Below are 144,179 nucleotides of genomic sequence, written 5' to 3'. Positions count from 1 at the left end.
CTAGAGAACAATCTTCTTCCTCATATTCAATGGATGTGACACCATCTCTAATGTTTCTTCTGATCTCCCCCTGCACCAAATCGGACCAAAGTCTCTCCCAATCTGGTAGCTTGTCTTTCCATTAACTGAATCCTAATAACTATTCCAGGATTTTGGAAGGCCAAGGAGTGCTAAGTTCACAAGTTCAAATAATGGCACATTTTCTCCTACTCCTCCAAGTTCATCTCGAACTTGAGTGAATCTGGACAGTTATTGAGGAATGTTTCCACTTTTCTGCATTTGAATGCTCCTGAGTTTAACTCTCAATGCCAATTTCCAGGCATAATTGCTACTCTGGAAGAGATATTTGAGAGTTTTCCACATTGCAAAAGGGGTCTCCTTTCCATGCAAGTTCAAGACCACATGATCTCTGAGACCCTCTTGAATAATCCTCCCGACTCTTGTTGTGTCTTTCTTCAACTAAGCAAGTGCTTGTGCATCTGATGCTTCTAGTTTTGGAATATTAGTTTGAGTACATTCCCATACTCCATTGTCATCCACGACAACTTCCATCTTGTCTTTCCAAACACAAAAATTTGAGGTGCCCTCCAATGCATACTCCAACCTCAATCCATTGAAAGACATTTTTCCTGCACTAAAGAGAATCTGCACCAAAAACTCTGCAAATCGAAATTTCTCTAAGAGAAGATCTAGAACAAGGTTTTTATGTAGTCTTACAAGGCTTTGATACCATGTAGAAATTGCAAGAATTTTGCTATTGCTAATGAAATCGAACTAAAATCAAGAGACACAAATTTCTTCTATTATTCTGCGTAAAGGAAAACACAAGATAAAAACACATGCAACAATCAAAACACAAGGAACACAATGGTTTTATAGGGGAACCCAACTAGGAAAAAACCCTCCATTGCTTTGCATTAATTCTATGAGAAAGAGAAACAATTATGATGTCTTGCTTCAACTCTAAAGCACACCTTGCACTGTAAAAATGTTCTCCTACTTCCGAACCTGCTCTAGCCAACACTTACCTAATTCAAGCCTCAACCAACCTCTTATTTCCTTGCGCAATCCCGGAGGAATTAAGCTCCTAAATAATAGGTAGATTCCCCATTTCCTTGCGCAAATCCAAGGGGAATTGATCACCTTCTCAGTGCAAAAGCATTGTACACTCAACAATACACAATAAATACAAATGTGCCTTTTCCATCTGCTCAACTAGGCAATTCGAATTCCATGCATGACTAGGTTTATTTTTAGTTGATTGACTAGTTAACTGAGATATCAGTGAGTTAACAACAATCATAACTACTCAACTAAACTCCTACTTATTCTACTAATGATTAGAGCTCATATAGCCGAGTTTAACTAACAATAAATCCACTAGATTGCTATATTTTAGAAATCAACCCATGCACAACTCTACTTCTAGCATACATACTTGAATTTACTGATTTAACTAGGAGACAAAGCCATGTCACTCCAGCTAACTGCAATCCAAGTCATCCCGCTAATGTGGAAAATTGAATTTCTCCATTTGACTAAGGCACACATCCAATGAAACCTTTTCTTGTACAATTTCAACATGTTTTTCTAATTTTCCATTCTCATTGCGTGGTAAACTTGGTTCAATGAGGAAGAAAATAGATTCGATTTTGTGTTACTTTATAAATATAAATAAAGCCTCTAAAAGGGATAACTATCCTCTTCCACCAATTAAGAATATATTGTAATTAGTTTCTAGATCAAAACATTTCTCTCTCTTGATGGTTTTTTTGTAATAACCAAGTCTTAGTAGTTGAACCAAATAGGATGAAACCACCTTTTCAACAAAATGGGGAATGTTTGCATATAGGAAGGTGCCATTTGGAATCAATGATGGCATAAATAAGTTTTTATGTATGCCACATTGATGTATTGTACATACAAACATAGTTTCTATGTATACCACAACGATGTACTATAATACATACATAGTTTATGATACGTTGATTTGAAGCATTATATACAACATTGAGCTAGCCCCAACGACTTGGACTTATGAAAAAGGAGAGCAGATGGGCTCAATTTTTACATCATATCAATTCACTAATGGTATTATTTAAAAAAAAAAAATATGATGGTTTGTTACTTATATGTTTGGAAAAGAATGTTGCAAAAAATGTTTTAAAGGATCTACCTGATCAACTTGTTGGTTGAATTTCACTAGTTAAACAATGAATCACAAGATCTTAAGAGTTGGATATTATTGGTCCACTGTCTCAAAGGATGCACATTCTTATGTTAAAAAATGCAGTATTCATGACATGAATGTCATGAGAAAAAAGAATGCAACCATACCATTGCAGCGAATAACAATTAATAGACCCTTTGATCCACTTGTGCATAAGGTTGTCCCGAGCATCCCTTAAATCAACCTTGTTATGCTCTTGACATGCGAGAAGATTCCAGAATACCAAATATGCGCAGAAATACAACCCAGAACAGAAAACAAAATGAGAAAAACAACAAGTATTTTATTATTTAGAGATGAAAGCAATGTTCACTTGCCTCTTTGAGGGGCCAACCTCCAGCAGAGCAGAGCTCGATTACAAAATAAGACACGACACTCCTCAATGGGGAGTCTCTATCCTTTATATAGGATTCATACATACAATACCATGGGTCAGTACCATGGTTCTCTCAATACCATCTATCTAATACCATGGCCCATTTGCAACTAATTGTGGTCCCTTTCTTAAATGCGAGTCAACCACTTACAATTATTAATACGGGCTTTATTGATTCTTTAACTAACTATAACTATGACTCGACCCTATTACATAAACAAAGGGGTTAGGGTTGGACCCTAACATGCCCTCGCCCATAAAAAGCAGCCTTGTCCTCAAGGTTGAAGTTGCGGAAACTGGTGAAGAATATGGCTAGTTCCCAAGTGCTTCTTCTGGAGAGGTGTCTTTCCACTTGACGAGGACTTCCTTGATCGTGCGGCTGCGCAGATGTCGTTCTCACGTATCAAGGGCCTGTTCAGGTTGGAGCCAAAGTGAACCTTCTTCATCCAATTTAGGTAGACTGGCTTGAATTCTGCAATTGTTCCCCACCACTTTCTTGAGGAATGATACATGGAAGACTCGATGGATTTTTGAAGTTTGTGGCAAGGCTAGCTTGTAGGCTATTGCTCCAATGCACTAAAGTATTTGATAAGGTTCAGAGAATTTTAGATCTAATTTTTTACAGCCCTTGTCTTTGAGTGATGTTTTCTTATATGGTTGCAGCCTTAGGAATACCTAATCCCCTTCTTGAAATGTGCGCTCTGAATGACGTTGGTTTGCCTGTTGCTTCATGCGATTCTGAGCTTGATGGAGATTATCTTTGAGACAAGCTAGCATGGTTGCACGGTTCTGTAGGAGTTAATCCACTGCTTGCACCTTAGAGCATCCAGGGAAATAAGAAGTAGGTGAAGGTGGGAGTTGACCAAACACTGCTTCATATGGAGTCATCTTGGTGGCTGCATGATAGTTAGTATTATACCACCATTCAACTAGAGGTAGCCACTTTACCCATTGATGTTGTTTTTTCTTAAGTGAAGCAACTTAGGTATGTCTCCAAACATTTGTTGATTGCTTCAGTTTGACCATCAGTTTGGGGATGATAGGAAGTACTTAGTTGGAGTTGAGTGCCTTGTAACTTGAAAAGTTCTTGCCAAAAGTTACTGGTGAAAGTCAGGTCATGATCAGACGCAATGGAAGTGGACATGCCATGTAGTTTGAAGATCTAGTCCATGAAAGCTTGAGCCACCAAAGTGGGGGTAAATGGGTGGGGTAGAGCGCAAAAATGAGCATATTTAGAAACTCTGTCCACAACCACCATGATGACTGACTTGTTGTCTAACTTTAGAAGACCAATAATGAAATCCATAGAAATATTCGTCTAGATTGAGGCAGGTATGGCAACGGTTGTAAGGCGCTTAGTGACTTGATTGTTTCTCCTTTGTGGCGTTGACACACATCACATTCAGTTACAAAGGAAAGAATGTCAGTTTTCATGCCTGTCCAAAAGAAAGAACGACGAGTGCGAGCATAAGTCTTCTGAAAGCCTGCATGGCCTGCAGTGGGAGATGAGTGCAACTCTGCCAAAATACGTGTTTTGAGGACGGATGTCAATGATATAACTACTCTATCCTTGTAGCGAAGAATCTCATCCTTCCAAGAGTAGCCAATTGAGGAATTAGGATATGCTCTCAAGTTATTAATGAGTTGGGAGAGAGAGGGACGTGAAAACCATTCCTTTCGGGCTTATTTAATCCAATCTAAAGAGATTGCTAGCAAGGTGCTTTCATCCTCAAATTGGCGTGATAAAGCATCCGCTACTACATTGTCACGCCCTTTCTTGTAAATTATCTCATAACCATATCCCAACATTTTGGCCAACCATTTATTTTGTTCGGGCGAGGATAGGCGTTGCTCCAAAAAATATTTGAGGCTTTGATGGTCTGTGCAGATTTGGAAACGTCGCCCCAATAAGTATGGTCGCCAGGTGTCTACTGCATGTAAGCTGGCCATCATCTCCTTCTCATAGGTATATTTTCCCGGATCTTTCCCACTCAGTTGTTGGCTGGTGAAAGCCAAGGGTCGACCTTCCTGCATTAAGACAACACCAATACTAGTACTTGAAGCATCACATTCAATCACAAAAGATTTGTTGAAGTATGGTAGTGCCAATACGGGTGTTAGCCTCCTGTTGCAACAGGGTATCATTTTTCATGATTGACATTTTTACATGCCAAATATGTCCTACTTTGCAAGCTGCAGTGTTCCATATTTCCAGAAGAGACCAAAGAAGAAAGCCACGAAGTGTGCTAGTCCAAATGCCACTGTTGATTCCATTTCTGATGAGTTGTTCCAGTTTTGAAGAGTTTTCATTTAGGGGAGGTCCAAACAATTTAATCTTGGCCTCCCTAGGTTTCAATTTCCTGTTTTAGAATATAGAGAATGATATCTGTCCAAACAGTTTAATCTTGGCAGATCTGTAGATAGGTAGAGAATCAAAGGGACCCAACTGTTTAATCTGGGCCCTAGCAGAAATAAGTGTAGATTTAGATAGGAAAAATTCAAAAAAAAAAAAAAAAAAAAAAATGTAAATCTGGGTCTGCAAGTCTAAGTGCACCCTAATCAGAAAAGAAGAAAAAATGTTAGGAAAGTAGGATGGGTAGGTAGCTGTGGTTGCAGAAAGGTGATTTATGATCAATTTTGTGTTTCAAACTGTTTTATCTTTACAGATCACATTGCAGGCAGTTTTCATTCAGAAAGAGATCAAAGCTGGACATCACTAACTTCCCCTTCTTCTAATTCCCCAAGTCACTTACTAATTTCCCCAAAGAGGTCAAGATCTGCTTGATTCCTCTTAGCTTCATCATCATCCATATCAGTCACCTTGGTGAAGATCTCCTTCACTCAAGGATCTCAGTTCCTTTCAAGTTATTTTCCCCAAATTTAGCCTAAGGTCCCTGACCTTAGCGCTTGCTGGTCACCTTCATATTAACCACTAACGGTATTATATAACTCCCTATCAGTTTTTCCATTCCTCTACTAAAGCTATGTACATATAACTCCCCTATGTAAATATCCCCTCCCTGGCAATATAGCCATATTTTTCTAAGTCTGGGGAAAAATAGTCCATCTGGGGCTGTTTTTAGCCCATCCGAGTCATAACAGGGATTAATATGACACCTGGTCAGACTAATAACCTCTCCCCTAGCCCTAAAACCCTCAAAAACCCCCCTAATTCACCCCCAAACCAAAGTTTTGTGCATAAAATATTAATCCCGCTCATTTAAAACCCATAAAGCCCCATTTCCTAAGTCTAAAACACTAACCCGCGCTCATTAAACCCGTTTAACTCTCAAACTCCGCCATTCCCATAGTTTAAACCCACCCGCTCATATATTAAAAATAGAATATTCCTGCGAATATTCCCCGCCCTAACTACCCGCCGCCTCGCGTCTGCCGCCAACCGTTGGATCGCCCGCCCCGCAGATCAACGGTGGGCGGGCCATCCCATCCCCGAGCTGCCCGAGCTTTACCGTCCGGGAGATGGGCGGTATTGCCGCTGTATCTCCCGCCACGCGTCAAGCGTTGGGCTGTGGCGGATGCCCCCCTCACGAAGCCACCATCCCCAAAAGCGGTGCGCCATAATACCGCCCTCCCCTGTGACGTAAGCCCCACGTCACATGCCATGTCTCCGCTTACGTCACCCTTGCCCAGTCACCGCGACACGTCAACCGCCTGCGTGGCCTCCTCCCACCATGTCGCCGAGTCATCTGCCTGTGTGGCCCCTTGCCATGTGTCATGCCACGTCATCGTCTGTACAAGATGATGTCATGCTGATGTCATCCTGCCATGTCATCATGCTGACGTCACCCGCCGTACAACGTCACGTCATGCTGACGTCATCAGCACTTTTGGCGCGAAGGAGCAAAAATCGCACTTCAGAGCCCCGGAATCCGATTCTGAGGCAGTTTTTGATGAGCGATTTGTGCATCATCGCAGGATTTTTTAGGCCAAAATGGAGAATATTTAGGGAATCTTCAGGGAATCTTTTCATCATACGGCCCCAGGAAACCCGAAAGGCACAAAAATGACCCTTTTTCTTCGCAGAGCATACCGAAAGGAGTAGAAGATAGTTCCAGAGGATACAGAGGCCGAACAACGTCCATCAATGCGTGATTAGACCCGCAGCACATTAGAACAATAGTCCAGATTTTGTCAAAGAGTATCAGAAGAAAGAAAAGACGCCAAAGAGTATCAGCAAAGATTTTTCAGGGGCTCGAAGCACCTGTACATTAATGAAGCCCCCAGAAAGTCAAATCAGGCATCATCAGCCCATACTTACCTTCAAATCACAATTAAGGCATTCAAAGCCACAGGACAACAAAGAAGCAAAAACCCATGCACATTTATTTCAGAAGCACCTGCACCAAGCCACCAAGGACTACATAAGTTATTCAGTTTTGATGCGGCCACCCCAGCGCAGCCTGAGATATTTTCATGCATTTATTTCAGATAGGAGTAGGTCAATTAATTATTCTTTATGACCCGATTAGGTCAAGATGTAATAAAGGAACTTTGTAGATAGCTTTGCCCTATATATACCACCCTCTGTATAATTTTAAGGGTTGGTCAATTGAGATTTTCACTAGAGACTCGTTGTGTATACCTGAATTTTTCTGTAATCAAAGATTGCTGAAAGCTTGGAGAGCGAACTGTCTGTTGCTAATGAATGTTTTGGAGACTGAAGATGGAATTCTTGTGCTGCAGCCTGAAGCAATAAGTGCCTCTTATCTCTGTTTATGTGTTTGCCATTATCTAAATAGCATAAAGAAAGAATAGCCTAGAATTCGTTTAAACACGCTCTATGCTCAATTTCTGTTATTTCTTTATTTTTTCTTCTGAATGAATTGGTTATGAATATGAATTCCTATTGGCTCATGTTTACCCCAATTCACTGTGTTGCCCAATTATCTAGGGATTCTTAACTGCCCCTAGGTAGCGCCCTGTTACCTTCTCTGCTAATCTGTTGGAGAGATTCTTAATTACCTCTCTTTCTTTAGCGTTCATTCCATCACTCAAAACCTGAAACATTGTTTCAAGCGTAGCTACCTTGCTCCATTTTCCCTCACTATTATTAAAGAAAAGCACTAGCAGTTTTTCTCCTGGACTCCATGCCCAATGGTTTGAAACATTCAGACTATGTTCTGCCTCTCTACCTGAAATATCAATTCTCCCACCACAAACAAAACAAAAACCCTCTGAACTCGAGACCTAGCCTAAAATCCTTTTCAAACAAAGCTAAATCATAAAGAGAGAGCCCTCTCTGATTCCAGGTTGGCTAGAACCTGCAGTCCAAAGTTGGTCTATGGTTACCTCGGCCGTATCCTTTTCCAGAGCTTAAGGACAACCTGAGTGATAACATAATGGCGACTCCACTGGGGAAACTTCCTCAGATAGTTTCACAAAGAAGGTAAGAAAGCTCTACCGAGACCATAAATCAAACTTTCCAATTGCTGTTTATCTCTTAAAACTATAGATGAAGCCTGAATGTCAGCCAGGAAGCCTTTGAGACTGTTTTTGCTTTGCATTAACAGGAGTAAATAAATGCTGCTTCAGTCAATCTTCATGCTAGTTTTAAGTTACAAACAAGCTGTCCCAAATCTTAATTAGTCCCTTGTTGATTACAAAAACATTCCCAGGAAAAATACCCAAAAACAATTCGGAAGCTGGCTCCCAAGAAAAATCCACGATATACAAGGTCAAATCCAGATCCCAACCCTCCAACTGTTTTTGAAAACCCTAATATAATCCTGAAAATCCTTAGGAAGCAAGAAGGACAGGAAAATTTTGATGATTTGAGCCCTGAAACAACTTACCCTAGGTGTTTTCCGACTCCTATCAAGGTTTTGTTCCGTTCAACCCCTATTTCCATCAGTTCATCATCTACATCCCGATGTACTCCTTCCACACCTTCATTCACTGTACATACTAACACTACTGTTGTTTCCAGCGTTCCAGTTACTCCTGTGATCCCCGTCACTCCAGTTGTTCCACTTATCCCCGTTGTTCCACTTATACCTGCCAATATGGCTAATAGATATGCACCCCTGCAATTACCTGCTAATGCTGGGGCTTTACCTCAAGAGTACCAATCTAAAATCACATATTTTGATTCCACCGGTCCTTTCACAGCCCTTCAGCACACCAAAAAAATGCAAGATTATTTTGAAAACTATGAGATAGACGATGATAGCGTAAGAATGAGAATTTTTGTTCAGAGTTTGACAGGTGATGTAAGAACTTGGTTCAGATCACTTGCTGCAAACTCCATAACTACCCCAGATGAGCTTTACCAATCCTTTACCAACAGATGGGAGAAAAAGAAAGACCCCTTGCACATACTAGCTGAATATGATACGATCAAAAGAGGTCCTCAAGAGACTGTTTTGGAGTACTGTGCAAGATTCAATAATGTATATAACGCAATACCACAGAACTTAAGGCCTCCACCCGATCTGGCCTTGTACAAATTTCCCGATGGTTTCGACCCGGATATGGCATACCAGTTAAAAGAAAGAGCTCCTCAAACCCTTGCGGACATGCAAAATGTTGCTGTCAGCGTAGAAGCCAATTTAATTGCCAAAAGAAACCGAGCTAGAATGGAAAGAAGAACCACCTTTAAAGAAGAACCCTCAGCCTTTGACCAGAAGCTTGATGCTATTATCAATGGCCTGCAAAGGTTGGGAGAAAGAGTAGAAAATGTTGAGAGAAAAGCATCATGGGAAGGACAACAATCCAACACCATAAGAAACCCAAACTTCAGGAAGACACAGAACACAAATGCTGGTAGGCCTAACCAAGACCATGATATAAGACCCCCTTTCCAAGATAATTATGTTGAGGGATCTACATCTAGTGAACCCATAGAGGACACTCACATGAACTTAATGGATCTAAAGGGTGAGCACCAAACTGTCCTGTCCCAAGAAGACCAAAATGAACCCGATTACAATCAGTTTCAGACTAAGTCTGGCGAGTCCTTTGATTTTAAACAAGGTTATGATACCGCTGTGTATGAGGTACACAAACAATATAAGCTGAGAACTAGGACCATTGACATTTCCGAACCTAGCAAAACAAAGGATGGCAAACAGCCCAACAAGACTAAAGGCAAGGTTGTCATAACAGAACCAGCTGATATACCTATTCCAAACCCGCATCAAGTGACTGTAGAAGACATAACAGAAATACAGCCTTCCAAAGATCAGCCTTTGCCACCTTCTTCCTCGAAAGAAAGCTCGAACAGGGTTCCAAAAATTTTTCCTGAAGTAGAAAAACCGCAAGCAAAAACTTCCCATAACACTGATAAACAAGAGAAAAACGCAGACAATTCAAATGAAACAGAAAAAACTGCTATTATCAACACCAAAACTCCACTGGAAAAGCCATTCAACTTAGAGACAGAAATAGCTAAGTTAAAAATATCCATTCCCCTCTCAGAATTGGCCAAACACGATGTATATAGGCAGCAAATTCAGAGGTCACTTCAAATTCCAGAAAACAAGGATGATGTAAATGTTTTAGACGACACCCCAGAACTGCTATCTGGCCCAGAAGTTAACGGAAAATCAACACATGGACCTATCCCACCCTTTTATGTCAGTTTGCATATACATGACAAAGTTTTGCACAATGTTATGTTTGACTCAGGGGCATCGCACAATCTTATGCCCAAAGCAGTTATGGAAAAACTGAATCTTGATGTTACAAGACCTTACAAAGATCTGTACTCATTTGACTCAAGTCAAGTGAAATGTTTAGGCCTCATCGAAGACTTGTGTGTCTCCTTAGTCCAATATCCCAACAAGACCATCCTCATGGATGTAGTGGTTGCTGACATTCCACCAAAGTACAGTATGCTCCTGTCAAGATCATGGGGAGCAAAGTTACAAGGGTCCCTTCAATTAGACCTTTCCTATGCCACCATTTCAGTCTTTGGGCAACCAAAGAGACTGTATAGAGAAACGCTCATGAAATATGTGGTAAGTAGTGAGAGCAAGCCTGAAAACTTTCCCATTTACTCAATCCACTCTGATATGGATTCATTTATTTTGTTTAATGATGATACAAATGTTTCAATTGATAATGAGCCCTTCACTCTAGAGCAACAAGCACACATCAACGAAGAGTCGGTTGCAAATACCCACGAAATTATCACAGCAAATGATGCAACCAGCCTACCAAAAGAAGTTCCCCAAATAGAAATTTTAAATCTGCCCAATCCTAAAACAGCTCAATCTCTTGATACTGACCATAAACAAGAAATCACATGGTATTTAGAGTTTGATGGATCTGTCAACAAGTTAGGAGCAGGGGCAGGTGTCTGGATTCACAACACATATAACAACCATGCAGAAGGACATGCCTACAGACTGAACTTTAAATGCACAAATAACATGGCAGAGTATGAGGCCCTGCTTTTAGGCCTTAAACTGCTTAAAACTCTAGGAGCTGTAAAAGTGTCTGTCTTGGGTGACTCTGACCTAGTTATACAACAGATGAAAGGTAATTTTGTTACCAATGACAGTAGAATGAGAGCCTATAGGACCGCTGCTACTAATATACTCCAGGCATTCACTCAATTCAAGCTTGACAAGATTTCAAGAAATCACAACATTCATGCACACAGCCTAGCTACTTTTGCTAGTACATGCAAGCTTCCTTTTGACCCAAACCATCACTTCACGGCTGAAATAAAACATAGGCCCGCAGTCCCAAATAATGTTAAAGATTGGCAAGTATTCGAAAATGATGCCCAGATTAACAATTTCCTCACCCTTGAGCATGAATTTTCGAATATTAACATCGACACAGATGCTATGACAAATACGGAACACCAAACAAATGAAACTCAGCAAGATACAACATCTGCAACAGTCAAGCAAATCCTGAAACCAACTATATTTGACAAAGAAAACATAGAACAGCTGAAACAAATACACTTGGAAGATATAGCCAAAATAGAGGCAAACATCATTGACTTAAAGGATAACTTTCTACCTGCTGGCCTAACCCCATTAGAAGATATGTTTGATGCTAATGACGTGCCAAGAAAGCCAAAATTGCAGCCCATAAACACTGAGATAGAGGAACATAACATTGGGACGGTAGAAAAGCCAAAAATGATCAAACTGTCCAAAAACTTACCACCCGATCAAAAGCCCAAATATATTGACTTATTCAAAGAGTTCCAAGATGTATTTGCTTGGAGCTATGAGGATCTGAAATCCTATGACACCTCGGTGATCCAACACACCATTCCTTTAAAACCAAACCAGAAACCCTTCAAGCAGAAACTTAGAAGAATTAACCCCATGCTTCTTCCCCCGATTGAGAAGGAAGTAAAGAGGATGTTTGAAGCAGGCATAATAGCACCCATCAGATTTTCTGAATGGGTGTCCAATCTTGTCCCTACGAGAAAAAAGACAGGCGAAATTAGACTTTGTGTAGATCTCAGAAATTTAAATCAAGTCTCCCTAAAAGACCATTACCCTTTGCCTAAAATGGACCACATCTTACAAAGAGTAGTAGGATCATCTAGAATCTCTTTGCTAGATGGTTTTTCAGGTTTCAACCAAATACTTGTTCACCCAGACGATCAAGACAAAACTGCCTTTACTACACCCTGGGGAACATTCAAGTATGTAAAGATGCCATTTGGTCTTAAAAACGCTGGTGCTACCTTTCAACGTGCAATGGATATTGCTTTCGCCAAAGAAATACATGACTTCCTAGTTGTCTACCTTGATGACTTAACCCCATTTTCCAAATCTGATGAAGAACACCTCAAGCATCTCAGGCAAATTTTCATAACATGTAGGAAATATGGCATTTCCTTGAACCCCAAGAAGTCTCTGTTTGGCCTGGAAGAAGGCAAATTACTTGGCCACATCATATCAAAGGATGGGATCAGAATTGATCCCGAAAGAATACAAGCCATCCTCCAAATCCCATTTCCAAGAAACATTAAAGAGCTACAAGCATTCCTTGGGAAAATCAACTTCTTGAGGAGATTTATTCCAAATCTAGCTGAGCTGATAAGATTGTTAAGCAACATGTTAAAGAAGGATGCCAAGGTAAAATGGTCTCTTGAAACCAAGCAAGCATTTGAGAGTATCAAATCAGCCTTAACACAAACCCCTGTCCTAACTAGCCCACAGTTTGACAAAGATTTTATCATATTTTCATTTGCATCTGATCACACTATAGCCGCTGTCCTTTTGCAAAAGGATGAACAGGGAGCTGAAAAACCAATTGCTTTTTTCAGCCGAGCCTTAAGAGACGCCCCTTTAAAGTACCCAATAATGGAAAAGCAGGCCTACGCACTTGTTAAGGCCATCAAGGATTTTAGAGTGTACATATTGTATTCACACGTGACTGCCTACGTCCCACACGCTGCTGTAAAAGACATATTGACTCAAGAGGGATTAGAAGGCAAAAGAGGCAAGTGGATTGCAAACATCCTTGAATATGACATAGAAATAAAACCAACCAAGCTGATAAAGGAACAAGGTTTAGCTAAACTGATGTCCGAGACAAATTTTCAAGCCTTAGAAATTAATCAGCTGGACAATGAACCGGAGCTGGCGATTCCACAGATCAGTGAAATCTTTTTACAATCCCCATGGTACGCTGATATCTGCTTTGTATTGTTAAACCTGTGTGCTCCCCCAGGATTGTCCAGAACCAAGAAAAGATTTTTGAAAACGAAGGCTTTAAAGTTTTGTGTTATAGATGGTGCATTATTTTGGAGAAATCATGAAGGTATATTGCCTAATTGTTTAACCACGAATGAAACTAACAATGTCATGAAATAATTCCATGCAGGTGACGGTGGAGGACATCTATACTGGAAGTCCACTGCTGATAAAATTCTAAGGGCTGGTTTTTATTGGCCCTCTCTTTTTGCAGACATAAAGAAGTTTGCCATGTCATGTCACAAATGCCAAATTTTTGAGGGCAAGAGAAAGTTGTTGCCCCTGCCCCTTAAACCCATCTCCACAGAAAAACCTTTTCAACAATGGGGTCTTAACTTCATTGGAGAGATCCATCCCTCTTCCTCAGGCCAGCACAAATGGATCCTAACAGCCACCGACTATTTCACTAAGTGGGTTGAAACCGTTCCCTGTAGACAAGCCAATGACACCATCATTATCCAATTCCTCGAGTGCAATATCCTTTCCAAATTTGGCTGCCCTGAGAAAATCATCACTGACAATGCCGCTGCCTTTAAATCCAAAAAGATGATCAATTTTTGCCACAGATTTCATATTACCTTAGGCCACTCCACAGCCTATTACCCTCAAGGCAATGGCTTGGCCGAGTCATCTAACAAAAGCCTCATCAACATCATAAAGAAAGTGCTGGAAGAAAACAAGAAGAACTGGCACAAAAAGCTGGTAAATGCCCTATGGGCAGACAGACTTTCAAGCAAAAGATCAATTGGGATGAGCCCTTATGAACTAGTATATGGCATGGAGGCCAGATTTCCTTCATCCCTGGGCATTCCTACTATCAAGCTGTTACAAGAGATTCAGGCTGAACCGAATGACATTCAAAGAAGAATCAATCAGACCATCCATCTGCAGCAAACCAGAGAACAAGTTTATGATAGAGCTCAGATTGTGCAAGAAAAGCTCAAAAGGATGTTTGATAAGAGAGCTAAAGCTGAAGATTTCAATGTTGGTGACAAAGTTCTAAGATGGGACTCAAGAAGGGAAGACAAGGGCAAGCATGCCAAGTTTGATTTTCTATGGAAAGGTCCATTTGTAATTTCTGCTGTTCAGGGAAACAACACTTATTTTCTCAGATCTATGGAGGACAGCACTGTTGAAGAAGGCCCTGTGAATGGCAGGATGTTGAAACATTATCATGATCCTTGTTCTTGAAACAATGCAATTTCTGTAAATATCTTTGTACAATATTATTTGTAAATATCGGCACTCAGTTTTTATTTTGTATAAACAGGCCGATTGTCTGAGGAATAGCAGTAAATTTGATGATGACGCAGCCGATGCAAATTTCCCAGTCTCAAGAGCATCAAAACAGAGCAAAATTTTCAGTTCATATCAGCACCTTGCTCTAAAGCAAAAGCAAAAGCAAACACAGCAGTTTGATCCCTGTTCCTAAACTATTTAAAGGGGCATGTTCCAGCAGCATTGTACATAAAGATCAAGCACGCAGAAGAAAGCAGGCGATGCTATACAGTTCACAGAAAGCTCAGTTGAGGAAGAGTTGTTCATAGTTCAAAGTTTCATATTTTTAAACAGCCAGAACAAAGAAGTTTTTCAGTCTACAGCAACAACAGAAGATCAAGGCAATCTGACCTGCTGTTCTTGGCTTTTCACAAGGAAAATCCATCCCCAAGTGGAGCCATTGTTAGCCTCCTGTTGCAACAGGGTATCATTTTTCATGATTGACATTTTTACATGCCAAATATGCCATACTTTGCAAGATGCAGTGTTCCATATTTCCAGAAGAGACCAAAGAAGAAAGCCATGAAGTGTGCTAGTCCAAATGCCACTGCTGATTCCATTTCTGATGAGTTGTTCCAGTTTTGAAGAGTTTTCATTTAAGGGAGGTCCAAACAGTTTAATCTTGGTCTCCCTAGGTTTCAATTTCATGTTTTAGAATATAGAGAATGATATCTGTCCAAACAGTTTAATCTTGGTAGATCTGTAGATAGGTAGAGAATCAAAGGGACCCAACTGTTTAATTTGGGCCCTGGCAGAAATAAGTGTAGATTTAGATAGGAAAAATTCAAAAAAAAAAAAAAAAAAATGTAAATCTGGGTCTGCAAGTCTAAGTGCACCCTAATCAGAAAAGAAGAAAAAATGTTAGGAAAGTAGAATGGGTAGGTAGCTGTGGTTGCAAAAAGGTGATTTATGATCAATTTTTTGTTTCAAACTGTTTTATCTTTAGAGATCACATTGCAGGCAGTTTTCATTCAGAAAGAGATCAAAGCTGGACATTACTAACTTCCCCTTCTTCTAATTCCCCAAGTCACTTACTAATTTCCCAAAGAGGTCAAGATCTGCTTGATTCCTCTTAGCTTCATCATCATCCATATCAGTCACTTTGGTGAAGATCTCCTTCACTCAAGGATCTCAGTTCCTTTCAAGTTATTTTCCCTAAATTTAGCCTACGGTCCCTGACCTTAGCGCTTGTTGGTCACCTTCATATTAACCACTAACGGTATTATATAACTCCCTATCAGTTTTTCCATTCCTCTACTAAAGCTATGTACATATAACTCCCCTATGTAAATATCCCCTCCCTGGCAATATAGCCATATTTTTCTAAGTCTGGGGAAAAATAGTCCATCTGGGGCTGTTTTTAGCCCATCCGAGTCATAACAGGGATTAATCTGACACCTGGTCAGACTAATAACCTCTCCCCTAGCCCTAAAACCCTCAAAAACCCCCCTAATTCACCCCCAAACCAAAGTTTTGTGCATAAAATATTAATCCCGCTCATTTAAAACCCATAAAGCCCCATTTCCTAAGTCTAAAACACTAACCCGCGCTCATTAAACCCGTTTAACTCTCAAACTCCGCCATTCCCATAGTTTAAACCCACCCACTCATATATTAAAAACAAAATATTCCTGCGAATATTCCCCGCCCTAACTACCCGCCGCCTCGCGTCTGCCGCCAACCGTTGGATCGCCCGCCCCGCAGATCAACGGTGGGCGGGCCGTCCCATCCCCGAGCTGCCCGAGCTTTAGCGTCCGGGAGATGGGCGGTATTGCCGCCGTACCTCCCGCCACGCGTCAAGCGTTGGGCTGTGGCGGAGGCCCCCCTCACGAAACCACCATCCCCAAAAGCGGTGCGCCATAATACCGCTTACCGCCCTCCCCTGTGACGTAAGCCCCACGTCACATGCCATGTCTCCGCTTATGTCACCTGTTTAGTCAATTTAGTGTTGTCTAAATTGCTAGTATTAATTGTCAACCCGGGGTTCGTAAGCTGATGAAGTGAAGGTGTACTATATGTACTTAAGTAACCTCTTAGAGTTTTTCTTATCGTTAGGGGTGTTGTTGTGGTTAATTATGTTCCTAAGATGGAGTGATAATTTATAAACAAGTGAGTGATGGTGTGTGTGTAGAGTGAATCCTAAATGAGTGAAAGTGTGTGTTTAGTGATCTCTAACTACTTGCTTGAAAGGAATAAATGAATTGAAATGACTTGAAATAACTTTGAAAGCAAATGACCACTTCCAATGTCACTAGACACCATTCAAGCTGTTGCTAATAAAAGAAAAGAAAGTCACTTTTAAAACCAAAAATAAAGATTATCTCTCTCTAACTCGATGCTTCAAAGCACATATACTGTGTAAAGCACGGATAGAAAGTAGCTTAAGTTGAATTAGAAAAGTGAGAAAAATCTGCTTGAAAGACTAATGATAATGGTTTGCTCTTTCTAATTCTCTACTTCAGCCATATGTACTATGCAAAGTATGATTAGAAAGTAGTGAAAGAATAGTCTAAGAAGCACTTAAAATCAAAAATCTACTTTAAAGACTAGTGGTAATATTTTGCTCTTTCTAACTCTCTACTTCAGCCATATGTACTATGCAAAGTATGGTTAGAAAGTAGTGAAAGAATAGTCTAAAAAGCACTCAAAACCAACTGCAAGTTAGTGATATTCTGATCTTAAAAGATAACAATTTATGATGAAGATCATTCATGTGTTAGCAGCTCTTTGAGAAATAAGATTAAAAATCAGCTATAAAAACAAAGGCAGCACTTGAATTTGTCAACTTCAAATACCATTAGTTTGTAAAGCAAACACACACACATAAAAATAAATCCCGGGCTAAAAGAAACCTGCAAAGAAGTAACACTGATCAGCTTGAAAGAAAGGAAAACAAGTAAATGAAACTATACATGCTTAAAGAAATGAATAGGAAAATAAAGAAATGCTGCACATAAAATACTTTACAGAGGCTGAGATGAGCAGGGGCCCTCTATCCATTCAGCCACAAGAAAACTCAGAGATCTGGAAGCTTCAAAACAGTACTATATCTATTCCTCCATTTGCAAAAAGTGTACAAAACAGAGTGCTAGAATAGCACTAAAAAAACAGAGTTTACAACGCTCCTAAATTTAACACAAGTTCAGAAATTACAACTGATAAAAGTCTAATGAGCGTACGCAGACGCAGCTATTTATAGACATTTCTAAGATAGCCTACTCGTACAGCTAATTAACTGAAAAACAACAAATTGTCATGCGTAATTATGGTCCCTTGACACATCATACGGCTGCGTGGATGGGTTAATGGTTCTGTCGTCATGGGCAATGAATCCCATGTTGGATCATGTCCCCTGCCACCTGCAGAACGTGGACAAGTCACCGTTTAAGCTGACGTGACCTAGCAGCTCACAATCACCGTTAAACAGCCTTGAGTTGACCGTAACTTGACCAGCTTTGACCATGGGTAAAGATGACGTGGATGGCTGGAAAAATGGGACAGGAACCTCGAGCACGTTGATACCTAAGTGCCCATGTGGCTCATCTGGCAAACCGACACGTGGAACATTGCGTTTAACAAAAAGGCTGCAGGATCTTCAGATAGCTGCAGGATCATCAGATAGCTGCGGGATTCCTGCAAGTAAGTCAAAATCTGAACAAATAGTCATCCATTAGCAAAACTTGCTTGATCATGCTTAATGACACCTAATGTAATGATCTGGGTGGTTTTATAGTGAAAATGAGGCAAAAGTGAAGAAAAAATGAGGAAAAACTGAGGAAAATGGTAGACAAGTAGGTGTAGAGTAGAGGCTCTACATATCCCCACTCCAAGGGTATTGCATGTCCTCATGCAATGAAAACACAACTCAATCTACCTGCTGGGATGCCTCTGCTAAGACATCCAATCTCCTCTTCTTCCTTTGTGTGGAAACATTAACTTTTGGTCTCTTGAACATGCATCTGAATTTCAAATTGATTAAGGCTCTGTTCAGCCTTCTACATTTCTTCTTGAGTCTGCTGTTTTTCTTCTGCCACATGCCCATGTGAAGCAAGGTGTTATCTTGGATTGCTTTGGCAATATCAGCTTGCTGCTTCATTTCTTCATTTCTCTGTTTAATGTGGCGGTTTAGCACCTCAAGTTCATAGATCTCTTGTTTGAGTAAGTCTATTTGCTGCTCATGAGGTATGACATTACTTGGGCCAGCAGTGTTCTGCTCCAATGTTTCAAAATAGTTGTACACCTCTTGTTGAACTGGGTCAACAATTGGTGACTTCCTTGGACTGTATTCATGCTCTATTTCAGTTTCAAACTCCGGCTGAAATGGACTGTCCTCCCTTGGAGGAGTAGCTGCCTCACGTTGTGGACTATCCTCAAGGTCTGTTTTTATAGCACCCTTCTCAGGTGTGCTTAGATCAATGAAAAGTGTCCTTGTGGCTTTCCCTTTATTCTGCAATCTACTACTCCTTCTTACAGTGGCAACACTCTGTGTTTCTTTTTGTGCCTTTTTCCTTGGTTTTTGTACTTTTACTTTCTTGGAGAGGGCAATTTTCTCATGGAGTTTAGCTAACCTTTGTGCTAAGGGCTGGCTATCTCTTTCTTCATCACTAGAATGCTCTGGAGTCTGATCAGTTTCTTGAATTATGGATTTTCCCTTGTCTTGTTTTTGTTTCTTTTTATCTTCTCTTCTCTTTTTGGCAGCTTCCTTGGCAAGTTCAGCGAGGGTTTCTGAGATAATCTCTTGAGCACTGTCCTCAGTAGGTTCAATCTCAGGTTCAGGATGATGTACTTCTATTTCCTCTACAGTTTGTCCTTGAACAGTTCCCTCTAAGATATCAGTCTCAGGGGTACTTTCTTTTCTTTTTCTTCTGCTTTTCCTAGGTATAGAAGTTTCTCCAGGTTCTTCAAAATGATTCCTTACAAGGAATTTCTCCCATGTGTCTTGTTTTTCTTTTAATTGTTCCTCCACTAATAACTTAACAAGACTATGATGACAGAGGTATGCTTCAATGTTTCGTGGATTCCGTTGGGCCATGGAACACATTTTCCTAAGGCTTTGGAATAGAAAGTAGGGAATATTTATATCACATTCTCCTTGAAATTGCAGCATAATTTTACCATGATAGACGTATAATACCCAAATCTCCCTTCACACGTGAAAATTTTTTGCACTAACAACAGTAGAATTTTCCATTCTTCCTTAACATGAGAGATAGGAATTCCTTTGGTGAAAACACTTGTATCCATACCTGGGTTTTTAAAAATCTGCTTCCATTGTTGATCTTGGACTGCCCGGTTTTTGAACCAACGTTCACCGGTTTGTGGAAGAGATGTAGCCTTTGCTATGCTTCCCTCACTGACTGCAAATGTTAAATCACCCACCTCTACTTGACTGTCTTTATCTTTGAATGACCTTGCAAAGGCTTTTGTTACTTCTTTGTGGTAGCCTTTAAACTTCTTGATGCACTGTAGCCAATTGGCTTTTTGCAATGCCTCCTCAACCTGAGGGTATGCCTCCAAGAATTTCGAACCTTCTGGTTCAGCCCTTAAAAGTTTTCCCATTGACTCCTCAGCTCTGTTTAAAATACGACTTTGATGGTGGCTTTACACAGTAAATCCTCGGTTCTTGTTCAGACTTTGTGGAACAGAGGATATATGGGTGCAGCAACAGCCTCAGACACCGGGAATTCACGGCTTGAATCAGAGTTAAGTGGTGGATAACAGCGTGAACACAGTAAAACGGTGGTTAGCAGTCGTATTTCAACTGTAACACACGTTTACTGTCTATACAGCAGAGAGGAAAACAGAGTATGGTTTATGGAGGTAATCGTAGTGAGTGAAACGGAATAAGGGAGATGATAGCGTGAAATGGAGTGTTATGAGCGCAGAGGGTTTCGAAATAATGAATGAAACGGCTATATTCTCCGATTTCGGCTGTGAATTAACACATGGCTGCGGGATGAGGACTGAGAGAGACGTAATACGGTAGGTTACGTCATTAGGGTACGAAACCTTATGACAAAAACAGCCATATGTGATTTCAAAAATCGTGGGTATTATGAACTAGTAGACGTGGAGGATTCGTAGATTTGTGGTCGTATGGAAAAGAAAATGGGTAATCATTACAATTAGTGGCCAACAAGACATAACCCAGAAAATTCTGCGTAATGAAATAACTATAGGTTTAAGATTTTAAAACATACCTCAGATCCGCATTTGATTTGGCTTCTGATAATTTGCTACTAACCTTTTTTCAACTTTATTGCTAGCACATGATTCTTTCCTCCTTATCTTTGATGATTTTGAACTGTAAATATTTTCTTCAAACAGACTGTGTTTCTTGTGCAGGTGCAGAAGGCTGCAGAAAGGCTAAACGGCTGCAGAATTGCCAAATAGCTGCAGGAACTGCAATGGTGTCTTCCAGCTGCATAAAATACTTTAGTTGCCTGAAAAAAACTTTATTAATGAAATGAAATGGAATGAATGAATGGGTGGAAAGTAGTGAGGTGAAGTGAGGATGGTGAGATGGAATGAAATGGTGAGATGGAATGAATGAAATGAGATGAAAGAGAGAGAGAGAGAGAGAGAGAGAGAGAGAGAGAGAGAGAGAGAGAGAGAGAAAGATTTTTTTTTTTTTTGGAAAACATGAGGTGTCAGGTGACCCTGATTTTCACCTCATGTTTTCTGCATGAGACTGCCAATCAGAGATTGGTTTTCAGGCTCATACATTTATTTATTTTTTTTTTTTTTTCATTGAAACTGAAAGAAACAGAGATTAGGCTGATGGAGGAGAAGAATTCTTCTCAACCAGCCTCATTTCAGAATCGTCTTGGAATAACTTAACAAACTCCTCTTTTGAGAGTGGCTTGTGGTAAATTTTCAACCGGTGGCCATTCACAATAAAGGGAGTTTGAAGTTCATCAATAGTCTTCACTCTAACTGCTCCATTATTAAAGACTTCATCAATCTCATATGGCCCAAGCCAATGAGTTTGAAATTTTCCTTTGAAGTCCTTAAATTTTGAATCAAACAAGAGTGCCCAATCACCCTTTTGAAACTTCTTTTCTTTGATATGTCGATCATGCCATTTGCTTCTTTGGTGCTGAACTAGATCGGTCCTTAGAATTGCATCTTGTCTCATTTCATCTAGTTCATTTAACTGGTCCATTCTGTGCTTCTGGGCTTCTGATAAGCTCATCCCCAATTGAACTGCTGTCTTGAAGGTCTTGATTTGGAACTCAATGGGGAACAGGACTTCCTTCCCATAAACAAGTTCATAGGGAGAATGTCCTGTGGTGTTCCTCCATGTAGTTCTATAGGCCCATAAGGCTTCAGGAAGCCTTTCTGCCCAATCTCTTCTATGAAGATGAACAGTCTTTGTGATGATGCTTTCAAGAACTTTATTTGTAGATTCTACTTGACCATTCGCTTGCGGATGGTATGGAGTAGATGTTCTATGCTTGATCTTATATTCCTCCATCAGCTTCTCCATCATCCTTGATGTAAATTGGCTCCCCTGATCTGTTACAATTTCTCTTGGGACACCAAAACGAGTGAAAATATCCTTAAAAAGAAATTGAACAACTGAATTTTCAGTAGCAGAAGTTAATGCTATAGCTTCTACCCACTTGGTAACATAATCAGTACAAACCAATATATATCTGTTTTGCTTGGATGGCGGATTAATTGGTCCAACAAAATCTAGAGCCCATTTCTCGAAAGGTTCGATGCATACCTGTGGCTGTAGTGGCATTTCATTTGAAAGAGTTGGTCTCCCAATTCTCTGACAACTGTCACACCTTTTAACATATTGCTTTGCATCCTTAAAGAGAGAAGGCCAATAATATCCTAATGAAAGGATTTTATAGGCAGTCCTCTTATCAGAAAAATGTCCGCCACAAGGTTCGTCATGACATGCCTTAAGGATGTTAGGCATTTCATCCTCCCGTACACATCTTCTGATCGTCAAATCTGGCCCTGTTCTGAACAATTCATTAGAAATCCAAGAATAATTTGAACTATCCTGAATGATTTTCCTTTTCTCATTAGGAAATAAATGTAAAGGTAACTTTCCAGTAACTAAATAATTAGCAATATCAACATACCAAGGGGTTTTGGTAGTTACTGCAAACAAATACTCATCTGGAAATTTATCCTCTACAGGAGAGTCCTCATTAATGTTTTGGATTCTAGACAAGAAATCAGCTACTGTGTTCTGTTTACCTGGTCGATCTAACACAGTTATGTTGAATTCTTGTAAAAGCAAAAGCCATCTTGTAACTCTACCATTAGTGACTGGTTTGTTCATGAGGTATCTAATGGCAGAGTGATCAGTGTGGACAAAGGTTTCATAGCCGGTTATATAGTGTCTAAACTTGTTTATTGCATGAACAACGGCTAGAAATTCCTTTTCAGTAACAGTATAATTTAACTCAGTAGGAGTCAAATTCTTACTCGTGTAATAAATGGCATAAGGGATCAAATCCTTTTGTCCCAAAACAGCTCCTAAAGCTGTATCTGAAGCATCAGTAGAAATGTGGAAAGGGAGTTTCCAATTTGGACCCCTTAGAATGGGTGCTTCAGATATTCTAGTCTTTAAAGCTTCAAAGGCAGATTGACATTCAGGATCCCACTTAAATTCACAATCTTTAGTAAGTAGTCTGAAAAGAGGGGATGCTATCTTAGTGAAGTTTTCAATAAATCTTCTGTAATAACCAGTAAACCCAAGAAAACTTCTAACATCTCTTTGGCAATTTGGAACAGGTAACTTAGAGATGACTTCTACTTTAGATCTATCAACTTTGATTCCATCTCCTGAAATATGATGTCCTAAAACAATCCCTTCAGTAAACATCATAAAACACTTTTCATGACTTAAAGAAAGATTTGTTTCCTTACATCTTACCAGTACTTTTTCCAAATTTGCCAAAGCTTCTTCAAATGTATTACCATAGACTGTGAAATCGTCCATGTATACCTCTACACAATCATGAATCAGATCTGAGAAGATTCCTAGTACATCCCTTTGAAATGTAGCGGGTGCATTGCACAATCCAAAAGGGAGTACTCGATAGGCAAAAGTTCCCCAAGGACAAGTAAAGGTGGTTTTGTCTTGATCTTCAGGTGCTACCTGAATCTGATTGTAACCACTAAAACCATCCAAGAATGAGAAATACTTTTTACCTGCTAAAGTGTCTAGTACTTGATCAATAAAAGGTAGAGGAAAATGATCCTTTAAGGTTGCCTTGTTCAATTCTCGATAGTCAATGCAAACTCTCCATTTACCATTCTTTTTGGGCACTATAACCAAGGGAGAAACCCATTGGCTATCTGAAATGGGGTAAATGAAGTTTACCTTGAGCAATTTCTGAAGTTCTTCTTTCACAATTTCCCTAAGATTTGGATTCATCCGTCTTTGTGGCTGCCTAATGGGTCTGCTGTTTTCTTCAATATAAATGTGATGAATACAAGTCTTAGGGTCGATTCCTTTCATGTCAGTATATTCCCATGCAAAGGCAGTGGAATGTTTTTGCAACAGTTTAGTTAATTCTTCTTGTTGTAGTCTTTCCAAGTTCTTGTTAATGTTTAATGTTTTTCCTGGAAAGATTTCAACTGTAGAACTACCAAACTCTTCCATTGAGAAGAGAGACATCTGTCTAGAGGAGAGATATTCAATGTCTGCATCTAACTGAAACTGTGAAGAGTCATATTCTAAAGGTATCTCAAAATTTTCTAATGTATTTAGAATTTGACTGTCCTCACTGATCTCAGAGATGGTTAGAACAGGTTGAAGAGTATCCTCATCATCAATCCACTCATCTTCTCCTATTTCTGTTATTGCCTTTGCGGGAGGATACAAGTTGAATTTCTTGGTAGAATTACCATCTGATATATACATGTCTCCAGACCTACAACTTATGAAAGCATCAGCTGTGGCCAGCCAAGGTCTTCCTAAAATAAGAGGATGTCCTCCTAGATTGTTCTTGGGAGTTAAAATCATAAAATCAACTGGATATTCCCAAGAGTCTAGTGAGACTGGAATATCTTCCAATACACCATCAGGTTTAATGATTGATCTATCTGCAAGTTGCAACAAAGTAGGTGTAAAGAGAAGGTTAGGAAGTTTTAACTGATCCATGGTCTGTCTACTCATAATGTTGATAGCGGCTCCTAAGTCAATCAAGGTATTTGGGATTTCAACCCCATTAATATGAGTTTTAACAATAGGGCTACCGGGATCTACATATTTTTGCATGGTAATTTTACCCATCATAATGTCTGCAATTTTTCCAACTAGATGTATCCTTTTGGTATCTCTGGTTCTTTTTATTGTTTTTTTCAAACTCAACTCCTTTATTGTCTTTGCTAGAATGGGAATCTCCTTAATGGCTGTTAACAAGGGAATCTTGATACAGACATTTTTCAATTCATCTAGAAAGCTATAGTCAGGCAACCAAATCTGCTTCTCCACTCCTTTGTCAATTTGCAATCTTTCAGGAAAAGGAGGAGTAGCTGAAGATGTGGGTTGCTCTACTAAGGGAATTGATTCTTTTTCTTTTTCTTGAATGCTTGGGTTTTGAAGGGATGCTTCAGAACCTTATTGACTTTGAGAGATTCTTCCTCGGAAATGCTTGGTTGTTGAGCACTTGTAGAAGGTTGGTCTAGGATTCTACCTTATCTGAGTTGTACCTCATTGAGAGGAACAACCATATAGGTAGGGAATGGTTGACCTTCCATCACATAAGCACTTTGAGGATTCCTATTATTGGGGTTTGGTTGAGGTTGAGAGGGAAGTTGATTTGGCCTCTGTTGAGATTGTAACAAGAGTTGAGAATTTTGATTTTGTGGAGGAGGTTGTTGTTGTTGAGGGAATGGTAATGACAATTGTTGACCTTGATTTGGAAGTTGGGGAGCTTGCTGATTTTGAAAGGATTGAGGATATTGATAGAATTGGGCAAATCTCCCATAAGGATTTTGCATTTGCATGCTTTGCAACCATGCTTGGAAAGGATTTTGTGGTTGTGACCAAGGTTGTTGCCAAGGATTCCAATTTGGTGGGGGTTGGAAATTCATAGAGTTGTTAAACCCTTGATTTTGCTGCCCCTGCCAAGGTCTTCTTGCAACAAAACAAAGGGATTCAAGCGTACTTGGATCTTCTTGAAAGACTACTTTGAGGCTAGGGATTGAAGGACATTCCTTGGTCTCATGGGTTTCTGAGCAAATTACACAGGTTTCCACAACTTGTGCTTCCAAGGGACATTCCCTTAAAGCATGCTTCTTTCTACACTTCGGGCAAAAGATAGTCATAGCCTCGGCTTCTGCTTTTTGTTTATTTTGAATCTTAAGGGTATCAATTTGTTCACTAAGACTCCCTAAGATGTCAGTTTTAAATTCATCTAGCATATTACCGATTTCAGCCCTACTCACTGATCCTGTTGCAGATTTATTTGCCCTAAGGAAAGAAGGATCTCTAGGCCCTTTTTGAGTTTTTGATTTGCCCCTTGAGAGATGGATACAAAGTTCTGCTATATCATTGAGAGAAAGTTGAGAAATATCCCCCTTCCCCATCATGTTTAAGATATCTATCCATTCATCCCTAATGGATTTTAATAAGAGGGCTTTTAAGGTCTCTTCATCCAAGGTACTCATTTTTGCTCTTTTTAAATTATATTGAAATCTCTCAAGTAAATCTTCTAAGCTCTCATCTTCTTTTTACATCATTTTAAAAACCTCGTCCTTATGATTAGTAGGCATACAATAGTCCAAATACCTATCCAAAAAGGTTTGTTTCATTTCATCCCAGGTCCTAATGGATTGAGTAAGTAACCCCATGAACCATTTCAAAGCTTGATCTTTTAATGTTGATGGGAACAGTTTGAGTTTCTGAGTATCATCCAGATAGTCATAGGTTCGACACACAACTTCAAATTCAAACAAGAATGTTTCAGGGTCCTCAGTTCTTAATCCATGAAAATTTGGGAGGACGGATGGTGATATGTTTTTCATGGTGGCGCGGGAGTCCTCATTAACAATGGGAAACCCAAATGAGTTATCCCCATCTCTATTTCCTCCAATGGGACCTCTACCTCCTCCATTGTTATTGTTATTTCCTCCTCCTCCTCTACCTCTACCTCTACCACCTCCTTCTTCCTCTGCCATGATGATTCTCCTAGGGATTTCAAAATCTTCTGGTTCTTCTACAAAGGGTGAATGAGAAGAGATTTCTCCTTCCTCTTCAGGTGAGTCTATTTCCTCAATTACAATTGGTTTTCTTGTAGGAGAAAGAGAAAAGTCTCTTCCTAGTTCAAACTCAATAGAAGGTGTAGGAGAGTCAACTCTTGGCTCTTGAATTTCAGGACTAGGAGTTTCGGTCGGAGATAAGGGAGGTGTCTCTTGTCTATCTCTTGAAGCAGATGGACTTGTAAAAATTGAACTTCGAGCTCTAGCTAAAAACCTTCCCCTAGAATCTCTAGCTCTATGCATGTCATTTTTTATTTTATCTTCAAGTCAAGTTAAATAGTTCTTTTTCTGATCTTCCAGTTCACCCTAGGTGCAGGAAGAGAGCATACTCAAGAAACTATTAAATCAATAACTTTCTCCTTTCTGATCCTCCAGATCACTTCAAAGTGAAAGAGGAGAGCATACTTAGATAGGCTATTAACTTCTTTCCTTGAAATTTTATATTTTTTTTTCTTCTAAGAATATGGCTACTTAATTTCACTTCCCCGGCAACGGCGCCAAAATGTTTAGTCAATTTAGTGTTGTCTAAATTGCTAGTATTAATTGTCAACCCGGGGTTCGTAAGCTGATGAAGTGAAGGTGTACTATATGTACTTAAGTAACCTCTTAGAGTTTTTCTTATCGTTGGGGGTGTTGTTGTGGTTAATTATGTTCCTAAGATGGAGTGATAATTTATAAACAAGTGAGTGATGGTGTGTGTGTAGAGTGAATCCTAAATGAGTGAAAGTGTGTGTTTAGTGATCTCTAACTACTTGCTTGAAAGGAATAAATGAATTGAAATGACTTGAAATAACTTTGAAAGCAAATGACCACTTCCAATGGCACTAGACACCATTCAAGTTGCTGCTAATAAAAGAAAAGAAAGTCACTTTTAAAACCAAAAATAAAGATTATCTCTCTCTAACTCGATGCTTCAAAGCACATGTACTGTGTAAAGCACAGATAGAAAGTAGCTTAAGTTGAATTAGAAAAGTGAGAAAAATCTGCTTGAAAGACTAATGATAATGGTTTGCTCTTTCTAATTCTCTACTTCAGCCATATGTACTATGCAAAGTATGATTAGAAAGTAGTGAAAGAATAGTCTAAGAAGCACTTAAAATCAAAAATCTACTTTAAAGACTAGTGGTAATATTTTGCTCTTTCTAACTCTCTACTTCAGCCATATGTACTATGCAAAGTATGGTTAGAAAGTAGTGAAAGAATAGTCTAAAAAGCACTCAAAACCAACTGCAAGTTAGTGATATTCTGATCTTAAAAGATAACAATTTATGATGAAGATCATTCATGTGTTAGCAGCTCTTTGAGAAATAAGATTAAAAATCAGCTATAAAAACAAAGGCAACACTTGAATTTGTCAACTTCAAATACCATTAGTTTGTAAAGCAAACACACACACATAAAAATAAATCCCGGGCTAAAGAAACCTGCAAAGAAGTAACACTGATCAGCTTGAAAGAAAGGAAAACAAGTAAATGAAACTATACATGCTTAAAGAAATGAATAGGAAAATAAAGAAATGCTGCACATAAAATACTTTACAGAGGCTGAGATGAGCAGGGGCCCTCTATTCATTCAACCACAAGAAAACTCAGAGATCTGGAAGCTTCAAAACAGTACTATATCTATTCCTCCATTTGCAAAAAGTGTACAAAACAGAGTGCTAGAATAGCACTAAAAAAACAGAGTTTACAACGCTCCTAAATTTAACAAAAGTTCAGAAATTCCAACTGATAAAAGTCTAATGAGCGTACGCAAACGCAACTATTTATAGACATTTCTAAGATAGCCTACTCGTACAGCTAATTAACTGAAAAACAACAAACTTTCATGCGTAATTATGGTCCCTTGACACATCATACGGCTGCGTGGATGAGTTAATGGTTCTGTCGTCATGGGCAATGAATCCCATGTTGGATCATGTCCCCTGCCACCTGCAGAACGTGGACAAGTCACCGTTTAAGCTGACGTGACCTAGCAGCTCACAATCACCGTTAAACAGCCTTGAGTTGACCGTAACTTGACCAGCTTTGACCATGGGTAAAGATGACGTGGATGGCTGGAAAAATGGGACAGGAACCTCAAGCACGTTGATACCTAAGTGCCCATGTGGCTCATCTGGCAAACCGACACGTGGAACATTGCGTTTAACAAAAAGGCTGCAGGATCTTCAGATAGCTGCAGGATCATCAGATAGCTGCGGGATTCCTGCAAGTAAGTTAAAATCTGAACAAATAGTCATCCATTAGCAAAACTTGCTTGATCATGCTTAATGACACCTAATGTAATGATCTGGGTGGTTTTATAGTGAAAATGAGGCAAAAGTGAAGAAAAGATGAGGAAAAACTGAGGAAAATGGTAGACAAGTAGGTGTAGAGTAGAGGCTCTACATCACCCTTGCCCAGTCACCGCGACACGTCAACCGCCTGCATGGCCTCCTGCCACCATGTCGCCGAGTCATCTGCCTGCGTGGCCCCTTGCCACGTTTCATGCCACGTCACCGTCCGTACATGATGATGTCATCCTGCCACATCATCATGCTGACGTCATCGCTATCGTCACCCGCCGTACAACGTCACGTCATGCTGACGTCATCAACACTTTTTGGCACAAAGGAGCAAAAATTGCACTTCGGAGCCCCGGAATCCGATTCTGAGGCAGTTTTTGATGAGCGATTTGTGCATCATCGCAGGATTTTTTAGGCCAAAATGGAGAATCTTCAGGGAATCTTCAGGGAATCTTTTCATCATACGGCCCCAAGAAGCCCGAAAGGCACAAAAATGACCCTTTTTCTTCGCAGAGCATACCGAAAGGAGTAGAAGACAGTTCCAGAGGATACAGAGGCCGAACAGCGGCCATCAATGCGTGATTAGACCCGCAGCACATCAGAACAGCAGGCCAGATTTTGTCAAAGAGTATCAGAAGAAAGAAAAGACGCCAAAGAATATCAGCAAAGATTTTTTAGGGGCTCGAAGCACCTGTACATTAATGAAGCCCCCAGAAAGTCAAATCAGGCATCATCAGCCCATCCTTACCTTCAAATCACAATTAAGGCATTCAAAGCCACAGGACAGCAAAGAAGCAGAAACCCATGCACATTTATTTTAGAAGCACCTGCACTAAGCCACCAAGGACTACATGAGTTATTCAGTTTTGATGCGGCCGCCCCAGCGTAGCTTGAGATATTTTCATGCATTTATTTTAGATAGGAGTAGGTCAATTAATTATTCTTTATGACCCGATTAGGTCAAGATGTAATAAAGGAACTCTGTAGATAGCTTTGCCCTATATATACCACCCTCTATATAGTTTTAAGGGTTGGTCAATTGAGATTTTCACTAGAGACTCGCTGTGTATACCTGAATTTTTCTGTAATCAAAGATTGTTGAAAGCTTGGAGAGCGAACTGTCTGTTGCTAATGAATGTTTTGGAGACTGAAGATGGAATCCTTGTGCTGCAGCCTGAAGCAATAAGTGTCTCTTATCTTTGTTTATGTGTTTGCCATTATCTAAATAGCAGAAAGAAAGAATAGCCTAGAATTCATTTAAACACGCTCTATGCTCAATTTCTGTTATTTCTTTATGTTTTCTTCTGAATGAATTGGTTATGAATATGAATTCCTGCTGGCTCATGTTTACCCCAATTCACCTGTGTTGGCCAATTATCTAGGGATTCTTAACTGCCCCTAGGTAGTGCCCTGTTACCTTCTCTGCTAATCTGTTGGAGAGATTCTTAATTGCCTCTCTTTCTTTAGCGTTCATTCCATCACTCAAAACCTGAAACATTGTTTCAAGCGCAGCTACCTTGCTCCATTTTCCCTCACTGTTATTAAAGAAAAGCACTAGCAGTTTTTCTCCTGGACTCCACGCCCAATGGTTTGAAACATTCAGACTATGCTCTGCCTCTCTACCTGAAATATCAATTCTCCCACCAAAAACAAACAAAAACCCTCTGAACTCGAGACCTAGCCTAAAATCCTTTTCAAACAAAGCTAAATCATAAAGAGAGAGCCCTCTCTGATTGCAGGTTGGCTAGAACCTGCAGTCCAAAGTTGGTCTGTGGTTACCTCGGCCGTATCCTTTTCCAGAGCTTAAGGACAACCTGAGTGATAACAACAGGAGTGGAACACATGGCTTGTTTGAGAGCCATAAACGCATATTGTGTTGCATTAGTCCAGAGGAATGAATTTTTCTTGAGAAGGTTAGTGAGGGGTCTAGTAATGCGACCATAATTGCGGACAAATTTGCAATAGTAGTCGGTGAGACCCAAGAATCCCCTCAAACTCTTCAAGGTCTTTGGTTGGGGCCAATCTTGCATTGCCTGTATCTTTTTGGGATCCACCCGGAAACCTTCACGACCCACAATGTGGCCCAAATACTCGACTTCTTCCATTCCAAAAGAGAACTTGGACAATTTGACAAATAATTTATGATTTTGGAGCAGTTGCAAGAGCAAGTGTACATGCTGAAGATGTTTTTCCCAGGTGAGGCTGTAGATGAGAATGTCATCAAAGAAAACGAGGAAATTTTTTCAAAGATATGGTTTCAACAAGTGATTCATGAGGCTTTGAAAAGTGGATGGGGCATTATAGTGATCCAGGTGGATATTGGTGGCCACCCGCCAATTCCACTTGGACCCCCACCATTGCTTCTTTCAGTTTTTTAGTTTCCATAATTGTAGCACAATTTACTATTTTTAGTAGTTTTTCGGGCCCTAAACTTCTGGAGCCGTTTTGAGGCCCTAAACGACGTTTTTTTTGGAAATCTACCGCCAGCGATTTGCTATCTAAAATTGTCTTTTTTGTCGTAGTCCTCAGAGAGATCTTTCCAACGGGATATCATGCATGTCAAATGGAGATAATATGACCAAGTCGCGACCCTGGGAAGTTGGCTATCCAACTCATCCTAATGGGGCCCATAAACTCTTGGTGTTACATCTCTTTGGGTTAGGGTTTTGGTTGTTTAGGGTTCTCTCTTATTGTTCAATAATAAAAAGGCCCTTGAGCCTCATTGTAAGGAGTTCAGAGGCATGTAGTTGTAACATCTCTTCTTAGAGACAAGCTACCATCGCCCTAGCTGGTTTATTTCCATTCTTGTTTGTAAGCATATTTCAATATTTTACATTAATGAAATGAAGTATTATTTCTGTTGCATCTCTGTGTTTATGGTTATCTTTGCAATTTGTTGCATTCTTGTTTAAATCTGGATCAGTGGTATCAGAGCGGTCTACTTTTTTTCTTTGTTTTTCTTTGCATGTCCCCAATGAGGTCGAGATATAAGGAGTTAGGGCTTGAACTGGTCGAACCTTTGCAAGACTAGCCTCACAAATCCTGACGACCTCCCATGGCGGATGAAAAGAAAGACAAGGGGGCAGGAGATCCTATCAAAATCTTGCTCGAAGATCTCCTATCAAAATCTTGCTCGAAGAAGCCCTTGAGCGACAAAGGAACGTGATGATGGACAACTTTGCCTAGATCCTTCAGTGGCTACCCAGGGGTGACGCATCAGCTTCCAACAGCTACTCTGGAAATGCCACACCGTTTAAGGTACAAGTTAATTTTGAAATCCCCATCTTCGAGTGTCAGATAGATGCAGATGTCGTCGATAAATGGTTAAATCTGCTAGAGGGTTATTTTTCTATTCATGATTTTTCCAGTCGGGAAAAGATTATTTTTCGCTCTTCTCAAAGCAGCCCCCCATGTCAAGGATTGGTGGGAAACCTACAGCGAGCAGAAGGATGAAAGTACAAGCTCACTATTTTCAGTCGCATCCACTTGGAATTCATTCCAGGATGCCATCAAGGAGCAGTACTACCCTGTCGGAAGCTATGAGGATCAATACATAAAGTGGACCACGCTGCGGTAGGGAAGGGACCAAGACGTGCCAGAGTTTACCAATATTTTCCATACCCTTTGTACAAAGTTGGGTATCAAGGATACGGAGTAGCATTTGGTACTCAAATACCGCGGCTGCCTGCATAAGTACATTCAGGAAGAAATAGAATTCCTGAACATCTCCTCGCTTGGCACGACATACCAATATGCCATCAAGGTCGAGCAAAAGTTTAAACAGAAGAAGCGAGACTTTGGATCTGTGAATCTGAAGCAAGGGAAAGGTGACCCCAAACCGCAGAACAAAGGACAAAGCCAAGGCGGGGCAGCCCAAGACAACCCGCCAAAGCTGCAAGCAAAGAACAACACCGCGAAGCCGAAAAAGGACACGGGAAAGTGGTGTGAGTTCCATAAGAGCTCCACTCACGACACAAGTGAGTGTCAGGCCAAGAAGTCACTGGTGGCCGAGCTAAAGGTTTCAGAATTAGATGCATGTTCCGACTCTGAGTCAGAACCCGACAAGGGGAATGACAAAGGGAAACAGATTATCAATGCGGAGCCCAACGCCACCATTGCCACCACGAAGATCCAGAGGAGGAGGAGCATCTCTTCCACTCCCAGATGTGCGTAAAGGGCTCCCTGCTACAGTTCATTGTCGACAATGGGAGCCAAAAGAACCTCATTTCAGCAGAGGTCATGAAGCGGCTGGGCTTACTAACCATAGCACATCCACAACCATACACCATTGGGTGGCTTCACCAAGGACGAGATCTTCGCGTGAGCCAGCAGTGTCGCCTTCCATACAACATCAAGCCCTTCACGGATGAGGTATTGTGTGACATTGCTCCCCTTGAAGTTTGTGATGTATTATTAGGACAACCATACTTGTGGAAGCGACATGATGTGTATGAATCAAGGCCCCGTGCTGTTATTGTTACTTTGAGAAATAAGTTGTACATGATACCAGAGGTAGGACTGCCTACCGCCATCTCTTTGGTTACTACAAAACAATGTAGTAAGCTCATTTCCAAAACCGGGAAATTTGTTTTCCTGATGATACGTCCTCAAGGAAAGAAGAAGACGGTGGCCATGACCTCCAGACAGGGCCCCTCCGCACGACAACTACAGATGGACAAGGTCGTGGAGGAGTACAAGGACATCTTCACCTCCCCCGCAGGGGTTCCTCTGCACTGTTAGGTCAAGCACTCCATCGATCTGACCCCAGGTGCACCACTGCCCAATGGACCAATCTATCGGCGCTCCGTTTTGGAGAACGATGAAATCAAGAGGCAAATTCAGGAGTTGCTGCAAAAAGGTCACATCTGTCCGAGTTCATCGCCCTGTGGGAGCCCGATCGTGTTGGTACAGAAGAAGGATGGGACTTGGAGACTTTGTATTGACTATCGGGCACCGAACAAGATCACTGTTTGTAATAGGTACCCGATCCCATGGATTAATGACCTCCTGGACCAACTGAAGGGGACAAAATATTTCAGCAAGATCGATTTGAAGTCAGGATATCACCAGGTACCAATCGAACCCTCTGATGTGTGGAAGACTGCCTTCAAAGCCAAGGAGGGCCTTTTCGAATGGTTGGTTATGCCTTTCGGATTGACAAATGCTCCTGCAACCTTCATGAGGCTAATGGATGACATATTGCGGCCATTCACCAACTCATTTGTAGTGGTATACTTGGATGACATCCTGATCTTCAACCAGAGTTGGGAAGAGCACCTCCACCACATCCGTCAGGTTCTCCAAACACTGCGGCAACACAAGTTATGTGCCAATTTGGAGAAATGCACTTTTGGCAGGACCTAGGTTCAGTATCTGGGATACATTATTGATGAACAAGGGGTGCATGTGGATCCAGCCAAGATCCAAGTTATTCGGGATTGGCCATCTCCAACCACTCTGACAGAGCTTCGCAGATTTCTAGGTCTTGCCAACTTCTACGGCAGGTTCGTGTTGGTATTTTCTCATATCACTTGGCCCTTGAGTCAAGTCACCAAGGGAGGAGCGAAAGCAAAATTCTTTTGGTCTGAATCTCAACAGAAGGCATTCACAGAGTTGAAAGATCGCCTCTGCTCGGCACCAGTGCTCGCATTACCAGACTTACAAAAACCATTTGAGGTCGAGACAAATGCCTCTGACTATGTGTTAGGCCCCTATACTACTAGTGTAACCCCTTATTGTTATTAGTATAACCCACTTATTATATTGATGTACCCATGTAGTGCCCATATTGTTACTATTGTGCCCCATAGAAGCCCACTATTGTTATTATTGTGCCCTTACATTATTATTGTTATGTCGTCTCTGATTATGTTATGACCCCTTAGACCCCTATATATAGAAAGGAGGTCTTTTCATTTGTATCATCCAAGAATTGTTCATTTATGTAATATAAAGGAGGTTTCCCCCTCGAAGAGGCTGAATTCTAAGGCGTTGATCTATCTTTTCTATCTTTTCTTGAGCTGGTTTCATAACATTTGGTATCAGAACCTTGGATTCTAGGGTTTCGTTGCTCCAAATAGGTCATCGTGGCATTCTCGCTATAACTTTTTTTTCTGTGACGTTTCAGAAGTCGCAAAAAAAAACCATTTGAGAAGAAATCGCCCTAAACCTTGGGTCCGAATTTCAGAGATTTTCGCGTGATATTTGCGGAGATATGATCTGAGGAAGTTGGTCTTTTTGCAGACTCTTGAATTACATTCAAAACAGTTGACCTGGGGAAAATCGTCATAACTTTCTCTCTGGGGATCGGATTGAAATTTCGTAAGAAGGTACAGAAAGAGGACGGACTGTAGTTTCTTGTGTGTGTGTTTAAGATTTAAAGGTTGAAACAGTGACTCGTGGCACGTCGTACAAGTTCGCTCTACTGAACTAGTCTATAATCAGGTCATCTTGGGAGATTGTGCATAACTCTTTCTTGGAGAATCCAATTTGGATCAGACTGGTGGCATTGGAAAGAGGAAACAGAGGGCTACTATAGGTCACAATTTCAAAACTTAAAGATCTGAAAGTACAGAGTTACAGTCGTTTCAAGGTAGAGCTCCTAAAATCAAGAAAAAGCAAGATGAGGAAGTTTGATGGCAAGGATCCGGTAAATTGGATACTTCAGATGGAGAAATATTTTGATATATATGGTGTACAACTGTTACCAAAGGTATGTATTGCATCTTCATATTTAGAACCAGATCAATTTTTATGGTGCAAAGGGCTTTGTTCTCGTAAAAAAACTTGTTACGTGGTCAATTTTCATGGAGGAAATGATAGCACATTATGAGGATACAAAGAGCAACACCTTCTTTAGAGCAACACCACAACAAATGGAAAGAGTAAAAGGGCTTTGTGACATAGTGGAAAGCAAAATTATGGAAACCAGGAAGTGTACCCCTCACAACTATAAATATGGAAGTGTTGTTTCTCCTAGCCTTCCACAACCTACAAGGGTTACACCACAACAATTGGAAGAAAAAAGAGAAAAAGGGCTTTGTTACAATTGTGATAGCAAATGCACTAAAGGTCATAAGTGTGTTGAGAAGAAATTATTTTACATAGAATATGAAGAGGAGGAAGAAAAGGATCACGAAACAACAAAAGAAGAAGATATACGCCAGGACCCCACCCCAGAGAAAGAAGAAATGAATCAAGCCATATCTTGTAAAACATTGGCAAGAATTACCACTCCTCAAACTCTCAAGATAAAAGGACATATCAAGAAGAAAAAGGTGTAAGAAGTGAAAGATCACATCGAGAAAGAAGAAATGAATCCAACCATATCTTGTAATTCATTGTTCGAAATTACCACTCCTCAAACTATCAAGATAGAAGGATATATAAAGAAGAAAAATGTTCAAGAAGTGAAAGATCACATCGAGCATCAAGAAATAAATCCGACCATATCTTGTAAAGGATTGAAAGAAATTACCACTCCTCAAACTCTAGAGATAGAAGGACATATCAAGAAGAAAAAGGTTCAAGCAGTGAAAGATCACATCGAGCATCAACAACAAGTTCTCCAACTTTTAAAGGATAACGCCACTTCGGTGCAAAATCAAACGAAACAACAGGCACTTAAAAAATGGCGACCTTACCGAATGGGAAGACTCTTCAAGGATGAGGATGTGGAAGCATTGTTTTGTGCTATTTATATTAATCAACCAGATTGGATAAACGAAGCAAGGGATGAATGGAAGAAGGACGAAGAAGTATGGCCACTTATTCAAAAGTTGCAAAAGATCCCAATTCAAACAATATTGCCAGAAATTAAAGAGGAAGGAAAAATCATATTGGAACCTGGAGCAGTCACAGAAACAAGAACCTGACAGCTACAACATCGATCAATTTCAGAGTATCTCATCAAGTGGAAGAACTTACCCGTTGAATATTCCACATGGGAGGACAAGAATTTTATACAGAAGCATCAAGAACTACTCAAGCGTTGAGGACAATGCTTTTTGAAGGAGATGGGCATGTTAGGCCCCTATACTACTAGTGTAACCCCTTATTGTTATTAGTATAACCCACTTGTTATATTGATGTACCCATGTAGTGCCCATATTGTTACTATTGTGCCCCATAGAAGCCCACTATTGTTATTATTGTGCCCTTACATTATCATTGTTATGTCGGCTCTGATTATGTTATGACCCCTTAGACTCCTATATATAGAAAGGAGGTCTTTTCATTTGTATCATCCAAGAATTGTTCATCTATGTAATATAAAGGAGGTTTCCCCCTCGAAGAGGCTGAATTCTAAGGCGTTGATCTATCTTTTCTATCTTTTCTTGAGCTGGTTTCATAACACTATGCTATTGGGGCAACCCTTACTCAACACGGGCATCCAGTGGCATATCAATGTGAGACACTTTCAGACACAGTCCGGAAGTATCCCACTTATGACAAAAAGATGTATTCTATTGTGAAGGCTTGCTGACAATGGAAACATTACATTTTGGGGAAGGAAACGGTCATCCACATAGACCACCGACCCCTGTAGTGCATACAGACCCAAGGGAAATTGCAGAATGATCGCCATCAAAAGTGTCCACATACCTGCAATAGTTCCATTTGAATATCAAGTATAAGAAGGGCAACACTAATAATGTTTCATATTGCCTCAATCGACCACCGATCATGGCAGTAACCACTGTGCTCAACTCTTATGGGCATGAGACTTCTGATTGGCCACTTCTCTACAAAAGTGACCCAGAATTCGGCCACACATACCAGACACTCTTGGAGGGTCAACATGTTCCAGATTTTCACATCCAAGATGCCCTGTTATGCCACCTGGGTCACCTTTGTGTTCCTTCAAGCGAGCGTGCCAAGATGATTTGGGAAGCAGACTACAGTCGAGCTGTTGGGCATTTCGGGGTCGAGAAAATGGTGGCAGTACTGCAAAAGTATTTCTATTGGCCGAATCTTCGACAAGATGTTGGGAAGTACATTGTATCATGCACTGCCTGCGCCATTACCAAACCGACCATCAAGAAGCAAGGCCTCTATACCTCGCTACCTACCCCTAGTCGACCTTGGGAATCCATCTCCATGGATTACATGTCAGGCCTTCCTTCCACTAAGCATGGAAATGATTGTGTTTTTGTGGTCATCGACAGGTTCTCGAAGATGGCCATTATGACGACTTGCAAGAAGAATATCACAGCAGAAGCCACTGCTAAACTCTTCTTTGAACTAGTGTGGGTACACTTTTGGATCCCATAGTCTATCATCTTAGATCAGGGCAGCAGGTTCCTCAATACATTTTGGTCCAGTCTCTGGTCGATGCTGGACAACAAACTCACTAAGTCCACAGCCTTCCATCCTCAAACTGATGGCTAGAGAAAGGTTGTCAACAGGATGATCATACACATTTTGCACATGTACAACTCAAAGCATCCACGCACATGGGATGAGAACCTCCCCTATGTTCAACACAGCTACAACCAGGCTCTCCACAACTCGACTGGCCACAACCCTTTTCAGGTGGGCTTGGGATTCCAACCATTATGTCCCATTGATGTGGCCATGCCATTTGCAGCTACTCACGCAGATTCAGCTCATGTCCAGTCTGAAAAAGATAAGGCAAACAACTTCATTGAGCACATCCAACATATTCGCCAACAGGGCGTCAAAACGGGTCCAAAACTTCCAAAGCCATTTTGAGGCCCTAAACGACATTTTTTTAGAAATCATCAACAACCGGGATAGGGAATTTGTCTTTGATCGTGAGCTTGTTGAGGGCCCTGAAGTCTGGACACATGTGTCATTCCCTAGTTTCTTGAGCACCATGACCACTGGTGATGAATAAGTACTGATGCTAGGACGAATGACATCGGCTTAAAGGAGTTCCTTGATGATTTTTTCAATTTCATTCTTTTGGGCGAAAGGATATCAATATGGCCGCACATTCGGTGGTTGTGTCCATGGGACCAAAGTGATGCTATGATCATTTTCCCTCTCGAGGGTGGAAGCTCTTTAGGTTTGTCAAATACCTGCTAGTGTTGATTCAAGACCTGTTGCATGTCAGGATGAATATGAAGAGTAGTGGGCTCGATGGCCTGGATGGCATTAAACTGGGCGATAACTCCATGATGGCCCTTTTTCAACAACTTTTCCATGCGATGCGAGCTGATGATAGAAGGAGCACCTGCCTGGAGTCCACGGAGGGTATGCATGTGGTCATTCTGCTTAAATCTCATATATAACTCCTAGAAATCCATGGTGATTGGGCCTAGTGTGCGAAGCCATTCAGCCCCCAAGACAATGTCACAACCACCCATGTTAATCGCAAACATGTGGGTCTTGAGGTGGTAGTCTCCCATCTGAAGTTTGATATTTTCACAGTGGCCTTCACATTTCATTGTCCCCCCATCAACAATCTGGACCTGGAAATTAGAGATTGCCCTAACAAAACAATGAGCAGCTTCAGTGACTCGCTGATGGACAAAGTTATGAGTGCTGCCACTATCAATCAACACTACTAGAGGGCAATGTTTAATAAAGCCTATGATTTTGAGAGTTTGAGGCGCAGAAATGCCCACCAAAGCATATAGCGAGATAACTGGTTCCTCTGGCGTAGCTGGGAGTTCATTGTCCTGCTAGGTTTCCTCAACTTTGTCCTCTGGTCCCTCAAGGGTGGGGCTTCCTCAAATGAGCTGTGATCAGTAACATCAATTTGAAAGAATTTGGGTTCCTTGCATTTATGCCCTGGGGAGTATTTGTCATCGGAGTAGTAGCCCAATCCTTGTTTTCTTCTTTCAGCCATTTCTACTATAGACACCTTTTGAACCTTAAGTGTTTGGGTAGGGCCTTGACCCTGGGTGGGGCGTCCCTTGGCTATGAAATTTGGACGAGGAGACTGGGCAGCTAAAGCACGTTCCACTTCGATAGCCTTGTTGCAAGCGTCTATCCATGTAGGTGGGTGGTGCATCCGAACATGTGCTTGGATGGCTTTTGAGACCACTTACAAAGCATTACAAGTAGAATTCATCTCCCAGACCTTCTGTGTGGATGGCCAATGTCTCAAAGGCTGCAATGTATTCTTTTATTATGCCTATCTGTCGGAGCTTAGTAAGATGACCCAAAAAATTAGAGTCTTTATCAAAGCAGTCACAAAGAGATTTTGAGAACACTTGCCAAGTTAGTTTCCCGAGATAGCATTTCTGATGCCACTGCCACCATTGCCATCTCTCTTGGTCCAAGTAAAGGGCTCCCACAAGTAGTTTAGTTGGATTGTCTTGGATATCATTCAAAAGGAAATATTGTTCCATTTGTGCTACCCATACTATCGGATTAGAGCCATCAAATTTATACATGTCCAGCTTGGGTCGCCGAGGGTGGGAATGTTGGTGATTTCCATGGAAGTGAATATGATGGCTATATTCTCCTTCAAGGTCTTCATTAAAACCATGTGCCTCCGAATGCAACCCTTACGTGCTCACTTTGAAAGTGTCCATGAATTTATGCATCTGGTCCGCTATGTTCTTGAAAGAAGCCAACTGTTTTTCAAGGCTATCAATCTTTTCGTTGTCCATGGCTTGAGCTTTGGTTTCTACCATACACAGATCTTGGTCACTTGCCGTCACTTTGAAAATTTTTGGGACTGCCCAAAAATTGAAGCTGGCAAGTGAATGGTACCACATCGATCAGGTCATCGTCCTGATTCTTATGGGCTAAGTCGCTTATAAGCGTCTCGGGAAGGCCTCAGATTTATTTATTTATTATTATTATTTATTTTATTTTTTATTTTTAACTTTGAATGGAGTTTTACTCCCCGCTTATCAATACTACAGTGGCCAATTTCTAGAAAACTTAATCCTACCCAATGTCTTGCAAGAATCACCCCAAGGTATAGGAGCCATAAGCCTCACTGCACAAATGGTCAGATCTGCCTGCGAAACCCCCAACTGCTGAATGTGAGTTGGACTGCGGTGGCGACAAAACCCCAACTGCTAGATCTGAATGGTACTGGGTACTGTGGTGGTAGACCTCAACTGGTGGATCTGATTGTTGCGGCAGCGAAAAACCCCAACTACTAGATCTGATCTGGCAAATAAGATAATGGGCGATCTTCAGAGAATCAAGGGAACTATGGTCTTAAGGAGTGTCAGGTGCTACAGATCGCAATATACATAAGGGTCCAACAATAGTATTTGGCCCAATCTTTTAGGGCACTAACTAAGGAGGATCAACCATACCCTTAGCCGTACTACCCGACTACCCTATCGTATGCACGAGTAATCTCCCCGAGTGCTGTTCTCGGTGTATTATAGCAGCAAGACGGCTGACGGTTTATCTAAGGCGAGGTTTCAAGTGAGCCTAGGGGGCTTCCGATATACCCAGAGGGTACGTGGAAGACAGTCCGTGTGCGGTTCTGTCTAATGCGCTACTACTCGAAGGGGTACCCACAGGGGTTACAAGGGAGTCCAATAAGCGTGACCACATCTTGTATTTCCTGCGTGCATGCCTCCCCAAATCCGCAGTTTTATGCGCCCAATGACAAATCATGTGGTTTAAAGACGCCAGAATATGTCTCTAGCTTTAAAACATTTCTGCCAAAAATGGAGATACCACTAGCCCTGGAAAGCACTCTGATACCACTTGTTATGCTCTTGACCTGCGAGAAGATTCCAAAATACCAAATATGCGCAAAAAAACAACCCAGAACACAAAACAAAATGAGAAAAACAACAAGTATTTAATTATTCATAGATGAAAGCAATGTTCACTTGCCTCTTCGAGGGGGCAACCTCCAGCAAAGCAGAGCTCGATTACAAAATAAGACACGATGCTCCTCAATGGGGAGTCTTTATCCTTTATATAGGATTCATACATACAATACCATGAGTCAGTACCATGGTTCTCTCAATACCATCTATCTATTACCATGGCCCTTTTGCAACTCACTGTGTTCCCTTTTTTAAATGCGGGTCAACCACTTACAATTACTAATACGAGCTTTATTGACTCTTTAACTAACTATAACTATGACTCGACACTATTACATAAATAAAGGGGTTAGGGTTGGATCCTAACAAACCCTAACCTTTCCCAACAATAATTAACATGCCAATAAAGATAAAGAATGTACATATGGTGGTTTTGATGGCCTCTAGTGGTCCCAATGTTCGGGATGTAGGCCACAATGTTGTCCACCCTCTCGAAGTCTAGTATACCTTGGTGTTTATGGCACACTTTTTCTTCATTTACATTGATTTCTGCTTGGATTTCTAGAGGAGTATGAATTTGATAGCTATGAGGAGAGGACTACTTTGAATTGAGCCTGAGTGACCCCAATGCTCCAATCACCTCCATCACCCCTTCTATTGTGGGCTTACTGACATGTCATGGAAACGACGAGAAGAAAAAACATGTTAGGATAGAGAAGACTCAGAGCTGAAGGGTGAAAGAAGTGTACTTCAAAGAAGAGGACACAGGTTGAGTTTGAGATCACATGTGTATGTCCTCCATCATCCATTAATGACAACAATGGTAAGAGAAAAACTAGGGAGAAATTTCTTGACAGAGAACTAGGGAAGAAGGAGTTATAATCAATAGTTATGGAGGGAGGAGGAAACAACTGGGAGGAGATAACTAGAGGGAGAATGGGAAACATAACCACTAGCTTAAAAATAACACCCCCAATGAAGGTTTTGGAGGTGTTAACACTAGTGGAGTTAATGGATTCATCGGGCAAGGAGGATGCCAACTTCACCAAGGCCACGTTAAATGCTTTTGTCGACTGGTTGACATGTTGGGAGGTGGAGAGGGCAGGAGCCTTGGCCCAACTTCTGGCAGACGCGTTGCCTTCGACAATATACACCCCCATTGGGAATAACTCTAGCCTTTAAATGCCAAATATTATTTACTTTTTTATTATTATGGCAAAATAAGGGGAATTGGTAGATTCATTGTTTGTCATTGAGTAGGTTCGAAGTTGAGTTGAGTAGATCCACATCTATTAATGCTAACAGTGGCAGGAGACAAGCTGGGGATAAATTGCCTATTAGAGAACTAATGAAGGAGTTATAATCAAGAGTCATGGGGGGAGAAAGAAACAACTAGGAGGAGATAATCAAAGGGAGAATGGGAAGCATAGCCACTACCTTGAAGACAACACCCCCTATGAAGGCTTTGGAGGCATTGTTACGAGTGGATTTAATGAAGTTCATTGCGCGAGGATGGTGGCAGCTCAACCAAGGCCACGTTAAATACTTATGGCGATCGGTTGACACATTGGGAGGTGGAGGGGGCAGGAGGCTTGGCCTGGCTTATGGCGGACATGTTACCTCTAGCAATCGACACCACCATCAAGGAATAATTCTAGCCTTTAAATACCAAATATTCTTTGCTTTTTTTATTTTTATTTTTATTCATTATTATTTTTAATTTTTTAAATAAGGGGAATAAGTAAATTCATTGTTTGTCACTAAGGAGGTTCAAAGTCAAGTGAGAGGAATTGCCCCTATACCCCTAAGCCTAAAGTAATTGCCCACAAACATGCTTGGCGGGTTAACCAAGTTTCAAACCTAGGTAAGCCTAATATTGGTTAGTAAACGCCTTTTGGTGTGAGACGTCTACTGTTCAACCTAGCCTAATGGGCTAAATGCTTTAAAAAGAGGACATGAGGGTTGGATTTTATCCACTTATGTGTGCATGGGCCATGAGACCATTTAATATGATCACTTTGGGTGCAACCACGTGTTCTACCACTACCTCAAGGTACCCCCACAACTCTAGAATAAGTTCGCATGAGAACTGAACCATGCTTAATGGTGAAAAAACCCTCGATTTCCAGTGTTGGATCCAACCTCTTTGAATAAAAACCATATACATTAACAACAAAATTTGTGTAATGAGTCCAACTATACCAAACAATAAATAAGCACCAATTCTTTTTTACTAATTAATACTAAACCCATCCCATCTAAATTAGACATTCAATTTACCTATTTAACATGATTATAAACAAACCAATCCATGGACTCGAAACCTTCTCTATGGCATACATATTCTCATGATATGAAAAAACAACAAAATTACAAATGATAAAACCAAAAAACAAAAACAAAATTACGAATGATAAAACCAAAAAACAAAAACAAAATTTCTGTATTGTTAAATTTAAGCATGGTCATGTTTCCGCTCCAATCCAGGCTGACCCAGTTCACAAAATAAACATTTAAAATGACACACATCCATTGGTGGACCCGATGGTCTATCCCTATAAAAATTACTCGGACATATGTCTAGACTTGCAATTGGTTCTATCACTCGAGACTTCCTCTCAGGCTGTTTTCCAATTCTGGACTAAGCAAGGGTGCAGGCGGCAGCCAGTTGGAACAGTGGCAGAGTGGGGGTGAACATGCAACTTCGTGGGAGCATGGACCCGCTGTGCAAACACACGCATAGCTGGAAGTGCTACTAACGAGTAAATACTGCGAAGCCATTCGGTCTCTGAATTCATCCGACTAATTTTGGGGTGCAACCATTTGCCAGGGGCCCTCGATTAGACGGTTTGTAAAATGCCCTCTTGCTCAGATTCATTCATTCATTGAGTTCATTGTTTATAGTCGTGTTTATGACTGGCGACCTTCTGACCGTCATTCAAATCCAGATATATTTTTGTTTAGCTTAATGGGTGCTGTAATATCGCTCCGGTCAATGAGTATTAAAATCTACTTAAATTTGTATTCAGCTAAATAGTTGGTGAGATTTTTACTCGAATCTGCCAGTATTCAAATCTAGTCAATATCCGTGTTGAGCTAAAGAAGCGCTGAAGGTTTGCTCGAATCAGCAAGTATTGAAATCTAGTTATAATTGTATCTTAGCTAAATGGGTGTTGAAAGTTTGCTCGAACCAGCGTTTACTGAAATCTACTTATGTTTGATTTTGCTAAATGGCTGCTGAAATTTTGCTCAAATCACCGATCATCAAATCTAGTCACTTAGTTTGTAGCTAAATGGGGGCTGAAATTTTGCTTAAATCAGAGAGTATTCAAATCTAGTTATATTGTATTTAGCTAAATATGTGTTGATAATTCGTTGAAAATTGCTCAATTCAGCGAAGCATGTTGCTCATTCCTCAACATTGCCATTTCAAATACGAGAGTTTGAGAATAAGAGGTTTTCTGTGGTTGATATCAGGAGGGTGGAATGGAAGAATCGGGCAATTCACTGACCTCTGGTCCGGATGGAAGTAAGCGAAGAGTATCTTATTTTTATGATTCAGACATCGGGAACTACTACTACAGTCAGGGCCACCCGATGAAGCCACATCGAATCAGAATGGCTCACAGTCTGATAGTTCACTATGCCCTGGATGAGAAGATGGAGGTTTGTAGACCTAATCTTCTACAGAGCAGAGAGCTTAGAGTATTTCATGCAGATGATTACATATCGTTTCTTCAGTCGGTCACTCCTGAAACTCAACACGAACAGCTACGACAATTGAAGAGATTTAACGTGGGGGAGGATTGCCCTGTTTTTGATGGGCTATACAATTTCTGTCAGACCTATGCAGGGGGCTCTGTGGGAGCAGCTATCAAACTTAATAACAAGGAAGCAGATATTGCCATTAATTGGTCTGGTGGTCTCCACCATGCTAAGAAGTGCGAGGCATCTGGCTTTTGCTATGTAAATGACATTGTCTTGGCTATTCTTGAACTTCTCAAGGTCCATCAAGTATGTACTCTCCTCCCATTCATGGCATTGGTTTCTTTTCCCTTCCAGGGTGCTGCTCAGTGGTTTCTTGTCACTGATTATAGCTTGCAAGTAATGATTGGGATTATGGAACAGTCCTTCACTATGTCTGCTTTTACGCAGGTGGATTTAACATTCTGCTGTATCTTTGTAGTTGATTTTTAGACTCTTTAGCGTGAATTTAAGGTTTGTCAAAAGCGGGTATACTCCACATTGTATGGGGTTGAACTATACTATTTGCACGATTATGTTATATAATCTGTTCTTAACCTGATTTTTTGGGTACAGTTTGTTCAGATCATTTTGATTTGTATGTGTGAATACAGTCTAGTCTATGATCTACTGCTGGAGTAGTAAGGCACTGAACCCCTTAAGCACCGTAACTTAGGGTCTCCACCTTTACATTATTCTGGGTATCTCTCTTGCATTTTTTGGTACTTTTTTTGGTTTTGATCGCAGCCTGTTCTGGTTCTATTCCAAATGTATAAGTCTCACAGGTTTATTACGATAGGTATCAGTTGTTTTGTTTCCGAAGAAGCTGTTATCTAAAAGACTGGGTTAATTCTTATTTTTTGTGGAAGTCCTTTTTGTTATTGATCTTAGCCTGGCTTCTAAAGTTCTATGCAAGGCACGTTGCCATACAAATGCCTTTTGATTTGTGTGTGACATACCTGTAACTTGTAAGTGATAGAGCTAAACAAATTTTCCTGATTGTTTAACTTACATTAACGTTCGTTTGCCTTTTCAATATGTCAGCGAGTGCTTTATATTGATATTGATATTCATCACGGGGATGGTGTGGAGGAGGCCTTCTACAGTACTGACCGAGTCATGTCTGTGTCATTTCACAAGTTTGGAGACTACTTCCCAGGCACAGGCCACCTTAAAGATGTAGGATACGGGAAAGGGAAGTATTATTCATTAAATGTTCCTTTGAATGATGGAATTGATGACGAGAGCTACAAGAATCTCTTTAGGCCTATAATCCAGAAGGTAATGGAAATATATCAGCCGGAAGCTGTTGTCTTGCAATGCGGAGCAGATTCTCTGTCAGGCGATAGGCTAGGTTGTTTTAATTTATCAGTCAAAGGACATGCAGACTGTGTTCGATTTCTTCGGTCATTTAATGTTCCATTGGTGCTTGTTGGAGGCGGTGGTTACACTATTCGCAATGTTGCCCGCTGTTGGTGTTATGAGGTCAATTTTCTTTTCTTGCTGTTAGGGATTCTTTGGTGGTTTAATTTATCTACTCAGATCTTTCTTCAAGAAGCAGCGCAGATTTTGCTAAATAGATGTGTGAACTTTCTTGTTTCAGACTGCAGTTGCTGTAGGTGTCGAACCCCAAGATAAATTGCCTTACAATGAGTACTATGAATATTTTGGGCCAGATTATACTCTCCATGTGGCTCCTAGCAACATGGAGAATCAGAATTCAGCCAAGGAATTAGCAAAAATAAGGTACACTTTTTGATTTATGAATTATTCCCAAATCTTTGTGAACATAATTCTTAGCAAACAAAATGAATGCCGCTTGTTCGTGTCAAATGTTTTAACTTTGAAGTATGTAGAAATTTCATTAAGTAGGTTTCAGATGTCTATATGTACTTATTTTTGATTGACGTTTGTGAAAAATTAAGGAGCAGTTTCTTGGGGGAATGCATGGTTTCTTCTAATTGTAATAGCTGATACTGATTGCCCTTAAACTATGTTTTTTTCCATTGGATCTGTTGTCTAGAAACACATTGCTGGAACAATTGAAACGAATACAACATGTTCCCAGTGTGCCATTCCAAGAAAGGCCACCAGACACCAAGTTTCCTGAAGAGGTGAAATTCTTCTTGGATTTTCGATGTCTGCCTTAATCAGTTCTTTAATTTTAGTTCGTAAATATACACTAAGTAATATATTTTCCATAGTCAGAAGCTGTAGATGTCATTCAGCTGACTAGGATTACTAACTGTATTATCAACAGGATGAAGAGGATTATGAAAAGCGACCTAAAGGTCATAAATGGGGTGGAGAATACTTTGGTTCGGAATCCGATGAAGAACAAAAACCTCAGAATCGTGATATAGATATTTCGGACAAACCTGGCATAAGGCATGAAACTATACAGTCCTTAAATTCATTTTTAGCTTACTTTCACACTTGCGTTGTTCTCCTCTCAAAAATGAATTTGCTTGCAGAAGGCAGTCACCTCCTAATGTTGAAGCGGCCAAAAAAATAAAAGTAGAAGAAGAAGATGGAGACGTTGGAATAGTTGTAAGCTCTCATTGTTCTCACTTTGAAGTCTTGATTTCCCAAATCATTTTAGCAGCATATTCTGTCTATATCAATTTCTGTCTTGTTTAATTATTTCCATTTAATCGGGTATAAGCTGCAGTTACATTATACTGTAGCAATGCTAGCACTAGAGCTATATAGGTCCAGGGAATCATCTTGGACAAAAACCCATGTTTACTTTCCCTAGGTAATGTAAACTCCAAGGTTGAATGGTGTCTTCTCATGTGAATTTCCTTTGGAAGCCATCTTCTTAGTCCCATCTTTTACTTATTTATGGGAATGAACTGTATACTTGGTCTTGGTATTTTATCTCCATTCTGGGCTTTGTTTTATTGCGCCAAGAGGTGCTCTCCAGCCCAGTATGGAAGAGATGTTGTAATGTCTCGTCTCGTCTCGTTTTGTCTTGTCCAGTCCTGTAAACATTTTGACTCGGTCAGATTACATAAAAATAAAAGTAAAATAAAATAAAATTAAAAAAATAGAATAAAATAAATTAATAATTAAAATAAAATTGAGGTAAACTAGTCAATTTAACGTTGGCGGTTTTTGGCTCCAGGTTTTAACAATCCATGGTTTTTCTAATGGTATTCTTATGTAAGAAGAAATATATATATATATATATATATATATATATATATATATAATCTCTTGAGGTGGAAACCTGTTTTAAAGTGAAAAGAGATTTGATCTCTCTCGGCGCTTGGTAGATCCGTAGTTAAGATGGATCTAGGCTGGTTAGGAAGTTTAATTCATGACAAGTGGGATGTGAATAGTTACCTGGTCTGCAATGGAGACTGATATTTTCTAAGGAACTAGGCTTATCTTGGCTGCGCAACATGACCTAGCAAAAGGAACATGAACCCAAAATTGTTCTTTGCTGTTGGATCTATTGTTTTGGCAGACAGGAACATGTATAAAAGCTCTTTCAGCATTCTAGTAGAGGCTGAAAAGTTCCATTGTTGTTTAGCAGCTTTAGAATTACTTGAAGTCCGGCAAACTTCAGGCAAACAAATATGTAACAGAATCATAGCGTGTTATGCAAACATGTTAGTCTCTAACATTTATTTTTCACTTATATATGGAATATTAACAAAATTTCAACTGTTTGATGATATGCTAGGCTTACAATTATCATGCATGTTTCACTCAAGATGGCTGAACCATCCAGCAGCTGAATTTCCTAACAGATGGCCTATCATTTCGTTAGTCATTTAGTTAACATAACTTATTTAAAGTAATAAATATTTACATAAATGCTCCCAAAATAAACCTAAACAAACCTAATGCATATAGATGAAAACCAGTAACAAACCGTTGCTTTCTTTGATAACTTTATTTACATCAATTTAGAGTGTCGTCCATTATTTACTGGGCCTACAGCAGCTGTCAGCTGACGATGTCCAATAACTTGTCTTTTTTAACCCAACATTTTGGACTTCAAGGCGAGTCCATCATTAGGGATCACAATTCACAACTGAGATGTTTTAAGCGTGATATTCTTTGAGCTATTAATAGTCATAGACTGTAACAGTAAAGATATATTTCATGTCAGTTCATAATGACTATTGTTAATTTTCTTTAATAATGGTTTCCATGTGTGGCTAAGTTTTAGACTGTCCTCTTTATTCATAGTATTGGTTCTTTTTCTATTTCTATGGCTTCTCTTACTCTTCTTTTTAAATAGTGATCTTCTTTCTGAATAAGTTTTGCGTTTTCCATGCAAATGTAGTGAGAGGAGGAGCATGCGTGTTCTGCCAGGGCGGACGTTGATGTCCTATATCTTAATATGTCAGCCTTGTGTTCTTTTAATCTTATGCTAACCGAACTTCCAGTTTCACCTATGTATTCTTTCTCACATAAACTGTTGACACCTAATCTGGCCAGAAATGTTTGTAATTGCAGATTTGAGTTGGCGAGTCTGTACAATCCAAGTGTCCCAAGGGTTTTTCAGGGAGCTGAATCCACTTATGCATCCAAAAATGCAATTTAAAAAATTAATTGTATTGCTGAATTCTGGTGAAAAAGGCCAAAAAGTAGAACATTTTGATTCCACCCTAAATAAACCATACTTGATTGGTGCTCCACGACCAGAAATTGACTAATTTGGCCCTGCTGCCACACTGTTTATAACGTAGCCAAGTATTCAAATATGAAAGATATCACACAAGAAATTGGTCTTGCATGACAGTGTTTCAAAAGATATTATTTCAACATAACGGACAACCTGCCCTATGCACTGTTATCTGTGAATCCAGGTGCCTCAAAAGGCAAGACATTCAGTCCCGGTATTGGTCCTGAAATTAAAGTTTTATGGTTCAAGTAAAATTGATACCAGTTTCTGAGATCCCTTTGAAGTTCTCAAAGGCAGAAAGCATCTCGATTCTTGACAGGGTTTTCAAGGGTAGATCACTGATGCAAAGCCCAATTACAAAAGATTGAATTATGTAGGGGGTATTTATAGATCTGATACCTTAGAGCTGACTCAAACCTAGCTAATCAAACACATTAAAATAATATTGTGATGCTTGCACAAGGTAACTTGAAACAATGCATTTTATCACCCTTACAATTTGCAATAGTTGGTGACTTAGCACACTAACACATCAATGGATTTTCTTGAGAAGTTGATATAAGCCTAATCTTCTAAGTGGGACAGAATCATGCTTTGTAAGTGGCACAAGAACTAGTGTTGCTTCAGTCCACCCCTCCCCTTTTTAACATGTTTTATGTTCAAAATTCTTGAGATGTTGAGAATGTGTGAGCTTCACTTTTGGTCATGATCGACCTTATATTGTATCATTTGTTATATTTAGGTTTGGTTAAGGCTGACCTAGTCAACATAAGCTCATAAGCCCTCTTGGGGAAAGCGCCCTACCCCTTGTTGTGTATATATACACCAACTCTCATTTGTAAAATTGATTCAAGTGGATTATTTTCCATCTTTAAAAATGTTTTATGCCCAAGGTCACCATCAAAGTGTTGCACTCTCCTGTGCTTGGTTTCTCTCTCTCTAGCACACTTATGCTTGTGCTATTTCTTGGTTTCGGTTGCCCATCTCTCCAGTCTTTGGCAAACCAACTTAGTGTTTTGTATCACTATTCTTTGTATTATTTTTGGCACTCCCACATTGTATTCAGACTGGCTGTACTCTTCAATCCCATTGACCTACTTTTGTTGTCATTTGTTGGACATTAATAAAATTACCCTATCTTATATGTAGTGCACTTATGCTTGGGTTTATTTTCTCTTTCTAGGGATATTTTGCCCTATTTCTTGTTTATTCTCTATTTTGCAGTATTAAAGTTTTTGCTGGTTGGTTCCATTTGATTTGTTTCGATCCTCTCTTGTAAATCTAGAATCAGTCTGAAATTGGATCGAAACCAGAAAAAAACAAGACCGAAAACTAATCAACCAAATAATACATAAAATATTCAAATTTTAAAGAAATATATATATATATATATATATATATATATATATATATATATATTCATGTGCATCCATATGAATCCAACAAACTGTTTGTACACAAATATGCAGATGTTCGTAATTATATAGCAAGAGTGCATATAACCAAAATAGTGCTTAATGCAATACATCTCTGAACAAAAAACACATCAACAAAGAGGCTCTAGATGGTGTCAACAAATACCTACATATCATCAAAATCATTGTGTATATTGGGATCCTCATCATCAATATCACCCTAAGCATTAAAGTAAGATAGAAAAAACTAAACATGTCAAATCGAGATTTTGTTTGAGTGATGGGTACATTTAGTTCCATTCCCTTGTACGCAACAGAATCCAATGGAAATGCTGCAATCCCCTCAATTGTGAAGTGCTCATGCTAGTTGCATAACCTTGTACACGACAAAATCCAATGGAAATGTTGCAATACCCCCAATTCTGAGATGCTAAAAACTATTAATTTTGCTGGGTTTTGAGTGGGATCTAAAATCCTAAAATGCTAAAAAATGTTAAGTCTATTGGATTTTGAGTGGGATTTAAAATTCTACTTTCTCCATATGAAATCCAATGAGGTTGGAACTGTTACCCACCAAAAGTGGGTAACCCTATAGGAGAACTTTTCTCTGATCATGGATAACCAGCTAGCCAACAACCCTATATATTGCTCAGTTAAGATGATATGCCATATTCTTTCTCCAGTTGCATGGGTCATACACCTCTTGCGATCCGACATTCCTCATAAATGAAGGTGGGCTACCACTCGGTAAGTACTTTAACCATTTTGCAATCAAGTGCTTTTACATATGTTTTGGGCTAGAAGCACTTAATACGGTTGATTACATAACTACTTCTAACAAGGTAGTGAGTACTTTTATTGGACTTGGTCTAGTTAGATATTTGAAAATAACCCTAGTTTGAAGTCTTACTATGCCCTTAACAATTAAGTGTGGTCCACTATGATGCATCTATGGTCATTGTCTCTAATAATTGCTTGCTTTCACTTGAGTCTGAGATGGTTTTGCCAGGTGGTTTTACACTGAGTAACAAAGGCCTTGAGGGCACTTTCATTTTATGCCTACTCCACATGATGCCCAAGTTGTACCACAATTTTAGAGAGTAGTGATGACTTTGCATATGTAGCGTTGCCCTTCCACAATAGTGTTTGGCACTTTAATGATCTTGACAGTTGATTGACACCTCAAAGCACCCTCAGATGCTAAAACGTCGAGCTGGATTTGCTTAGCATTGGAGATTCTTGAAGATGTACCCTATGGATCTAGCATGCCCCCAGGCTAGCCTTGACACTGTTTGGTGGGCATGTCTCAATCCAGAGTCTAGATGATAATGATGATCCCTAGGATGATTAGGGAGGGTTTGTACCACATCATGGAGCCCCAACACTCGAGAGAGACTGCACCATGTTGTCTTGATGATACCCATGGAGATAACACTAGGCACACAGAGTTGGCTTTTGGACTTATGGAGATATTTTGAGGCTTGATTTGAGGACTTTTCCTCAATTCATAGATGATTATGATGTTTGGAGATGCATCTAGCCCTCATCTTGCACTTTTGGAGCCTTAGTAACCCAAAAGGGCATGTCGTCATGCTTGGATAGGATTTTTGGCTCACACGTGTGGGCTCCTCAATTCATAGATGATTATGATGTTTGGAGATGCATCTAGCCCTCATCTTGCACTTTTGGAGCCTTAGTAACCCAAAAGGGCATGTCGTCATGCTTGGATAGGATTTTTGGCTCACACGTGTGGGCAATTAGTGGCTTGTAACCCACTTCATGTTCACTCAAAATTAAACTTGTTTTTTTTTTCCCATGGGAAAAAGTCGTAATTTTTTTTTTATAGGAACGGTTATGAATTGTATTAATGAGTTGGTCTAAATACCAGTCTTCTGAATACAATAGGTATGGGCACTATCCAATTGGATTCTTCCTTCTGAGATTCTTTTAGCCTTGCTGTCCGCTTCCATTTGGAATCAACAATTGCGCTTTTATTTCCTATTTGCCCCAGTTTAAATATACATACAAACAGCTTTAGAATTAAGCAAAAAAACATCTTCTGAAATGCTTTAAGGAATTGGAACCCATGCTTCTTCCCCATCTCTTTTCAATGTCCCGACCGATAGCTGAGCAGCTTTATTGGCTTCAAGATCTGCCTCTTTGTTGTTGTCTCTCAGCACGTGAAAGAATTTCAGATTTTGAAACATCTTTGCCATTCCTCTGATTCTATGGATCAGTCTTGCTAATCTTAAATCCCGTGGAATGGAGCTAGTCACCATAAGTTTGATGATCACTTCAGAGTCCCCCAGGATATTGGCCTCCTTGATTTCCAGATTCTGAAGTTGTTTGAGTCCTTGGAAGAGGGCAAATGCTTCAGCTTGGATGCTGGAGTTGATTCCTAATCCCCAGGCAAAATGGAGGATCTCTGCACCATCTATGTTTTTAATTACTCCCCCTGCTCCAGCGCTACCCGGGTTACCTTTTGCTGCACCGTCAAAGAAGAGGGAGTGCATCCTCTGGTTGAGAATCCAGTTTTGAAAGTCCTCTCTGCTTTTTCCCCTTATTTGCCATTCCTCTGGAGGAGCCATGCTTTCCACTTCGGGTAACAAATCAAAATCCGCGATCGTGTGGTGTAATATGACAGGCCAATGGGGGGTCTTTAAATTGAAAATGGCCTGGTTACGCGGAATCCATAAAGCCCAGCATACAAGCAGTGGCATATTAATGAATTTTCCTGAGTGATTTTGACACCAAATGTTCCAAGCATCCATGAGATTGTGCCCTTGCCAGTTTTTTAAGTTAGGATAGTGAGTGGTGATGGATTGCCAAAATTCCTTAGCTGTATTGCAATTTAAAAAAAGATGCTCTGTACTTTCTTCTTCCTTGCGGCACAAGTGGCACCAGAAGGGACCATAAAATGATCTCTTCATTAGATTGGTCCCGGTAGGGATCTTGTCGAAGAGAATGTTCCACATCAATAAGCGTGTTCGAGGAGCTGCCTTGAGCTTCCAGAGCATTTTCCAGGTTGGGAGGATGTCCTGTGGCTTGTAAGATTCCATGAGCCTTAAATAACCTTGTCTCGGGGTGTATACTCCGTGTTTTGCAAAGGCCCAGATTATCTCATCTGGTCCATCTGTGAGTCTGATATGTGCCTGGGTGAGGGCATCCGTGTAATCCTGCCATTCGTGATGCCACTGAACCGGTATCTCCAAAACTCGTGCTGATACCCAAAAATTAAAATTGTTATAGTGCTTTTAGGTGAATTAATGGATGTGATAGATGTGACACCCCTAGTGTACTTTTCCCCTGGTTTTTGTAATGTAATGTTATTCGAAATTATAAATGAGTATTTTTATGTAATGGCCTGAAGAGTGGGACCATAGATCGATGAACTCAGGTGGGGTTAGCTAGCACCTTTAATTAATTTTATGATGCAAATAATAAGAAAAAGAAGAGGAAGAGTCCAAGAGGAACATGACGATGCACCCTTCAAAAATTATAAAAAGGCATTTGCACATCAATGTTGGGGTTGGAATTGTTGATTTTTTGTAGCTTGGGAGTTACTCCAAGCCCCAGGGTTTCGGGTTTGGAGGTTGGAGCACCACAAAAGGGCTTTATGGGCTTTGAACCCAAGCAAGTGGGTGTGAAACCACGAGGAGTATTGGGCATGTGATGATTTGAGGTGATAGAGGATCCTAAGAGCAATCGAGAGCATCAAAATTCACTCAAATCTGATTTGTCTACGATGAGATATGAATTTTTAATGTAGTTGTGGGTTAATGTGGCACCTAATGGAGGTCGACTTGATGAGTTAGAGTGCCACAAGTTGTGTGGTTGACACCGCATGACAAGAGAGTGTTTTTAAGGTTGTTTTATGTTGCATTCTTGTGTAAGAAGGTCTGTTTAGGTACAACGTAGGAGTCTGGTTTGTTACAGGAGGCGTGAGGGTTGTTTGGAGCAGCAATCAAGTAGGTCGCAGCTTGTACCTTGTGTTGGAAGAAGACTGAACCTGAAATGTTGCAGAAGAAGGGCGTTGTGAGGCCTAGGGAAGGATGGAAACTCTTCTTAAGGGCAACGTTCAGGAGCAGAAGCAAGGCCATAGTAGTTGAGGTGATTTTGGTGGAGGCAAAAGGAGTTGAAGTAGTGTGTCATCAGTCCTAACCGAGACCAAAACCTATTGCAATTGGCAGTTGTGGGTTGTTCACAAACAAAGTTATGAACAACTCAAAAGGAGTGTCTATGTGTTGATGCGTTGATGGACAAACAATCAACGTGAGAGTAGATTGGAGTCTGGACAGCTAAGATTCAGTGACCATATGGACTTGGAGCATTAATAGAGGTAGAAACCCTCCATGCACTTTATCTGATTTATTCCTACCTACTTGTTCCGTTACTTAACAAGTTATTTACAATGTAAATACTGAAAATAAACACTAATGCATGCTCAACATATTACAGATCAACAACTGAAGGAAACAAAAACAATCACACCAAATGATAACGTTATTTTTGGACCAATGTCCATGGAAAAACCCAATGTGGGAAAACCGGTGCAACTATCTGAGAGTTTTCTTATTCAACAATATCAAAGTACAATCCTGGGTGCCAAATCCGACTTTACCCAACAGAGAATTTCCTTGGCAGTAATACCTCTCTGTTTATGACAAATGTCCCGGCTGAAACCGCAGATAAACCTTCCGACAGCTCCTCAGCACCAATCTGCGCCATAAACTCCAGCGTTTGCCTTTTTGGACTTCGTTAGCCCCTCTCTGCCTAGCGCTGGCCCTGTGTCACCTTGAATGGGTCTGCGTCAGCCTTAGGAGGCCCTGCGTCAGCCTTCTGGCCCTCTGCGTCAGCAACGCCGGCCTCTCTGAAGCTCTACGCAGTTCTCGGCCGCCCCTGCGTGGCCCTACGTGAGCCCTGGCTGCTATTGTGTCACTCTCTCTGGCTACTGCGCTGCTCTTTCGACACTATCTTTGCCTCTCTGTACTCAATGCCCCTCAGCTGCAACTCCGATCACTAATTCTATCTCTCTTAACAAACCCCACTCTAGAGAATAAAATGATTGATTGTGTATTCTCCAAGTGACCCTCAAGCCTCCTCTTATACTTTTCTCGTTGACATATCAACGATGGAGATTAAGTCCCTAATCAACGACTAAAATTAGATCTGGCTTGATCCATGTCTTTTGGACCATTCTAACACAATTTTATATTAATACACATTAATATTTTAATTTCCCTGAGTTTAGACTTAGGGACTCCATTAAAAATATTAATTATTTTAATATCTCCCAAACTGTTTAGGATCTGCCCAAACCCTTTTTGGGTATTAGAGATCTCATGTGCCCCAACCTCTCCACCAAATTTCGTGGCTAGAGGACATTTGATGCTACGCCAAATCAACACTCCCTCTTAGCGAGGACTGTGCTCTAGTAATACTCCTCACTGAGTATTATTCTAATCATCCGACATTGGTTCCTGTGCTGATGCTAGGCCTGCTGCCCACCATCCTCTGCACTGTTGCATCCTGTACTGCTACCCATGGTTCTGCCACTGCCACTGTTGCATCTGTACGATAGCTCTCCCTGCATCCATGCTGCTGTTGGTCCTTTCTCCCAACATTGCATCCGCACTGCAACTCCTCTCATCATGTTGCATCATGTTGCCCACTGCTGCACTTCAACTCAGTTACTGAGAAGTAAGTAACTGATCTCCCAACTCTGACCTTTCTGTTGGGCTAGAGACACACGTTGATGCTGAAGCTCCCTCTGTCGTTGACAAGTGCTCCCTCTTTGACCTCTGCGCTGTTGCAACAACTTCCGCATCTCACACTGTTGCACACTTCTCTGTGCCATCTTGAACTGGTTCAACACTCCCATGCCTCTCGCATTGCTGCAGTGTGCTAGCCACGCGCTGTCTCGTGACTCCTGCACTGTAGCTCTCTCTGCTGCAGCCTGCTAGCCACACGCTGTCTCGTGACTCCTGCACTGTAGCTCTCTCTGCTGCAGGCAACTAGCCACGCGCTGTCTCGTGACTCCTGCACTGTAGCTCTCTCTGCTGCTTCATCCACATCCGTTTCTACCCACATCAGCAATTCCTGCTACTCCTCTTCGGGGCTCCCATAGCAAGGTTTAATCCAAGAGGCTGGGTACCTCGAAGATCTTGCTTCTCATCGCTTCTAGTTCGCCTGACTAGAGCTCGATGTCTCCCCACTTCCGCTCAAGTGGTGCGTGTGCACTCATGGCACAATCATCATCTGTCTCCACTTCCTTCTCGACAATATGTGGTACTACATGGTTCTTGACCTCGTCAATGATGATGCTCTTGGCCCTCGCCATTGCTTCCTCGTACTTGTCATTCTTAGCTGGGTCGCCTGGGATAGCTATCGTCTTCAAGGCGAAGTGCTTGACACAATTTCTGTCAAGTACGGATAAGATTCTGGCCTTCCAGACTGCGAAGTTCGACGCTCTGTCCAGCCTGTCCTGGTCTCTTACTCCGTGTAGTGCCATGATGCTCTTCTACTTCCCTCCTGGAAGTTCTCAATCTGACTCCCTCTGAGTCTTGATTTCCCTCTTGGAAATCCTTTTGCTGATGTCGAGATGCAAAAGGATTTCCAATCGTCTGTGCAATAGCACCATTGATCCGGTTTTCTCGGCTAGAAACCCTTGGTAGCAACTCCCTCCTCTTGGCCTTGCTCTATCAGGTACTGTTTTGACTACAATACCTCACCAGCTCCACTCTGCAATGTTCCCACAGCCTTCTAAACCCCAACACCCTGAAGGTGAGAGCTCCTAGGCTCTGCGCAATCTTGACACCAGCAACCCGGCCTGCTCAGCCAACTATGTCAACCTTCCTAGTTTCTGCGTGAGGCTCCCTTTGCCTTCCTTAGCCTCTGCACTGTCTCTTCGTTGCTCCCCTTGATGACACAGGCACTGCGTCACCCTTCCCTTGTTGTTTCTCTGCTAGAAACAACTTCTGTCACCTTGGGACAATTGTTTTCTGCTGCCATTGCTCCGCTTGGCTGATGTCCTCAGCGCTCCTATGATCTGCAATCACGCTCCTATGATGTCCAAACTTAATCATAACTAAAAACTTCGCCTTATTTATCCAAGTGCCACTAAATTTATCCACTGTTTTGGCCGGACCACCAAATTGGAGATGATCCAAATTTATTTGGCGATAACTAAATCTTGTCCATTTTGCCAAGTTTGACCACAACTTTGACTAAGCATAACTTCTGCATACGAACTCAGATTAAGGCGCTGTTTGCGCTGCTGGATTCCTTGTGATGAGCTCTTTGACTTTTTGACTTGGTCTTGGTTTCACTGAGTTTTGAAGACATTGTTTTTTGGGCCATTAGGGGTCCTCCTGGATCAAGGCAATTCAGGCAACTAAGTGCTCCCTCTATAGAGGCACTCATGGATGATGATTTTACACAACTTATTATAAACCTATGGTTAACTCTTTTCATGAAATAAATCCCATACCATAACACCTATCACTTGCACCTTTCATTTTAAAGAGTTGGCTTAGTAATAGTTCCTCCCCTTAGGGTTGGCAACTCCTGAGTCTTGCAACTTGTATACAATCATAAGCTAGTGAGACATTTGACGACAATATTTGTATGAAGTACTTTGATGGCTTTGACATTAAATATGGTCCACCTCTATGCTCATATGGTTCTTGTACTAATGATGTTGATCTCACTTGATCCGTTGAGTATGTATTAGATGGTGTTTCAATTACAACCAAGATTCATTGAGGGATGTGTTTTACATCCCTAGATGTACCAGGCAGGACTTGCAGTGAGCCACCAAGGTTGAAAAAGATACTTGTTCAAATTTCAAGTTCAAAAGCCTTGCAGGGCAATTTTTCTCTTTCTTTTGGTTTATTGTCTATGTAACTTCCCTACCCCCATGGGAGAATTGTAATAAATGATGTTAACATGATGAACTTATGTAAAAGACTTAGATCCCTATGACTTAGTTATTAGGGAAGTTACTCTAGAGTGTTTTTTTACTTGGTTAATCATTTTTTCTTTTTAACGAATAATATTTTTCTTAGTTTTTTCAGTCATACCTCCAAAGCTAGAGCACGTCCTAATGGCTAGGCCTTAGTGTTGTTGTCTAAGTGTAGAGTCAATGTATATTACCATGCTACTCATTATCCAAAGTCTTATGGAATTGCATTAGATTTTCTAGGGTTTTTTAAGTTTTAAATTAAAAAACTCCCCCAAACGAGATTTTTCCTTGTAAAATTTATGTAATAATTAAAAAAGTGGTATTGGGAGGTGTCATATGCCTTGGGGGTACTCATTTGTTAAATCTATTTGTTATCTTACATCTTGGAATTCAAGATTATATGTGCTTCTAGTTTGATTGGCATATTTTCTAGATTTCATATGTAGGAAACACCTATCTCTTAACAAAGTTTCTTGGCAAGAATTTTTTGTAAGCTTTATAGGCACCTCAATTTGGAGAAGTGGATCACTTTGGCTAGATGCTCCATTAACTTCAAACCATAAGAAGCAATATCCTACCATGCTCCAACAAGAGGCTCCATTGCCCAAGGATTCCTCCTACAAGCTTCTTCCTCTTCTCTTACTTCTAAGCTAAAATCTCTAAAATCTTTTCTAGTTACTTTTCTAAGCTATCATTGATATATTTGGCAAATTTTAGTGCTAATCGTTTGTTGTTCCAACAACAAATAACAAGCATCTAAGAGAGCTAGCTTTAGTTAGCTCTTTCTTGGTTGTTTAGACCAATGTTATGAGAACTGAATCGATGATTGAACTGGAAAATCCTTTGAACCAAGAACTGGTCAAAACCAAAATGTAACTAGTAAAAAATAGGACCAAAAAACCCGTCGACCAAAACACATAAAATATTCAAATTTTAAAGAAAAACATATATATTCACGTGCATCCATATGAATCCAAATATGCACAAATAAGCAAAAGTTCTCATTTATATAGCATGTAAGGGTGCACATGACCAAAATAACATCAAGTGCAATTCTTCTTTGAATCGAAAATACATCAATAAACAGGCTCTAGATGGCCTTTGGCATCCCAAAAATCATGCTACAACAAATGCCTACCTATCATCAAAATCATTGCTTATATTGGGATTTTCGTCATCAATATCGCCATCTAAGCATTAAAATAACATAGAATAAACATAACATGTCAAGTCAAGATTTTGTTTTAGTGATGGGCACATTTTTAGTAGGGTTGTGATAGAGGAGTTCGACAACCAATGCCACTAACATCAAGGTACATAGACAATTTGGTACTCTTAATTATATACTAGTTCACTACTCTCATACATGAACAAATTCAATGGAAACATTGCAACCCCCCAATCCTGAAACCCTGAAAAACAATTAAGTTTGCTTGATTTTGAGTGAGATCTAAAATTCTACTTTCTCCATATGAAATTCAATGAGGTCGGAATTACTCTCAAACATCCCGAGTCATTTCATGGTAGTGTTAAAAATTTCAGTAAAAGGATTTCTCCTTTATCTTTCATTTTCGTTCTTTTACTTTAAGAATTTAACATTAGCATGAATTACATAGCAATACCAGGGACATGGGCATGAATATTGGGCTACCCCACTCAAAAATTCTTGTTTTCTCTTAAAAAAGTTGTGTTTCAAACATCTTTGAACTAACTATACAGAAATGGCGGGTTCAACACTGAACCGACCATTTTCTGTTCCAAACCTTGAATCGGATGGGTTTGGGCCCCAAACCCATCGGGCCGGCTGGTTCCACCAGTTCTGGTCTAGTTCATTTGGGGCATCTATTTTGCAGGTTTGCGAACATACAAGGGGCAGTGATGCCCAAATTTTGGTGATTTAGACCATTCCTATAGTTCACTGTCACCGAGCTGCCTCTGCCTCTGTACAATAACCGATTTTTGCTATCACAATACAATGCTAATGTTGTCATTGCAAGCTTAAGGTCATCACCAGTTGTGTAAACTTTTTTTGCTCGAAAGATCAAACCAGTGTTCCATGGGGATGCGTCCCCCAGGGTTGGGTGCATGCACCCCACGCACCCGGGACGTGGAGTCTACTGGGGGTGTGTTTCACCACACACCTTTTTTGGGGAGTCTTGGGGAGACGCAAGGGGGTGCATTTCCCCAGTGTGGGGGACGAGACTCCCCAAAAGGGGCGTGTTCGGGCGCCCCCCCTCAAAACTTCAGTGTCTTGTATATAGTATATGGTAATATACTAGTATGCTTTGCTTTCAATTTAGATTCTAGGATGATGAATGATGAATTTAATTTTTAAATCAATGTTGATTGTAGAATGATTAATGATGAATGATATGGGTCAGTGTATTTGAATATTCTTTATTGATTTTTTTATTAAATCTCACGGTATGGATGAATAATGAGTATGTCATATGAAAGATGCATGTATCAAAATGAATGATGATGATGGATCAATGTATGTCATTATTTAATTCAATTATGAATTTAAATTTTATGTGTGGGTCAAATTTCAATTTTCAATGTATTAGTATCCATATTACTATTAGTTTATTTAATATTTAGTCTTTCATTATTGAACAATCAATATGATTCTGAATTTTATATATATATATATAATTGAAAATCATATACCTCGACATCCCCTCGCACCCTTGAAATTTCCCTAAAATTTGAGGGTACTCCCACACGTCCCCCTTGTGCATCTCCCCGCACCTGCGTCTCGTCCCATTGGAGTCTTGGTGGAACATTGGATCAAACCCTAATATCATAAACAACTCTGCCAAGTAAAACCCATATCTTAACAACTTTGCTCAACACGTACACCTCTGTGACAAAACCTGATATCTTTTGTTTAGGTAGAAACCCTAGCACAATGTTATGCAAACAACTCACAAAATAGAAGAAAAGATAGATCAATGACTTGAAAAATAACCTCTTTGAGGGGGTAACCTCCTTTACATCACATAAATGAACAATTCTTGGATGATTCAAATGATAAGACCTCCTTGATATATATAGGAGTCTAAGGGGTCACAATATAATCAGAGCTTACATAACAATAATAATGTAAGGGCACAACAATAACAACAGTGGGCTTCTATGGGGCACGACAATAACAACATGGGGGATACATGGGCACAACAATAACAATAGGGGCTACACTAACAATAACAATAAGAGGAATACACTAGTATTATAGGGACCTAACATGCCCCTCTCCTACAAAAAAGTGTTGTCCTCAACGCTTGAGTAGTTCCGGATGCTCCTGTATAATATTCTCATCCTCCCATGTGGAATCTTCAGCGGGTAATAATCCCACTAACTTTTTTGACCATCTCTCTACATTCCATGAGTTGTGAGATATGGAGTCCACAAATTGTCACCTTCATAAAATGCCGCAATGAAATAACATTCTATTTTCTTGCAATATAATGCCATTTTTATACAACAAATTACATGTACTTGTGGACCTTTAAAATAAATATCTTCCCTGCCACAATTGCCAGATGCCATTTATTGCAAAGAAAATTATTTTTGCACCATTTACTGGAGATAAACACCAAGATGTTGATTTTTTGTAGCTATGGCCGATCTTCATAATTTTGTTCTAGCCCTCCAAATATATGAGAAATGAGAAATATAAATGTAAACATCATGTTGGCTTCAAAAGAGGGAATTTTAATTTTTGAAATCTAAATTTTATGCCTCTAAACGTCAAGTTGGCTCAACCCAATAAACACACCAATTCAGGCTCTTTTGATTACTATTTAAAGGCCATTCGACCTCCTCCTCTGGGCATTGATTTGGATCACTTCTGTTCACACGTGGGAGACTAAAGGACGAAATCTGGGGCATAATAAAGGATGAAATCTAAGGAATAATAGAAGGATGAAATCTGAAGCAGACCTAATTCTCTGAGGTAGACTTAATCTGAGGCTATTCATAGGCAGTTGGACTAGGTTTGACCTAGATTTGGTTACTAGTCAGTTTTATTTTTATTTGACTAGAAAGTTTAAATTGCATCTCTTGTTGAATTGAACAAATTTCTCTAAGTAAAGGTTGTTGGGTTTTTTCCTTGGTTTGGGTTTTCCCAGGATGAATTTTGTCTCTTTTTCTTTGACTGTCTCTTCATGATCCTACTGGCTTTATTGTTTATATTGTGATATTTTCTCTGTGTAATTGCTTAATGATGAATGTGACACAAGACAAATTAATGAAGTAATCATTGGAAGTAATTATTAGTCTAGAAAACCATCAAAGAGGCTTGCAGAAAGCCAAACCACTTGCTTGAGGAGTGCTAAATGTTGAAGGAAAAGCTGCCCAGGTTGTATCTCTGTGTACCTAATAATACTGCCCTGTAAGAGCCAAACACTACTTATGTCGAAGTCTGGAACAAATTATGTTTAAGAGGATCCCATCTGAATTCCATTATGATTGACAAGAGTAAATGAGAGCCACACTTGTTTGGTGTTTTTCTAGGTTTGAAGAAAGAGGGCAAAAGCACTAGAAGGAGGCCTAAATAGCTCAAGCCAATATTCTAATTGAACTGAGATAATAAGAAGCCTTGATGATTAGGCCACATGTTAGAAATAAAGGATGGAAAGGCCTTAAAAGTTCAAGAGAAATTTTGAAGTTTGTGCCCAAGTGTTGGCTGAGTTTTTGTTGATGGCCTCAACCCTAGTTGCAGGAGGGCTGAAGGGCCTCAGTCTAAGATAAAGGTGAGTCGAGAAGGCATCAAGGTTAGTAATAGGGGGCCGAGAGACCTCAAGAGAGCCAAGGAGCCTCAGGACTAGGTTGCAGGCCTATTAGAATTCGAAAAAGGGCCTCATTCCGAGCATCAAAGGTCGAGGAGCCTCAAAAAGTAGCCAAAAGAAGTTCGTAATACCTTTGTTTGTGCAAAAGGAAACAAAGTTGTCTTTCATAAAGTTTGCACAATGTGGATTGTAAACCTTAGACTATACATTCAGGTCACAAAAAGGAGCCTCTCTTGAGAATGGATTTGACTAATGCTTTAGTGGCAATGGCATTTCATGGTTAATAAGTTTGAGGTGTTTCAAGTATCACATGCTCATACTTAGTTCTCTTTGAAGATTTGTTCCGGCTACAAGGATTGATAAAACAAGGGACAAAGTTTAGTTTTGACATGATAGCTGGAAGGGCATTCTTAAAGAAGAGGTTGAGTTCCTCATCAGTTTTGGAGACCAAAATTATCTTGAAGACCGTGTCACTTTCAGAACTGGAGTTGTCTTTGTAAAGGACAAATGGTTGCTATAGCTACAACTATTTTAAAGAGTCTCAGCTACTTAATTTGAAAGGGTCGAGAGCAATCATCTCTGTGAACAAATCATGTAACGAATTTGAAGGAAGTTTGGATCTTGCCCATGAAGATTGTTCATTTATCAAGAGTTGGTCGATGGTGCAAGATCCCTTGTAAAATGCTATAGAAGACAATGAAATGCAATTCCCTCCTTACTTTCACAAAGTCTTCATTGAAGATTTGTATCTATGACTCGACCTAATATATTTTCCCCTTTGTTGATAGTTGGAGGGTGTTGTTTCTTTACAGTGCTAGATGGAGGGAAAATACAAGCCCTACAAAAGCTATAATGGACCATTAATATTGATACATTTGCTTGGACTAACATCAAGATGGAACATCCTTTGATGACATGATGGATTCCATCATATATGCTAAGGCATGGGGACTTTATGATTCTGGACATCTGAATATGGAAAGAAAGTTTGCAAGTTTGTCAGACTTACAAAAAACGTGAATGAAAAATTGTAAATCTAGGGTTTGTAAACCTTAGAAGATTTGAAGCCTTGGATGTGTAAGCCCTAGGGTTTGTGGATAAAACCCTAGCGCTGGATCTAGATAGATGTTCCACTAAAAGAAGAAACCCTAGGCTATACATGAAAGAAAAGTAAAGTAACATGTTGGTGATGAGGACAAGGATAATGACTTTGCTGATGGACTTCCATGACTTCTGCAAGAAGGCAAAGATCAAGCCAAGTACCTTATATCTCTTCCTTGATTATTATTATTTTAGTTAGCCTCTTGTCTTTGTTTCTTTCGCTGGGTTGTAATTGTTCTTCTATGACCTCCTAGTAGGGATTGCAGGTACATTGTGAATGCTGCCAAGGCTCTGGCAGTAGATGTGTGAAAATTCTATCACTGTAGCAACTGATTTACTTTTCCTACTTATTTCATCATAAGTTATTCATGAAATTACTTCAACAAACATTAAAATAAATATTGCTGCAGATATCACATCGTAATACAGAAACAAAAATATGCACACATTGACACAGTTATTTTGGACTAATGTCCCCGGAAAAACCCAATGTGGGAAAACTGGTGCAGCAAGGGAGGATTTTATTATTCAGCAATTTTCTTGTACAACAGGGTGCCAAACTGGCTTACCCACAGATAGACAAACTTCCAGCACTTTCCTAAACCCAACGTAGGCCCTACTGACCTCTGCTACAGCCTGAAACCCTCTGCGTCAGCCTACTGAGGCTCTGCGCAACCTCTCTGGGCTTCTGTGTCACTCCTGCAGCCTCTGCGTGGATGACTCAGGTCCTTCTGGCTCCGTGCAGTCTTTGCTGCCCCTGCGTGGCTTCCTCTGGCTCTGTGTCTGCCTCTTCTGCTCTGATCTCCCGTCTCTCTGTTCCGTACTTGCTGTCTCCTGACTACTCTCCAGACCACTGGTTTAATTTCTCAGCATACCCCGCTCCAGAAATTGAACTGACTGGTCTCCCTTAGTGTGTTCTCCAAGTGACCCTCAAGCCTCCTCTTATACTTTTTTCTATTGACATCTCAACTGTTGAGATTAAGTCCCTAATCAATTGCTAAGATTAGATTTGGCTTGATCCATGTCTTTTTGGACCATTCTAACACAGATTCATATTAATACACATTAATATTATTTTCCCTAAGTTTAGACTTAGGGACTCCATTAAAAATATTAATTATTTTAATATCTCTTGATCTGTTTAGAATTTGCCCAAACCCTCTATGGGTATTGGAGATCTCATGTGCCCCAACCTCTCCACCAAATTTCGTGGCTAGATCACATCAGATGCGACCCCAAATCAACACTCCCTCTTAGCGAGGACTATGCTCTAGCAATACTCCTCGCTGAGTATTACTCTGATCATCAGGCATCGGTACCTGTTCTGATGCTAGGCCTCCCTGCCCAACATCCTCTACATTGCTGCATCCTGTACTGCCACTTCCACCGCTGCATCTGTATGACAACTGTCTCTGCATCCGTGCTGCTGCTGGTCCTTTCTTCAAGCACTGCATCTGCACTGCACCTTCCTCTGCATCTGTGCTATTGTTGGTCCTTTCTCCCAACACTGCATTTGCACTGCAACTTGCTCTGCATCTGTGTTGTTGTTGGTCCTTTCTCCCAACACTACATCTGCGCTGCAACTCCCTCTTCATTCGTGCCGCTAACACACTACTTCTGAAAGGGGTTCTTTACCATCCCCATCTTTTCCCTGAAGTAGTCAACTTTTGACTTTCTAAGGGCCTTGGTGAGGATATCTGCCACTTGTTCCCCTGTTGGAGTGTAGCTCAATTGTACAGCTCCACGTTGGACACAATCTTTGACAAAGTGACACCGGATATCAATATGCTTTGACCTATCATGAAATACTGGATTCTCAGAGAGTCTGATGCAACTCTGATTATCACACATGATCTTGGTCGCCTCCATATTTCTTCTGAATAGGTTTACCGATAGTTTTCTAAGCCATATGGCCTCACACGAAGTTGTGCTTGTTGCCATATATGTTGCCTTAGAAGAGCTCAGAGCCACAAAATTCTGTTTCCTACTACACCATGAGTTTATTCCTGATCCAATGTTGAAACAGTACCCAGAGGTACTTTTCCAATCCACTGAACTTCCTGCCCAATCTGCATCAGTAAATCCACTCAACCTGATATCCTTCCCCTTGTTGTACAAGAGTCCATAAACAATTGTTCCCTGTAAATACTTGAGAACGTCCTTGGTTGCTGCCCAGTGAGCCCTCTTTGGTTCCACCATGAACTGATTGAGGGTGTTGACAACGTAGCAAATATCTTGCCTGGTATTGACTAGATACATCAAGGACCCTATGAGTTGTCGGTATAGGGTGGGATCGACATCCTTGTCTTCTGATGCATCAATCTTCTTCCAGTTGGTGATCATTGGTGTAGCCATAGGTCTACAGTCTCCCATCCCAAACCTTTTCAGAATTTCTGTAGCATACCTTCCTTGCCCAAGGAAGATTTCTCCTTTCTGTTGCCAAACTTCCAACCCTAGAAAATAGTGCATTCGTCCCAGATCCTTCATATCAAACTCTGTGGCTAGATTCTTCTTGCAGTCTTCAATGAGTTTGGATGATCCTGTCAGGAAGAGATCATCCACATATAATACTAAGATAAGTGGCTCGCTCTCTATGACCAGATAGTAGAGATTCGGATCCGCGTCACTCTTGACAAACCCCATCTTCTGCAAGTAGCCATCTATTCGACCATACCACGCTCTTGGTGCCTGCTTTAGCCCATACAAGGCTTTCTTCAGTATGCATACATGAGACTTCTTCTCATGAGTTTCAAAGCCTTCTGGTTGTTCAATGTATACTTCTTCTTCTATTACCCCGTTCAAAAATGCCGTCTTGACATCCATCTGATGGATCTCCCATCCCATCTAGGCTGCAAGAGATATCACGGTCCTAATAGATGTATACCTAGCTACCGGGGCGAAGGTTTCCTCATAGTCAATCCCTTCCTTTTGAGCATACCCCTTAGCCACAAACCTGGCCTTGTATTTTTCAATACTGTAGTCTGCAGCATATTTGATTTTGTAGATCCATCTTAAACCTACCACAGATCTGTCTTGAGGCCTTGACACCACCTCCCAGACATCGTTTACCATTATGGAGTTATACTCCTCCACCATCGCATCTATCCAAACCTGATGCTGAGCTGCCTCCTTGAAGCTTACAGGCTCTCGATCTTAAACTACTAACGCTTGATACCTGTCTAGCTGTTTTCGCTCCCTCTTACTGTTCCTTGGCTCTCCGATGAAGTTCTCTGCATCACGCAGAATCTGATGAAGTTCCCTGCTGGTTCTTCCTCTGCCAATAGGTGCTTTTGTTTGCTCCTCTTCCTCATCTTGAGAATCTTCCTGATCTAAGGAAGGATTCTTCACTTCCGTTGGTTGAAGAGGCATGACCAACGGATCCTCTTTCGACTGCTCCTTGGAAGGCATTTCGTGAGATCTTCTGAAAGCTCTGTCCTCCATGAACTTTACATCTCGTTGTACTACTACCTTCCTGCTCCCTGGAAGATAGATCCTGTATGCCTTAGCATTCTTGCTATATCCTGCCAGATATCCCTTTTCTGCAGTCTGATCCAGCTTCTTCCTCTTTTCTTCGTGTATGCGACAATATGCCAAACTCCCAAATATCCCGAAATGACTGATTTCAGGTGTCTTCCCAGTGAAGACTTTCTTTGGAGTAATCTTTCCCAATGCCCGATGAGGAGTCCTGTTCTGAACGTAGACAATTGCGTTGCATGCTTTTGCCCATAGGAATTTTAGCATATCCTGATCATACAACATGGCCCTAGTTGCTTCTACAATAGTCTTGTTTTTCCTTTTTGCCACCCCATTCTACTTCGGATTGTAGGGAGTTGTCCACTCTCTTCTGAGGCCCTCCTTAGCGCAAAAATCAGTGAATTCCTTATCGACATATTCTCTACCATTATCTGAGCGCAGGACTTTTATTTTCTTACCTGTCAGATTCTCCACTAGAGCCTTGAACTCCTTGAATCGACTGAAAACCTCATCCTTGGTTTTCAAAAAATAGATCCAAGTTTTCCTCTAGTGGTTATCAATGAAAGTAAGGAAATACTCGGCACCGCTGAGAGCTTTGACGGACATAGGTCCACAGATATCTGAGTGTATCAATTCTAGTACACTCTTGGTCCTTTGGATGCTCCTAGGAAATGCCGCCTTGGCATACTTTCCTAGAGCGCATCCCCTGCATACATCATCTCGTTTTGTACTCAGATCTGGAACTCCTGTTACAGTGCTCCTGAGAATTCTTAGAGCTCCATGGTGCAAGTGACCCATTCTTCTGTGCCATAGTTTGTTCAAGTTTTTGTCCCCATAACTGCCTATTAGTGCCATTGGAGATTCTAGTTGTAATCTGTACAACCGATTACTTTTGATCCCGATCTGCACCTTCTTTTTCCAGCTCAGGTGTTTGACATATACCTTTTCCTTGTTGAAGTAGACGTCATAGCCCTTGCCTTGTAGTTGTGACACGGAAAGTAAGTTCATTCCTAATCCTGGCACATGCAACACATTTGTGGCACGGAACAGCTCTCCCATTTCTGTCTGAAAAACTATGGTACCCTTTCCTACTAGAGTACACTTTGCCTTGTTCCCCGTGGTGATCTGAAATTTCATCTTCTCTTCTCGATATTCTGAGAAACACTCCCTGATTCCCGTCATATGCCACGAGGCTCCACTGTCTATATACCATACTTTTGATGATGCAGCACTAGTCATGCACACCACTTCTTCTTCCAACCTGGAAGCCAACATAGAGAAATCGAAATCTCTCTCTCTCTTGTGCAATCTTCTAAAAATTTGCGTGAGTCCCCTGAGGTGGATGCCTCTGCATCATGGTCTCGACCCATAACTGATTTTCCCTTTTTGTCTTTGATTACTTGCTCTGATACCATGTGAAAATTCTATCACTGCAGCAACTGATTTACTTTTCCTACTTATTTCATCATAAGTTATTCATGAAATTACTTCAACAAACATTAAAATAAACACCGTTGCAGATATCACATCGTAATATAGAATAAAAAATATGCACACATTGACACAGTTATTTTGGACTAATGTCCCCGGAAAATCCCAATGTGGGAAAACTGGTGTAGCAAGGGAGGATTTTATTATTCAACAAATTTCTTGTACAACAGGGTGCCAAACTGGCTTACCCACAGATAGACAAACTTCCAACACTTTCCTAAACCCAGCGTAGGCCCTACTGGCCTCCGTTACAACCTTAAACCCTCTGCGTTAGCCTATTGAGGCTCTGCGCAACCTCTCTAGGCTTCTGCGTCACTCCTGCAACCTTTGCGTGGATGACACAGGCCATTTTGGCTCTGCGCAGTCTCGGCTGCCTCTGCGTGGCTTCCTCTGGCTCTGTGTCTGCATCTTCTGCGCTGATCTCCTGTCTCTCTGTTCCGTACTTGCTGCCTCTTGACTGCTCTCTAGACCACTGGTTCAATATCTCAGCAAACCCCACTCCATAAATTGAACTGACTGGTCTCCCTCAGTGTGTTCTCCAAGTGCCCCTCAAGCCTCCTGTTATGAAACTAGCTCACAAAAAGATAGAAAAGAGAGATCAACGCCTTAGAATTCAACCTTTTCGAGGGGGCAACCTCCTTTACATTACACAAATGAGCAATTCTTGGATGATTCAAATGACAAAACCTCCTTTCTATATATAGGAGTCTAAGGAGTCACAATATAACCCAGCCGACCTAACAATAATAATATAAAGCCACAAAAATAACAATAGAGGGATTCTATGGGGCACAGTAATAACAATATGGGGACAATAGGGGCACAACAATATTAATAAGGGATACAACTACAATAGTAATGGGGTAATCAGTAGTATTATAGGGACCCAACATGCCCCTCTCCTTCAAAAAAGTGTTGTCCTCAACGCTTGAGTAGTTCTGGATGCTTCTGTATAAAATTCTCATCCTCCCATGTGGAATCTTCAGCAGATAAGTTCTTCCACTTGATAAGATACTTCGAAATTGATCGATTTCGTAACTGTTGAGCTCTTGTTACTGTGATTGCTTTTGATTCCAATATAATTTTTCCTTCCTCGTCAAGTTCTGGCAATATTGTTTGAACTGGGAGCTTGTCGCCTATAACCTTCTTTAAACATGAAACATGGAAAACTGGGTGCAATCGAGAAGCTGTAGGAAGCTCCAATTTGTATGCCATAGTACCAATCTTTTGCAACACCTTGTACGGACCATAATACTTTGGTGATAATTTATTATCCTTCTTAGCTTGCTTGAGGGACATTTGCTTATATGGTTGTAGTCATAGGAATACCCAATCACCTACATCAAAACTTCTTTCGCTGCGATGTTGATCTGCCTGTTGTTTCATTCTATTCTGTGCCAACACAAGGTTATCCTTTAAGAGTTGGAGAACTTGTTGTTGATGTTCGATGTGATGTTCCATTCAGCCAGAGGCAACCATTTGACCCATTGTGTTTGTTTATCAGATACAAAGCAACGAAGATATCCTTCCAAACATTTGTTTACTATCTCAGTTTGCCCATCAGATTGAGGATGATAAGATGAGCTATGAGCTAACTGAGTACCAAGACAAGAAAATAATTCTGTCCAAAAATTTCTAATGAAAATGGGATCTCTGTCACTTACAATAATCTTTGGGTTTCCATGTAGCTTTTGAATTGTTTCCATAAATGCAGTAGAAACTGTACTGGTTTTAAATGGATGTGATAATGCACAAAAGTGTGCATACATGGTAAGTCTGTCAACTACCACCATGATGACACTCTTTCCCTCAGACTTGGGTAAACCTATGATAAAATCCATTGAAACCTCCTCTCAACGTTGGCTTGGAATGGATAAAGGTTGTAATAGACCCGATGTCTTTAATTGTTTCAACTTTATTTTGTTGGCAAACCAAACATTCCACCACAAACTTTTGAATATCTGATTTAAGGCCCTCCCAAAAAAATTCCTTCTTAACCCTGTGGTAAGTTTTTAAAAATCCTGAGTGCCCTCCTAAGGGAGAAGTGTGCAATTCCATAAGAATATTTTACTTTAGTTGGGAATTCTTACAGAGGTATAAGCGATCTTTGTACCATAACGAATCATTTTGCTAGCTAATTGTATCAGACGTACTGGAGTCTTTTTGTAACTTTCGAATAAGTGCCCACACTTCTTCGTCGCTCTTCCATTCCTCCCTTGCTTCGTTTATCTAATTTGGTTGGAGAATAGAAATGGCGCACACCAATGCTTCCACATCCTCATCCTTTCTTGAGACTCTGAGAGTGCATCTGCCACCACATTTTGCTTCCCTTTGTTGTAGATGATTTCAAAGTCATAACCCAACATCTTTGTGACCCACTTTGTGACCCACTTTTGTTGCTCTTCAGAGGCTAATCTTTGTTCTAAAAAGTATTTAAGGCTATCATGATCCGTTTTTACCTTGAAGTGTCTTCTCATTAGGTAGGGTCGCCATTTCTTAAGTGCATGGAGTATTGCCAACATTTCCTTCTCATAAATAGCTTTTTGTAAAAACTTTCCCTTGATTGGACGACTTTCAAAAGCAATGGGTCTTTCATCTTGCATTAAAACAACACCAATTCCATTTCCTGAAGCATCACATTCCACAATAAAGGTTTTTGTGAAGTCTGGTGTAGCTAAGACCGGTGCTTGGCACATTGCCTCTTTAAGATGCTCGAAGGCCTTTGTTGCTTCTGGAGTCCATGAAAATGTATCTTCATTGCCTCTTTAAGATGCTCGAAGGCCTTTGTTGCTTTTGGAGTCCATGAAAATGTATCTTTCTTCAATAATGTTGTTAGAGGTGCTGCTATTCTCCCATAATTCTTAACAAACTTACGATAATACCCTGTCAACCCGAGAAATCCTCACAGATGCTTTATGGATGTGGGGATTTTGCATTCCTTAATGGCTTTAATTTTGCTAGGTTCTACCTTAACTCCTTCATGAGATACAATATGACCCAAATATTCCACCTCTTGTACTCCAAAGAAACATTTTGATCTTTTTGCATATAATTGTTTCTCCTCCAATAGTTGTAGCACCCTGTCAACATGTTCAACATGATCCTTCCAAGACTTGCTGTAGATTAGTATATTATCAAAAAAGACTAACACAAATTTTCTAAGGAATGGTTTGAAAATGGAATTCATCAAACCTTGGAATGTTGAAGGTGCATTGGTAAGGCCAAAAGGTATGACCAAAAATTCATAATGACCCTCATGAGTTCTAAATGCTGTTTTCGGAATGTCTTCATTCTTCATTCTGATTTGATGATATCCTGAACGAAGATCCAACTTGGTAAAGTAAATTGATCCATGCAATTCATCAATGACAGGAATGAGAAACTTATCTTTAATAGTGAGCTTGTTGAGCTCCCTATAATCTGGACAGATGCGCCATGATCCATCCTTGTGCACCAATACTACTGGAGCAGAGAAAGAACTTTGACTCGGTTGAATTATACCAACCTCTAGCATTTCTGCAACCATACATTCAATTTCACTCTTTTGGGCATAGGGATATCTGTACGGCTTGGTGTTTGGAGGAACACTTCCTGGAATCAGATGAATAGCATGATCATGATCACGAATAGGTGGGAGACCTTTGGGAGTCTCAAATACCTTGGAATGATTGTCTAAGACTTTTTGGAGATCTGGAGAAATAGATGATTCCAACGTGGAAACATTTAGCGAACACAATTGTGCAATTACACCTCTTTGTTCCTTTTTTAGAAGCTTTGTCATACCGTTAGAGCTGATTATCTTTCCTGGTTTCCCTGTAATACCACTTAATTCAACTTTCTTTCCATCCACAGAAAATTTCATGAAAAGTTCTTGAAAATTAAAAGCTATTGTACCCAAGGATTGTAGCCATTGGACTCCTAGTACAACATCAACACCCTCCATTGGAATGGAAAGCATTGGGCTAGTCAATACATATTCTCCCATGGATAGCTTGATATTATGGCACTTTCCAAAGCAATTTATTGTTCCTCCATTTGCAACCATCACTTGACACTCTGGTGCTGGATATAAGAAGCAATTCAATTCTTTTGCTGCCTTACAATGAATAAAATTGTGGGTACTTCCTGAATCAATCAACACTATTACCTTTTTCTTCTTGATTTGTCCTTCTATCTTGATGGTTTGAGGAGTGGTAATTCCCCCCAATGCATTACAAGATATGGTCGGATTCATTTCTTCTTTATCTAGGTTTTGTTCCTAGAGTATATCCTCTTCTTTTGACCTTTCTTGCTCCTTTTCTTCTTCCTCTTCACAATCTATGTAGAATAATTTCTTCTCAGCACACTTATGACCTTTAGCGTATTTGCTATCACGATTCACAACTGTAACAAAGCCCTTTTGCTCTTTTTTCTTGCAATTGTTGTGGTGTCAACCTTATAGGTTGTGGAAGACTAGGAGCAACAACACTTCCATCTTTATAGTTGTGAGTGGTATGCTTCCTGGTTGCCATAATTTTGCTTTCCATTTTTCTTGCTAACCTGAATGCCTTCTCTAATGAATCAAGTTTCCAAAGGCGAACATCATGTTGGATATTATCCTTTAAAGTCCCTATGAACACATCAATCCTATGCTCCTCTGGAATATTTTTTACTCTTATGTTCAATTTTTGGAACTCCTCAATGTGCTCCATTATTGAACCCTTTTGTTTGAGACTTATCAATTGGCTAAAAAAAGTGTTGCTTTTTGTATCCTCATAATATGCTGCAATTCTTCCGTAAAAATTGCCTAAGCGATAATTTGTTTACGAGAGCAAAGCCATTGATACCATACAAACTGATTTGGTTCCAAATATAAAGTTGCAATACGTACCTTTTGTGTGTTTTGCACATTATTGAGATCGAAAAATTGCTCTATCTGTAATATCCATGTTGCGGGATCCTTGCCATCAAACTTCCTCATATCGATTTTTAGAATATGGTGGGTCTTCGATCCAACATTAGAGTCTATGGAATCATGATTAACATTTTTTTTGTTCTCATCATGAGTTTCCTTTACTACCCTTTCACCATTAGTGACCATTCTTGTAGCAACTTATTCATATTTATCTTCAATTCTTCATCATCCATGCCATTCATCTTAGCTTCCATGCCATCCATCTTAGCTTCTACGACTTTCTTTAAACAATCCATCGTAGCTTCTATACCTTTGTTTAAACCATCGATCTTAGCTTCTACATCTTTCCTTAAACCATCCATCTTAGACTGTTGCTTTTTGTGCAAGTGACACTTGTTGCACTTGGTCTTGTAATTTTGATATATCATGTTGCATTTCTTCCTCTTCCTCATGAGTCATGCTAGAGCTTTCAAGTTGCTTACTAGGTGTTTGCATTTTCTTTCTTCGGGGCATCAATTACCGATTCAAATTAATTTTTCAAACCAAGTTTATGCAAAAATTAAAAAAAAAACTACACACCTTTTTTCACTTTGTAGAAGCTTGATATTGAATCTTATGTATCTCTGTAATTTCGGATCATCCAATTATGAAATTGTGACCTGTAGTAGCCCTCTGTGTCCTCTTTCCAATGCCACCAGTCTGATCCAAATTGGATTCTCAAAGGAAGAGTTATGCACAATCTCCCAAGATGACCTGATTATAGACTAGTTCAGTAGAGCGAACTTGTACGACATGCCACGAGTCACTGTTTCGACCTTTGGCTCTGAAAAATATATACAAGAAACTACAGTCCGTCCTCTTTCTGTACCTTCTTACGAAATTTCAATCCGATGCTCAGAGAGAAAGTTATGACGATTTTCCCCAGGTCACTTGTTTGGAATGAAAATTAGGAGTCTGCAAAAAGACCACCTTCCTCAGATCATATCTCCACAAATATAGCATGAAAAGCTCTGAAATTCGGACCCGAGATTCAGTGCGATTTCTTCTCAAATGGGTTTTTTTTTTAGCTTTTGAAACGTCGCAGAAAAAAAGTTATAGCGAAAATGCCATGATGACCTGTTTGGAGCAATGAAACCCTAGAATCCAAAGCTCTGATACCAAATGTTATGAAACAAGCTCACAAAAAGATAGAAAAGAGAGATCAACGCCTTAGAATTCAGCCTTTTCGAGGGGGCAACCTCCTTTACATTACACAAATGAGCAATTCTTGGATGATTCAAATGACAAAACCTCCTTTCTATATATAGGAGTCTAAGGAGTCACAATATAACCCAACGGACCTAACAACAATAATATAATGCCACAAAAATAACAATAGAGGGATTCTATGGGGCACAGTAATAACAATATGGGGACAACAAGGGCACAAAAATATTAATAAGGGATACAACTACAATAGTAATGGGGTAATCACTAGTATAATAGGGACCCAACACCTCGTCTTATATTTTTTCTGTTGACATCTCAATGGCTGAGATTAAGTCCCTAATCAACGACCAAGATTAGATCTGGCTTGATCCATGTCTTTTTGGACCATTCTAACACATATTCATATTAATACACATTAATATTTTATTTTCCCTAAGTTTAGACTTGGGTATTCCATTAAAAATATTAATTATTTTAGTATCTCTTGATCTATTTAGAATTTGTCCAAACTCTTTTTGGGTATTGGAGATCTCGTGTGCCCCAACCTTTCCACCAAATTTTGTGGCTAGAGCACATCCGATGCTACCCCAAATCAATAAGATGGAAGCATTGGAAGAACGAAGCAAAATTTGTGGCAAGAGGATTCTCCCAAGAAGAGGGAAAGATTTATGAGGAGACATTTGCTCTAGTTGTCAGGACTCATCTGTCAGAGGGAGCAGTGATGAATGGAAGATTTGCTTCTCTAATAAAAGGAGCAATCATAACAAAGGGAGTTGATCTCTAAGTTTGAGATGAAGGATCTTGATGCATTACTTCTTGGGACTAGAAGTGTGGCAAAAGCCGAATGAGATCTTCCTTGGTCAAAAGGATGCTATATTGTTACGATCCTTTAGAGATTTGGGATAATAGTCAGCAAGTCCATGGCCATTCCCATGTTGTCCAATCTGATGACGTTGAGTGGCAAAGGGAGCAGCTGGATTTCTCAGCAAAATTTGTTGTAACATTAGAATGATTAGAAAGCTTTAGGATTGTTTGATCAAGTGCGAGAGACGACCATGATGATAGGTCATAGCATGTGGAGCAGTGGGGCGCCTATGTATTTCTATAATCGAGATGGTTGCTAACATTTTGACAAAATCTCTGTCCTTGGGACAAGCTTAGAGTGATTGAGATTGCTTCCCTTGGTTGATGAGAGTGTTGATGTTGTAGCGTCAAGAAGCAAATAATCTCCCTTAGGTCATGGGTATTGACCGAGGGACCATGTTATATGATTGAGGAGATTGGCCTAGTTAGCATCGAGGTCTCTGTGTCCTCCCCTGGTTAGTGGGTTCTAACCATATTTCCATGGGGTTTGGCTAGTGGGTTGAGCGAGTGCCTTATAGCATCGTGCAAATTTTTTTACCATTCAATGACGTGACGAGATGTTGAAATGGTAAATAGGCCTTGAGCTTCACGTTGGGTTAGATGGATTCCTGACAAGATTCCAAGTGACAACTTGGTAGATTAGTGACCCAAGGGTTTCACCATGGGTCAGGTGGGGTACCTGACATGACTCCAAGTGACAACTTTGTAGATTGGTGACCTTAAGACTAGTGGGAGTAGCTTGGATTTCTCAGCAACGTTAAAATGTCTGGAAAGCAGTTGTGGTGATGAATTCAAGCAAGTTTGTTTATGGTTGAGCCAAGGCATGTGGCACAACATGTGTTGAAGTACCAATATGGTACTATTGATTGAGATATGTAAAGTACAACTACTCGGATATATAGATTCAGATTGGTCAGAATGAATTACAATTTGTTTTGCAAGTTGTGAAGCAAGGTAGCTTTAGAATTGTTTGATCAAGTGCGGGAGACGACCATGACGACATGTCATAGCATGTGGAGCAGTGTGGCTCCTATGTATTTCTATAATCGAGCTGGTTGCTAACATTCTGACAAAATCTCTGTCCTTGGGACACGCTGGTTGAAGGGAGTGTTGATGGTGTAGCATCAAGAAGCAGATAATCTCCCTTAGGTCATGGGTATTGACCGAGAGACCATGTAATATGGTTGAGGAGATTGGCCCAATTAGCATCAAGGCCTCTATGTCCTCCCCTGGTTAGTGGGTTCTGACCATATTTCCATGGGGTTTGGCTAGTGGGTTGAGCGAGTGCCTTATAGCATCATGCAAGTATTTTTACCAATCAATGACGTGACGACATGTGGAAACGGTAAATAGGCCTCGAGTTCCACGATGGGTTAGATGGGTTCCTGACAAGACTCCAAGTGACAACTTGGTAGATTGTTGACCCAAGGGTTTTACCATGGGTCAGGTGCGGTACCTGACATGACTCCAAGTGACAACTTTGTAGATTGGTGTAGATTGGTGACTCTAAGACTAGTGGGTGACTAGTTCCTCTAATTGATGTTGATGCAGGATGCTTTCCACATGTAGTGGATGGATTCATCAACATAGCTGAGCTCGTTCGACCTTTTATCGGGATAGATATATATTTTTTTTTAAACAAGAGAACATTTGGAAAAGTCATTATGAATACCTCCCTAGTTAAAGGGAGTGTTGATTTTTTGTAGCTATGGTCAGTGTTCATAATTTTCTTCTAGCTCTCCAAATATATGAGAAATGATAAATATAAATGTAAAAATCATGTCATCTTTGTTGTCGCCTGAAGTGTACAACTAAGGCACAATGCTTAGAACATGGGCTGTCACTCTAAATCCCTATTCACTCCGTTTAGACTCTCTCCTAGCTAAGTCAAGGGGGGTAGTCCCTAAGGATGATAATGAAGGAAAACTTGTTGGAACAACAAGTCTAGGAGATTAAGGGCAAGACAATTATTATTAGTGTAACTTGATTATTAATTAAAGCAAGTGTGAGAGTTTATGAGCAATGTATATTAAGATAAATGCAATTGGGATCAATAAGGCAGATACAAAATATAAATGTAACAGACTAGTGCCTTTACAATGCTCAATGGCAATTTAGAGACTTGCAAGTAGATAGATGTTCAAGTTACAATATCAACAATGCTGCAAAAAGAGTTAGAGATGGCACAATGAACAGATAAAAATAACTTGCACAATAGAAACAATTTGTACTTTTCAAGAAAATGTTCAAGATAAAAATGACAATAGACAATTAGCAATATGACCAAGGATGAGTACAAGAACAATGATATAATATTGCAAGGAAGATATAATCCCCACAATGATAGCTATGCCACAAAAAATGAAAAAATTAGAAGGATGAAATGCAAAACTAAACTAGGAGTGCAAAATCTTGGTTAATTTTAATTAAGATGCCTAATCTAAATGAATCCTTCCTCCTAGCTGTTTTGAGCAATGTTGCGAAAATCGTTATCGGGATAATATCGGCGAGGGGAACAAATCGGAAAAAATTGTAAAAATTGGGAGAAAATTGTAAAATACAAAAATATTAATTTTTTTAATATCTAAAGCATCTACAACATAAAATAAATACATTGACACATAAATATGATAAAAGAACTAATATATAAGATGTGTAATATCATTTCTAGTGCTACATCACACATAACAGTGAATCATGTCCTGAATAGTCAGTCCTGACTCCTGAGTCCCAACTCAACCTCAAAATATCAACAAAAGATATAATAATGTATCTCATATCATGAGTCATAATGTCATATACAATGAAAATAACCAAATAACTAATACTACTAATTTCCTCTGCCCCTCTTGTGAAAAAATGCAATAGCTTTCCTTCTAGATGTAGATGCCGGTGGAGTTGGTTGTGGACTTTGCTGTGCTCTAGAAGTTGAAGAACTAGGAGCTACAGGAGGTAGACCACATCCTCTACTGGTGACAGGGGTAGCCTGGGTAGGTTGTGTCACCTCCTCCTAAAAAAAAAAAAATTAAATTCAAGATTTTTTTGAAAAAATCACAGAATTAATCGCGCGATATTATCGGGAAAATGAAAAAATCGTGATAAAATTGCGATTTTCGCAACACTAGTTTTGAGGCTAGTCTCTAGAGTAAGTTGTGGAGAGAAAGCAAAGGAAAGCAAGCTATGGCTTGGTTAACGATCTCTCCCCGTGAGATCTAACCACCCGATGCCTCCAGTGTTGCAGAGACTGGCTTTGACGACTACAAGGTCACTGTGTTAACCACTAAAGAGGGTCTATCCTTCACAAGCTACAAAAGAAAGCTTGTCCTAACTTTCTATTCAACCAAGCTTAGGCTTGGAGGTAAATTTTAAGGATGCAATTGAGATGCAAAATGAAAAATGAGGTATCAATGCTTCAATGAGAGACACTAGTACTCAAGGTGCTACCAAATGAAAAAATTCCAATATGCTTGTAATCACAATGAGATGTACTTCAAAAGAACAAGATTACTAGCTTATGACAATGTTCCAAAACAGCTCAATGAAACAATGATATTAGATGTTAGAGCAAAACCACAAATGCCTTATTAGAAAATAGTGTGATTATTAGTTCTTACTTACTGAACAAGCAAGAATTTACAGAAATGTCACAACTTATAAGATGGCAAATGAGATTGCTAACAAAAGATAAATGAAACTACTACTTAATCTTCAATTGCAATCAGATAATAGACAAGATATTCAAGAAACACTTAGATCAAGTAGCAATACAAGTTACGAATGCGATTAGATTTTAGGATGCAATGCAATGGAGTTAGAATGCAAATGCAAAAGAACAAGTTAGTAGGCAGAAGTGAGTTAGTATGTTAGTTCTCCTTTTGAAATAAGGAGATGAAGGATGCCAAGGGATCTAGGTCCCAAACTCCCCAAGAGAAAAAAATATCTTTTATTAATGAGAATTACAAAGATGGAAGAAGCCTCCTGACAGATTGAAAGGCTCTTCACTCCAGGAGTTTATAATGAAGATGATAGCTTTACAAAACCAACAATCTCCTCAAAGGAGAAGCAGACCCACTTATGACTAGCTTCAATTGTTCTTAAAGGATCAAACTTCAAGCTCTCTGGTCCTCCAAAATTGATGACAGTGAGAAAGGCTCACAACCCTAGATGAAAACTAGAGGAAACTCCTTGAGTCAATGATTTTCAAGGTATAGAGATGAGTCACTGCTACAGAAAGGGGCTGCTTCTTCAGTGATAAATACCCCTGCAATACAACACAGTCTTGTTGTCAATGTTACAAAAGAGACCTTTAGACAGAAGAGAGGTCTTTTAAAGTTTTAATGCTTTGAGGAAGGCTACAAATGACAATTCTCTTAGGGTGGTCAATCACTCTTCAAGGTCAAATGAAAAGCAGAGAAGTAACAAACCAATGCTCTCAAATTTGACAAGCGAGAACCTCCAAAATACCACAGTCAGCAAAAGAAAAGCTTTCTGTAGTTACCAATCAATATATATCTGATCACTATTGTGATGAAATTAGCCCACAAGATCAGTTCAAAATTAACCACCAAATGCAAGGAACTAAATTTGATGCTAAAATCAATGTAAAGATGCCACTAAAATACCACTGTAAGCAAAGATCAATCACTGTAGCTCTAGATCAGTCAGCAAAATGCAAGAGCCAAACCCTTATTAAGTTTTTATGATGATTCTTTAGTGTTTTTAAGCTCTATTATTGCTGTTGTTCTTGAGATTAGGTACTGAAATAAAATACTTCAAACCTGATTGTTTTGTGACAGCGGGTGTAAAGCTTGCTTTAGATCTGGAAATGAGAATGACAGTCAAGGATAGAGAGGAAAAGCAAAGCTCAAGGGCTAGCAACCCTCCTTTAATGACAAGCTTGGGAACGAAACCACAACTTTTAGGCTTAAAAGAGAGGCTCCTCAAGATAACCACAAGGATTAGTCTAATGCCAAACATATGTCACAAGATGCCACTGTTAAGTTAGATCAAACCTCTGTTAAGTTTATGTCAAACCACTGTAATAATGATCTCAGCCCATTAACAGCTCCAATCAACCCTCAAAATAGCAAGATATGATAACCAAAGCACCTGTGGTTGATGGGTGATTGTTATGAGTTAATTTCGAAGTGTTTTTAGGCTTTGTATTTGTGGGATCAGCCACTGTCTTACAGTTAGAGGAACAAAAACTTCAAGGCCCTCCGACCGTCATCCAAAATCGGATATATCAATTGTGTGACCCCAATAGCACTGTCTTTGGTGATATAACCCTTATAATTTGGAACGTTACCCCTGCAATGATAAAATGTTAGCCTTCTCAATCAACAAAGCTATGAATCAAATCTTGAAAAGTGACCAATATGAGCCTTTAAAAAATCTTCCAACAACCAGATCAAACAAAAATCTTCTCAAATGATGAATACAGGTCTACAAGACTTTAAGGGTTAGTTTTTAAAGTCAGAAGCAACAAGTCACCAGCCCTATTATGCTAGCAGCCACCTTGTATTCAGACCCTGCCTCAAAAGGTTTTGTTTATAAGCATGCAACAGTCCTTCAAGGTTAGATCTTGATGAGAAAATAATGGAATGACTACAGAAAATTTATTTGCGATTGTGTCAAACCCTTAAGATAAAAATTTATGCCAAAAATTTGGAATTAAACCCCCTTTGCTTCAGTGAAAAAAAGGCCTTCCAGCCCACAGCTTCTCCACACAAATTTTAATGTGGCTTAAAGGTGGTAGATCTAGGCCTCAAATACCTGCAGCCTTGATGGAGGAACCAAAAAATGCTAGACGACCAGCCAAGAGGTGATAATATGAACCCAAAACCGTAGCCGTCTAGGGTAGGTAAGGGCTAAAAGCCCAAAAATTCGATTTCTCCCTTCAGACCTGCCAAAAAAATGTCAAATGAAACCCCAAATAGATATATACAAAAGGTAAAAACACACACAAAAAAATAAAAAATTATACACAAGGTTAAATCAAATTTATTCACAAAATAATTTACAATATTCACAAGGAAATATGGCTCCTAAAAGCAGATCTATTCAAAAATGCACAAATAAATTTAGGCAGATAAGAGAAATAATAATTTTTTATGGTGAGAAATAGCCCAAATCCCTGCAAATCAAATCATTAAATAAGCCATGAAATTTAATCAAATGGGCTCTTGAGTTTTCTTGACTTGAGAGTGGGTTGGTCTAGCTGAAGACTTCCCCTCATGCCCAAGATCTGAATACCTGAAGTCTCTACACACTTAAATCCAAATTATTAGATGCATAGAGGCATAGATAACAAAGTAACCCTCAAAATCTAGAGATACCTTCTAGATAAATCGACTTAAAATGTTTCTCTAAAACCCATCAACTAATACAAGATACATGTGTAAATAGTTGATCCAACAAATGGCTAAAGAAATAATAATTTATAAAATTCTTTCGGTAGAGTATTAAGCACATGATCTAGAAAATATTACCACAAGAAAATTGAAGAGGAACACCATCAAATGTAAACGTCAAAGTTTTTTTGCTTTATTGGTCAAAAAAAGGTATTACAACTAGCAGAGCTTGACCTAGAGTTTTTTTACAAATTTTCGGTGTCAAATGAGGAGCAAATAACTTCCTTATATAGAAAATAGAGAGATCTAGATCCCCTCCCAAGTGGAAAATGGCTAGGTCCAAGAAGTTGCACATTTTTGACTTGAAAAAAAATAATTCTTTTCTGGGCCCAAATAATTTCTTGTGATTTTTCTGCCTTGGAATTGGGTTTGTGAATTTAATTATTCCTTGCGAATGACCACTTTCTCCAAAATTTGTGTTTCCACTTGGAGAGAATTTTATTTTCTCTATACTTATTTTTTGACTCAAAATTAATCAATTTTCTGGCTTAGGATTTTATTTTAATTTAGCTAGAAAAATTAATTAATTGACACCAGTGGGGATTAATAAATTTTCCCACCTTCAAATATTTTAGCCATGGTGTCTACATATGAGGGACCATGCACCAAAATATTTTTACATCAAGATATTACAAAGAATTCAACCCTTGAAGGGGAAAACACTCTTAGACATAGACCCTTAATAATTTACTCAATTCCGTGACACGATATGATTTAGTATAGACCAAGTGTGTTTGTAATAAAATAATTTAGCAAAATGTGATTAAATTATTCCCAAACACACTTTTGCAAAAAACTCGATATAACACTATGACTCACCTAAGACCTTGTCAACATACATATTCCACCTTAGCTTTGGGGTTTAAACTTGAAGAAAAACTCTGCCGATTATCTGTGTTTATAAACACACATAATTCGGTGTGATTAAAAAACTTCCTAGGATGAAATCCTTTGCCAAAATCAGAGGCTTACCTAGGTGTTGTTACGTAATTAAACAATCATACTAGCATCATTTACAATAAACTTGCAGAAATTGGGTTTACAATGACAAGATTGATGCTGAATGATGACACTGATCTTCGAAAAAATGTCCACTAACTCATACCCTGCTTTTTGGACTGTTGATAAAGTGTGGTCAACAGGCTTCAAAAGAGGGAATTTCAATTTTTAAAATCTAAAATTTAAATTATATGCCTCCATAAGTCAAGTTGACCTTCCAAGAAGATCAAGTCGCCTCAGCCCAATAGACACACCAATTCTGGTTCTTTTGATTACTATATAAAGGCCATTCAACCTCCTCCTCTGGGCATCGGTTTGGATCACTTCTGTTTACACGTGTGAGACTATAAGGACGAAATCTAAGGAAAAATAGAAGGACGAAATCTCAGGCAGACCAAAATTTCTGAGGCACAGCTGACCGAATTTTTTAGGCTATTCATAGGCAGTTTGACCAGGTTTCACCTGGGTTTGGTTACTGGTCAGTTTGATTTTTATTTGACTGGAAAGATGAGATTGTATCTCTTGTTGAATTGGACAAATTTCTCTAAGAAAAGGTTGCTGGGTTTTCCCTGGTTGTTGGGTTTTTTCTCTTTTTGTTTGGCTGTCTCTTCATGATCCTACTGGCTTTATTGTTTATATTGTTGAGTTTTTTTTTGTGTATAATTGCTTAATGATGAATGTGACACAAGACACATTAATGAAGTAATCATTGGAAGTAATTATCAATCTAGAAAATCTTGTAAAATCAACACAAGAGAATAATAGAAGCACAGTAAAAGGAGTTGCAAATTGCATGCATCCTCCTCTGCATTTTGTAGTTTCAGCAGGCAGCTTTGGTGATGAAGATCAAAATAAACTAGAAAGTACCCTTCTAATCTTGAGCCTTCTGCAGTTGCCACATCATATCCTTCGTGGTTGAATTAGAAAACTCTGCATCTCTTGCTCACGATTTATATGTAACATCTTGTAAGGAATAAAAGAAACTTGGAATAAATCAGAAGGTTGAGAAATAAATATTTTCAAATAAGGTCGAGTAAGAAACCTATCTAGAGTTCCCTGAAGAAGTTGCCAAGACAGTTGGCTGTGTTGAGTAGATTCCAATGTTAGAAACAATGAGTGTAGTCTTTGATGCAAAATAGGTCCTATCTTGTCTTAATAGTGGCACTGAAATAGTGATTTTAGAAGCATAGACAATTATTTTACATACACAAAGAAGTTTAGCTAGAAGAATGTATACGTAAGAGTGATAGACCCAAACAATAAAAATTTGGTTGAGTTGGATCTGATTATTAGAAATCCAAATGAAATTAGAGAAGAAGCCCTTGCAAAGATAACAACAATTTCTGGTCTATTTAATGTTGCCACATGAATAGGAGATAGACAAACTCAGATATAAGAGAATGTCAAACTGCATGCCTAAACCAAAATGCATCTTCGGGCAGAAGTGTTGAGAAATCTAGGGGCAGCAAGTGTAGGTGACTTCTCTTCTATTTATAACTACTTGTGATGTCCTTTTTACTTTATTTGATTCTCATCATGAGTGAACATACTAAATTTTCACTTCAAATCAGTTCACATGAGCTTATGGTAGCGATCATGTGCTTTTTTCTACTAAGTACATCAACCTCTTTGTTTTCCTCGACTTTAATGTGCTCTACCTCAAGTTCATAATAATTTTTTTTAGCCGTCTTCTATGTCCTTATTCAAATGTGGGGATGTGAATAAATACTTAAGACTTCAATGATTAGTTCTATTATCCCCTCACATCTAGGGGTAACTAGAGGAGAAATTTTCTCTCATGATCCTGATCACTGATAACAGTTCCATAGATGACATGCATGGTTTGTTTATTTTCCTTAAATCTAGCACTGGGTTAATTATTTCCTAGTCAATCAGATCTACTGAATAATAACACTGCCAGAATTTTAACAAAAGCAAAAATCAATCAACAGAGGCAAATTAAATCAAAATCTCAAAGTCACTTGCACACGAGATTTCTGCCCTTCAAAATTGGTTCTTCAATCATTAAAATTTTTGAACTTACAAGGGCTACCTTCGTAGGTAATGGCTCACTGAGGAAAATACATACAACAATAAAATGGGGCTAATCCAACTTATTAAGCCCTTTGTAGATCTTGCTAGCTGATCTGGATCTCCCTGTTATCGCTTGCACCTTCCTTGAACTCGATACACTTGAGTGGAAGTCCTCCACCCAATCACTAAGATTTCATTCTCATCATGTCTTATGCTCAAGGTATCTTATGTGTTTTCTCCTTAGCGTAGCCTTTCTTTTGGAGTCGGTGACCGAATCCACAACCCTAATCTCTATAGTGATTGACGGTTGGGATTATATCTCAACATCACTTGAGATCAATGGTTGAGATTCATCTAATTTGCTGCAAAATCCTTTGCATTTCATAACATTAGCTCACTTTATCTTATAAAAAGAAATTACTTAAATCACTAAAGCAATTTTTAAGTTTAAGATCTATTAGATGACTTCCACACGTCTAAACACTTTAGCCCGTGCATAAGTACCAATGTGAGCTACTAATATTAACACTCTCTCTTAGCTAGGATTCAGGAAAGTTCTTTCTGAAATCCAACATGGAACTAGTTGTCCCACTAGACCTAGCACAATGTCTCTTGCATCATCCTCTCCAAACCTCTTGGTCTATTGCCTCTTAAAGTACTTTACTCGTTAGTTTCATATAGTTCGAAAACTTCTTCAGGGGCTTGCTCTTACTAAATGTGTTGTTAGGAGACTCCACATGCTCCTAAGAATCCCTCATTGTTTGCTCAAAACACTTAGGTCTCTTAACAAAATTGGAAGGAGCTACTTACTGCCACCCACCTGAAGGTTGAGTCCCTGAATTGGAAGCCTTTGCATGTTTCTCTACCTACGATGCTTCTTTTTCCTCATCCTTTGTGTAATGTCCTAAAGGAATTTTTGCCCTTTAGGGTTACCAAAATCACAAGATAGATTGTAACAGTTTCACAATATTGCTTTCAAATCCAGGTAGTGGTATTATTGAACACACAATAATGCACCAAGTAGTGGATTGCAATAGTTCACATCAATTTACAAGGTTACACTTACTGCTAATAGCATCCATCAATTCTTAATAGTGATCATCCCTTACTCAATAACAACAATTGATAGAAGGATCACAATATTAGTCTAGTACTTAACAAAATATCTGATGCACCACGCTATTAATTACTTACATGATTATTGACATCCTTACTGTCTTAATAGACAAATTACAAAGTTCTTGTTACAAACTTAGTTGACCTAACTGTGCCCTTACAGACATATCGTTGTGTTTTATAGGTGTCGAGTAGACCTTGCAAATTGCCTTCCTGCTGCAAGTCTATGCTGGTCTAATCTTTGCGTTGTCTAAGGTGTCTTGAGGATGCCATTGATGCCACTTTGGGCTACAACTGCCTTCAAATCCTTCTCTACTCCACTTCACTACAAAACGGGAGACTCATCCAAGCCTTTGCTAGTCCAAAACTTTCCTTCGTTGTTCAGGGATATGTCATAACACCTTGCTTACCAGGATTAGTACTTAAAGCTACCGCTCTAGCTTCAAAAAGGGCACCATTTTTCCAACAGGGCTCTGTGAGGGAAGCCACAACCCTAAATCGGACCTCAAGAAACCCTATTCCCTTAGAAAAGGGTCATCTGCTACACTCATCTTTACATATTTTGTGCTATTATAGGTGGGTGCTAAAAGAGGGCTGCTACTTCACTTCGTTGCTCCCACAATACTTCAGGTTGCTTACTGTCTGAGACAATAGCCGCAGAAAACAGAGAATACCTTTCAACCCTTCAATAGCTAAGTATGGTAACTTGTTTACAAATCATAAGCTAGAAAGACATTTGAAAATGATGCTTGTGTGAAGTACTTTGTTTCCTTTTACATTAAATATGGCCCATTATGATACTTTTATGGCCCTTGTACCTAAGATATTGATCTCACTTGATTCAATGGGTATGTTTTAGATGCTTGCTCCCAGGTATAGCTACCATCTCTTGGGATTGCATGATGGTTCTCCAACACTTCAAAGATGATGTCTAGGCCCATTTGATGACTACCTTAGGCACTAGGGCCAAGCATTTGACCACCTTTTGAGGAGCGTTGACCTTGGGATGTATCCAACACATTTGATGACACTTTCCTCCCTCACCAGGTCCTGAAATGTTACACATCTGAGATAAGGCTTTGCTTAGATAGTTGATATACTCCAAAGATGACAAGGCTCCCTCAAGCTGGCATTACACCTTCTTGATGGATGTTACCCTATTTATGGGATGGTTTGATGATGATAATGACTTGAGACACCCTGAAGGGAATAGTACATTGCTTTGCATGATGATATTGTGCCCTAGCTCCATGACAATCTCTTCATTTGGAATGGATTAATGAGGTGGACAAATTTTGATGATGATGTCTTGTTGAGGGGGCCTTTGCTTGATGGTGGGACACCTTTTGTTGAGGAGATGTGAATTTTAGAGCGAGGAGCACTTTCTTGAGTCATATATGGCGTATTTTGCCGAGAGGTTCACCTTTTAGACGACAACATCATCCTTGGAGGCCTTTTATCTTGCACATATGGGTTAAAAGAGGCTTGATTTTATGTTTTATGATTGAGTTAGCTATCTTTGAGAGTCAGCTTGTGACCTATCCAACTTGTAATACATATTGATATTATGTTATTTTTAGGGCTTTTAGTCTAATTTTAGGCTAACTTGACTTGGTTGCCTTCATATAAGTAGAGGGAAGTTGATTTAGTCTTGGATCATTCTCACACTCACACTTGGGATAGTGCACACTAGTTTGCTTATTTTCTATTGCGCGCTATGGAGCATTGATTGAGCAAACTATCGAGGAGGATATCGTGATTGGATGGCTCTTTCTTTTGGATGATAAATGGTAATTCTATGGTTATTTTGTGCAAATTTATTATAAGTATCTTCTTTCATCTTGTGTTTGTTGGAGAATATGGGTTTCAACAAAATTTGCACCAAAGTATTGTTGAATATTTTATGGCTCTAACAAATCCTTGACAAGATTGTCATCAAGTTTCTATTGGGGAACCTAGGCGTAACTTCCCCCCATATTGTCTCCAATTTGATTGAAAGACTCTAGGGTTTTGGAAGTTAAGAAACCTAATATTTGCTTTCTTTATCTTCCTTAAATCACTTCCATCAATCCTCTTCCATATATTTTAGCCTTAGACTCCATTAGCTTAATTGAGAAAGGCACTAGTCTAGTATTGTGTTAATCCAATAAAAATAAAACCTATATCTATATATATATATATATATATATCTTATGTTTTCCAAGGTAAATTAGGGTTAGATTTCAGTAAACTGCATATTTCAACACTATTTACCTTGGACCTCATATTCCTAGGGTTAGACTTCTTATGTTTCCCAAGGTAAATTAGGGTTAGATTTCAGTAAACTGCATATTTCAACACTAGTTACCTTGCACCTTATATTCCTAGGGTTAGACTTTTCATGCAATAAATTGGAAAAACATAGGTATTAATTTTTATGCATTCTCAGCGATTAATCAGGGTTGACGTCTAAGGATTTTCTTGTTGTTTTGTGCATTTCCAGGCGCTGAAAAGTTGTTGCATTCTCTTTGCTAGTTTACTCATTGATTAGCCTTCACTTTTCACTTGTCTATTATTAATTTTGGGCTCATTTGTTATTGCTGTTATAAGCATTTGCATGCTGTAATTGTGCTAATTAAAACCCTACTTTATAACAACAAATTGTATTTGAAAGATAACATGTATTAGGGAACCTATTTGAGCTTCTTTAGGACTTGCTAAGTCCTTTCGATTTAACCATGGAGTCCTTTGAACTTGTTGACTTGGAACTACATGTTATCTCCCATGGAACTCTAATTATTGAACATTTATGCTTCAGTGTAGTTTATAATATAATCCTGAGGGGGTATTTATTCTGTGAGCACTTGTGTTATCTAATCCCTAATATACCTTAATAACATTGAAATTGCCATTGGTTTTGTTGTTGTTGTGAGTTGACTAAAGTTTTCATAAGATCACATCCAATATTTTCACTCACTCAAGCACCCTAATCTCAAATAACATTGTGTTAAATGATTCAAGTTTCTTTGATTGACATTGGAATAACTTGATGGCATTGAGAAATCTAATTAGCATCTAATTGTCTAAAGAACATTGCTAATCTTAAAAGATAATTGCTCTGAGAAAATAGGTAATCTCATTCTCCTTTGCTATCACTGGTTTATGGTTGTTTTGGAACCGTTGGTATATTTCTAATCTAATCAGACATTTCTTAATAATTGTCATTAAGTAATATTGCATAAGGTCGTTGATAATCTTGTTGTGGAATCATCATTGGAGTATCTTGAGTAATTGTGATTGGAATTTTGTATTGATAATCATTGGCTAATTGTTAAGTGAAGAAGTGCTCGAAGTTCCTTTAATTGCTATCATTGGTAGGTATTGTTTAACATCTTGTGGAGAATAATTTTGTCTCGAGCACTTGAAAGGATCTCTCATTTATGATTGACACTTGTTAAATTGACACATTCCTGTGGTTAAGATTGCCCTTTCTAAAGCATTATTAAGTACTTGTTGACATAGTTTAAGATCAAACCATAATTAAGTACTTAAGGAACACTTAAGCAGTCTTACCTTAAGAATCACTCAATCCACTTTGCAATACATTCTAAGCCTAGTTGCATTAATAACTTACCTTCAAGCATACGCTTGGTTGATAGACATTTAGGGCCACCCTTTCTCAATTTAGTTTGAGGAATTTAGCCGCTCTTTAGTGGTTAACAAGGTGACTTTGTAGTTGTCAGAGCCACAGTCTTTGTAGCGTCGGAGGTATCAGGTGGTTGGAAGGGCAGGTAGCATTAATCAAGCCCTTGCTTGCTTCCCATTGACTTCCATCCCACAACCTATGCTAGAGACTAGTTCCAAAACAGTTAAGAGGAAGGTCACACTTAGAATAGACATATAACTTAAAATTAACCATGATTTTGCATCACACCTAGATCTTAGGATTTGCGTAGCATATAGGATAGTTAAGCATTCAAGTAGCGATTGTCCATCCGGTTACTTGGCACCTTATTAATAAGCAAGAAGTTGACTCCATAAGGCACTGATCTCACATTCAAATCAAATCTAATCCTTAAGTCTTGCTAAAATTAACCAAGTAGCTAGGCCACTCAATTGTATCTCCCAGACTTGTTGGTTGCCAACTTGTTCTCCATCTAAACATTTCCATAGGGACTACCCCCCATAGCCTATTGTTGGGAGACAACTAGAACGGAATGGGTGAGGATCAGAGTGACAGCTCCCGCCCTGAGTTGTTGTAGCAGTGCCAGTACAATCTGAGCGACAACAATACAAATAGCATGTCCTTGGCTTCCAACATCCCTCTGAACTCTAGTTGTAACTTAACAGTTCTTGACCCTGCCGCCTACACCTAACTACAGTTAGTGAGAAAAGCCTTTAACCCCACAAGGTGTGGTTGGTGGCAAGGAAATAAGAGAAGGGCCTGTCACCTATTCTCAACTCTCTTCGTTTAAGCTATCTCCTAGGCTAGCTATGGGGGGTGGTCCCTAAAGGAAAACTAAGTGAAGTGGATTACTTTCTTAAGATTATAAGCATAGTTTTAAAACTCCGACTTCGACTCCCAACTAGTCGAGGGTTGACTTCGACTCGGTATCGACACGGCCTAGTTGATTTCAATGAGTCGGTCTTTGTAAAAGTACATTAAGTATTTTTATTTTTATTTTTATTTTTTTTATGAAAAAACATAATTTTAAAGATTTTCATTCATGTTTCCAAACTCAAAGCATTAGAATATAGAGAGAAGACAAAATATGATCAAAGCATGCTCATGAATATATCTATTATATCAAAATGGCACCCAATGCACTGTCCAATACATGTAATATATAGATATCAGTAGGAAAACACATAACCAAGGGGGGCTCTAAATGGCCTCTACAACAAAACATCACTAGTCACTGGTCACTACTACTAGAGAAGCCAACATCATTCGGCTTAGAGTCTGAATTAGAGTGAGACAGGGAAACCCATGGTTCCTCCTTCTCATCAAGATCTCCAACTGCAACTATAGAAGTAGTAGCACTAGCACACTGAGATATACGAGCTATGCGCTTGCACCGTGGCTGAGTAGAGGAAGTGCCTGCAACTGGAGGACTTAAGGCTGGGCTTGGTACTAGCAGATGTTCAAGTAATGCCTCCATCTCTATATCCAAATCAAGACCAATATCCTCATTAGGGTCAAACTCCACTGGTTGAATCTCCACTAGCCAATCTGATGTTGGATCAATATCTTCCAACACAATGGGATCTGTATCAGGTCTTTTGTTCGGCGATTGGTTGCGTCTTAGCTGGAGGGAGGTTGTATTGGACATAGACTAGATCATTTAATCGTTTTTGTTCCAAATGATTTCTCTTCTTAGTGTGAATCCTCTCAAAGACAGACCAATTGTGCTGATACCTAGAAGCATTGCAAGTTTGACTCAAAATATAGATTGCAAACTTCTACAATTGAGGACAATGGCTACCAAATGCCTCCCACCATTGTGCTGCAAAAAACATAGTTGTTTAATGAGTTAGCTCAACAAATTATATCCAACTTTCAAATTATAAAGTTATAAACAATTTAACAAAATAAGAATTTGAAAATTGAACTTGTTTACCTGGCTCATCTGCTTCCCTTGCAATCCTTGCTAGGTTCTTGCTAACAATACTTGTGGCTCTACTGAAGCAAGTGATTTGTCGGTGTATCTCCAGCGGGTCACTCTCCTTAGGGACCATGCGCTCAAGGCACTCAACCAATCCATCTCTAACCTCCTCTGTCAAAGCTTCTGCCTCCAAAGCTTTATAATGATACCTTGGGTTTAGAAAAAACCCAACTGCATGTATAGGGCGATGGAGTTGACTATTCCATCTTTGATCAATGATTTCCCAAATGGGCCCATACTTAGCCACTCTATCCTTGTATGTTGTCTTTATTTGCTCCTTTGCTTGATCCATAACCTCATAAATGAAGCCCATAGCCAATATTTTCCCATGCACCAACCGTAACACCTTAACTAGTGGTTCAACAACCTTCACAATCTCTGCTGCCTTTTTTCCAAAATATTTCTTCATAAACTTTTTTTCTCACATCTTTGCCATCCTGTTTACGAGCCCATTGACATTCATTCCATTCATCACTGGAAAACATCCTCTGCAAGTTTCTATGTTGGGAAAGCATAGATTGCAATGTCAAAAAATGAGTTGCAAATCTAGTGATGGCAGGCTTAACAAGATCCTTGCCCCCTTTGTTTTTCGTCATCAGGTTCAAAATCCATGAGTGATTGTAGATATATTTTGTTATTCTTTTCGCATGCTCTACAATGTTCTTGACCCAATCTGTTTTACCAATATCCTCAAGCATGAGGTCTATGCAATGTGCAACACATGGGGTCCAAAAGATGGTTTTGTGTTTTTCCTCTAACATTTTACCAGCAAGAACATAGTTAGAGACATTATCTGTGATGATCTGAACAACATTAGCCACCCCCACTTCTTTAACAACCTCACCCAAATGCTGAAACAACAAGTGTGCATATTTCACCCTATTAGATGCAACAACTGATTTTAGAAACATGGTTCCCCGTGGGCGAAAGATACACAATTTATGATGGTACGGTTCCTTTGATCAATCCATCCATTTGACATGATGGTACATCTTGTTTTGCCCATGAGCTTTTGAAATCTTTCAAATATTCATCAATGGAAAAAACCTCTTTTTGCAAAAAAGATCCCCTTAACTCATGCATAGTAGGACCTTTGAAGCCCTTTTCAACAACAAATATGGCATCAAACATAGGTTCATAATATGGTGAACGAGAAGCATTGAAGGGGATATCAACATCATACCATCATCAAGCTATGTAATCACAGGAAGATTCTCTCAATTCTTTCTTCCAATGGTCATCTAAAGTAGGCTGCATTTGACCTCTATTAGCTTGAGGACCATGTGCACTATCAGAGGGAGAGGAGGGTGTGACTGTGAAATAACTTTTGATATCACCCTTCTTTTTAATTTTACCCTTACCCTTTTCTTGAATGGACTCCAAAGAGGGAGCAACATAGCGAAAGGGGTTGGATGCATCAGTGCAAGGGATAAATGAAGAGCCCTCATAATCAAAATTGGGGTTGGCAGCCATCATGTGTTTTATACTCTTCTTCCTCCCAATTTCAACCTCTATTTCTTTTTGCCTAGATTTTTCTTCCTCAAACTTCTCAAATTTTTCTAGCAACTCCTTCCTAACATCCCCAATTTGTTTTGCTAGTGCAGCACATAGAACAATTTGGCGTCTAATACTAGCCAAGTGTTGTTTCAGCCTATGAATGCCCCCTCCACCTCCCTTAATTATTTTATGACAAAGTTTGCAATGCATTTGATTATCAATTATCTCAGCATATGCCCAAGCAACATGTTTGATTCTAAGAGCCATTTTCTGATATTTGGACCTGGAAATGGATGGACAAAATTCTGAAAATGAAAAAAAAAACAACTCTTCAATGTTCATTTTGTTTACAAAAATTACTCTTTTCAGTTTCTATATTTGAGAAGTGAAAAAAAATATTTCTAGGCTCTAGCCTCCTCAATGTTGCTCCAACAAACCAACTCCTCAACATTGCTCCATTGACTACCTAGGAAGCTTCTCACTGCAGCTCCAATGATTGCCCAAGAGACTCCTCACTGCTGCTCCAAAAACCAACTCCAACTCTTCACAAACTCCTCACAAATGCTCACGCATTTGCACTGAGATCGCTGTGAGGAAATGTGAGGGGGTTGCGTAACTTTTATAGGCTTGGGAGAGGGTAGATGGAGTGCCAAAAACCTCTCTGTTTCGCCATGGATTGACTCAACTTGGTTAAGATGGTCCCGTTTGAGCCGACCGATACGTTACTGAATCGAACGAATCAGCGACCGCTCGGTTGGTTCGTTAACAGACCGACCTTTTGTCCGGTTTTTGTACCGAGCTAGCCTAGGCAAGAGTCTGACTCGGTCAATTCGACTGTTTCCGTTTCGGTTCGACTGTTTTTTGAAGCAATGATTATAAGCAAATATGATGTGAGCAATATGAAATGAAATAACCATCAACAACCATGAAAACATGAGATAAGCGTAAGCAGATGAAGTGTTGAAGGAAGTGTGACTAGGTTCAGTCTTCATAAATGTACTTTTGATATTTGTATTTAATCAAGAAAAAAGTATTATTTTTATGATATATGTCAATGAGTTTCGTTCTCATTGAAATAGGTCTAGCACTAGTTTAAGTGCTATAGGTGAGTCAAATAGTCAAAAGGAAATGTTGAAGGCATGTTACACCATGTATGAATATGTAAGGAAAACCTCCAAGCAAAGTCAAGTCTCCTCCTATGCAAAGGCACCATCAAGAAGCCCCTTCAAGCATGCTACACCACCATAGAAGCCATCCGAAGTCTACTCTTCAAGTCGGCCTACAAGCAGTCAATCAAGTCGGCCTACAAGTCCTCACAATCCTCTATTTATAGAGGCTGTCCACTCCAATTCAATGCACTCACTTCACTATGAAATTAGCGCAGAAAAGAGGCCAACAAAAGGATGAAAATAAGTCTTCTAGGGCAGTGAAGGAAGGGAGAAAGAAGCCGAAGATTAAGGACTGTCTCTACGGTAAACTCACAACCACACGTGCGAAAGGGGAAGGGTTTTCTTACGGCCATAACAGTAGAAAATTACAGTTCACCAGTTCTCATTGTTTTGGGTGCAAGCTAGGCCTACAAGGCCTCTCTCTCAAGTGTGGAAGAAGGGTATGCAAATGAAGGGTAGAAGACAAGTCTAACATGGTTTAGTGAAGAGAATCCTCCACATGTTCGAAGAATTAGGGCTGCATTGCTACTTGTTAATTTTAGGTATGTTCTATGCTTAGAGCAATTTATTTCAATTTTCACAGTTAGATCAATATCTTTTCCAGATTAGCAATCACATCAGCATTTAAGTAAAATGCAGATAGAACATAAACATAAATCGCAGAAGACAAGCCAAGACAAGAGGACACAAGATGTGGCGCTAGCCAGGGACAAACCCCAATGTGGGGAAACCCTTGATAAATTCTTCTTTTATGTTCTTCAATAGTTTAGCAGAGAGAGAGAGATAGTACATTTACAACAGAAGTCAACACTTTGACTTTCTATATCTATATGAGATCAGTTGAAGACATGTTGCTTCAACTGATTCTCCAAGGTGACCCCTTCACCTATCATAGTGCTGCATCTTGTCCACTTGCTGCACCTCTCCGTGTGGCAGCATGTTGCACTTATCATGACCATGCTATGCACTTCATGTTGCTGCTTCTGTCACTGAGCTGCTCCAATTATTGAGTTGCTCTTTATCACGGATCTGCACCCAATGTTGTACTCATCGTTGATTTGCACTCAATGACTTCTATGTTGCACTCATCATACAACATCCATCATCACTTTGCTGCCCCCATCATGCTGCAACCATCACCATGCTGCATCCTTGTTATCTGACTAACCCTCAACATAGTAGCTCTGTCCATCTGATAGGCAATCCTGAGAATAGCCTTGTTGTTGGCTATGGCCTGTGGCCTAGCCTAGCAACAAGATAGGCCTCCAATACTTTATCTTGCTAGCATCCAAGCATCATAAGAACTTGACTGTGCTGTCAGCCCTTTCAAACACCTAGTTGTTTACATAAGCTGATCTAGAGCAGATGCATTCCTTCACTATGTAACAATGACTTATCACCATGCTGTCACCTACAACAATCCGAGTTTATATGATGTCCTTTCAGACCTCCTCATACTATGAATAAGTGCCATCTTATGTTGCAGATGAGTAGTCTCTTTCCTTGCTGTGTATAAGGTTTCTTGGTTGCTAAATGAGGGCTGCACTAACAGTGGCAGGGCATCATTCTTAACTGTGTCAAAGGCCTTTCCTTGACAGCGTTAAGAAGGAGCTTCTTCAGGCAGCGAATTGGTCCTCCATGAATGTGATTTAGTCTCCTACAGGATTGCGGATTAGGGCACTTCAACAATGTATAGATCAGGTCTCCTTTACCAACGTTTAGACCTCTTTTATGCAGCGTATAGGAGCCTCCTTCAGCTGTGGGATAGAGCTGCATCTGGACCTTCTTTTGCTGAGGAGTAAGGCCAGTAGTTAGGGCACAAGGGATTGCGTATTAGGGTCTTTCTTTCAGCTGTGAAGAGACCTCATTTACTGTGGCTAGATCTCCTTCTTAGGACAACGTATAGGGGCTTATTTAAGCTGCATATAAGTCTCCTCTTTTTGTGTGTAGATCTCCTCATGAGCCTGCGGCTAGGGCATATCTTTACTGTGGCTAGGGTATCATCTTTACTACGGCTAGGGCATCATCTTTACTGCGACTAGGGCATCATCTTTACTGCGGCCAGCGTATATTCGTAGTATCTCTCCTCCACCAAAACCCAAAGACATGTGGAGAGGAGGAGGTCACAAGTAGAGTGCGTGTCTAAATGACTTGAAGACCTTCTCCTTTTATAGTAAAACGTTGAGGTTGAATAGACATGACTGTTGGGCTTCTGAGCCTACATAAGTTTGCTGGCCGACCTTGACAATTTGTCCATAATCAAAATAAATTCATATCTTCATAAATACTTAACAGAATTGGATGATCTTTAGATCAATCCTACACCTCTCGACGAGAGGAATCTAGGAAAAATATCAGCAGCCATAAATAAGGTGACCCACATGGAGTTTGGACCTGGTTGCCAATTTTGACACTACTGCCCTAAGTCTGCAATAGTTGTTAAGAGAAAATGGTTCAGTTGGAAGGCTAGAAGGTCATCATCCTAAGGTAGAAAGACTCCATCTCAAGTGAAGGAAGAAGAGGTCAAGGAACATCCTAGAACACACAATCCAAGGTCTCTATAGTGGTCGGAAGAAGTGTCGAAAAGAGGAAGACAAAGCACTGGAAGGAAGATGACGAAGTGTTGCAAGAGGAAGTGATCTTGAAAGGACTTGACTTGTGCGTGGAGGATCTCCTAGTCAAGGGTCTAGGGTTTAGCATTGATCAATAGAAGCTTCAATAAGAGAAATTTGAGTTTCTGAATGATTTTTCTGAACATACCTGGACGAAGTCTTTTCTTCCACCGCTATCTCTTCTTTTGGTGCTTCATTGGTTTCTTCTTCAATATCATTTTGATTTGATGTGGGAAAATAATCCCCATCTTCTTCATTGTTATAATCTTCTGATTTTATCTGTTTTGGATTTTTGCATGCTTCATCAACTACAACATCAATACTTTCAACAATTTTCCCAAGTCTTTTATTATAACATTTATATCCTTTACTTCTGGAAGAGTAACCAAGAAGAATACCTTCATCTACTCTGGGCTCAAACTTACCAAGTTTTTCATCAGTCCTTTTGATATAACATTTGCTTCCAAAAACTTTAAAGTATTTTACAGTAGGAGTCTTACCATACCAAAGTTCATGTGGATTTTGAGTGCTATTTATCCGAACATTTGCTTGGTTGAGAATAGTTACGGTAGCAAATGCAGCGTCACCCCGGAAGGTTGCAGGAGTTCCAGATTCATCTAGCATAGCTCGAGCCATTTGTTGAACAGTTCTGTTCATTCTTTCTACCACTCCATTTTGCTGAGGATTCTTTGTGGTGGAGGATTGCCTTTTTATTCCATGTTGTTCACAAAAGTCAAAGAATTCATCCGAGGTAAATTCCCCTTCTCGATCCGATCTGGGCATTTGATTTTTCGATCTGATTCATTTTCAACCAAAGTTTTGAAGGCTTGGAACTTTTCAAATGCTTCATCTTTATGCTTTAGAATACCTATCCAACACATTCTGAAAAAATCATCAATGAACAAAATAAACTATTTTTCTCCACGAGGTGACTTTTTCCTTGATGGTCCACATAAATCAGTATGGACAAGTTCAAGAGGCTTACTAGCTGACCCTTCTTTTTCCATGAAGTGAGCTCTGGTTTGCTTACCGATTTGACATGGTTTGCATATTGTATTTTCAGGGATGCTGATATCTAGAAGATCATGAACAACCTTGAATCTGCATGCTTTTCTTATTTGAGAAAAGCTTAGATGTCCCAATCTTCTATGCCACAGCCAGTTTTCATCATTTTTGCTTAGATAACACTGTTGTTGTCCTCCCTTGAGTATGTATAAGTTGTTTGGAGTTCTTGTACCTTTGATCACGGTCTCTCCTGTATCAAGTTCACGAACAACACATCCGTTTGATCGAAACACCACTTCATTTCCTTGATCACACATTTGACTGACACTCAACAGGTTATGCTTTAAACCATCTACATATATAACATTTCCAACTTTAACCTTTTCTTTCAAGAAAACATAACCTTTACCTTTTATGACAGCAGGAGTGTCATTTGCAAATGAGACATTCTTTTTCTTTTCTAAGGCATTATATGAGTGAAGTTTTTCTTTGTCACCTGTCATGTGTTTGGAGCATCCACTGTTGATGTACCACTGATTTTCTTGTCCTTCTGCATACAAGGCTATACCACATCTTTCTGTTTGAGATTCTTTCCTTCTCCATATCTTGGGATTTAATGGCGTTTGCTTCTTTTGAGATGTTTACCGTATTTTGCTCATGCATTCAGATTCTTCATGACCAAAGTTGTTACAGATTGAGCATTCTATTACATTTTCAAGAGGAAAAAAGTTATTATAGGAACTTCTCTTGATCCCTGTTACATTCCTGTGATTTCGTGCTTCTCTAGTCATGATGGTTTTGTAAGCAACGCATTGAGCAGCTTTGTGCCCAAAATTATGACATGAAAAACATTGCCCATTAAAGAAGTTCCTGCGACTATCGAATCTATGAATCTTTGGAGCAAACTGAGTATGATTTTCCTGCGGTTGGTTGTGGCTTCTATTCATCCTTGGAGTAAAGTGAGTATGATTTACCCGGTGATCAACTGTATGCCTTTGCTGACGATTGTCATACTGTTCACTGGTCTTTGCTGCATCAAGATAGCTTTTAGTGGAGGTTGACAGCTTCTGTGATTGAGATGCTTCTTCAGTATATCCAAGACCTGTTTTTATCAGAGGAGAACGTTTCACTTTGATAATTTCATTTAAAGTTTCTGATCCTTTAGCAAATCTAAGATTGAGAGATTTCATTTTCTCAAGATCTTTTCTTAGACCCACAATTTCATATTCTAGTTTTTCATTGTGTTTTTCTTTTTCAGCAAGTTGGTATGTCAAGGTATCTATAATCATATTCTTTTCTTCTAAACAGATTTTGAGTTTAGAGATTTCTTCATGAAGGTCATCCTCTTCTAAAGCATCCCAAAAATTATCATCGTCATAAGCCATTAGAAGTCTATAATCATTACTATTTTCATCTTCATCACTATTTGATAAACCATTGCTATCTTCATGAGTATAGTAACTCCTTTTATTTACAACTTGTTTTCTATTCCATTTTGCATATTCCTTTCCTTTTTCATATTTATCTTTATGAGGACATTTGGCAGCATAATGACCGACTCTGCCACAGGCAAAGCATTTGAAGGGTAGCTTACCTCTAAATCTTCCGGAACCCCGTTGAAGCTTCTTGACAAAGTTTACCTCATCTTCTTCTTCTGAAATATGTCCTAATTCATTGTGTTCTTCCTTTCCTTTTGCTGAAGCTTTAAATGCGGCTTCTCTCATATCTGATGGTCCTCCTTTTCTCATCTCAAAGGCAGTTAAGATTCTGTGAAGCTGTGTCATAGTGATAGTCTGCAGATCCTGTTTTTCTTCTATGGCAAACACTTTTGATTCAAATTTAGTAGACAAGGATCTCAAAACTTTCTCAACTAAGGTAACTTCCTTTATTTCTTCACCCAGATTCTTCATACAATTAACAACCTCATCTATACATAAGAAGTAACTAACTATACTTTCATCACTGTGCATCTTAAGAGTTTCATACTGAATTCTGAGAGTTTGAAGCTTAACACGTTTTACCTGAGAGTCTCCTTCGTAGCTCAGAACGATTTTGTCCCATATTTCTTTGGCTGATTTGAGCTGCATGACTTTGACAAACTCTGATTGTGACAGACTTCCCAATAATGTATTGACAACTTTGGCATTGGTTTCATATTGCTTTTTACTTGCCGTATCTGTAGGAATTGCTGTTGGAAATGTATATCCTCCTTCCACAATTTCCCAGACATTCGTTCCAAGTGATTGTAGATAGGCTGTGGTTCTTATTTTCCAATAAACAAAGTTGCTCCCATCAAAATTGGCGGTCTGATGGATCCCACGCTTTTTTGATTATTCATGTTGATGGATCTCTGTTCAATCGATCAAGCTTCTTCTAAAGGACCTGCTCTGATACCAATTGTTGGAAATAATACTGAGAGGGGGGTGAATCAGTATTATTAGATCTATAATTTTATTTCCCAAACAGATTTGTTTACGCTACTTCAGTGAAGTGAACTAGCGTGTACACGCGACTATACTTAAACAACCAGCGTATATGCAGAGAACTTTTGATTTAGACAATTTATCCTGTATTGAGCTTAAATTGGTATATCAGAGATTTATTAGATAGTGTAGTAAAAGCAGAATAAAGCATCACACATAAGCAACACACATGAACACCAAGATATAAGGTGGAAACCCAATGTGGGTAAAAACCGCTTGTTGCTGTCGTCCCTGTCTTCTTTTAATAATAAGAAAATCTGTTTACAATCTTGTACTGGTGCAGACTCATATCAGTACGCAAACACCCACCCGCAGAAGGCTAAACCTTTTCTCGTTCTCCAGCTACTACTGGAGGGGAGCTACAACCCCCTAGCTCTTGTACTAGCCAATATGTTTACTAGTACGTAGGTGCCAACCTACAGAAAGCTCCACTCTTCCACCAGGGACCAATACCTTGGACCAAATACCTCAGACCAATTACCTTGGGTCAAATACCTTGGACCAAGAAATACCTTGGACCAAAAACTTTGGTTTTCCAAGATATACGTGCTTTTCCTTCTGTGAAAGTGTGTGTGTATGTATATGCTCATTTTGTTCAGTAAACCTGCGTGTATACGCAGCTTGGACAAGGTGAATCTGCGTATACCTCTCTTTCTTCATTCTTTGGAGTCTAATCTGTAATTCTTTGCTGTTGACCTGCTGCACTGTGATCTTTCATTTGAGTGAGTTGCCATCAAGGACAACACCTGTATCATAATGCCAACACTCTTGATCATGAAGCATTGCTTTTACAACTTCCATTATAGTTCTATTCTTTATTTCTGCAGTTCCATTTTGCTTGAGGTAGTAGGGAACTATCAACTCCCTCTTAATTCCAGCTTCCCTGCAGAAATCAATCAATTCATTTGATACATATTCCCCATTGTTGTCGGACCTTAGAGTCTTGATTCTTCTTCTTGTCGCATTTTCAACTTGTGCTTTGAATTCACGAAACTTTTCAAACGCTTGATCCTTGTTCTTGAGATAAACTTTTCAAACGCTTGAAATAAATATTGAATGATGCTAATGCCCTAGAATATAGACCCTAAAGGCCTTTGAATTCTCACTGTATCCAACAAAGGTACCTCTCTTCCTGGATGGTTCCAACTTTGTCCTTTTCTCTTTGGGTACATGAACAAAAACTGGACAACCAAGAATTCTTAAATGTTCAACATTCAGTCTCTCACCTATAAAGACTTCTTTGGGAGTCTTATAATCCAAGACTCAATGTGGGCATTTGTTTTGAACATAGACAATAGTCCTTGCAGCTTCACCCCAAAGAAACATCGACAACTCTTGATCATGAAGCATTGCTTTGACAACTTCCATTATAGTTCTATTCTTTCTTTCTGCAGTTCCATTTTGTTTGAGGTAGTAGGGAACTATCAACTCCCTCTTAATTCTAGCATCCCTACAGAAATCAATCAATTCATTTGATACATACTCCCCACCATTGTCGGACCTTAGAGTCTTGATTCTTCTTCCTGTAGCATTTTCAACCTGTGCTTTGAATTCACGAAACTTTTCAAACACTTGATCCTTGGTCTTGAGAAGATAAATCCAAGTTTTGCGAGAATAGTCATCAATAAAAGATACATAATATAAACATCCACCCAAAGTTTTGTTAGGCATGGGCCCATAGACATCAGAATGTATAAGATCCAATATTCCATTGGATCTACTATCACTGCTAGTGCATCTTCCTTTAACATTTTTCCCAAGGGCACATCCTTTGCATACTCCATCATGATCAGTCTTAAGTTTAGGTACACCCTTAACAAAATCTTTCAATCTTCCCAAAGCCTTGTAGTGCATATGTGCATACCTTCTATGCCAAATCTCACTAAGTTCTATAGTGTTGTGGAAGAGAGCTTGGAATGAACGACCAAGGAGATGATATAGTCCTCCAATTTGTACCCCAATAACTTTAGCAGATTCAAAAGATGAATTTTTCTTCCATACTAGGACTTGTCCATCAACAAAAGCAACTCTATACCCTTTGTCTTCAAGAGATGATATGGACAACAAATTCTTCTTTAAACCAGGAACATATAAAATATTGTTAATGGATACATTACCTCTGGATTCCAATTGAAAAGATGACGTACCAATGCCCTTGACTTCATATTTGCCATTGTCTCCAAGCTCGACCTTTTGAGAGAACTTATTTTCAAGTAATTCAGATAGATAATCATGATTTCTAGTCATGTGCCTAGAGGCACCATTGTCCACAAGCCAAATTTCATCATGATTTTCAATAGAACCTGTAAGAGCACAAATAAATGAGTGTTCAAATTCATAATCACTTCTTCTATGCCTCCTTTTTGAAGATGGCTCATCTAGATCAACAACAGATGCATGATGTCTTTGTTAGTTTTTGGTAGCATCGGAAGTGCTCTAGCCTTGAAAATTGGTGGAGAGGCTAACACACATGAGTTCTAAAAAAACCCAAAAACCGTTTGGTGAAATTCCACCCGGATTGTATTTTATTAAAATAATTAATATTTTTAATGGGGTTCTTAAATCTAAACTTAGGAAAATATAATATTAATGGGTGTTAATCAAAATATGGGTGAGAATGATCTGAAGGCGGATCAAGTCATGTTTTAATCTTAGTCGATTAGAGACTTAATCTCAGTCGTTAAAGACTCAACAAGAAAAGTATAAAATGGAGGCTTGGGGTTCATTTGGAAACAGAGAGAGAGAGAGAATTGATCTGGAGTTCGATTTTTGGGGTTAGGAAGTTGAGAAATTTGAATTAAGTGATCATTTAGCAGCAGAGGGGCAGTGAGAATCCGGAAGGACTTTCCGGAGAATATTGACAGAGAGTCTAAGAGAGCTTGCAGAGAAGCAACACAACAACCGGGAAACGCTGATGCTGGGTCAGTCTAGGCCTACGCAGACCTGACACAAAGCCAAAAGGGCTAGTGCAGAGCTAAAAAGCCGTCTGTCACGCAGAATCCAAAACTGTCGGAAAAACCGGAATAGCCGGGAAATGCCGAAACAGCTGGGTGAGCTGACTCAGAGGGCAGAGAAGTTGACACAGGGCTGATGCAAAGCCTAACCAGGGTCAATGCAGAAATAACCGGGGTTAGCCAGTCTTGTGCCGGATCAACTGGAATTCTGTTGGGTGAAGTGAGGTAAAACTCACTCAGATTTTCCGCCAATATTTTCTTTGTAAAGGATTGCTAGCTGAGCATCCCAGATTTGTATTCAGACATTTCTCCTGCATAATAATAAACCCTCAGAATCGCTGCACTGGTTTTCTTGCATTGGGTTTTTGTGGGGACTATTGTGTCCAAAAATAAGTGTGTCCTATGTATCTTGTTCTTTGCTCTATTTCCTGTTTCATGCAAATCAAGTATTTAATTAGTGTAGGCTGCAAAAGTAATTTGCTTCAGTATTCAGAAGAATAACTTGGTTAATGTATGTTAAAAAATCAAATGGGTGAAGTATGTTCAAATTTGCTGCAGTAGGGGTTCTTTGAGGATTATGAATTTTCACAGTCTTCTACTTCTTTTACGATCATCATCCCTTTTATAGTCATCTCTTCAATTTGAGTTTGATAATGACCATAAGCTTGACAATGAAAGCATTGAATATTGGATAGATCTTTTTTATCTCTTCTATTTGGAGAGGGAGGAGGAGGTGATCTTCAAGATGATTCTTTGCTTTTTTCCTTCACCAAAGTTCTGATACCATGTTGAAATTCTAGTGTTGTAATGACTAGAATAGTTTTTCACAATTGATAACTACTTCTATTGATGCAAATTGCTTCTTCTTTATACTTTAGTCAACAAGTAGCTATACATGAAAAACTTCAACCAATAATTCTTCAACAAGAGCAGTAAATAGAGATCACAGTAGACAATGAACAATAAGCAAGAGACAAGAGACACCAAGATTAGGCTCACAGCCAGGGCAAAACCCACTAGGGGAAAACCCAAAATTCTTTCCTTATGAGAGAGAGATTCTGTCCATCAATAGTACATCTGAATGATCCAACAAATCCAAAATAACCAACAATGAGATACCCAAACAAATTCTGCACGAAATAAGAGAGAGATTCAACTCTGTCCAAATAAGCTGATCTGTAATAGAAGGCCGAATATCCCACTGTAATCACCCACGAACTGTTGAGAAGGTACACCCAAAAAACCCTCGGTCATCTTCAGAATTATGTCACAAAAGGAGAGTGAACCTCTCTGCAATTGTGTTTTGGCCACACAAGGAGATAACAAAACAGATGTATAGATGATCCTAGTCACTATTAATAAGCCCTTCAAGAAGATTGAACTATAGTCAAAAAACCCTTGTAGACTTCCTCGCACGTGTGGATATACTCTAAAATGTAAGGTCTAATTAGCTTGAGATTTCAGACCGAATTGCTTGATCTGATGATGGGTGAAATGAATGCCAATGACCTCTTTATCATTTGAGTACTACGAACAGAATAGACGTAAACATTGTTAACGTAAACAATTCAACATTGTTTACATCAGATAAATGGCAAGTACCCTGTTTTGGCCCTCTATAATCATTTATTGACTTTTAATGTATATGATCTTCATATAATTCTTTTTAATATTAAACACTGTAGTGTTCATCCCATTTTTGCTTGAATATTGTCAGTTGGGTGTAAAACTGTTAGTCATGTGGGCTTACCTTGCATTGCTTCCTATCGAACGATTTTCTGGCTGAACGTTTTCAAATTCCAACTTAAAGCTTGAGTTCTTTTCTATTTGAGTATATATATATAGTGTTGTTCGCTAGTTTAATTTATTTAGTGTTTTGCGTGACTGCAGAATGAGAACGATGGTGCAAAGTGGCCATTGGGTGAAGCTGGATAAAAAGTATATTATGGAGGAAATAAGCAGGAGTTTCAGGTCATTTGCATAATTCCAACAAGATTATTTTTCTCCGGAAGCCAAAGAGCTACCGGGAATGGAAATTTCAAATGGTCATTTCTATTTCTCTAATTTCCAGTCAGATGGAATTGTACTTCTATCTTCATAGACTTCAAGGCTATTGTGTACATAAAGAAAGCAGATAATAATAAAATTTTGTCAGTTTTATTGAATGAAATTCCCCATAATGTTTTACTATTCCGTCTGGGCTTTGAGATGTACGTTAATTGGTCATTTAAGACGACTCAGTTACGTAGAAATCCACAAGTGGCATAGTACAAACATAAATATAAAGCTTTTTTCACCATATGATGCATGTATTTTAATTTTTAAGCATAAATTTTTTCTTCGATCTTTAAATGATTCTAATTTATATGCCTTCGAATGTTTATGGTCGCATAAATATATCTTTCCAAAGTTCAAATCTCAGATGTTACTCTATAAATCTGTTTTCAGAAACTGAGAAGTTACAGATGATTCAAAGTCGATCGATCTAGTATTTAGGCCTATATATTGAACGAAAACAGATTCATTTTGTAGTTCATAGTTGATTGTGTTCGTGTGGTCTGGAGGATGTCAAATTTTTATTTCAATTTTGCTTGGAAAAAAATAGATTTTATTATTATACACTGTACAGAAAGTTACGGAGTATAAAAATCCTTCTCAATGCAGAAAATGCTGTCGTTGCTTTAGCATAGGAGTCAGGACTGAGAATCAACGTCAGGGTATTTGAGAATCTCACCTGTTGTCCTATCTGCCATGCTTCCTCATATTAGCACATGCTCCCCTATATCACCTAGCTCTACATCCAGACTTTACCAGTGATTTATTGGGGCACGAATGCGTTACTAGGTCTTACAGTCGTATGCCCATTTACTTGCAAATTTTTCATCTCCATAATTTTGTTTTGTTTTGTTTTTCTTTTTTTCTTTTCTTTTAATGTCCCATCCTCTCACCTTCACATGCTTTGAGCCTCGTGCTCTCCTCTCCAAAGCTAATTTCCATGGCTTCATCTCACTAATGAAGCCATCATTTCATGGAAATGAAACCATCATTTATGGAACTATTCCGTCAAACACTTTGTGTGCATCCTTTCTTTTTTGCACACTCCAAACCAGTGTTGCGGGGGAGCGCGCCCAATCCGCGCTCTAGGCGGAGTGGGTCGGGAGCGCGCTCCCTAATTTTTTTTTCGCTCCCTGCGTTTTTTGGAGTGTTTTGTCTTTTTTGCAATTTTATTTTTTGTAGTACTGTTCAAAATGCAATTTTTTTTTGAAAGAAACAAATAATTTTTGAGTGGGGCGGTTTAATGATCAAGTGTAGGCCCTAGTATTGATATGCTATTCATGGTAACGTTAAATTCTTAAAGTAAAAGTGACATTCCCCTTAATCTTTATTTTTATCCTTTTACTTAAATTTTTAACATTACCATGAAATGGCTCGGGATATTTGAAAGTGGTTCCGACGTCATTGGATTTCATATGGAGAAAGTAGAATTTTAGATTTCATTCAAAATCCAGCGCTTATCAGTTTTTTCAAGATTTCAGGATTGCAATGTTTCCATTGAATTTTGTCATGTATTAGGGCATGGAACTCGTATTTAATCAAGAGCACCAATCTCTCTATGTACCTTGATGTTAGTGACATTGGTTGTCGAACTCCTCTATCATGACCCTCCTAAAAATGTATGCATCACTCAAACAAAATTTTGACTTGACATGCTATGCTTTTTCTATCTTATGTTAATGCTTAGAGGGTGATATTAATGACAAAGATCCCTATACAGATATAGAGGTAATGACAAAGATACCTCTGGATATTAATGGTTAGAGGGTGATATTAATGACAAAGATCCTGATTTTCCAACAAGACTAAAAAATTAGACATTTCTCGTGGTGGCAATAGGCCCAAGTATAAGAAATAGATAATAGATTTACTTCTCTTTTCTAGTTTCTAGTAGTTTTTATAACTATTGACTCTTTCATATTTATTATGATATTTTTTTAAACAATATATGACAATTTAAGTTTGAAGTTGGCAATTATAACTCATTAGTAATGAATTATGAATATGATGCTTCATGAAAGTTGAAAGTTGTTTCATTTCATTTCATTTTATAACATTTCGTTTCATGTTAGATATTATTTGTTGTAATGGTTACACTTAGCTTACAAGTACAACTTTGGTGATCAATAATGATAAATGTTATATATTGAATTTTGAAAGCTTGAAACTTTAAGATTGATGAATCATGAGACTCAATATGTTGTATGTTACTATGTTAGTAACTTGTGGGCATGGTTGATGAAGATTATAGCTTCTAGATGATTGTTGTTATCTGGTTCAATCTATGTTTTTTTTATCTAATTCATTATTCTACATATTTTTGTTGACATATATGTATCACAATATAAAAAATATATATATATTATATAAAAACGATCGAGATTCGCTCCCAAACGGAGAGCGAGCTTCTGAAAATGTGGCTCCCACTCCCCGCTTTTGCTCCCGCTCCCAAGTAACACTGCTCCAAACCCTGTTCCTTTTTCATTATAACCAACGTATTGATTCGGTGTTCATGGGCAACAATCCACACCCATCATTTTGCTCCACACACACTGAACCGTAGAGCAAGCCTCTCTCATTCCCAACGGCCTTGAGGTTCTTCGCATTCTGACCTCAATCCTTGCTAGCCTTGAAGGCATCCCACATGTGGTTTGTTCGCGGTTCCTTATTCCTGTGCTTTCATGCTCATCATTCTCAACGTGGGTAGATATATCTTTCACACCTCCCACCTGTCTTTCAAAAAAGACCAATTTGGGTTAGATCGTCACTGGCCTCCTAGTTGACAGCCTTTCGGTGTCAAAACAGCAAGGGTTTCTTTTCACTGATGCCTGGACCTCTTCACAGTTATGCTCCAACGCAATCGTTTTACTACGCCATTCACAACGCTGCTTCCATTCGCAGCCCGTTGGCATCGTCCTTTGTGCATGAGGTACTCTCATTTTCGCACATTTCATTTACTGAACTCAAACAAGATATCTGCCTCGGCTCTTACTTCATCTATCTCTAACTGGTTCAGCACACTCAGACCTCCTCGAGGGAGGTAGGGAATCAACTGTGACAATACCACGTAGGCCACCAGGGAGGCTTGTGAACAGATCCTTAATAGTCACCTCCGCAATGACTCCCCCACAGCTTCATTCCATTTCTTTGAACGGATACTCTTGATCCTCTTGATCCTCTTGGAGAGTCTTCCGCTGATCCCTCCATGAATAAGGGTATCGTCCTCATCGAAAGCGTTTTAGCATAATGGATGCCAAACGGTCAAGTTTGTATTGATAGAGGTTGCGTTGCACGAATGAATCCACCATCGCAGTGGGGCCATGGAATCTCATTGCCTGCCTCAACAAAATCGTGACTGTGAGATCCCCAATACTCATAACGATGATAATTAAAAGAACCCACTACAACAACAAATTCATGATGGTGAGAACACTAATACTCATAATGATGATAATTAAAAGAACCCACTACAACGAAAACCCTACACGATTTGAAATACCAACGTTTTTAACGCAAGACCTTGTGGCGGCAAGTTCTTGGGATCAAATTTTGCAGAGACCGTTCTACAGGCAACGAATTTGTTTCTCTTGAGTCAGACGATGGTTGTCTGTCTTGACAGAGTTTATGTCAGGTATATCACTTTCTATCGGAAACGATATCTCCAATTTCCTCAATCTCCTTCGGACTCACAAAGATCAGATTTAATATCCAGATCTAGGCCCCTCCTCTCTTCTTGGAACGTTGCGGAGCAGGAATGTGCCACTTCGTACTCCTCTTCAACTGCCATTCTCCTTCGCTGTCACTGCCTCCTACTTGTCCTGCTGTGCTCGACTCGTTCTCTGAGATTGAGTTGTTGTCCGAGCTGGTGGCAGTGTCCGTATTCTCCTTGGCTTTCATTCTGTAGGCCCTTTGGATGCCCGCACATCACCAGCTACACCCATCAAGCCTTGGCTTGACATTACCCAACACCTTTAACAACCAATCTCGCTTCATCTTTTTCTCCAAAGACGCACTTTGCATTTTTACCAGGCTTTACGTCTACGTCCCTCCATTCACCTTCGGATCTGATATCACCTTCGGATCTGATATCACGTGTTAGGATTCAAAACATTAACCATATGCACCATGATTTACCCTGGAAAACTTAGGGGAAAAAGCAACAAATAATAGATCTATTATTAACCTTGGCTAAATCACGACGGCCAAGTGAGCCTTAATACAATGGAGAATTCCCAAGCCTTTCAACTGCTTTATCTACATGTAATAGCATGAGCTCTATACGTCATACCATGAGTCACCAATACCAGGTGTCCAAAACCACAATTGTTTGTGGACACAACCTCATTTCCACCACCAGGTCATGTTTCTCTAATAAAAAATAAAATATTGAAATTTTCATGAAAGATATAGATTTGAAATACAAGAAATCAAAGCTTTGAGAAAACATACATAAACATTAAGGCTTTAAACAGTTCCTAAAATCCCAAAATTATCATAATGTATCTATCTAATGAATACATCACTCATCTGAAGTCTAGTTTATTTGACAGACTCAGCCGAGTTCAGTAATTTTAAATTTTCTCTAGAACCCAAAAATAAAAATCATCACTGTAATCAATGACTACATCACTCTTCTGAAGTCTGGCTTATTGGTTAATTGCTTCAACCATTGCTGCAATTTGATGTTTTAAACCAGTTGGTACCATTGGACAGCTTTAGGTTTCCAAATGGACACCATTGATAAACTTATTCCTCTGCTAGGTTTCAATCTTAAAATTCTGCAATTTCCAGTGAAAGAGGCAAGGAGCAAATGAGATAGCTCTCTGTTGCACATAACCTGAAATGTAAAAACTGTGAAATAAGCTGAACAACAAAAACACTCCCCTTTCTATCTTCTCCGTGTGAGTTTTGATGGGTTTGATTTCATCATCAAACAGTCCAGTCTCAATGAGAGTCAATTTCACATTTAGTGCTAAAATTTAAGTTAATTTTGAGATTTACCAACACCTTATTTGATGATTGGAGTTTTTTAACCCCTAAATTGTTCCCAACGAACACTTTTTCCCTTGTATCTCCGCTCCTTGAACTGTCTGAACAGTCGATCTGGTTCTAATCCAATGGTTCAGAGAATTGGTTTGATTTCAAATTCATTGTTTAAAAGAATTGCTTCGGTTTGAATCCACTGGTTTAAAGAATCAGTTCAGTTCAAATTTATGATTCTTATAACACAATTTTTTACACAAAATTAGAAACCTGGTAGGCTTTACAACGTCCATCGATGATATTTTTTTCATCTCTGAGATAGAGTCACGTAGTAGAAAATTTCAAAATAGCACGTCCACAACTCCAGTGCCTTGTCATATGCACATAATGAATTGGTTATTGCAAAAGAAACTTGCAAACAAATGAGTTCTTAACACAATGTACACATTGGCACATTACTCTGGGTAGAATATCAGCTCCGAGTTTATACGGACTTAGTGTTAAGCATTGAGATCTAACTGCAAATATATTGGAACTTATTGTTAAGCATTAGGACAATAAATATATCAACTCTGTATTAGTGTTAAGTTTAGATTAATTTCGCACAACGCACAAGATTATATGGGGCAGATATTCTATAAGCAGAAAATGCTAGGGAAAATACAATATGATACAAAGGGTTTAAGATACAATTTTATAATGAAATACAGAAGGGGTTATTAACTTATTACCTCTCTGTTATATCTCCAAAGATATTTTTTTATTACATTAATATAATTTGCTTTTGTCTTTTCCTTTTATATATACTTGAAGAAATGATTTTGTGGTATCTTCCTCTTAGCTAAAATTTTGGATGGAGGGTGATATCAATTGCAAAATAGAAGCGGTTGGTAATTCCAAAAGACTCCATGAGAATGCATCTCACAAAATCCCACCAACATTGCACTTTTGGTGATAATCATTAGTAATAATCGTTAACTAAATATTTTACACTTACATCTTTTTGAATCTTGTCTTGGAGGTAAGGGAAGTGACACCCATCTTTCAACAAGGGTACATATATGCAAAGATTCATTTTTGGCATCACCATTGTAAGTCTCGGAAATGCAAGTCTTTAGACCTGTGAAGCCTTGTGGGATGATCTTTATGTGAGAGTGTCTTAGATTCCCAATATGTGGACGATCATGGCAAGTCTTCTTAGCTTCATTTCCATGGTGTTTGGTTTTATGGTACTGCTAACATCCCCATGGTTGGTGGTAACTCCTTGCCTTGATGGGTATCCTTATGTCTTAGGGTGGTATGCTGACTTTTTGGAGGTAGATCTATTAGGGTTCATGATTTACAGGACCACTCTGTGTCTAACCTTGTAAAGGTGATTGTGTAATGTCGACCTCGTAGGCTATAGTTTTTTTTTTGGTCAAGTAAGAGTGGAACCTTCAATTAACCGAACAAAGATTACATATTGTACACGTCTTTACAATTGTAAAGACCAACCAAAGACAGACCGGTTGAAAAAACAACAAACAACCAGGTTAGCAGAACCCAAAACCTTACATACATAACCACAACAGCCCCCTGGGAAAAAATCCTAAGTGAACAGACTGCTGTTCACTCCACAATTCTTCTCCTTCAAGTCTTTCTACTCAATCTCCCCAAATCTTAACCATCTAACCGCATTGTCGATCGACCTTTCAATCAGACGGTAGATACTCACTCCGATCACCGATAAATACCAAGATCCATCGTCGATCTAGCCTCTGATCGGACGGTAGATACTTGCTTCGATCAACCGCAAACTCCCGAGATGCATCGTCGAGCTAACTTTAATTGGACAGTGGATACTCACTCTGATCAACCGAGTTGCATGTTGATCCTACGCCGTTGATCTAAACCCTTTAAATCTGACAGTCCACAATATATCGCTTCAGAAACATACGCGGTAATTATCCGCTATCCGGACCCGATCTAGATTATAGCCTTGGTCTAAAAAGATATTGGGTCCGCTCAACCCCTTAACCTCCGATCAAAATTGAACCCGATATCCATTCGATGTCGAAGGCCAACAAAACCTATGGTCTGCGACCCTTCAACAAGCACGTTGTTTAACATGTCCTTAACTTCCATAGTTGGCTAAGGTGAAAGTAATTACGATAGGATTGATGGTTAGGAATCACGCCAGCACTTCATCCAGGTTCCAGGACTCCCGCACTTGCCCACACCCACTAGTCTCCCTCCTGCTTATTTTCCATGATCTGGAAGTACTCCATGTCTTTTGCCGCCTGTCGATAACAATCGTCCCTCAGTTTACCAGAGGGTATAGAATCCCTGTCATACTAGATATGGCTCTCCTTGCACATCACGCCTTCATTCGCCAATCGATCGGCTAAAAATTTGCTTTCCTTCGCACATGAACAAAACTGACGGTTCTCAGGGTTCGCAAGTGGGAATGAATACGCTGAAAGACTTGCGAGAGCCTCCAGTGTTTCGACACTTTTCCAGGTGTCGTTCCATTACACATTTTCTTGGCTGCATTAATGACCAATTCTGAGTCAGCTTCAATGATGGCATTGTGTAAATTTAACTCAATCAAGCTTTCCAGGCACTGTTATAAGGCCATTAGCTCCGCCATGTTATTTGTGGCAGTCCCCAGATGACTATGGAAGATGTCCTTTATGCTCCCCTGTTCATCCCTTATGACACCTCCAAAACCAGCCATCCCTGGGTTGCCCTTAGAGGCCCCGTCTATATTGATCTTCAAAAATCCATGAGGAGGAGGCTGCCAGAAATCTTTACGAGTAGTTGTTTTACTCCCTCCCTTAACAGTTCCAAGGGGAACCAGAGAGTGGAGATCCAACTGCCTCAGAATGCGAGCCTCCTGGGCTGAAGGGGGGTCCTCAGGAATTTTCCACAAAAGGGCTCTTACTATATCTTTGATCTGTCTTAGAATTTGGGCAATGATGTTCTGGGTCGAGCCTTTTTTGTTCTTGAAAATCCTGCCATTGCGTTCTTTCCAAACATCCCATATAATAAAGCCCGGAAGCAGAGTCCAAGCCTTGTTAATGATTTCATTACCGGAGAAGTCTTTCCTCCAATTCTTCAAGGTGTTGGTGATGCTGAGTCTGTCTCTGTCAGTTTGCCTGAAGATTGAGGCCGCCCAATCCCACAAGGTAGAGGTGAAGGGGCAGAGGTTTAGTAAATGCTCCATCGTTTCTTCCTGTAAGCCACGTAGATGGCATTTGGATGGGACAAAAACCCCTCTTCAGAATATTCTCCCAAGTGAGAATTTTCTTTTGGTGCACTAACCACATGAATAACTTGACTTTCATCCAATGCGAGTTCTTCCAAACCTTTGGATAATCAAAACCTATGGCAATGCATTTAGCTTCTTTGAGGTTAAAAGTACCTTCAGTGTTTCGACCCCATCTCAGTTGGTCAGACGAGGAAGACACTAAAATCTTCCTCTTCTCCAAGTCAAGAGCAAGGGAGTCTGCTTGGGCTTTCAAAGGGCTCTCTTCACTGTATCCATGATTCTTCCATATTCGCCATTTTTCATTGTCCCTTTCTTGCTCCCAGAAGTCACTTACCATGAGTAAACCTTTGTTATCGGTGTCATTTTTTAGAGCGGTTAGTTCTTCTCTAAATAGATTTGGTTCCTGTTGCCAGTTATCCTCCCAAAACCGAGCAAGGTTACCAGCTCTGATCTCCCAAAAACTATGCCTCTGGACAATGCCTCTATTCTCCCAAGCAAGGTTCCATATGTGGGAGCCCTTGATGAGCCCTAACATTCTGATATGATCCCTCTCCTGCCAATTACTTGCATATTTCTGCTTCCAAACTTGGCCCAAGGAGTAGTCGATTCCTTGAGCCACCTCCACCACAATTTTGCTCCCGAAACTCTGCTTAGGATTTCAGGGTCATGAAGCCCCAAACCTCCATGGGCCTTAGGTTTGCAGAGCTTGTCCCATGCTACCAGCGCCCACTTCTTTTTCTCTTCCCCATTGCCCCAAAGAAAATCTCTTTGAATACTTTTGATTTGTTGTATGACACCTTTGGGAGCAGGGAGAACTGAAAACATGAATATGGGTATAGCCTGTAGGACAACCTTAGTAAGCACAAGGCACCCTGCCAAGTTCAAAGACCTGCAGGTCCATTTCCTGACTTTATCCTGAAGTTTATTGGTGACCGGTTCCCACACTCCCTTACTTAGAGGTTTGTCAGTGAGAGGCATTCCAAGGTACTTGGAAGGTAACTGAGCCCTTTGAAACCCAAGAATTCTGGTGAGGTTCCTCTGAATAGCAATGTCAGTATTGAAAAAAAAACCTTTGATTTGTCAAGGCTTACCTCTGTACCAGCCACCATAGCAAAGTCGTTCAGTATTTGTTTGAAAGCTCTGGCTTCCTTGACCGTAGGAATGCCCTGCAACATTGTATCATCCACAAATTGTTGATGAGTGGATGCATCCCCCTCCGGGGTAAGTTTCAGACCTTGGATTCTTCCTTCAGAATTTGCCATTTTGATTGCTTTGCCTAGTCCTTCCATCATGAGAACAAAGAGGAAGGGGGAGAGCGGATCCCCTTGTCTGAGACCCCTAGAGGGAGTAAAGGTTCTAGATGGAGAGCCATTAAGCAGAATTGAGAAGCTAGCCGTGGATACAAGGGACATAGCCCATCTTATCTAGTTATGGTCGAAGCCATAAGCTCTTAGCACTTCCTTGATGTATGCCCAACTTAGCTTATCATAAGCTTTCACTAGGTCCAATTGCATGATCATACCAGCTTGCTTCTTGCTCTTAAGAGAGTGTACCACCTCGTGAGCTTGTATGATGTTGTTGAGAATCTGTCTTCCTTCCACAAAACCAGTTTGTTCCTCTGAAACAAGATCCGGAAGAAGAGGCTTGAGTATGTTAGCGATCACTTTGGAGATAATTTTGTACACAACATTACATAAGGCTATGGGTCTGAATCTGTCTGGTGTCATAGCTTTTTCCTGCTTTGGAATCAAAGCTATGAAAGAGGCATTAAGAGCTTTCAAATCAATTTTGGATGTTCTAGAGTCTTCCACAACTTCAAGGATATCTTATTTGATAGTTTTCCAGCAAGCTTTGAAGAAATCCACATTGAACCCATCAGGGCCCGGAGCTTTCCCATTTTGCATCTCATTGATAACTTTACTAACCTCCTCCTCCGACACTGGCCTGTTAAGATTATGGTTGTCTTCCCTGGTTACAAGCTTAGGAATGAACTTTGTGAATTTGTTGATGAACCGTGATCTGTCAACTTGAGGCTCCTCTGCTATGCTAAGGAAGTGTTGCACTAGGACAGATTCTATTTTTATGTGAGAGACAAGCTCTTTCCCTTGAGAATCTTTAAGCTTGGAAATTCTGTTATGGGATCTGTGATCCAAGGTTGATCTATGAAAAAACTTTGTGTTTCTTTCTCCTTCTCTGATCCACTGCACCCTCGATTTCTGTCTCCATAAAATCTCCTCTTGCATACACCGATCTTCCCATTCGTTCTGAAGAGAGTCAGCCTGAATTTTCCTTTCCTCAGTAAAACCCTCTGAGATGTTGATCTGATTAATCTCTTGGATTTTCTGCTCAACTTCTTTTTTGGCTTTAAAAATATTTCCAAACTCTTGTTTGTTCCAATCTTTAAGCCTTGATTTGATGTGTTTGAGCCTCTGCTGTAGTATGAACATTTTGGTGCCTTGAACGGGCCTTTCTTCCGTCCACCATTTGTCAATATTTCTGGTGAAATCAGGGTGAGAGAGCCAGATATTTTCAAACCTGAAAGGTCTGTTCCCATAAAAGAAGCTTCCAGCTGCACAGGCCAGTGGTCCGAGCCTCCAAAGGGAAGGATTAAAGCTGAAATATCAAGGCCTGTGATAAGGAGTTCCTTTGAGATTATGAATCTGTCCAACTTAGAGGCAACCTGAGAAGCCCCTCCTCTCTTATTATTCCAAGTAAATATGCCATTTTTTGTTTCTGTGTCCACTAGCCCCATGTTATTCATGAAGGTCTGGAAGGCAATGGAGTCCCTGCCTAGTTTCCTTGTACCACCTTTTTTCTCTATAAGAGATCTGATCATATTGAAATCCCCTGCCAGAATCCAGGGCATATCAGGATGTCTCTCCCTAAGTTCCTCAAGGGAGGTGAGAAGCTTTAGTTTGTCTTCTAGTTTTTGAGGGCCATAGACATTAGTGATCATGTAGATCTCCTTATCCCCCAACGGTTGAATCACCATCGATAGATAATTCCTAGAAGCTTCAGCATCCAGGATTCCAAGTTTTTGAGGATCCCATAGAGTGAGAATCTCCCCTGCCGAGTTATCTGCTTTAACCTATAGATACTCATACTTGATTAACCACTTGTTGTGTATCTCTTTGATCTTGTCTATCAAACATTTGGTTTCCTGAATAAAAACCATATCTATTTTTTTTTTTTCTTTCTTTTATTCAACTACTAAGATTTCTTTGTTTCCTTCTACTTCGTAGACCCCTTATGTTCCAGGTTGTAAGCTTCATTAAGAAAGGTTTGTAAAGGAGTAACTGGTAAGATCCTTCATCTTACCTGAGTTAATCATAAGTTTCCCACATTCGGACAACAACTCATTCTGTTTTTTCCTTCCCCTTTTCCTACCCGGGTTCTTTGAAGAAGTCATCGATGTATCCTCCATCGTTTTCACTCCCGTATTCTCCTAGCTATCATGGTTTCTTTTGACTCCAGAGCACTTGGTTTGTGCTCTCTAGAGGAAGAGCTGTTGAACCCTGTCAAAATCCTCTTTAGGCAGAGAGTCAACCCCTTTTGTGATTCCATGTTCCAGAAAATTTTCTAGATCTAAATTATCTCTCTCTAGAATCTCCTGCAGTTCGTGGTCTTCCGTTCCTGCCTCACTAGGGGTCATCTCATGGTCCCTGCTGAGCTCCATCATGCTTGGCACATCATCCATTTGTTTTCTGTTTTCTGGTATATCCTCCATGTTAGCATCCCTTTCCTTCTCAATGGGATTATTCTCCGATACCTGGTTTGTCCCATTGATTTCTACTTCTTCTTCTAAGATCTTGAAACTATTATGGTTTGATTGTCTGTCTTTAGTGCCTTTCTTTTGGTACCTCTTACCTCCTCTCCCTTTACCCCCAACCTTAGTAAAACCTTCGGGATCCTTGCCTGTAGGGGCTTTCGTGTTGTTTTCCATCTTGTTCAATGGGTAGTCCCTGTATAGGTGCCCATGTTCATGGCACTTACGACACCTAAATGGGATGTGTTCATAATCTACCGCCTGCACCCATTCCTTGTCATACACTTCCAAAATGATTGCATCCGGAAGTGCCCCAGATAAGTCCATTTCCACACATATCCTGGCGAAGGAGGTATATTTGCCTCTTAGAGTAGTATCTGAGATTTTTATAAAATGCCCTAGCTTGTTATCGATAGCCTTTAGAGACTCCGACAACCAATAATCTAAAGGAAGGGAGTAGAGTCTTATCCATACTGGCACCGAGGTGAAAGTTTCTCGTTCTGGGACAAAGTTCATTACCCATGGTCTCATGTAAAGACCTGCAGACGCGTAAAAATAGGGTCCTCCCTCGAACACTCTGTCTTTGTCCTCTAAGCTTGTGAACACCGCCGTGAAGAAACCCTTGGACCCTAGGTGAAGGTCTATTTTCCCCTTTGGTTTCCAGTGGTTCCTTATCCATGCTTGCAATGCCTTCTCTGTCGGCCAGATCCCCATAAATTTACAGATAATAACATATTCCGCCATGTGTTCTCTGTGCACCTGCAGCGCTGGGTCACTTAAGACGACTCGAGGAATAGTGGTCACCTTGGCTTTACATGTCCCTGATGTATTCATGGAAGCAACTTTCTGACTGCTACCCTCTGTCCTCTTCTCCTTACCAGCTTCCTCCTGGATCTCGTCCTGTTCTTGAGGTCCGATGGTTTTCGATTTTTCTTTATTCGTAACCTCTGTTGCCACCTTTGCTAGTTTCTTGAAATAATGGGAACCAACTCCCTTGTTTCTGTCCGCAACTAGTTGAATGTGGGAGGGAGAAAACCTCCCTCCTTTGCGCCCCGCCATGGTTACCAGCTACACAAACCCTAGAGCGTCCCTTAACCCCTCTTAATGCAACCCCCAGAGTTCTCATTGTTGTTGTATTCATCGAACTCTTCTTTACTCTATGCTTTTGTTTATCCTTTCTGCACCAACACATTTTCTTTTCTCCGTAGGCCATAGTTTTGATAAAGGGGCAAAAACCCATTTTTTCCCATGTTGGGGCAACATTGGGCAAAAGTTGGGTCAGTTGGGGCTAAAAAATCCAAAATTAGGGGTTGCACCCACAACTTCTCACATTATGAAGCCCATGAGAAATTTATAAATAGAGGAGAGTTGAGATCAAATGAATCATCATGGATTGTGGATCAAATCATCTATTTTCTTGAGCTGGAGCTTTGAGAGTTTTAAGACCCCTTCTCTTCTACTAATTTCGATGGTGAAATATTCCACCCTAGCTAGTCCTATATTTGCTTTGTTTATGTGTTCTGGCAAAGGATCTCTCTCTACAAGGCTTGGTGAAATACTTGAGGAAAAAACTAAGATAAGGAAGGTCGAATCACATTCAAGCTGAGCGGGTCCCCTCTGAGTTTAGCCTTGGACAAAGTGAAAATTTTCAGCTGAGCGGATTCCTTCTGAGATCAATTATGGGCAGAACGAAGCTTGTCCAATCTGCGCGTATTCTTCCCGAGGCGGGCTCTGGACAGAGTGAAGACTAAGGCTAATTATTTGGTCCGAGTTATGTTTCCAGTGATTAAACCCTTGCACAGTAGAGATAAACACATTTGAAGGGGGTTAGAACTTTTATGAGGGTAAATGTCAACTTCTCCATAACTTCCAGAGACCAAACGTGGACGGATAACCTCCCTATGGTCATTAAATCCACCTAAGCATGTACAAAGGATCGAGTCTTTATTGGGCTGTCTTTTGAGGTGGATTTTATTATGGATAAAAAATATATAAAAATAATAAATATAAATAATAATGATAATTATAATAGTGATTATTTCAAAATGATTAGTATAGAAGAGACATGTCTCTAAGGACATGACCATTCATGAAGGGGCCCCTGCATAGGTATATAAGCGAGCCCTCATTTATAACAATTCAAATCATCTCATACTTTCTATACATCCTTATATAAATATATTTGTCCTATGATGAGGGTAAACGTCAACTTCTCCATAACTTCCTGAGACCAAACTATGGACGGATAACCTCTCTATGGTCATTAAATCCACCTACGCATGTACAGAGGATCGAGTCTTTATTGGGTTGTCGTTTGAGGTGGATTTTGTTATGAATAATATATATATATATATATATAAATAATAAATATAAATAATAATGATAATTATAATAGTGATTAATTAAAAATGATTAGTATAGAAGAGTCATGTCTCTAAGGACATGACTATTCATGAAGGGGCCCTTGCCTAAGTATATAAGCGAGCCCTCATTTATAACAATTCAAATCATCTCATACTTTTTGTACATTTTTATATAAATATATTTGTCCTATGATGAGTATTTACATATTCCAGATCTTCCGAGTATTTTGCTCATATATGAACTTTGTTCATAACATTTGTATCAGAGCTGTTTGATTCTCTGGTTGCTCAACTGCTGCACAGAGCTAGTATGATCCAACCTTTGGCCATCAACTCTTCGTCAATTCGTTGCCATTGTAAGCGAAGCATTTTACTACACAATTTTTGGAGATTCTTCATTTCGCCATTAGGCCTTTGGCCTTAAGAAAAAGAAGAAAAGAGAAAAAATAATATATATATATATATATATATATATATGAAAGGAAAACAAAGAGCCTTTGACAATTAAAAGGAAGAAAAAATAAAGAAAATTATAGAAAAAAAGGGTCAAGGATAAAAGAAAAAAATACTATATACATTTACATTCCTGAAAAAAAGGAAATAAAAAAGAAATATTATATAATATATATATATATATATATATATATATATAAATAAAGTAAAAAAAAAATTTTTATAGATAAAACATTATTATATATATACATTACTTGCAGCTGTCTGCACGATCGACACAACCCCGCAGTTAGCCACAACCTACGGTGTTGTGACAGACTATTGCAGCAGTGTTGTTTTGCAACCGTTGTTTCGGCCCAAATCATTTTTCCGCCACCTGCTCTGTCTAATACAACCATACAAGTTGCGTACCACCACTGCCACACTATCTACTACAGTGGCCATCAACAAGCAATCTAGTACCGCCATCTAGACCGCCCGTGCTACCAATCATTGCTACCACTTGTGCATGGTATATTAATCATAAAACTTCAATGTAGAAGGCAACATTCTTGATTAAATCTCACAAGCTACACAAGGAGTCGCGTCCCAAGAGACATGACATGACAGGGGGAAAAAATAAAAATAAAAATAAATAAAAAATAAATTAAATTAAATTACTACCCTAGCTTGTCATCAACGCTATTATTGGGCGTATGAGTAATTAGTAGATTTAACCGATATTAAAGGAAACCAGATTTAAGTTGAATAAACAAAGGTATAAAGTAGAATTTTCATTTAAGGGGAAAAAGGGTAATATATAGGCTTATGCATAGTCTTATATATATATATATATATATAAATTAAAATTAAAAGAAAAAGAAAAAGTATTTTAAATATAAAATAAATAAATAAAAGGAAATATATATATATAAATTAAAATTAAAAGAAAAAGAAAAAGTATTTTAAATATAAAATAAATAAATAAAAGGAAATATATATATATATATATATATATATATATATATAAAAAGGAAAATGGGATATTTTAAAACTCTTAAGGTAATGAAAAACAACCACAAGTTGAACCCAAATTAGAAAAAGGAGAAACTCAGAAATGAAGGAAGATTCACCCATAAAGGTCTTCCAATTGCAAATTTCAGATTATTTACATTAAAGGGGAGTATCCAAGGAAAAATGATCAATGCCATTATCAACATGAGCGATAAAAAAAATTACATTAATATCAATTTAGTGAATCAACTATCAATTCCAGAGCCAAATATTGCTGGAAGAGAAAATATTTTTTGCGAGAAAGAGTATGAAATTGATGATTTAAAGTGAAAATTGATCATTATGAGTACATATCTCAATTAAGTGTCATAATTATGTTTAACAAAGAGATTGACATAATCCTCAGTTGACCTTATTTTAAAGAATTGGGTAAGTTCATGTTAAACGTAAAGAATTGTTTTTTGATGTTTCCTTATAAGAAGACAATTATCACATTTTGGAACATGAAAATGAAGTCATAATCGATAGTGCCTTCATCAAATTTTTTTAAGGATATTTCGAAACTGATACTTCAAGAGAATCAAGAAACAATATCAAAGAAGCAAAAGGAGCTTAAAGGAGTCATATCCAATAAAAACGAAAAAAATTCACGTTTGAAGGATCATAGTTAGAAACTACCTGCTCAAGTTAGAAAGTGTAAAACTAAGAAGCGCAAATGAGAACAAGAAAAGGAAAGTTCTAAAAAGAAACTCAACAAAAGTCTATCAGAGAGAAGAAGAAAATTTGTGCTTTAAAATTTTTAACCAAAAGTTATTAGAACAAATAAGAGAATTAAAAAACAAGAAGCTTAAGCATCAAAATGAAGTTGAAGCTGAAGAAATTTCACGTTTAAGAAATCATAATTAAAGTCTACTCACTCAAATTAAGAAACTTAAAAATGATAAGGAATTATTGAAAAAAAAATTAGAAGAACTTATCATGAAAGCAATATCGAAGTCTTCAGACGTAACAATCCAAGTTGAAGAAGGAACGAATACCGATCCAGTCAATATCACAACTCAAGAAGATGACAAACCGATCGAGGTAAAAGCATATACAGATTGATTTAGGATCTTTAGGATGGTTAGATCCCTTATCAGTTGAACAATTTTATTTATCACTCAGACGATCCTATCATCTAGTATTAGTGAAGATGATAACCCGAAGAACTCCAAATGGTGCGAATACATTACAAGACAGAAAAACTAATAACACACCTTGTCAACCATAAGCTTTAAGGACAAGGCTTTCTAAAGAGGAAGACAATGTTATTAATAAATTATATATACAAATAATAAATATAAATAATAATGATAATTAAAATAACGATTAATTAAAAAATAATTAGTATAGAAGAGGCATGTCTGTAAGGACATGACCATTCATGAAGGGGCACCAGCCTAGGTGTATAAGCGGGCCCTCATTTGTAAAAATTCGAATCATCTCATACTTTCTGTACATTCTTATATAAATATATTTTCCTATAATGGGTATTTACATGTTTAAGATCTTTTGAATATTTTGCTCATATATGAACTTTGTTCATAACAGATTCATGTGTCTTCCTGAAGTAGCTGAGACCTCTTGTACACAGGTCAAAGTCTGAACATCATTCGAGCAGGAAATCGAGTTTATGAAGCTATTAAAATTTAGAGTTAACATGTTCTTTGCTTAGGTCAGTTACTTCATTAGATTATAAGCCCATTATCAATTCCATTATTCCATTAGCAATCACATTAACCATAGGACAATAACTGATGAAAGAACATTAAACATAAGTGCAGAAGACAAGCCAAGACAAGAGAACACAGGAATTGGCTCAAGCCAGGGAAAAACCCCAAGATGGGGAAAACCCTTTATCAATTCTTCTTATTATTAATATCAAATGTTCAACAGAGAGAGAGTACAATAAAAATGACTTTCCATTTGACGATCTAATAACATTGTCCTTAGACAAGAAGATGGCCCAATCAATCTACAATTCTGGCAAAACATGCTTCAAGAGATGGTGCCTTCTTATCTGCAATACTGATCACTGATTAGGGTTTGCTGATAACCTGCTACACCTTTTTTTCTCTTTCAAACCTTCTCAATCACCGCGATTATGCCTTCAATCATCTCTGCTGCTCTTCACTGTCAACATAGGCTAGTAATTAGCCCTTCATCTTGTCACCTGCATACCTAAGCAAGGGACATATGCCTGCGACCTATTCTGTAGCCCTGAATTAGCTTTCGGCCATTTGGTTCCAGTCAAACAGGCCTGCAGCCTATTTGTGACACCACACAAAGAAAGCGGCCTGGTGATGGAGAGTTTCACACCCAAAAGTCATGCCAAAACATCATCCAGAATTGCCTTAAAGCCTGCGGCTAGCTGCCTTCTACTAACTTGGACCTGTGGGAGATAAATTAGCCAGAGAACAAACCCAAACAACTCGTCCTCCTAGCTTCTCCAAGTTGCGGCTCCCTCAGAAGTATCACACAAGAGATTTTGGATGTGTGAAATAAGGTAGGAGGAATCTTCCTTTTATAGGAGATGGAGAGGGGTTCCAATTGATTATTTTACCCCAAGTCGACCTTATCAATTTGCACATGTGAGGAATTTAATTCAAAAACTCTTTTCTCCTTGGCCAAATTTGATGATCTTTAGGTTGATTTTGGTCCTCTCGAAGAGAGAAATTTAGTGCAATAACTATCTTCATCAAATGAGATGTCCAAAGTGGAATTTGGCCCTAGTCGCCAATTTTAACACTCCCTCTCAACTAGGGATAATTCTACCTGCCAATCCATCCATTATCATGGCGTCTTGTCATCATATACTATCTCTGCATCTTGTCTCAACTCCGTTGAACACAAATATAAATAATGGAGAATAATCGATTGAGAGTGGGTCATAAGAACTTGCCACTCTACAATGACAAAAGTGAGTTCTCATAACCAGGGGTTGAACCCTAATCAGACTTGATTCCAAGTGATCAAGTTGTTGAACATCGTGCACCCTAGACATAGGGAGTATGATAGTACACAATGCATCCATCGGCAGTGCTATGGTCCCTATCCACTTTTCCCAACTCATTGGCCAGATGAGAGGTACTTCCCATGTGTCCCAGACAACATGGGTAGGATGATGTTGGGGCAACAGTAGGGAAAGAATAAATCACATCCTGCTCACAACCACACGTAGGGAAAGGATGAACCACATCCTATAGTGACATGTCACAACCATCGTAGGGAAAGGATAAACCACATCCTACATGCATGCAAACCACCGAGAGTAGGGAAAGGGTGAACCACATCCTACATGCATGCCAACCAACAATCGTAGGAAGGATCCTACACGTGGGGAAAGGATGAACCACATCCCACCGATATGTCAACCACAGATCGTAGGGAATGAGCATCCTACATGTGTGGAAAGGATAAACCACATCCCACCTGTTTTCCTCTGAGATGACTCTAGGTCAGTTAGTCATGCCAGAGCATCTAAAATATTTTGTTGGTTTTAAATTTTATGGATGACCAATGATATGGATTAATGAAAACAAGTGCTTAAGCCTTAACAATTACTAAGCTAGATGAAAGGGTTGTTATTTGTCTAGTTATAGTTAATTGATTTAAAGTGAATGAATAGAAGAATATGTGGTGGAATAACTTCTAAATATTCAAACAAAATATTTGATTGGTTATAAGCAAGGAATACAGGCAAACAACGTTTCCTGTAAAACAAAATATATTCAACCAAATGCATATTTGTGTGACAATTAATTGATATAGGAGAGTTTATAATAACAAATAGTCTTATAAGCTAGTCCCTGGTTATTGTTGATAACTTCACAGGGATTTAAGACTGACTGATACTCAGTATGATCTTACCTAGATCTCTACATAAAGGCTTAAATATATGAAGCAATACATAATGAAATAGCACATATGAAAACTTACAAGAAGACAAAACTATACTAGGCAAATTCATAATCCTTTCATTAGCTTTGCAAATCTCCAGCTCGGTTACAATTCTGTTCTCAATGCTCATACAAGGGTTCAACCCTTAATAACTCGAAGGAGGAGTTATTTATACAAAAAGTTCTACTAGATATTTTCAAAACAAAATTACAAAAATAGTACAAAATTGTAGGAATTTGAAAACTGCTAAGTGCTGGCACTATCCTTTAGGAATCTGTTGATGATGTGGTCCCCAAAAAGTGCTACCCAACTGTCCTTTAGTTGTTGATGAAAGTTACTCAATAACTTCACACAAGTGATCCCATTGGTCTTCACTTGGTATGGCAAGATTTACCAATTTTCTGTAAATTTCATCAACCTCGGTATATTTCTCAAAAGTGGGCTTATTTACAAAAATATGTTTAATTTCATGCTTAATAGTCAAATCAAAATCTAAAGATTCTAATGCTTGTTTCCCTGTAATATGCCCATTTATACCTCCAAAGTTTGATTTATCAGTGGCTATGGTATAAAGATTCTGGCAATATTCTTCTAGACTGATCATCCTGTCATTTGGGGCCACTAATCCTGGCAGTCCTCTCTGATTCAGTAAATTAAATTTAAAATGAAACCTCTGGACCGAAGTCTTCAAGGTTTGACACTTGGTCTCTAACTGAGTCATCAAATTCTTCTTTTGCAACACCTTCTTGATTTCCAAGATGGTTTTTGTTCTGTCCTGAATTTGGATATGTTCCAATTCGGCCTTGGTTTTTGAGTTAAGAACTTTGATCATGTCTGCAACCTCACTTGGTTTATCTTTGAGTAGCTGCTTCACTTGATCAATGACTACCTGACATCTGTTTATGAGTTCCTCTTGCTAAAAAATGATTTGAATGGAAGGCCATACTTCAGTCATGGCCTGATTGATATCTACCCATATGCTTTCCTTGGCTTGGGCCAAGGTCTGAGCCATCAATGATTGACTCTGCAACTCTTCAATTCTTCTATTCAACCTATGTGTTTTTTTCATTTCCTCAACATAAAAACTATCATTCTTTATTTTATGAGCTTCCAAATTCTGAAATTTCTCATGAAGCCTTTCATTCTCTTACTTCTGGTGAGTGAGCTCCTGTGAGAGTTTGTTCAAATCTTGTGCTGTCGATGAAGATTCCCCTGCTGTTCTGGACACTATAATAAGAATAATAGTGATGGGAGCTATAGCTAACTAGGTAAATTTCTCTTTTTCCTTTAAGTAATTTCTCAATCTGCTCCTCCATGGTTTTAATCTGTACATTCTGCTCAATTATCAGTTTGAGCATTTCTTCCTTGTGTTGCTCATTCTCTGCTATTTCCTTGGTCTGGGGTCCTCTATAGAAGGAAGTTTCAACTATTTTCTCAATAATGCAATGTTTGTGTTGTTCTTTCGTATAATATCTTCAGCAGCTTTGACATCAGTAGGGTCATATCCAATTTTAATTACTAAGTCCTCCAATGAATTAACCTTGTTGTCTTTAACTAGAGATGATATTTTCTCAATCTTCAACTCTGAATGCACATTTGATAGAGCAGTTTTAAGCTTTGACAATGCCATAACAATGTTGGTCATGTTTGAGAACAACATCTCACCCGACTACCTATGCATGTCCATTTGATCAATTGGATGTCTCTGATTTGCATCAAAAGTAAATACAATTTTCTTATAATCAGAAAAACCTTTAGGAAAAGGGACTTGAGCTTGCAAAAAGGCCATTTGCATTCTTCCTTTCTCACTGTCAAATGCTGTCAACAACTTGTGCTGTGATGTGGAAGTCTGCTTCCAAAACTGTGCATAAACATTAGCTTTCAAAGCTTCATTCTTCTGCTTGATTTCAAGGAAGTTAGTGAAAACATTTGACTCCTCTGTTTCACTTGCTCCTGCTGATTGAGTAATTTCTAGCAAATTTTGTGAAGTAGAAGAAGAAGGAGTAGTAATTACAGGTTCTTCTGTCCCTACAGAAACCTATGAATCATCCAAATTGATGATGATAGGCTCCTTCTGACCCTGAGTTGTAGTAGTAGTTGTAGTGCCCTTTGATTCAGTCCTTGATTTCTTCTGGTAATGGATGAATTCCTTCTCTCCAATTGTTGATGATGATGATCCTTCCCTAGGCCTCTTGTCATGTTTAGTTTGAGAAGTAGGAGTCTGAAGAGTAGAAGGAGGTAAAACCTGTTCTTCTGCTTCTTGAAGAGTATTCTCTTCCCATTGTTCTTGATTTCTAAACTTCTCAATCTCTGGCCTAGGTGTATGATTATAAGGAGTGGTTTTGAGTTCCACCCTTAAGTCTGAAATAATGTTGAATGGATCATAGGACCAAGTAAAGCTGGGTTGGAAACCCATCTGTTTCAAAATAGCATCTGCCTCTAAACTAGTTGATCTAGTATTACAGATGAATGATCCAACCTGTGCCTTGATCTTAAATTGTGATCTCCTCTTCGCTGAGATGAAATATAGTTCATCCATGTTCATCATCTGCCTGATATATTCCAAAGAGAAAATTCTCATTGGAACATATTTTGGCAATTTATATGGAGCCAACTCACAACCATATACTCGGATCTCTATGTAGTTCTAGTAAAGATACCAGTCTCCTATTCTGACTTGATCACTGAGGTGCAAGATCCTTTTAATTTCTAATCTGATCCTGGGTTCACTCTGTCTGCTGAGGAGCTGTGCAACTGGCTGACTGAAACAATCTATGAAATCAGGAAATCTGAACTCAGTTGAGTTCTTTCTAATCCATTAATTGATTCTCTTGCTGATCATCTCGCTTGTGCAAAACAATAGGCAACTTGTCTCCTTGCTGAAAAATAAACATATGAAATAGAATAGAGGAGTATTTAAACACTCCTTCAATAGTGAGGTTCATCAATTGCTCATGCATAGCTTCAACCAAAAATTGACTGTAATTATACATGAAGGCATGCTTATTTTCTTTGGAAAAGATAGATAGATAGCCTAGGATAGCTTCATCTACCCATTGGTTTGATTGATAACCTAACAAGCAAGAAATGAGAGAAATTATATGTTTGGATCTTTCAGGGAACATAGATGTTGGGTAAGGAGGATTTTTCTTGGGAAGCTCAGCATCTTCAGGGAGAAAGATCTCAAAGATTTGAGCTCTCTGAGGGAAAGTCAGCTTGTGATACAAATCAATTAGGGCTGTAGTGGAGAAAAAACTAAGGGAGTCACTGTCAGGTATCAAAAGCATTTTGTTTATGGTTTCTGCAAAAATAGTTATCAAAATGTCTCCATTCTGAGCTACAATTGTTCTCTGTAAGGGATTATATTTGGATTGACACCAGATAACTAGGTCAGGAAAGGAATAAGTTTGGGGAAACATGTACAAGGGTAAATTGGATTCCTATAGGTTTATTTCATCCTTAGAATCAAAGTAGGTCTTCTTCAACCAGTTGTGTAATTCGAACATGTCGAATTCACATTTGATGTCTACATTGGCTAATGGGATATGGTCCAGGTCCAAGGCATCAGAGGCCTTTGGGGTTTTTGGAGTTGCAGAGGAACAAGAAAACAATTTATCCTTTTCCTTGGGAGCCATGATATGTAACAGAGCTGTAATGGTGCAGGGCAGAAAAATACAGAGGTAGCTAAGAGGATACTTCCAGTTATAGGCTCGACGAAACAGAGAATTGTAGATAGAAACAGTGGAATAACTGTAGAATAACAGTAGAAGAAAGGCAGATGTAACGGGGAAGATGAATATTAATAAGAAATTTAGGACGACCGTTACATTAAAGGCCGTTGCTAATCAACTAATTGGAAAATAAATGCATTAATGGGAAGGAAGAGCAGCAACGGGAACAATTAAAATATATTGGGCGAGGGCACGTGGAATGGAGTGATTGGAGGAGAATGGCGCAGGAGGAGTGACCGTTGGTGCGGTATTGCGAAGCACAGAGTATAGATGACGGATTTCGGAGGGGGGGGGGGGTAGTGGTAAGTGGTTTGGAGCAAGGGGGGTGCAAAATGTTGAGGGAGCAACACGTAGGTGAAGGGCCCGCACGGGCAAAACCGTTTTTCGCACCCCCGTCACCGTTATCTCATTTCGTAGTGAGGGTGTGCGAAAAGCTTCCTTGCCGTTGATCTGTGGGGGAAGGTGGATAACCGTGGATCTTCGCCCGAAGCTTAACACTTGCCGACAAAAGAATTTTTTCGTTTATGACTTTGGTTTGAAAGCATTATCACATGTTTATTTACAAATATTAATCACCCCTTGTTAACAAGGCAATTAAACAATAATGGAAATTAATCTAACTAAGGGCGCGTTTAGACTAGTTGCCCTTTTAAACTATTGAACTAATTTAAACCTAATCTATATGTCTTTAGGCCAATTTTTAAGCATATTAGGCCTTTTATTTGTCCTAATCTAACATAATTTCTAATTTTCAACCAAGATTAAACTATTTGGTTGAATTTATTCTCTAGTTTGGAACAAAAAATTTAAATTATCCGATCAAGATTAAACAATTTGATTCAGATTAGAAGAAAAGGTTGTGGCATAAAAAAAATTGCACACAAACCTTTATTATTAAAAATGGAATTTATTCATGAAGTGGCACTTAAACAAACACACTTATTCAAATCATTTTGACTTTCTTTTAATGGGGTTTTATTTCATCTCTTTTTATTTTTCTATTTTTTTCTATTCTCATTTTTTCTTTATTTTTTTCATACCCTCTTTTATAAAATAACAACTAACTTATAAAAAATAAAGCATGTTACAACACTACCGACATGTCCATATGTGACAACAAGCAGATGCGTATATGCATCTCTCACTGGGGTACCCACAGGAGAAGGTGAACCACTCATCCTGCTCATATACCATACGAGAAGGTGAACCACTCATCCTATGCATATTTCATCAATAGTAGGGGATTGCGAACCACTCACCCTACACATATGTGTTATCAACCGTAGGGGAAGGTGAACCACTCGCCTTACGGACGTCATCCGTCATAGGGGAAGGTGAACCACTCACCTTGTACTCCGCGCACCTATAGGGGAAGTTGAACCACTCACCCTATGGTCACTTATAGCTCAAGAAGTACCCCAAGCCCCAGGAGCTCCCAAAGCTCAATGTTCAATCGGGACCCTCTTAATAGGGTCTATCCATGACTTCCAGCTTCTTTCCAAGAGGCTATGTAAGGATGTCAGTAATTTTCTCATCTAATCAATGAAGCTTGGTAGCTCTCCAATGTATTAGATCCAAATGGCTCATGGATGTGCTTTATGTCTTCATAATCCATACTTGATGCTATAAACATTCAACCTCAAGAGATATAGCACTAGATGTGCTCTTTCCATTCATCACACTGCCAACTGGGCTAGCATCAGAATATTCATGGAGTCTTAGATTCCAACAGTGTACCTTAGATAATAAAATCACAAAGATATTTCAATGAGCAACTATCCAATATATGAGGCTCATCCATAGATCGATTCATAGCGAGGCATATGACTGATAGGGTGTTTAATCAAGGACAACAGGGATCCCACTAGGTATACATATGAAAATGAACAACTTCTCCATCTCATTAGACCTTTAAGTGTAGAAAACAAGATTGGGTCTTTCTATCTTGACTTTAAAAGTCAACTCACTCTTACATTAATAAACGAGATGGTCATAAATCAACATCTTTATAATCCAATTTACATGGCTTGTCCATAACTCCCTCTAAATATAGAGACAGTGACCTTGCCAAAACATAATCATTGAGCCACCTGAAACCTGTCCTTTTCCTGCTATAGTCCCTTAGGTCCATGTGCCAAAGTCATCAATCATGATTATGCATCTTTTCAAGTAACAGGGATATATCAAAGGCATCATTAGAATCATCATAATCAGTGCTCATGTCTCACCTTTATCAGGCAAGAAGAGTCATCATGCTATTCTATAGTTCCCTCTAAAGTCTTACTTCAATTGATCATTTATCCTTCATCAGTCTGCTCCTCATCTTTAAGGCGAGGCTTTATCATGCTGCAACTATATCAACTAACTTGTCCTGACAGTCTCTCTCACATGCTCTGACCAACAGTGATTCTAATGAATTCAACTTAGCGGAATCATACAAGTACTTCTAACTATATGAAGACACCAAGAGACTTGTTCTGAATTTTTCCTTGGAGAGGTCTGCTCTGTTTCTTTTGAACTGACTGCTACAAATATGAATGAGCCAAGATGAATTTAAGCAATACTAATTCATAGTCCTTATTGGCACTGCTCCAAATTGTTGAGAAATCTAGGGCATCAAGTATTAAGTGATTTCTCTTCTTAGGTAACTACTTGTGAATGCTTTTTACTTCTTAGATTAGGATCTTCTTTTACTTATGTTATTATAGTGTTCTTCTTCATCAAACAACTATCAATGCATAAACATAAAGAGACAAGAGACACAAAATATAGGCTATCAGCAAGGGCTGAAACATCTAACTCTTTGAGAGGAAAACTCGATAATAAATTCTTCTTCTTATAGAGATTCCAATTGACGAATACCAAGACCAAGACCCTTGACCTATTTGACCTCTCCAAGACCAAGACACCAAGATTCTTATCTTTCCCTCTTGAGTCAACGATAGTCAACTTCCTACTCCTTCCTTCTACTTCGACTTCCTTTCAGATCTTGGCTTCCTTTCCTCTGCAACTTCTCAGCCTTGAATAAAAAACCCTAGCACGTGTATATGACTATCCTTCTACCTTAATTTCCTTCGCTTGAGGTGGAGGATTCCTCTTTGGCAACTTGGCTTGTGTTGCACCTCAATTTTCTCCTAGATCCGACCTTCAAGTATCACAGTAGAACCTCGGCTTCTTCTGCAGTATACAGGTCTGCAATTTCATATGTGTGGAGGTAAGTTGGCCCACAAAACAGTCCCAAATCAATACTAGAGACCTCACTGCTCTTTCCTTCTTTCCTCACTAGTTATTAGGCTCCATTGATGACCCTCACACTTCTTCCAAACTTCAGATCTTGACCGAATTACTTCTCTGAAATTTCTTCTCTAAAATAAGGCCAAGCTGCCCTATTTATAGTGGTTGGAGCCTCATAATTAGCCGACTTGAGAAAGTTGAGTCAACATGTCTTTTTGAGTAGGATATTTACTCCATATTGTACCCAACTTGAAGGAGCTGTTTTGTTCTTGGTCTTGGAGGGTTTACAAACTGATTTAATGACTCATACAAAATGTAACATACCCAAGAAGGGTCCCTCATACATGGCATTGACTCAATTTGACTTTATGATCAATCCTAATGACTCACAATGGGAGTCATACTAAAAATAATATTCCTTGCTCATGAAACCCATGAGACAAGCATTACAATAATTTTATTTTTCTTCTTTGCATTAATTACATAAAATAACAATAACACATGTCATTATGAAGACCGAACCTAGTTACATTTTTAAAGACTCCCTCTTAATGAGGGAGGTATTCATAATGGTACTTGGTCATTCTCAATCTGAAGAATCCTCGTAACAAGAGTCATATTGGTAACCCATCTGTATAACATCATATCAACCAACATTGTCACATAGCAAGGCCTTGACTAACAACTCTATCTCTCCATAAGATCAGCGCACAATGCTGGCGAGACCAATGATGTATAGACACCCTCATCATTGTCTCTCTAGGAACATACCCCACCCAGTTTCTCAGGGCATTCCACCAGGACTATTCTTATCTTGGTTTCCCAATCCTCAAATAATATTGATTCTCAACGACTACTCTTAGCTTGGATGCCCTAATACATCCTCAAAGAGCATCAGATGCCAGATGTTTACCCAATCCTCCATTCTGTCTTCCCAAGTGAAGACAAGAATGATGTGTCTATCTCTCCCTCTCAATTAGGGAGGACATATCTATTCCAATAAAGGAATGTACTCATTCCTATGGAAGGAATGTACCTAAGCTCCCTCTTGGCTTAGGAATTTCAAATTTTCTTTGTTATGAACATAAATTATGTAAAAATAAATAAAAATAGATAATAAATGATAATCATAATAACATAAATATAATAATAAATAATAAGTAAATTAACTAATGGTTAGTTAGTTGATAATGAAAAGGCATGTCTTAAAGACATGCCCATTCACGAAAGGTCATCTGCTGAGGTATAAAATCAGGGCCTCATTGTAACATTCAAATCATCTTATATCATCATATACAATTCTATATATATAATAAATTATTATTACAAATGCCCGTGTGTATTTTAACATATTAAATTTCCCATGTATTAGTTTTCTTGCTTCAACCTTAGAAGCCTATAGTATGTTAAAATTAAAAGAAAAACAAAATCTCTTTATGTGAATCGCATGTTTTAATTTTTACATGGAAAACATTAATCAATGTTTTAGAAACCCAAGATAATTGCCCATGGTATTTTAAAAGTAAAAGAAAAACAAAATCTCTTCATGTGAATGGTAAGTTTTACTTTTTACGTAGAAAACATTAACAAAGGTTTTAGAAACCCATGGTAATTGGCCATGGTATTTTAAAAGTAAAATAAAAACAAAGGGAATACAAAATCTCTTTATGTGAATGGTAAGTTTTACTTTTTACGTGGAGAACATTAACTGACTCAAAAGTACATAAGTGAACATATATTTTGTATTATACCCGAAGAGGTGATGATCCAGGTGGATGTTGGTGGCCACCCACCTATCCCATTTGGACCCCCACAACTGTCTCTTTCAGTTTTTCACTTTCCTTAATTATAGCGCAGTTTACTATTTTTAGCAGTTTTTTCGGGTCCTAAACTTTCGGAGCCGTTTTGAGGCCCTAAACGACGTTTTTTGGGAAATCCACCGCCAATGATTTTTCTAATAAAAATCATCTTTTCCGTCGTAGTCCTCGGAGAGATCTTTCCAACGAGCTATCATGCGCGTCAAACGGAGATAATACGACCAATTCGCAACCCCGGGAAGTTGGCTGTCCAACTCACCCCAAAACGGGGCCCACAATTTTGCGTTTCATCTTCTAGGGTTAGGTTTTGGAATGTGAAGGGTTTTCCATTGTTTCTCAATAATAAATAGGCCTTCGAGCCTCATTGTAAACACACTTCGAAACAGTTCAGAGGCATGTAGCCGACACATCTCTTCTAAGAGATAAGCTACCATCGCCCTAGCTGGGTTATTTCTATTTGTAAGCATATTTCAGTATTCTCCATTAATGAAATGAAGTATTATTTCCGCTGCATCTCTGTTTTTATGGTTATCGCATCTCTGTATTTATGGTTATCTCTGTAATCTATTGCGTTCTTGCTTAAATCCGGATCAGTGGAATCAGAGCGGTCTGCTTTTTCTCTGTTTTTCTTTGCATGTCTCCAACGAGGTCGGGATATAAGGAGTTAGGGCTTGAATTGGTCGAACCTTTGCAAGACCAGCCTCGCAAATCTCGATGACCTCCCATGGCGGATGAGAAGAAAGACGAGGGGGCAGGAGATCCTATCAGAATCTTGCTCGAAGAAGCCCTCGAGCGGCAAAGGAACGCGATGATGGATAGCTTTGTGCAGATCCTTTAGCGGCTACCCAGAGGCGACGCATCGGCTTCCAACAGCTACTCTGGAAACACCACACCGTTTAAGGTACAAGTTAATTTTGAAATCCCCATCTTCGAGGGTCAAATAGACGCAGATGCCATAGATAAATGGTTAAATCTGCTAGATGGGTATTTTTCTGTTCATGAATTTTCAAGTCGGGAAAAGATTGTTTTCGCTCTTCTCAAAGCAGCCCCCCACATCAAGGACTGGTGGGAAACATACTGCGAGCAGAAGGATGAAAGTACAGGCTCACTGTTTTCAGCCGCCCCCACTTGGAATGACTTCCGGGATGCCATCAAGGAGCAGTACTACCCTGTCAAAAGCTATGAGGACAAATACATCAAATGGACCACACTGCGGCAGGGACGAGACCAAGATGTACCAGAGTTCACAAATATTTTTCATACCCTTCGCACACAGTTGGGTATCAAAGATTTTGAGCTGCATCTGGTACTCAAATACCGTGGCTGCCTACACAGATACATCCAGGAAGAGATGGAGTTCTTGAACATCTCCTCACTCGGCACGACATACCGATACGCTGTCAAAATTGAGCAAAAGTTCAAACAGAAGAAGCGAGACTTTGGATCTGCAAATCCGAAGCCCAAAGGACAAAGCCAAGGCGGGGTGACCCAAGACAACCCCTCTAAGCTGCAAGAAAATAACAACACCATGAAGCCGAAGAAGGACATGGGAAAGTGGTGTGAGTTCCACAAGAGTCCCACTCATAACACAAGTGAGTGTCGGACGAAGCAGTTGCTGGTGGCCGAGTTGAAGGCTTCCGAATCAGATGCATGTTCTGACTCTGAGTCAGAACCCGACAAGGGGAATGACAAAGGGAAGCAGATCATTTATGCGGATCCCAGCGCCACTGTTGCTACTGCCAAGATCCAGAAAAATGAGCCCGAAGATCCAGAGGAGGGGGAACGTCTTTTCCACTCACAGATGTGGGTGAAGGGTTCGCCGCTGCAATTCATTGTCAACAGTGGCAGCCAAAAGAACCTCATTTCAGTAGAGGTCGTGAAGTAGTTGGGCCTACCAACTACACCACACCCATAGCCGTATAGTATCGGTTGGCTTAACGAAGGACGAGATCTCAAAGTTCGCCAGCAGTGCCGCCTTCCCTACAGCATCAAGCCCTTCACAGACGAGGTATTGTGTGATGTCACACCTCTGGATGTTTGTGATGTACTATTAGGCCAGCCATACTTGTGGAGGCGACATGCTGTGTATGAGTCAAGGCCTCGCGCTGTCATCATTTCTTTGGATAATTCATTATACAGGATACCGGAGGTAGCCCCACCTACCGCCACCTCTTTGATCACTGCTAAGAAAGGCAGCAAGCTCATCTCACAGACTAGGAAATTTATTTTCTGTCTGGTTCGCTCCCAAAGTAAGGGGAAGATCGTTGCTACATCCATGACCCCCACGAAGGGTTCCCCCACGCAGCAGTAGCAACAGAGGGATACAGTCAGAATAGAACACAGGAACAACTTCTTGTCACCCACAGGGGTACCACACAAGTTTCAGGTGGGGAACAAAGTTTGGTTGCATCGACAGAAAGAACGCCTTACCAGAACCCATCAAAAGCTCAGGCCACTCCGACATTGTCCTTACACCAGTACCAAGGCTACGGGCAACAATTCTTTGAAGCACAACATTCCTCCATTCCTTCGCTTGCACCGAGTGTTCAATGTGGACCGTCGCCGACCATGCTTCCCACCATTTCTGGACACATTAGAGATTGCATAACATCTCACCAGAGACCCAGCTCAGCAGAAGCTTCCTCATCTCAGGGAGGAACTCAACGCAATGGGGACCATTGCTTCCTAAGGGGGCAGGAATGATCCAGGTGGATGTTGGTGGCCACCCACCTATCCCATTTGGACCCCCACAACTGTCTCTTTCAGTTTTTCACTTTCCTTAATTATAGCGCAGTTTACTATTTTTAGCAGTTTTTCGAGTCCTAAACTTCCGGAGCCGTTTTGAGGCCCTAAACGACGTTTTTTGGGAAATCCACCGCCAACGATTTTTCTAATAAAAATTGTCTTTTTCGTCGTAGTCCTCGGAGAGATCTTTCCAACGGGCTATCATGCGCGTCAAACGGAGATAATACGACCAATTCACGACCCCGGGAAGTTGGCTGTCCAACTCACCCCAAAACGGGCCCACAATTTGACGTTTCATCTTCTAGGGTTAGGTTTTGGAATGTGAAGGGTTTTCCATTGTTTCTCAATAATAAATAGGCCTTCGAGCCTCATTGTAAACACACTTCGAAACAATTTAGAGGCATGTAGCCGACACATCTCTTCTCAGAGATAAGCTACCATCGCCCTAGCTGGGTTATTTCTATTTGTAAGCATATTTCAGTATTCTCCATTAATGAAATGAAGTATTATTTCCGCTGCATCTCTGTTTTTATGGTTATCGCATCTCTGTAATCTATTGCGTTCCTGCTTAAATCCGGATCAGGTGAATAACCACGTTTCACTAGGGGTGTAACTTTTCAAAAAGAAAAAGAAAATATTATAAATAAAATATATATAAAGAGAAGTATTATATTATAAAGGGGTATTCAAAGAAAAGTTCACGTCATAAAATTATTGAAAATATATATAAGTACAAAGCAAGTATTATTATAAAAGGTTTCACAAGGAGAAAATATCATAAAAGAGTTTACGTTAAAGTGAAATTGAATTAAAGTTTAAAGAGTTATATGAAATTTAAAAGACAATAAGATATTTAAAAGAAGCCAATTGAAACAATATTTAAATATTCTTTTTAAAGTACAAAAGGAAAAAAAAGCGGAAATAGAATTATATAAAAAAATACAAGAGTTTTGAAATATTAAGGATAATAGGAAATTGGATTAAAAGAGTTTTGAATATATATATATATATATATATATATATATATATATATATATATATATTAAAAAGGCACTTTTAAAGGAGGCTTGAAGTACAAAGTCCAAAGGAACCCTTAAGTCATCACGACAAAACAAATGGGATCAATCATTGAAAAAAAATGATGGAGCTCAATTCTAAAATGATGAAGGAAGAAAGGTTTTCCTATAATGGTATTTCAGTTACAAATCATAGAGTAATTACATTAAAAGGAAATATCCAAAGAAGAGAAGTTAATGTCACCATCAACCAAAGCAATGATAAAAATTATATCAACATCAACTTGGCAAATCAACTATTAATTCCAGAGCTGAGCATTGGTGGAAAGAAAAATATTTTTGACCAAAACGAGTATAAAATTAGTGATCTACAAGTGACAATAGGTCATTATGACTACATATCTCAATTTCATGTTGTAAGGACAGATAGAAACACTGACATCATACTCGGTCAACTCTGGTTTAAGGATTTGGGTACATTCATGTTAAACATAAAGAAACAAGTTTTGACATTTCCTTATAAAGGAAAGATGGTCATGTTTCGAGACATAAAAAGTAAATCAAAATCAATAAAGTATTCATTAGAAGACCTTAAGGATATCTCAGATTTGATGTTTCAAGATAACGAAAAAACTATATCAAAGAAGCAAAAAGAGCTTGAAGAAGTCATCTACAACAGAGACAAAGAAATTTCGCGCTTAAGAGATCACCAAGAAAAGCTACTCGAACAAGTCAAGAAAGCTAAAGCATCAAAGAAGGAACTCAAGGAGCGTTTAACCACATATTCATCTTCAAACTCATTAGAAAGGTTTTGGAAAAAAACGTTTCATAGTGTTCTCCAAAACAACAATATTCACACTTTTCTTAAACATGGCAATATGGAACAACACTTTTCTTAGACATGGCAATATGTAACAAAGTAGCTTCATTCTACTGCTAGTGCTTTAGGTCTCCATTCTCTATCTACAACAATGAAATGATAGATTTTAAGGTGATGGCCTCATCATGAAGTTGGTCAACAACCTTCTTTTCACTGAGGTCTTGCAATTTTTCAACACATCTTTCTACGCAATATATTTGTAAATAAAGTAAAAGTAATAATTAAATAGAGCACTACTGGTCTATCTCAAGTAAGCAACAGATATACAAAGGGATACATGGCTGATTTGAAGTCGATAAATTGCTAATTGAGTGAGATAGTTAACAAATTCAATTTAAGAAACTCATAACGTGAGTTTCACTTATATTGAATCCCATTTTATGGTACAACTCCAGCCACTTTATCAACTGGAACTTATCGTATCTTCAGTGGATTTGAAAGGAGTCAAATTTGGACAGGAATATTAGAAAATACGATCTCTGGTGTAGCTAAATAGATTGTGAGACATATTTGTTCACATATATGTTTGGCAATGTTCAAAAAAGGGTGCAAATGATCTCGACAATAAGTTGAAGGATGCAGGATTAGATTATCCATTCAAATATCTCATGTCAACGAGTCTATTCAACGCAATCAAGATGACTTTTGGGCTGTTGTCCACTTGAAAGAGGTCTGGTCGACGTCTGGTCAAAGGTTGACGAGTCAGTTTAGTTGACATTGACAAGTGAGTCTGGTGGATGTCTAGTTGAGGGTTGATGAGTGAGCCTGGTCGATACGCTTGCCGGTTGATAGTAGAAGTTGAAATCCCTGCAAGTGAATTTGTCGAGCCTTTTGCAATTGTTTGATGTATCACCATGTGGTTGAAGTCAATTTGATCAACCACTTGGTGAAGGTAGTCAAGTTGGTCAAGCCACTGTAGCTGTCAACCAAATGATGGCTAGGGAAGTTCTCCTTCAAGTTTGATAGCAACAAACTGTAAATAGTTGAATAATTCCATCCAATGATGTATCTAATTGGTGCATACAAGTCAAAATCATGGTGAACGCTCCTGAACTTGTTGTTTTTACTAGAATATCAATTGGACAAGCAAACAATAGTGTGACTGACACCTAGAATTCACAAAAAGGAGGGTTCCATTGTCTTCATGAAAAGTAGTAAAATCGTCACGAAAACAAACTCATGTGTTCGTCACTTGTCAAAAACCAGATAGGAAAAAATACATTCACCACTATTTCAATCTTATTCCTTTTCAATGGTGAATCTAAGATCATAATATCATGTACTCTTAGCATGTTAGGATAGATAAGTTACTGCGAGGAGAATGGTCATCCAAGATCATTGGTAGTGTCTAGAGACATTGTTGTGCTGAAGCAAAAATGATCTTCATGATTTGATGGTGGTAGATGGATCCAAGGATCATGTATAAATAGGTTAGATATACACCAAACCCAACAACCACAAGACCATTAGTTGTAAATTTGTAATTGTCCATAAAAAGTGGATCTAATAATCCTAATGTGGACATGGTCAAATTAAATTTGGAGCAAGATGAGGGTACAAGGACCAAAAGTTTCCAACAAAACTAGGACAATTGTTGAAACTTTTGTTGGGTTAACTTGATATATGAATAAGATATTCCTTGTGCATACTTGCATTTGTCTCTCTATCTATATTATTATGCTTTTATACCTTGGTATTTAATTATTTTTTTAGTTTATTTTTGTTTGTTAAATTGTTGTACATATGCATACCTTTATTGATTATGAATAGTGTTTTGTAGTTGGTAAATTGTTGTACATATGCATACCTTTATTGATTATGAATAGTGTTTTGTAGTTGGTAAATTGTTGTACATATGCATACCTTTATTGATTATGAATAGTGTTTTGTAGTTGGTACATTATGTGTATGACTAATTTAACATTTAACTTAACATTTGATTTTGCATATTTACATTTAACGAACGATATGATTATGTATTTATAACTCCCTAACTTAGAAAATAAAATTTTATTTTAATTAGAAGGTAGCTGCCACAACATTTTCTACATTTGTTAATTCATGATTTCATTTATGTAGATGCTAGAACTAGCTCTACATTCTAGCTCATAATTTAAGGCAATTAACCATTAACTTAAGGCACATATTAAAACTCACATGCAAACATGCTTGGAGGATTAATACCTTTAAAGGGAAATACTTCACTAACTTCTGTAACTAATAAAAGATAATCCCATAGTTAGCAAGTCTTTTTTAAGCATATCCCATGTTTCCATCCTCATTTTTTCCATTTGAGAGTTTTAAAAAGGAGTTTTTACTTGTTGTGCTTTAGTTTTGACTTCATGCATAAAAATAAATGGTGAGTCCACTAAGGAAAATTAAATTAGGATCTCTTAAGTCCTTTTTGTTTATTTTGAAGACACTTTGACTTAATGAGATAATTCTTTTCTAGCCATGAGCTCTACCTCATGTGTTGCTTTTACTACACATGATATATTTTTGGTGTGCTATAGTAATACCTTTCAATACCTTAAGCTTTTTGGACTATGGCATGTGATTTTAGTGTTTTGTTTATCAACTTCATCAATTTATGGGTTTACCCCATGATGTTATGATCCTTGCACCTTAAAAATGATAAGAAATCAATAGTTACAATCCCCTTTGAGGGAACCTCCTTTTACAATAAATACAATGAAAAAGACAACATTTGATGATCCTAAGACTAGGCCTCCTTATTATATATATATATATATCTATATCTATATATATATATATATATATATATATATATATATATATATATATATATAGAGAGAAAGAGCACAATTATTAAAAAAATGGGACTTGTTACACTAAAAAATGTCACCATGGCTATTTACAGTCGGTATGGCTCAATCAACAGTCATACTACCCTTTTGAGCAAGTCTTATGCCTCTACTATTCATATCAAACTCCAAGAAAGAGAGAAAGTCTTTATAAAACATGTTTATCTCTGGGTACACAGGTTCTCTCAAGCCTTGCCTGCGGGTACGCACCTTTTGTTCATAAGGTCTGCGTCCAAGGACGCTCTGTATCTAAAGGGGCAGGTGCGTCCCTCTGAAAAGGTTAAAATGCACAAGTTTTATCTTCAAAAACTTACTTGTGGTCATTTCTAGAGCATTCTAGAAGATTCTTGGATGAGTATTGAGCGCCTCCAGATGGTTCATGCACTCCTATCAAAGAGGAACTTATCCCATCAATAAGGGAGTGATCCCATCCAAAGAGGGGACTATCCCATTGATGGTGGACCTGATTAACTTCCTCTTGAGCACTATAAAAAGAGGCATTGAGCCAGAAGGAAGAAGGTTGAAAGCTATAGATTTCTAAGGGTAAATGCTGCAGGAATTAGGACTCCCATTTAGAAGCTTGTGAGGAGAGATTGTCATCTTTACTTGTTCTATTTGGAAGTGGGTGAGCTTTGTCAAAGTAGAGGAAGACTCTTGTGGACCCTGGAAGGAGCTTGCACAACACCAAGGCTCAGGTTGTAATGGTTCCTTTTGATTACCTTTAATGCAAATTGGTCCATTCTTCTCAATAGCTTGTCGTTAATGGGTTATTTCATGTACTCCTTGGTCTATAT

General features: G+C 39.2%; 1 protein-coding gene across 1 annotated transcript; it reads left to right on the top strand.

The window, feature by feature from the left end:
- The first annotated feature begins 44,404 nt into the window (after positions 1–44,404).
- On the top strand, positions 44,405–107,634 carry LOC149198479 (histone deacetylase 19-like). The gene is made up of 8 exons (XM_089402069.1): positions 44,405–44,665; positions 45,296–45,832; positions 46,607–47,047; positions 47,166–47,308; positions 47,586–47,676; positions 47,823–47,950; positions 48,037–48,112; positions 107,226–107,634. The coding sequence occupies exons 2-8, from the start codon at positions 45,305–45,307 to the stop codon at positions 107,268–107,270; spliced, it is 1,452 nt and encodes a 483-aa protein (XP_089258195.1). The 5' UTR covers positions 44,405–44,665; positions 45,296–45,304; the 3' UTR covers positions 107,271–107,634.
- The last annotated feature ends 36,545 nt before the right edge of the window (positions 107,635–144,179 follow it).

The sequence above is a fragment of the Pinus tabuliformis genome, chromosome 2_1 (genome assembly GCF_031772625.1).
Source record: "Pinus tabuliformis cultivar Carrire ecotype Pingquan chromosome 2_1, CPIR1, whole genome shotgun sequence".
In the NCBI taxonomy this organism is placed as follows: domain Eukaryota; kingdom Viridiplantae; phylum Streptophyta; class Pinopsida; order Pinales; family Pinaceae; genus Pinus; species Pinus tabuliformis.
This window is presented reverse-complemented; position numbering and strand designations above follow the sequence as displayed.

Excerpts from the sequence above, each read along its gene's own strand:
- LOC149198479 (XM_089402069.1), top strand. The coding sequence starts at position 45,305 with ATGGAAGAATCGGGCAATTCACTGACCTCTGGTCCGGATGGAAGTAAG. Across the intron at positions 47,677-47,822 it reads ACACCAAGTTTCCTGAAGAG|GATGAAGAGGATTATGAAAA; the intron begins GTGAAATTCTTC and ends TATTATCAACAG. Across the intron at positions 48,113-107,225 it reads ATGGAGACGTTGGAATAGTT|AATGAGAACGATGGTGCAAA; the intron begins GTAAGCTCTCAT and ends GCGTGACTGCAG.